General features: G+C 35.0%; 8 protein-coding genes across 11 annotated transcripts; 4 read left to right on the top strand and 4 right to left on the bottom strand.

Moving 5' to 3' along the window:
• Positions 1-14920: 14920 nt before the first annotated feature.
• LOC113391442 (uncharacterized protein) lies at positions 14921-21191 on the bottom strand. The gene is made up of 3 exons (XM_026627404.2): positions 21011-21191; positions 15672-15773; positions 14921-15592 (listed from the first exon to the last, which is right to left on the bottom strand). Exons 1-3 carry the CDS (start codon positions 21152-21154, stop codon positions 15242-15244), a joined length of 597 nt encoding a protein of 198 aa, XP_026483189.1. The 5' UTR covers positions 21155-21191; the 3' UTR covers positions 14921-15241.
• A 20567-nt stretch (positions 21192-41758) lies between these two features.
• Positions 41759-67601, top strand: LOC113391439 (uncharacterized). Of its 3 annotated transcripts, XM_064218023.1 has the most exons (8): positions 41759-41847; positions 62227-62445; positions 63353-63457; positions 63963-64187; positions 64382-64569; positions 65070-65145; positions 65443-65568; positions 66102-67601. In XM_064218023.1, the coding sequence occupies exons 2-8, from the start codon at positions 62287-62289 to the stop codon at positions 66339-66341; spliced, it is 1119 nt and encodes a 372-aa protein (XP_064074093.1). In that variant the 5' UTR covers positions 41759-41847; positions 62227-62286; the 3' UTR covers positions 66342-67601. The 3 variants fall into 3 exon arrangements, with proteins under 3 accessions (XP_064074093.1, XP_064074094.1, XP_026483186.2); XM_064218024.1 differs by lacking the exon at positions 63963-64187 and having other exon boundaries at positions 41760-41847; XM_026627401.2 differs by lacking the exon at positions 65443-65568 and having other exon boundaries at positions 41761-41847.
• A 1393-nt stretch (positions 67602-68994) lies between these two features.
• On the top strand, positions 68995-72191 carry LOC113391449 (actin-related protein 10). The gene is made up of 7 exons (XM_026627412.2): positions 68995-69227; positions 69727-69879; positions 70718-70826; positions 71104-71212; positions 71290-71433; positions 71509-71842; positions 71917-72191. The coding sequence occupies exons 1-7, from the start codon at positions 69151-69153 to the stop codon at positions 72146-72148; spliced, it is 1158 nt and encodes a 385-aa protein (XP_026483197.2). The 5' UTR covers positions 68995-69150; the 3' UTR covers positions 72149-72191.
• Positions 72192-75038: 2847 nt separating this feature from the next.
• LOC113391454 (small glutamine-rich tetratricopeptide repeat-containing protein beta-like) lies at positions 75039-76558 on the top strand. The gene has a single exon (XM_026627417.2). The coding sequence runs from the start codon at positions 75161-75163 to the stop codon at positions 76043-76045; it is 885 nt and encodes a 294-aa protein (XP_026483202.1). The 5' UTR covers positions 75039-75160; the 3' UTR covers positions 76046-76558.
• A 110-nt stretch (positions 76559-76668) lies between these two features.
• LOC113391450 (EH domain-containing protein 3) lies at positions 76669-99874 on the bottom strand. 2 transcript variants are annotated; one of them, XM_026627413.2, is made up of 4 exons: positions 98505-99874; positions 94609-94674; positions 79160-79330; positions 76669-78068 (listed from the first exon to the last, which is right to left on the bottom strand). In XM_026627413.2, the coding sequence occupies exons 1-4, from the start codon at positions 99727-99729 to the stop codon at positions 77866-77868; spliced, it is 1665 nt and encodes a 554-aa protein (XP_026483198.1). In that variant the 5' UTR covers positions 99730-99874; the 3' UTR covers positions 76669-77865. The 2 variants fall into 2 exon arrangements, with proteins under 2 accessions (XP_026483198.1, XP_026483199.1); XM_026627414.2 differs by lacking the exon at positions 94609-94674 and having other exon boundaries at positions 98505-99873.
• Positions 99875-100214: 340 nt separating this feature from the next.
• On the top strand, positions 100215-101610 carry LOC113391455 (diphthamide biosynthesis protein 3). The gene is made up of 3 exons (XM_026627418.2): positions 100215-100436; positions 101213-101287; positions 101373-101610. The coding sequence occupies exons 1-3, from the start codon at positions 100329-100331 to the stop codon at positions 101439-101441; spliced, it is 252 nt and encodes an 83-aa protein (XP_026483203.1). The 5' UTR covers positions 100215-100328; the 3' UTR covers positions 101442-101610.
• Positions 101601-105712, bottom strand: LOC113391452 (arfaptin-2). The gene is made up of 7 exons (XM_026627416.2): positions 105524-105712; positions 105260-105390; positions 104638-104802; positions 104168-104336; positions 103855-104007; positions 103593-103743; positions 101601-103400 (listed from the first exon to the last, which is right to left on the bottom strand). The coding sequence occupies exons 1-7, from the start codon at positions 105532-105534 to the stop codon at positions 103206-103208; spliced, it is 975 nt and encodes a 324-aa protein (XP_026483201.1). The 5' UTR covers positions 105535-105712; the 3' UTR covers positions 101601-103205.
• A 3256-nt stretch (positions 105713-108968) lies between these two features.
• Positions 108969-138609, bottom strand: LOC113391451 (prostaglandin E2 receptor EP2 subtype). Its single transcript, XM_026627415.2, has 7 exons — positions 138334-138609; positions 132805-133259; positions 130481-130657; positions 117931-118114; positions 115087-115328; positions 110031-110219; positions 108969-109275 (listed from the first exon to the last, which is right to left on the bottom strand). The coding sequence occupies exons 2-7, from the start codon at positions 133129-133131 to the stop codon at positions 109138-109140; spliced, it is 1257 nt and encodes a 418-aa protein (XP_026483200.2). The 5' UTR covers positions 133132-133259; positions 138334-138609; the 3' UTR covers positions 108969-109137.
• Between the last annotated feature and the right edge of the window lie 5570 nt (positions 138610-144179).

Below are 144179 nucleotides of genomic sequence, written 5' to 3'. Positions count from 1 at the left end.
ACCTAACCTAACCTAACCTAACCTAACCTAACCTAACCTAACCTAACCTAACCTAACCTAACCTAACCTAACCTAACCTAACCTAACCTAACCTAACCTAACCTAACCTAACCTAACCTAACCTAACCTAACCTAACCTAACCTAACCTAACCTAACCTAACCTAACCTAACCTAACCTAACCTAACCTAACCTAACCTAACCTAACCTAACCTAACCTAACCTAACCTAACCTAACCTAACCTAACCTAACCTAACCTAACCTAACCTAACCTAACCTAACCTAACCTAACCTAACCTAACCTAACCTAACCTAACCTAACCTAACCTAACCTAACCTAACCTAACCTAACCTAACCTAACCTAACCTAACCTAACCTAACCTAACCTAACCTAACCTAACCTAACCTAACCTAACCTAACCTAACCTAACCTAACCTAACCTAACCTAACCTAACCTAACCTAACCTAACCTAACCTAACCTAACCTAACCTAACCTAACCTAACCTAACCTAACCTAACCTAACCTAACCTAACCTAACCTAACCTAACCTAACCTAACCTAACCTAACCTAACCTAACCTAACCTAACCTAACCTAACCTAACCTAACCTAACCTAACCTAACCTAACCTAACCTAACCTAACCTAACCTAACCTAACCTAACCTAACCTAACCTAACCTAACCTAACCTAACCTAACCTAACCTAACCTAACCTAACCTAACCTAACCTAACCTAACCTAACCTAACCTAACCTAACCTAACCTAACCTAACCTAACCTAACCTAACCTAACCTAACCTAACCTAACCTAACCTAACCTAACCTAACCTAACCTAACCTAACCTAACCTAACCTAACCTAACCTAACCTAACCTAACCTAACCTAACCTAACCTAACCTAACCTAACCTAACCTAACCTAACCTAACCTAACCTAACCTAACCTAACCTAACCTAACCTAACCTAACCTAACCTAACCTAACCTAACCTAACCTAACCTAACCTAACCTAACCTAACCTAACCTAACCTAACCTAACCTAACCTAACCTAACCTAACCTAACCTAACCTAACCTAACCTAACCTAACCTAACCTAACCTAACCTAACCTAACCTAACCTAACCTAACCTAACCTAACCTAACCTAACCTAACCTAACCTAACCTAACCTAACCTAACCTAACCTAACCTAACCTAACCTAACCTAACCTAACCTAACCTAACCTAACCTAACCTAACCTAACCTAACCTAACCTAACCTAACCTAACCTAACCTAACCTAACCTAACCTAACCTAACCTAACCTAACCTAACCTAACCTAACCTAACCTAACCTAACCTAACCTAACCTAACCTAACCTAACCTAACCTAACCTAACCTAACCTAACCTAACCTAACCTAACCTAACCTAACCTAACCTAACCTAACCTAACCTAACCTAACCTAACCTAACCTAACCTAACCTAACCTAACCTAACCTAACCTAACCTAACCTAACCTAACCTAACCTAACCTAACCTAACCTAACCTAACCTAACCTAACCTAACCTAACCTAACCTAACCTAACCTAACCTAACCTAACCTAACCTAACCTAACCTAACCTAACCTAACCTAACCTAACCTAACCTAACCTAACCTAACCTAACCTAACCTAACCTAACCTAACCTAACCTAACCTAACCTAACCTAACCTAACCTAACCTAACCTAACCTAACCTAACCTAACCTAACCTAACCTAACCTAACCTAACCTAACCTAACCTAACCTAACCTAACCTAACCTAACCTAACCTAACCTAACCTAACCTAACCTAACCTAACCTAACCTAACCTAACCTAACCTAACCTAACCTAACCTAACCTAACCTAACCTAACCTAACCTAACCTAACCTAACCTAACCTAACCTAACCTAACCTAACCTAACCTAACCTAACCTAACCTAACCTAACCTAACCTAACCTAACCTAACCTAACCTAACCTAACCTAACCTAACCTAACCTAACCTAACCTAACCTAACCTAACCTAACCTAACCTAACCTAACCTAACCTAACCTAACCTAACCTAACCTAACCTAACCTAACCTAACCTAACCTAACCTAACCTAACCTAACCTAACCTAACCTAACCTAACCTAACCTAACCTAACCTAACCTAACCTAACCTAACCTAACCTAACCTAACCTAACCTAACCTAACCTAACCTAACCTAACCTAACCTAACCTAACCTAACCTAACCTAACCTAACCTAACCTAACCTAACCTAACCTAACCTAACCTAACCTAACCTAACCTAACCTAACCTAACCTAACCTAACCTAACCTAACCTAACCTAACCTAACCTAACCTAACCTAACCTAACCTAACCTAACCTAACCTAACCTAACCTAACCTAACCTAACCTAACCTAACCTAACCTAACCTAACCTAACCTAACCTAACCTAACCTAACCTAACCTAACCTAACCTAACCTAACCTAACCTAACCTAACCTAACCTAACCTAACCTAACCTAACCTAACCTAACCTAACCTAACCTAACCTAACCTAACCTAACCTAACCTAACCTAACCTAACCTAACCTAACCTAACCTAACCTAACCTAACCTAACCTAACCTAACCTAACCTAACCTAACCTAACCTAACCTAACCTAACCTAACCTAACCTAACCTAACCTAACCTAACCTAACCTAACCTAACCTAACCTAACCTAACCTAACCTAACCTAACCTAACCTAACCTAACCTAACCTAACCTAACCTAACCTAACCTAACCTAACCTAACCTAACCTAACCTAACCTAACCTAACCTAACCTAACCTAACCTAACCTAACCTAACCTAACCTAACCTAACCTAACCTAACCTAACCTAACCTAACCTAACCTAACCTAACCTAACCTAACCTAACCTAACCTAACCTAACCTAACCTAACCTAACCTAACCTAACCTAACCTAACCTAACCTAACCTAACCTAACCTAACCTAACCTAACCTAACCTAACCTAACCTACCTACCTACCTACCTACCTACCTACCTACCTACCTACCTACCTACCTACCTACCTACCTACCTACCTACCTACCTACCTACCTACCTACCTACCTACCTACCTACCTACCTACCTACCTACCTACCTACCTACCTACCTACCTACCTACCTACCTACCTACCTACCTACCTACCTACCTACCTACCTACCTACCTACCTACCTACCTATTACTACTTCACTGATTTCACTTGACTCTATTAAATTCTTGAAATTTTTACTGTCGTAAACCCCTTTTCCCCGTACTAGGCAATGATCGGTAAGGCACTCCTTCAGGCACCAATACAGGTTTTGCCACGGAATATCGAGTTATTGTATATATTTCTTGCTTTTGTTTTTATTACCTGAAGTTTTTGCAAGGCAAGAGCAGACCACTTTAATAATGTACTTCTACAATTTATACATACCACTCCAGAATTTCAATTTTTATCAAGATTTGTCACCGCGATGTGGAAATATTGATAATAGGCTCGTTTGACTACATCATTAATGTATCTTTTGTTTTTGATACGAAAATTTGACCACAAACATAGCAAAACTTATTTGGATTTCATTTACACTGAAGCTTACAATTTACTTGAAGCCATTTTAAAACAACTCAAAATGTTTAATTATAAGATTAATAATACAACAAAAGCGAATGTTAACTCAGCAGCAGTAACAAATTAGCGAAATAACTTTTGGGGTTTAAGTGAAAACTCGGTATGTACCCCATAAATATACATTATTTATTGCGAATTTTAGTTACAATTATTATACAGTTAATATAAGGCGGAGCATGTGCTCAACACGAGGCGTCACTGTGAACTGCGGTAACTGTTCAAAAGATACCGACACCCGCGGTGTTGGTCGGCGGCGCGATTGATGAGTGCCGCGGTATTCCCCGTCGGTGAGGACAAACGGCACCGCACCGTTGCCGGATGGAACCGACAAAAGGACCGCGTCGGCTTGTCGGCATTTGGCTGTGAATCAAACGGTGTTTGAATTTCGCCGACACTAATAAGTGCGATGCTTTGACATAAAAGAAAAAAAAAACGACTTGCTATGAAAATAAAAATATTTTTTTTTTTTTGTAATCAGAGGTAGTTAGAAACCACATTCAGTATTCATTGTCTTTGGGTATAAGATTTTTTTTAAGTAGTATTATTATTCAGTAATTTTATTATCATATACATAGTACAAAACACTTTCGCTGACCACTGTCTGTCTGTCCTATCTTTAAAACTACGCAATGAATTTTGTTGCGGTTCTTTTTTTAATAGATAGAGTTATTCAAGAAGAAAGTTTATATGTATAATAAGTATAATAAATTACGATTTTTAGGGTTCCGTAGCCGATGGCAAAAACATGGAACCCTTATAGATTGGTCACATCTGTCTGTCCGTCCGTATGTCACAGTCACTTTTTTCCGAAACTATAAGAACTATGCTGTTGAAACGTGGTAAGTAGATGTATTCTGTGAACCGCATAAAAACTTCCAATATAAAAAAAAAAAATTGTGGTTCCCCATACTTAGAACTTAAACTCTAAAAATATTTTTTCATCAAACCCATACGCGTGGGGCATCTATGGATAGGTCTTCAAAAATGGTATAGAGGTTTCTAATGTCATTTTTTTTTAAGTGAATAGTTTACGCGAGAGAGACACTTCCAAAGTGGTAAATTGTCCCCCTCTGTAACTTCGAAAATAAGAGAATGAACATATATGACGGATTCCCGTGTACCATTGTGATATGTATATTGTTTAAATGAGTAGCTATTTTCAAAAACAATAAAAATACTTTACTTTTTTTTATATTCATTGGTTTATGACAGTTGAGAATGCTTTTAAGATATGATGGGAATCTTTATTATTCTTTAGTGTAATCATTTTAAAATAAAATAAATATATTTTTCAGGCTATCAGTGTACCAATCCTTTATTTGGAGCAGATACGCTATTAATGATGATTTGGTGCAGACAACATCCAAAAAACAAGTGACCATGCATTGAACTGCAATCTACATTTCTATATAATTTCCTATTTATTTAATTCAAACAATAAACATACTAAAAAATGGATTTGTCTCTTTATTGAATTTATTTTATTTCTCTTTACTGTATTTCATTATAAAACTTATCCTGCAGATTATTTTAAAAACATAATCGTTTTTTTAGCTCTCCAAAAATGTATAACAACTAGGATCTTATTTCAAAGTAACTGAAAAAAATTACCACAAATCAAGAATGATGGAAATTAGTATTCGAAAAAAATGTAAATTTGTTCTTTGAATGTCTCGCTCATGCTTAATATGCCGATGCAGGGAGCAAACTGACGGGTTAAGAAAAAAAAGAACATTATTTTCAAATATGTAGTTCTTTTTTCAAAAACTTTTCATATAAGAATTGCATTTGTTTTACAAATTGGCGCCGTGTTGTTTTAAGTAAATACACTCACGATTGTTTTTTAATTTGAATTAAATACTGTAATTTATTTGAAACATGGAAGAAGAGCTTGATCGATATGAACAGCGTAGGCAAAATTAAATTATTCAAATGAAGAATACGCTGATATTTTGTTTTGTTACGGCTTTTGCGACGGTAACAGTAAAGCTGCTCGTCGAGATTATTTGCGTCGGTTTCCTAATCGCCGATTACAGCATGTTTTTAATGGAGTGTATAGGCGAATCCGGGAAACTGGTTGTGTTCAGAGAGGACAAATGAATGCCGGCAGACCTCCACTCCACGTTGCCAGTTACGAAAAGAATATTCTGCAAGAATTTATCGATGAACTAACAATTTCGACGAACACCGTCGCCGCACGACTCTCTATAACACAATGGAAAGCGTGGTGTACAGTGCATAATGCAGGATTCCACCCTTATCATTTTAACCCTGTGCACGTTATTTACGATGAGGATGCTGAAAGAAGAATTGCTTTCTGTAGATTCATGCTTAATGAGGATTTAGAAGATGCATCTTTTTTGAAAAAAATCCTCTGGACCAAATTTGGTCAAGATGGTATTACTAACTACCACAATAAACATTATTGGAGTGAAAAAGTGGACAAAAATCCTAATAAAAAGAGGCCAAAAGGGCCACAACGCCGTTTTTCAGTCAATGTCTGGATGGCAATAATTGACGACAATTTAATCGATACCAAGCAATCTAAATACTGCAGCTTACGAAGATTTTTAGGCAAATAAAATGTTTGGCCTCCTCGAAGACGTATCTCTGGCTACTAGGCAAAATATGATATACCAGCAAGACGGATGTCCTGCATATTTTGGTATCAATGCTAGGCGATGGCTTGATAGCCATTTTCCTAATCGTTGGATAGGCCGAAGGGGACCCATTCCGTGGCCCGCGAGGAGTACAGACTTAACGCCGGTTGATTTCTATATTTGGGGTCACATGAAGTCCTAGTTTATGACGTCTCGCCTGTGTCATCCGCGGAAGAACTCAAAATAAGAATTATAAACGCTTCAAATACAATGCGAAATAATTTGACTAGTTCGGTAGTCAAGTTACAACTTAGAAAAAAAAAGCGACTTTGCGTTCGCAATAGGGGAAGTCACTTCGAGCAAGAACTAGGCTAAATTACAAAATATCTTAATTGTAACTTAGCTACTGAATTGTTTATGTATCTAAATTTTATTTTAAATTTGTATTAAGTAAGTAAATAAGTAAGTTTTTTTACATTGGATATTATTTTAAATCAATTTTGTGGGAATTTTAAAGAGCGACCTTTAGTACGAATTCGGTCATGTTCGAATACGAATTTCCACCAGCGTCCTTTCTGATCATTTTATTTCGTTTGCTTTGAAATAAATTCCTAGTTTTTACACATTTTCGGAAAGCTAAGTAAACGATTATGTTTTTAAAATAATCTGTAGAACAAGTTTCATAATGATTTTTTTTTGTTTTTCAGGCATATTTGAAGGAAAAATATAAAAAAAATATTGTAATAATATCAATTTCCGTCCCGCATTTTTAAATTTGGACCGATAATTGTTGTTTAAATATTGAAAAATATTCAGTGTTTAATCGTTTTTATAAATCAGAAGAAAAAAATAGATTTTAATTGACACTTTTTTTTAAATACATTTTTGAAGTTGCATTTTTGACTTATTTTGAAAAAATCTAAAAAACGCAATAACTCAAAAATGGTTCACTTATGCTTCATGCATATGGGGGTTCAAATTATCGCAAATAGTCAACCCTATTAACTCCTAACTGGAATACGTTGAATTACCAATAATCCTGTATATATACCGGACAAATCAAATTACACATTTCTTGACAAAAATAAATCATATTTCAAAATTATTAAAACAAATTTTATGACAAAAATAGATCATATTTATATTTCTAAATTATTTAAACAGTATTAGTTAATAATTGTCATAGCCAAAACTTCTATTAAATTTTAATTTATTTAATTCTTTACTTATTATAATAAATCTGTACGGAAATCATAGGCTTAACGCCGTAGGTACAAAACAAATGTTATAATGACTTGCTTGATACATTCTACATTCCAAAATAAGAAATATAACTTAGTATTATCTAAGATATATTCTAAAATATGAATTATAATTTATTACTCTACATTTTACTTACTTTATTGCTAAAAGGAGATAATGATATTTCCTGTATTATTAAGTCCCAAATTACCTAATAGATGTCGCTTTACAGAGTATAAGTTTTATTTTGATTTGTTACATATATTGAAAACATGTGGCAGCACGGCCGAGCGCCCATATATAAACCATTGCCCAAAAACGTTCTCTGTAGCGTATGCAAACGGAAAGTAGGGGTTACAAGTTTATTCTTATTTCTTGTATTAATAGTATGTATATCAGCTTTTATGGAATATTTTTGTATATTCTTCTGTATAAACATTATATTATCATGAATATATTGTGAAGCAGCCGTTAATACACCTATTTCTTCAAATTTTTCGCGTAATGATGTCCTAGGGCTAATATTGTAAATAGTTCGGATAGCTCTTTTCTGCAGAATCAATACTATTTAAATATCTGCTGCATTACCCCATAACAACATTCCATAAAACATAAGACTATGAAAATTACTAAAATAAACTAGTCTATCAGTACTTATATGCGTGAGATTTCTAATTGTTTTTATTGCATAAATGGCACTACTCAGTTTCCCTGCTAGGGCACACAAATGGGTGCCTCACTGAAGCTTGGAATCAAAGGGACTCTACAAACTCAAGCCTGTATTTATAAAATATAACCGCGGAAGAAGAATTTAACTTGAGTCTTAGCAGGGAAAAATTGAACCCTGTGCTAGACCATTTGTGGCAGAACGCAATTTGTTGTTTTTTCCCGTTAATAACAACCTTCAAAACTCTTTAACTAAGGAAGTGAAATTTAATGCAGGGCCTATGATTCCATAGCATTTAAGTTTTTCTAAAATAATATCATGATGTAAAAGTGTTTACTATGTCATAGGGATTTAACTCACCGTAATACAGTCTCTCGACGCAATTGTAAATTTTCGAGGGGGTTTGTGACCTTTATGCCGCCAAATATTCGAACCGCACGTTGCTGCAACCAATCCAAGGCCTCTATTAAGTACCTAGCAGAGCCATCCTAGCGGTACGAGCAATATTCGTTACAAGATCGCACCTGCATTTTATACAACAAGAGTTGTTATTGCGTGAAAAAAAAAACGCCGCACCTTGTTCAAGTCCCCGAGTTTGCAAAGGTTTGATAAAAGCCTTGATACAATTCCTTGAATTAAGGTTACAAGGAACGTACCCAGTATGACAATTTTGATTTTTATCACCAGCGTAGTACCTATAATATATATAGTAGTAATTATAAAATTCAAAAGAATCGTTAAAGAGTGTTTATGTGCTAAAATATATTACAACACTAATAACTTTTTAGTTGACTGCACACCTTGGGAATGAAATGATCGCCTCCAGGCTGTTTCAAACAACTAAAATTATTATTATTGTAGGTACATGCAAAATGGAAAAAAAAAAAATATCCCGCTGAGTTTCTTTCGCCGGTTCTTCTCAGGTCGTAGGTGTTAAATTCCGAACCGGTGGTAGATTTTTGACTATTAATAAGCAAGTGTAAACACTTCTATATTGAATAAAAAATTTTGACTTTGACTTTGACTTGACTTTATAATGCCAGCTCAATAGGTGAAAAAGTTAGTATTTTACAATTATTATTAACTAGTTTATTGGTAGTACATGCCCCGTTAAGACCAATCAAACTTAAGCACTTACCAGCTCCTTGACTTAACTCAGGATATTATAGCACACATTGCTAAAGCTAAATATAAAATAAATACGACTATCGATAACCTGGCAAAATATAAACAGCTGCGAAATCGTTACCATAAACTCTGTTGTGATGCCTTTCTTTTAATTTCAAACTCGATGAACTTAATAGACACTTTATTTTGTTCTTCCTCTATAAATCATCATAAGACAAGACAAATCCAACACAATCAACTATCTCAATACAATGCCCATCCCTGATAATCCCTGTTTTACAATTAAATTCTGTCCCAATTAGCAAATTAAAGAAAGAATAAAAAGAAGAAAGCAAATACTTAGTATTAGATCAGACTCAGTTGATTGTGATGAAATAAGTCGAAAACTAAATCTCCTTACCTTTAACAGTATTTTACCTACTTACCCTTCTCTATGGCGCAAAGTTCTAGTGATTCTTATTCCTAAAAATGCCAATCCCTTGCTACCATCTTATTTTAGAGTTGTTCTTCCTTTTCTCTTGAAGGTGTTAGAGCGTGTTGTTCGTTCTCAAGCCAATTCGGTTTCGGTTTCGGTTCGGTTTCGGTTTAAAGACATTTATTTCTCATAAAGAACACAAAAGTTCACTTATAATAAGAAATTACAATAATTTTGCTTGAGGGTACATTTAAAAGTCTGCCTTATGAATTATATACAGTAAAATAAAATGTTGCGGGTAGTTATGTTACACAAACATGTTTAGGTAGGGGTTACATTAACTTATAAATTATTTTGCACATATTCCATTACACGTTTTTTGAATATAGGAAAACTCTTGCTATTGATGATTAAGTCTGATAATTTATTATAAATTTGAACTCCTTCAAATAAAATGTTTTTCTTTCCATAGTTGGTTCTGGTTTTTGGAAGTTCTAGTTTATTACGTTTTCTAGTGTGGTATGTATGTGTTTTTTTATGAAAGTGTAATTGTGAATGTGTTTTATTTGTTATTATTTTTCTAATCAACATGCAGGTTTTTAAAGTGTATAATTGATTTATGTTAAGAAATTTTGTTTTTTTGTATAATTCAACGGATGGCGTCATATAATCATATTTATAAAGAACCTTAATAATTTTATTTTGTAAAGTTTGTAATGACTTTATGTTAGAATTCGTCTCAATAAATAAACTCCTCACCCGTTCCAATGGGTTTACATTGGGCCATAGTAGAAAGAAGAAAGAAAAGTTTATTTAGGACACGGCACAATTATAAAAAGTATAAATATAGTTACAGCTCCCATTAAAGTATGTGACGATAAACGCTGTGGAGTTGATAACAAGTCTCTACCTAAACTAGCTCTCCTAGAGTTTTCAAGTGCCTGTAATAGCATCGACTGCGACGTATGCTTGGCAATCCTAAGATCTCTAAACATAGCTTGTACTGCTATTGATTGGTTTCGCTCTTACCTATTAAATCGGCAGCAACGCATACAGGCTAATAGTAGATTTCACTTTATTTAGATATTCCTTCTGGCTTCCCCCTACGGGGTGTATTTTCTCCTCTTCTCTTTTCTTTTTTCATTAATACTCTCTCTACACTTATCTTTTCCTCCTATCAGCTCCTATTAGCTTGAATATTTTTGACTAGCCAAGTTGCAAAAATAAATCATAGAAGCATTAATTTAATAGAAACATAACATATTTAATGTGTTTTTCGTCTCGGATAAAGTAGGTAATTCAAATTTTAATGTAATTATTTTTAACGTTTGATTATTATATTTGAATAATGTGAACTTTATTACCTTAATTGTGAAATATAAAGTTGTAGGTGAATCATACGGATAAGAAAAAAAAATATCGCCGAAGCTCATTTCTTAAGTATTTTCCAACGAAAACATATTACAAGGTCCAATAATCTCAATGTTCTCAATGTACTAGCGTTAGTAAAAACTTTATCAAGTCGTTACGCTTTACCTATAACGCATGTTTTAAGATAAAAGTGTTTAGCAAATGTATCTTGCCATGACGTACGGTGCCCAAACGTGGCCACTAATTGTGGGACTAGCCTAAAAACTCAAGTATAAATTTAGAAATTAGTTTATCCGAAGAAAAACCGGAAATTATTAACTGAACGATAGTGAGTTGTTCACGGACCTCGAACCAAAGGCTTTGTATCAGATGAGTCATAAAGTCACGAATTGGCAAACGCAACGTAAGGTCAGCCAGCTAGTTTAGCCAAATGGGCCCATTATCCGAGAAGGTGGCTGGACCCGGATGGATGAGAAACTAAAAAATTCATGAAAATTCACTCTATTGTAGAAGTATTTTTAAATTGACTTTAACTGACATATGATGGACTATTAGGATGTAGATGTGTGCGGGCACGACTGGGACACTATTATCGTAACGGGGGTAAAAAAACGATACAACAAATGTTTTTATTTGTATTTTATTACTAATCAGTACTCAATGAATTATAAAACTAGAACTAAAGGTTTTATTATTGTACTACGTCTGTCTAATTGAAACAACTATATCTCATGTATTCCAGAAACAAGGCGATATCAGTTATTATAAAGTATGAAATCTTTGCAGGTATCATCTTTTCTGCTGCTGGCTTAAAAAGGTAATATTTACATATTCATTTTTAAGGAAACCAATTATAAGTATTGCTTTCAGTATTGGGTAACTACGTCATGAAATATGATATCACGCGTTCTGTATATCATTTTCATGCTTTGTACTATTTGTATGTTTTTAAGATTTCCTGAGTATTGTACAGGTAACACCTAACCATTCTCAATATTAGAACATTTAGTAGCGACATACAAATCACAAAATAAAACATAGCATACAGCTTGAAGTAAAACCAAATGTTTTTTTCTTTCAAAAAAACTCCATACAATAACCGCAGTAATTTTCCATGAATACGTCTTAAATATTTATTTTAGCTTTGCATTTAAATCCTAATTGTAATTTTCTATAAATAGTATATTTTATATTGTAACAGTTATCGCCTCCGACTGATCTCGTTGTCGGACGAGGGTGGCGCCGCTGAGCTGGTGGTAGTTGTTGTTGTGGTGGTCGGTCTGCGTGTAGTTGTAGTTGTAGTTGTAGTTGTGGGAGGATCTAAGCCCTTAATTTCGAAAGGACCCCGGAACAGCGGTCGGAACAGCCTCAAAAAGGACTGATATCGCACTGCCGAGTTCTGAAATGTATGAAATAAGAAAAATTAAGCAATTTATTTCATTAAGAATTTAACTCAAAGTGGCATTCTACACTTCTTCACTTAAGATAATTATATTTATGTTATGTTATATTTATTTAAAATTTTTACTTTAATAACACGTCATCGTACAATTAAAAGTCATAATATTAGTAGCCGAATTGTCATATTCTCTGGACGATTTCATGACCCAGAGCAAAGTGTGTAAGTTTTACTTCTTGTAAAATTAACACACAAGGTGTTTCATATATAATTTAAACACAGTACCTGAATAACATCACCAACTATTTTAGTGGTACGGATGAGGAGCGACACGGATGGTCCAAACAGGCTGCCCGGGAAGTCCAGGCTGACCTTGTTGCGATCGAACACCGGGATGTCGTCGGTCGGCTTCACTGTGGCTTGGCGCAGCACGCGTGCGCTCGGCGTGTTCGCCGTACGCGAAGTGGGTCGACCCCCCCTCGTGCTGTTGCGTGTACCCGAAGAATTTGGGTTGTTCCGTGTATCCGGCGACGCTGGGCTGGACCGTATATTCGATGTGGTCCTTGTGTCCTGTGTGTCCGATAACTGCAAGTTGAGCAGTCGGTTCGACGACTTTGAGGCTTCCCGACTGCGCGACGCGCTCGCCGTGTATGGCGGGAGCCTCCACGTAGCGCCATTCTACGCCATACGACGCGAATCAAACCACAGCCCGCGTAGGCCACGCTATAGCGCCCTCAGCATTCCGTCTCTCCAATAGCTCGCTTCCATGTTATGTTCGGAGTTGTATGTGTGGTTGAGTTTATTGTGTTCAATTGATCAAATCCCTCTTTTATTAATACGATTATATTCCTATTTAATATTCTAAGCGAGCGTTTTTATTTCAGTTTGCAATACGCGTATATTTAACAATTAACTAAATACCGGACTGTGAATATATTGACGTTGACATTATCGATTCCGCTGAGCTCGTTACGGTGTCATTAAAGATTACATTACACCGACGGGATATTTTTGTGGCATTAAGGTCGGATACAGGTTGATAGCTTTTTTTTTTCTTTAAATTTAACAAATTAAATTAAACAAATAATCGAATGGCATAATAATTTATTATTCAGGTACACAGTGATATTATAAGCCTCGGTCGCGAGTGGACAGTCAGTTCGATGCTGTCAGCGGCACTCGAGTGCACTTCGACCTACAATCGTCTACAGTGCGGTGACACAACAACATGCTAAGGAAACTAGTGGCAGTAAACACTACGATACGTCAAATTGAACGATTGAATAAGGAAAATGAATACCATGCCTCAGTAACTATAATGAATAATTAATATAAATAAAGATAGTGAATTCTCAGTGTTATTAGTTCGATGGCTCTGGAAATATTTGAAATGCGACTAGATACAAGTACTGTGTATTTCGTGTCGAATGGCTACTCATGCGTGAAGGCGCTATGCGTGCTTCGCTTCAAACCCGGAAAGTAATGGCTACGTTTGTTTAATTTCTTAATAATTGAACAGAAAATCTTATAGTAATGTTTAATATTTACATACGACAAACTACATCATTAATATATACACAGATCAAAATATAGTACTTATTGTACAAAGCGCGCCGGGCGGAAGGACAACAATAATAATTAATGTTGCAATGCCTAATTTAGAGTCGTCATCCATTTTAAGTCAAATCCGAAAAAAGGGATAAATTTATTTGGGATATCAAATTTTTGCGTATTTTTTATTTTTTCCACCCCTTAAAATATATAATAATTTAATCATTGTAATATTTTACTTTTCTTAATATGTTAAATACTACTTGAAGATAAATATCGTCTTTTATATGTTTCACTAATAATATTATAGAAGAGATATTTCAATTAGGTACATACATTCTACTCATCTAGAGTACGTTATTATGTTTATTTATTATTACCAAATCGCTGTTTAGGTAGATGTATACGAGCAAATTATGTTGCAATCTATTTCTTCAGGCACTAAACAAAGACTAGAGACGGACCAGACAGGAGTTCTCGAAAAAGCATTTCTAAATCAAATAAAATAAAACCATCAAACTTGAAAATCCACAAACACCATTTTATTGTTTTTACAATCGATGGTTTTAAAGATTTTCTCCAAAACGACTACATACGCCACATCACAACAATTTACATAATTACATCAAACGAGCTCTTCATCTGCGTCGGGTCGGTGAGTGCTAAAAACAACTGTTAACTACAAACATGCACTACGGTAAGACATGCGCATCTGTTATGTAACGACCACTACATAATTCACATTATAAATACTTATCCGCTGCCCAGTAATCACTTGTATCTACATTCTTAGGCTGTTCGTTCGTTGTAACTAGTTACGTATACGTCTATGACAAAAGCGGTGCGTGCAAACGAAGGGTTCGGTGCAGAGAAACAAACGAGTATTAAAAAACATATATTATATTATTATTTAATAAATCACCGTAACTCACCTAATTCTATTTACATATAAATACAGTGCGCCAAGAGCGCGGGTTCAGAAGCGCGTGCGCAACTGGGACTGTACACTGCGGGTTGCGACCCGGCTCCGGCGTCTGCGGCGCGGCTGGCAAGTACCCAGTAGGGCTACGACTATTACATAACACACCACAACAACAAACACGAGGTGGTTGCACAAAACGATACATGCGAGGCATCGGCAAGAATGATGGATTTACGCGGCACGCAACGACGGAGCAGAGTCACAGAGGAACAGGAGAGCGATCAAGAGTCGTCCTCCTCAGAAGAGTCAATGGTCTCGACGGTGCCACCGACCGCGGCACCACCGGAGGATCCCGACAAGGAAGTGACCAGCGAAATGATGGAGCCCAGGCCCGAGCCCCCACCTGAGCCGCCGCCGCCGCCCGACGCGCCTCCCAGTAGCCCGGTCACAGCTTGTATCTTGGGTCCCAATAGTTGCAGCTTGGGTCCAATAACTTGTCCCACGATTCCAGTCAACGAGCTCAGCCCACCGCCCTTAGGAGCTTCGATTCCATATTGCTTGTTTATTTCGATGTTCTGCCGGTCGAGTGACTCAACTAATCGCGTTTTCGAGTCAATCAAGGAGTTGATTTTCTACAACAGACGATTCAACCATTACTAGCCGGCCTACTAGTTTAATTTAAATTACTAGTCGAGAAACCGATATACTCACTCCAAAAACGAAGCCGAGGAGGGCGTTCTTGATGCCGAACTTGGCTTCAGTGACACCCTCTAGTTTTCGTTTCTCACGTGCCTGGTCGTCGCTCGCCGCGTCCTGCACAACATACACACACACCCATCACTGCCACTGCACTACATTGCATTTCGCACACCACCATACACCATACACCATACACCATACACCAGATTATCATGAATGAGCACCATCACCAATGTGCTTAAAAAAAACTAATTGCCAATTTTTCCTTGCATGTTATTCCTTCCTTGTGGTTTTTTTCGGTAAAATCTACGCTCCGAACCGGTGGTAGATTGATATTTAATTAAATACTCGACGATAACGTGACGATAGATCTTCGGCGAAAAAAAACCACCTTTAGAACTTCAGCCAATTGAGGTCAAAGCTTTAAGTAAGCTCCGAAATTGAATTAACTGTTAAGCGTATCTCGTCAGGAAAAGATAAATACCGATTATTAATGACAGTATTTTTATATGCCAACCCTGATTCAATAACTTGCACGAGTACGTACTTCGGGCGCGAACAGTCCGTACACGGTATTTGGCATGCAAACCGCATACGTTACTTTGAAGGTCGCTGGACCGAGTAATCGGCCAGTGTGTAACTTGAACATGTATAAATATGATCGGCACTTGCAACGATATTCGGGCTTTAATGTGAGGTCGGTACGGAGTTACGCAAGTTCTGCGTGTGTGTTGTGTCAATGTCGAACACTCGCGCGCCGCCGCCGCGCAGCCGCGCGTCTATTGCACGCCAGCTCACGGACGTCACTTTTAGTTCTACCGCAATAATGTTTCGCAGCTACTCATATCTCCTATTTTGCAACCTTTAAATGCTTTATCGCGCCTGCACGATAATCTATATGACATATTAAGAGGTCGAAAACAAATGACTACAAAGGCAGAAAAAGCTATTCGTGCAAGAGTCACAGGGTAGGTTACAATTCAAAACTACTAATCAATCGTTTGAAACTGTAATGTTATGTATCGAATAATTATATATCGAAAAAGTGTAAGCGCAGTTAATGCAAGTATGCAGCGTGTGCGCGGCGGATGGCGGCCGACAGCACTCGGCTCGGAGCGCACCGTGCGCCGAGCAGTCGTCGCGGGTCGAGGACGTCCGCCTCTCGCGCTCGCGTCGCCCTCGACAATCAGTAACTCGTTGGGGTTTGACAAGTAATTACCATCTATTTTACAAAATCAAGATTTTTAAAATACTTCTCCGTAGTTAGTTCCTTTGATATAATTATGTAACTTATAATTTAAGTGCATACACTAATTGTAATATATTTTTCTTACAATAGTTTTGGCGAAATCGATGTTACTATTTATAGATTTTTTTTTTTGTATTTGTTTTTTTTTTCTTTGATTTTGTAATCTGTTTATTCATAATCCTATTGTGTTTTGTTTGTTTTTTTTTTTTTACAAATATATTTAACAAATATGTGCAATTTAAGTGCGTGTAAATAACAGAGCAATGTCGCTTTGTTGGCGGGCGTTATAACGGCACCACGGCTTTATACTATCGCAGTTATTATCGTTCACATCTTGTTTTTGTTCAATATTACGCTTAAATAAATAAATAATAATTATTATAATATCTAAAAGGACAGATACATATAATAAATTAATGACAATAATTGTATTCTAACCGCGTGGGTACGCGTGATTAATTTAATCGGTGATCACTCGCATCGATCATCTTTAGCGAAAACGCTTTCTATTATAATCAACTATAAACTAGCGCCGCTCGTCGGCTTCGCGCGTGCCGGTCGGGGGAATATTGTGTAGAAGTTGGAGTAGCGGAAACAATGGCCATGTACGTTTTACAAGATTAGAATTAGACTAGAAAACTTTATATGTGTTTATAAAATACAGCGTATTTCACCGCAATGTGTACCGAGTGGTTCGGTAGTTAAGAGTTAAATATAATATTGCGCCAAAATGTTTCGGATATAATCGTTTTAATATAGAAAAATTCACAACGTGATGAACTTTATACAAAGTGAATATTCTTTTAAGTAGTTAATTTCCTAATAATTCGTACCTTGACACATAAACGACTCAACATAAAGATTTGCGTGTATTTTCAATGCTTCTTTTTTAGTTAGTAGGCATTCCCACTTGATTGACTAATGAAATATTTTGCGGCTTGTTTTCAGAGTCTATTCAAATTATATTCATAAGAGAATATAAGTGGCCACTTTAACAATTATTACTAAAGTATCACCACTATAACAATACCTAATTTGCATAAAATGTCCGTAAATAAAGAACTGGACCTTATTCTTGAAACAATCTGTACATCGGTGCTAACAGAATGGACACTCCGATGTTATGTAGAAAGTCGCGCCTCGACCGCTCTTTATAGTAGTAATAAGCTCAACCGATTTATCTCGCATAAACGTATTCGACATTAAATTATATTAGTTATTACAATAAATCAATGTAAATTATCGATATAATACAAATCTTTATAAAATAACTTATTATGAATCTGTACCTCATATGATTCTCATCGTGCGTAACTAATACTTACTACTCTCGCCGTATCGAGTATCGGCAGTACGATACACACATATATCGATTCGCAGTAATTACACAAGTGCGCGGGAATTCGTGCAAAAACCTTTCAATGCACTTTCATAAGCGCTTTATCAGCGCCGCCGGCACCCTGGGAGCCGAGCGTGGGCACAGACGGGTGGAGGGGTGGCGGGGGTGGCGCCCCACCGTCACCCCACCGTCACTTTCGATTGTTTCCGCATCGAGGCGGCCAGATATTCTCTTATTTACCCAACACGACACAATGCAGGCTATTGTTCATCTTCCATGCGATTTGCGGAATAATCTTGTGAACGACTGTTGCACGGGTATACCTCTCTGACCGATTGAAGCTTTGTTCTCAGCGCGAACGACGATCTGATTGTAATTTGTTCTCAATCAGGGAGTACGCGACACGCGATGTCGGAAGTGTTGGTCTATTTTCAGGTTTACCTTGGTTTTTTGTACACAAAGTTGCAAGTTGAACATTTGACAAAAGCATAAGTTTACGATTTCAAATATCCGTCTAGTACGTTCCCTAAGTACATAATACTATAAAAATAATGTTATAAAAAGTTTTTTTTTTTCAAGGCAATATCGGTCGTGATGGCTTTTACGATGTGTGCTAACCTGTTGTCAGCTATTTCAAGAACAGACAAAACTTTTACCTTTAGTCTTTTTTTATGGATTTCAATTCATTCATGTTTAGAAGTATGCGGCATTCATTATAACTTAATATAATGTTAATTACAGCTAGAGCTTTATATTTATAAAGTAAATATATGTAAGTATTTAATAATATGTAAGTTTCTAATCTATTTGTTCGCAACATCACGACAGTACTTATCAAGATTTCATGAACTAACTATATTACAACACATTTAGTTATTTCGAATATCAACTGCTTTAGAATTTTCAGAAGGAATATAAAGAAAAATATAAAAATATTGTGAATGAATTACCTTCGATTAATATGCACATATAATTATGTGCAAAAAGACTCCTAATCACTTTATGAAATAAATGTAAATATCCAATTTCCAGACAAAGGATTCTCATAGTAAGCTACGAAACGAATTTTATTATTATTTTCAGTTTGTAAATGAATGTGGTTTCAAATAATTAGTTGTTAAATACTATATATACTTTAAATAAATAAATAAAGTGTAAAATCCGCTAACCAACGTTATAAATTTTTGACAAAATGTTTTTAAATTGGTCAAGTCCGAGTGCCTCTGAGTTCTCATGAGCATAACTAACAAATACACAAAATCGTGTAACTATTGATAACAACGTACCTTTTTTATTGATTTTTTTTGTTTTCGTAGGCAAAAAATCATATAAGCATTTTTCAAATGAATCGTATGTAGAAATAAAATACGACATGACAACGTAACCCGAAGGACCTCTCTGGTATTCGATACTCAAACACGAAACAAGTCTGTAAAACTCAATACAAACGCAATGTTAAAGGCTCGTTTTAATTATGCAATAACCACTAGTTTTGACCTGGATTATGCGTCAACTGGACCGGTTTAATGTATATCAATGTGAACGTAAAGTCCGAATATTAATGTTATTACTATTTTAAAAAAAGCGCCGTTTATAAAAAAAAATACAGCAATCATTACAAATTTGCGTTGACAAGATTTTTACTCATTGTGTGTCTGTGTGAGTATGGGTGAGCGTAAGAGTGAGTGTGTTCTTAAAAAAAGGACCTTGAGGTGACAAGTTAAATAAAAATCGTGGAACGCGTCCTGACTGCGAAATTAACTCAGTGGGCAGAGTTTGGCGCCCGGCATTCGAATATACATACGAGTATGTACATACAGAGATCCAGACGACGCCCAGCGCGATGTGCGCCGCACTCGCGTCAGTCATCGTGTTATAATATAATACAATTAGCATTCCCTGATACGTTATGTACAGTATTGGCAAGGGAAAACGATTGGAATTAGTGGCGAGACGGGAGGCTGCGGTGCCTTGCGGGATGAATGAGATGACTGGACCGATCGACTTCGACAACAGTGCCCTCCGAGAGATGAGAGTACGAATAACGAGTTGTAAAAAAAGTTTTAGAGAGACAATGATTCGATATTGTTATAGTATTATTTTGAAAAAGCCATCAATTATCGATCGGTCGAATGCCAGTTGCGTCACGCGAGCTCCCCCCGAGCTGCGGACAGTGAGCGTGCGCCGAGCGAAGTACGAGACCGCGCGGCGCGGCGCTGCGAGTACTGCGCTAGACACATCGTATCACATGCTCTATGATTGTTTCTCATATGAAATTTAATCTAATTCCACGCAGTTACATTAACTCGGTTATGACATCACTAATGAGGCGTTTTTATATTCAGATGAGTAACACAAACTTACGTAGCGTGTAACTGCGTGTAATCAGTATTATATAATGACCATTATCTTCCGATACACAATGGAGAGAACCTTATTATGTAAAAAGCTAATTAAAAATTTAGGAAATATTAATATTTCTTTAAATTTTACAACATTTGCGAAACGATGCAGCGAACGACACAATAAGTAGCTTTCAACTCATTTAAAAATAGATCGGAGTTTAACTAAAAAAAAAAGGAAATTTCCGTTGGAAATTCTATTCTTATTGATTCTATTATGTACAGAAAAGGAACCAGGAATTTAAATTAAACTAACTTTATTCCATCGTTCGCTCTGAATTATCAGAATTTAGATAAAATGCTTTTAGGCGACTTAGATTACTTATACCAGAAGACGCTTGTCTGTTCGTGCAATACTCACATCGAGGGGCTGCAACGTGTTGTCGTCGGCGAGTTGCCGGCGCGTGCGTGCGAGCGCGTTGGGCGCGGCGTGCGCGACTTGCGCGACGAGCAGCGCGGCGAGCAGCGCGGCGAGCGAGCGAGCGAGCGGGCGTGCGGCGGACATGGCGAAGAGACGAGCACTGCGGCCGCAGCGCCACCCGCCAGCGGCAGCGCCGCCGTGGAGGGGACGTGCCGGTGCTTGCGTGTGTGCTGCACCGATGTTTCTGATGTAACCCGCGACCTAGCTACTGAATCTCCGTCGCAAACAAACATAGAACACGGGATGTACATACGTCCCAAGGTGGCGACGGTAATTTTAATGTCAACCAATCTTTATAACAATTTCAAATTATTCAACTTCATTTATACTAATTACAGGAATCAACTTAAGTGTAACTAATTATGTTTATAAGAGCTCGTAACTTCTTATTTTTTTAAAATATGCGTATACGTAGACCTCACTATGAGCAGATCATCTTCCGACAGACAATGCAGCAATAACGATTAACTTAGTCGTCAACTATCGCAACTCCGATTTTGTGACCCTTGTGAGTATAAGGAACGCAGTATAACTGTTTGGTGGTAGAATTACTGCTGAGCGTTTACAATTTACTCACCCGAGTGTAAAAGCAAGCCTTATCATTTGAATCTGCCCGAATTTTTATTTAACTGTATATTATGTATAACATAATAATTATTGTTGTATTTATTTATTTACTAAGGAACACCAACAATGAATTCGCAAACTTATTTATTACCTGTTATAAGTCAAAAATATATGTAGATTATTTTATTCCGTTCACATCACCGTCGTGGCACGACACATATTTGTTTTACGATTAATGACCAAAGTAAATACCAATTATAAGTAAAAGTAAACTGTCAGAATTAAAATAAAGATGGAACTGTCTTTGGGACAACCACAACGGATAACCACAAACTGAATCGGAAACAATAGTAGTACAAAAAGTCGAAATGAGAAGTTACATATAACGAAGAATGCGAATGTATTTTATTTTAAGTTTTAAGCCAAATAACCTATTGATCTCCAAAGGGTCGGCTCATATTACGATGACGCCGTGAGTGCATATCTGATATGAAGCGAGGTGATGGGCAGAAGAGTTAAATCGGACTCATAAGGTCACAAGCTGTTGCAAAACACTAACGAGCATCCACTGTGACGCTTCCTTTGCAGTATTATATTTAAATAAAAATGATTGATAATATTAAATATTTTTTCTAACTTTGTTACAACTTTGTCGGCGCAATTGACAACCGATTGGCTTAAATTAAAATACAACCAACCACTTATGAATTAATTTGAAAGTCTTGTTCGGATAAAAAAAACTTGTAAATAAACAGGAGCTGCTCGTTCTTTCGACCTTCTGTTACATGAACGTAATACGTTTGAGTCTTATTTCACGCCTCGGACGCGCGCATATACCACAGCGTTCTGTGTTTATATTCGTAGTAGTGCTTCGGTTGCTATATCTACTACACATTTTAGCGAAAACTCATGAAACAAATGTCTGATAAGTACATAATAGTGGGATAATAAAATAATAATAATTCAATTCTTAAACTTTTTCCGACAATAGAAATATTTTTTATTGAGGAAATGTCGCTTTAGTCTTAAAACAAACAATATCATATAAACTTTTAAAATAATATTGTACTTGAAACTACTAAAAAATTCACTGTAAAACATGATCTTAATAATATAAGCACACAGTTCCTGGGCATTAAACGAGCAATAAAGCGCGTCGAGCTTATTGTTTACATCACAACGTATTTAAAGAAACTAACTAATATTGTATTAAAGGCGATTTCATACGGTTGCTTCTGAAATATGAATTGAATAAACGTTGATGATTTAATTAGATAAGCGACGTCAGCAGATTTTATATTAAGTTTAATTATTTTAAAAATGCTCGGACTGAATGTCGAGGTTAACTAAAAAACTAATATTATGAACAAGAAAACAACTTCACGAGTTTAAACATTGCTAGCGTTTGCTGTTGTAACTTCTCGTAACATAACTTGTTTTCATTTTGATGTCAAGTATCAATCGCTGCATTATTTATTCTTCATTCTATTTCGCACATTAAATTGACAGATTCGTTTCAAGATATTTTAAGCTGAGCTAGGTAAAATTAGTAACGTACAAGGTGTATGTATATATTTTTATAAGCGGATGTGTTGACCTTCGCCTCGGAGGCGCTTGTATCCCGACTCTAACAGCGTGAGGCAACCGGCCTCTTGATCGTCGCAACCGTCTGCCCCACTGAACCACTTCTGAACAAGTCCATCTCACCTTAAACGAATCGCTTTATTTTGAATTCATTAATTAATAATATTATTTGCCATTCAAATGTACAGCTAAGTTCTTATCTAGCATTCATAGTATATCAGTTAGGTCATCGCTATGCCGCGATACACACCGCGACTGTAATTTTACCGCCAAACTTATTAAAATTAATATTAATAAAATTAAACAACGCTAATTTTTATACAAATATAAACGCAGATTTATGACTTTTAGTTCCTGTCAAACCACACTTTTATTATTTAAAACAGTTTTTATGATAACACATCTTCAGGTATATTACCAGCGTAGCAAGTAGTTATTATATTAAACTTCATTAAACTGGACAGTAGAAAACATTGAGTCAAATCTTCAAAAATAATATCACCGACCTCACTGATACTGTATATTAAACTGAAGTCTTATCTTCGTAAAAAGTTACGTTAAAGTCAAACGTTGCAATAAAATGTTATTGTCATTCACAGAGATAGAATTTAAAGCAGACGTCACTAAAAATCCTATAGCGGCTGTTATGTTGATGATTATTTCTGTCCAAGGGTATTAAACTAACAACTCCACGTCGGCGGTGCACAAGGTTGCGGGTTCATCGTGTCTATTCATCGCGAAGGCCGGAGGAAAAGGAAACATTCGTGAAGCACTAAGAACCGTAGCGTGAAATTAACGTCAAAATACAAGCTAATTAATACTTAATTTTTCATATACTCATTATATTCATACAAAACTAAATCGTGTTAACCTTTATCGGCTGATTAAGTGATATAAGAACAAATACCAAAACTAAAAAACTAAAAAAAACAAGTAGTACACATACAAGCCACAAGATTATTGCAGATAACAGGACAATTTAATAAGCTGTGCGATATTAACGATATAGTTTTAATAAGTGTCGAACTTAGTGTCCATATTTTATAGGTTGACGATTAAAGCAGTTCATGCATTAGGTAGCGAGCCACAGCATGGTGGAATAATCTCCAATGCTTCTGAGCAGGAATTAAGTCATTTGCCCAGCCGTAGGACAGTAACAGACTGCCTAGACTTTGTTACATCGCATGACACAACTCTTGCGTATTTTAGAATGAAAAGATTTGTAATAAAAAAATATAATCATTTCAATAATGTTCACATACAATAAATTTCAATACCAGGAAACTAATAATAATTAGTTTATGATTTTAGGTTTAATTATTTCCTGTATTATTAATTGCTGTCATAAAGTAAGTGATAATTTATATTAGCAGTATATGAACACACTTTAAAGTTAAGTAATATTTAAAATCTTTGAAACAAACCTCTTTGATAGAAGACATTCAGTGGCGATTGTGCTCAACCGGTAGCATCATTGCAGGCCGGACACTAATTTTATTACTGAAATAACATAACGTTACAATAAATTAATCTTACTTCTAGATAGAATGGCTTTATAATGTTGAAAAATATCAAAATTGATTTTATAATGTCAGTTAATTAATTACAAGCTGACAATCTATTCTCTTATAATCTTAATTTACATAAGGCTAAATTAAAAATGTGTGGATGTCAAACTGCAAATATTTTACATCAATAGTTTTCAAAATATACTCGTACTAGGTCTTAACACATTACAAGAGGACCGTTCAGCCCGATGGTGCTTGTATTATGACATTTTTATATATTATTATTATATTAAAAATTCACAATAATATCATATTAAAAAAGCTCTCAATGCTATCGCTGCGAAATCGGCACGCACGTATCTAAAATAAAGAAGTTTCATCAGAGAACATCCTCCACTGTGTCTCTGCCGAGATTACCGTTCCTTTCTAAAGACTCGCTTTCTTCGGTTCGATACTGTAATATATGTATGATAAAGTTCTTCGTCGCCAAAAACAATTATATATTGATTAAAATGAATAATATTCTATATATAGCCATTAATTTTTCACAAAAATCTTAATAAAGATCATCGTCTCGAATCAGATTCATTTTAGATAGTTAGTAAGACAGTGCGTCGACTCGAAGCCAAGTGTAACAAAAGCAAGGAACAATCTGAAGACTAGACAATCTAGGTTAGGAAAGTAGTCCCCGGCCTCTGCTATAACACCAGGAAGAGAGAGAGTAATGTGATAGCGAACTGCGGGTCGACAACCCGAGGCAGCGATACAGATGATAATTTCGTCACTTGCACCTTCGACGTAACATCTTTGAATCTTACGATACGTCTCTGAAATACATCAGATATTATTATATAACAGTCCATACATTCTTGTTTAGTTTGTAAATCATTAATCACATTTCAAGTAAGTATTTTAAGGAAGAAGCGAGGCTTCCTTTACCCGCTTGTGGTATTACTATTTACTGCTATTCTTTTTAAATTTAAGATTTTAGGTTATGTTAGTAAGGTAAGCAATAAAATGAATTATTATTAGAATCTACCGCTTGTTCGGGTTGAATCAAACTCGTTTAAGTCTTTTCTTTGCAAAAACGTTTAAACGCCGTTTCAAAAGGCTTGACGAAATTAAATATAAATATATTCTTAACTCACCATAATTACACAGAGGCTGCAAAACTAGGCAACTCTAGACATTAAATTACCAAGTAGTTTGTAATGCTTATATATATTATGATTATACATAGTTATGTACTAACTTAACGTACTTTTAAAGGCGATTGGTACAAACAAGTTTATTTTAAAAATTATGTTTAATATTTAAAATAAACTTGTTTGTACCAATTAATATTTTTTTAACATAATAAAACTGTAAGCTGTAATGTTACCGTATTTGTAAAGTAACATTTAAACTATTTCAATTTAAAGAATCACATAAGTAATACTGATTCCCGATCACACGGTAATAAATAAGAAGTACTTGCTCTTCCAGGAACTCGTTACCATGTACATCTTGAAAAGTAGATCAGGGAAGGCTGGGAGACAGGCAGGCATTGCTTCTAGTAAAAAATAAATAAACAAGGAAATTATTCTCAATTTTACATTTCCAAATGCTTTTATAAAGTAGTTCAAGTAACTTAATAATATCAACATGTATTCTGTATAATGAAGGTTAAAATGTTTCTTTAAAACAATAATATTTGGAGTTACTTTGTTCTGAGAAAGTTAAGACGTTGCACAATAGCGCGAAGCTAATTGGGCAAATCATATTGACATTACACTAGGATTTGAATATGCATTGGAAACTATTGTACCGAGATCGATAGAGTTGAGTTCACTTAGAATATAACTTCGTATGGAGAAAAATATTTATAATTCGACATAAAAGTTTATTTCATTGCAGTTAGTAGTACTACAGATACTAGATTCACAATCTCTCTGCGTCTGGAATGACTGGCCTGCGCGAAAACCTTGGGAGTTACCTTTGACCAGCAGTCGACAGCTCTCAATTGAAATGATGTCGATGATAAAGTGTAACTCGAGCAATAGAGCTTCTTCTGCGGAACATTACAGACGGTGTAATCAGATAAGGACGTTCTGGATCAATAATGGCAAAAATAATGTTGTTATTAAATTTCACAAAAGCTATGCCAAAACGTGCCTGCTTCTCTCGTATTAGATCTGCGTAGTTGTAAGCAGGCGAGTGCGTGTTTCAGTGACACGGGCTCGGGCAGGGCCTTCACCCGCGGCCTCGACACCGTCAACCCCGCGTCTTCAACTCTCATACTTTGTACGTATGACACCGTCGCTACTTACATCATACAGCCTAAATATAAATCTCATGACAATCTTGGACTAGAGTGACTAAAATGATTTTGGTGCGTATATTAAGTTTCTACATTATTCAGAATTATGTAGTTGTTTTAGGATCAATTACTTTGAGGTAACGCTTTAGAGATACATTTACAAACATTTATTCTTCGTAGATGCTTAGAGAGGCGTCTCATTATCTTTACTTCGGCATTAATTACATCCACCGCAACTTTGATTATTAAACAGAGAGAGTAAATAAATAATTGTATCTCCCAGTTTCCGTCTCGATAAATATATCTATAATACAATACTGCAAATATATTTAGTTTTGCAAGTTGATGAATTTAAATAACACGTTAGAAAAACATTAATAAATAAGGCATATGATTCTGTACAAGATTATAGCAAAAAGACAAAAAAAAATATGTAATATCAATACTTATTATTGTTGTGTTCCATTTCGCAGTTCCCATGGGCGATGGTGCATGGGTTATATTATAAGATGAATGATTAATGTATCTTACAGTACCAAAATCTAAGGGCAGTGGTACACGCTTACCATCAGGTGGCCCATTTGCCAGTCCACCTACCTTATGACATAAAAATAAAACTTGACTTTTTTATAAAAGATATATAAATTTAATATTGTACTTAACATATGCTATATTCTTGTAAAATGTTCAAAAATCCTTGTAAGAGTTTTCGTTTTCGATTTTATACAGCATTAATTTAACAGCTCTACCATGATCTGCTGGCAGAAAAATATTTGTTTTGAACTCATAACAAGTTTTAAATGATATTTATCACAATTATCTATCAGAAACAAAAGAGTTCCTGCTTTTAAAAATGTTTTCAAACGATTAAAACGGTTTTTCTCGACTTTTTGTGTTCCTGCTATTTTTTTATTTTTCGATGATTTTCTCCCTAAAAATGCCGGAACTATTTCTAAAAAGTATCAGGAACTGTAGCATTCAGCTGTATGCCCTAAGATATCCTATTTATTTTTGATCTGCTGTGATATGATCTGCTACGGAAGTTAGCAGATCATTTCGTCGATTAACTTTTTTTAGGTAAAAACGCCAGAACTATTTCTAAAAACTATCAGGAACTATAGAACTCTTCTGCATACAGAACTCACATTTAATTTTGATCTGCTGGCCAACGATCTGCTAAGTCACACACGTCATAATATGTAGATATATTAAAGTGATCATTTGTCGTTGTCTTTAACCGTTTTTCGTAAACATGCGCTTCCCAAGTATTTGTTTTAATAATTGACATTTGCACGTTCCCTACACATTCATATTGCCAAATTATGATTTATTGATTAAATTATGAGTTTTTGATCACCTCGCTCGATCGCATCGCGCTAGAGGAGGTCATTAGGCTAACGCAATCTGAGTTTAATTGCATAACACAACCTTTGGATAAAACTATACATTAAATGCCGAGGAGAGAACGAGCGAACCAACGAACGATCTCTGTCTATGATGACATAAATATAAAGGACCTCAGGGCTAATATACGACGATTTATATCTAAAGTAAAATAGTGTAGAGTAATTATTAGTCATTTGATATTTATGCAGAAAAAAAAACATAATAAATGAATAAAACTTAATTATAAAGTTAAATAAATCAGTAAAGCTTACTATTATAAGAATCAAGAGATCGTGTATTGACACGTACCGTTGGCGCGGACGACACGACGACGCGACGACTTTCCGCCCTGAAGCGACTGTTTATCTAGTACATATCAGTTTCCGGCTTATTATGACCGACGCAGTCATGTAAAGTAAAAACAAAAGGTCTGTTTATATAATATTATTTCAAAAGTGGAAGTCCGCTTCCATACACTCACATTGTAATGGTCGGGCAAATATACTTTTTTAGAGATGGCACATCCGAAATTTTGTAACCACACACTCGCCAAATAAAACAATAAGTAAAGCTCAAGATTGACTAATCAGTACAACGAGAAGATCTGCCGAATGAAAAAAAAAACTTAAAATGAAATAGTTCGCTTTCGTTGATAAAAGGCAAGTGATTGAATGGTATCATATTAAAACTCAAAAAAAACTCAAAAGTAATTTAAACAGCATAATATGTTTTTGCCGTTGTTACCTTTTTACTGTGGGTATGGGTTTGAAGAAAACAGTTTTGTTATATAACTATTTAATTGTAGAAACCAAAATTTATAAATCTTACAATAAGTTTAGTTACTTAATTTAGTTACAGCTTTTGTACTCTAGATAATTAAAAAATATGCAGCTGGACTCAGCGCGGGTCACTTGGGATAAAAGGAATGTTTTAAAATTTAATGCATTATAATTTATCTTATTAAATATTAAAATTTTACGCGCCACTGACGATTTAAAGATTGTATAATTTAAGTATTTAATACACCGTTCGCCAGGCCGGTGTAACTAAGTTTGTATAATAAAATAAAATAAATCACCAAATTTCCAGCTACATGTGGATATTGTTTATATCTAAGGGAACAGGAACCATCCTTGGAGTTGCACCAGCACCTATCTGAACACACTCAACCAGGAAACTGCAGCCGTCCACACTTAATATTTCAAATCCAAAATGTGATGGGTAAAAAAAAAACCTCCTGCAATACGAAACATACAGGTTCAATAATCAAGTAAATAACAATAAGCAGTAATTTACCTTTTGGAGGTTCAAAGTCTTGCTTACTTTAAATGACGATTTCGACTCCGGAGAATCATTCCAATGGGTCAAAAATCACTGTAAATCAACAAATTAAACATGACTACGCCTTACTGAATTACAAACCAACGCTTTTAAGCAAAAACAAGAATTAAAGACTTACAATTTTTTAAAGTCGGTAGAAATATGTTGTATAAAGTTTTATCAAACTTCAAAACTCCATTATAAATACATTCTGAAAAGATATATGCTGTTAAAGCACTGAAGTAATAATCAATCACAAATTAAGAAACTCAACTAAGGTAACTCACCGATATATTCAGTATATCGAATTTGAAGTTTTAATTCGGTGTTAAACCGATGATATAAAAATGCAAGAAGAACGAAATCGAAAGTTCTTGAAACTTTGAAAGGTTTAGGAAATGTGGCCAGAATCACTACCAAAAATACCCTTAATCAAATAGGACTTATATCCATATTTAAATCAAGGAAATAATTATTTAATTTAACAAAAGCCATTATAAGGCATTTCCATACAAATACTAACCTTTAAATTGGATGACAGCTAATAAATTCATCTGAAACGATGTGAAATGACTTCCAAACAAATACAACAAACGAATTAGATAATAAAATTTAATTATAATAATTATTTCACTGCACTGATAAAATAAATATAATATATATTATTATTGAAATCCACAGAAAATGCCAAAATGATGTATTGAGCTAGCTATACCGATATATGGGAAGTGGGAAATGGGTTAACGGTACGGGTTTTAGCGAATTGACACTTTTGTGACGTTTTATACAAATTAAAAAAAAGTTAAAATTATAAAAATCATTTTTAATGTAACACCGTACAAAAAAATCTTTCCTTACACGCTGGTTTCAAACTAAAATTACATTTCTTTAATATAACTTGCTGATCAATTAAGTTATTATTACCTTACTAGAAGCCGCTTAATTTACTCTATTTGCTAACAAAATACATTGGAAATACCTAATACCGCTTAAATTAACTGACCATTTAAATTACAGCCTTAATAAAGCACGGCGTTTTAAAAAGTAAACTCTTATTATCAATCAGCAATATTCGAGCATCTGTCTTTTAGTAATATATAAAAATAATTTTCTGTAAATTAGAAACAGTTCTGCAACCTTGCCTAAGAGAACGGTCTGAGGCACTAGTTTAAATAATTGCGGCAGGCGGCGCGTAGGGCGCCCGCACTGCTCCGTCAGTCGCAATTGTTTTGATGATGATGTCCTCATGATCGATATCGACAACTGTTCTTAAGTACTTGGGATATAATATTATGCTCTTGTTATCCTATGGGACGACAAACAGATGACCCGAGACCTACAGTATTTTTATTTAGCCACTAACGAGGTAGTCTATATTGTATGTTTGTAATTCGAATACAAGAGACAATTTTTCATCTTAGTTCTGTGTATAGAGCGTTAGTAATTGTAATTCATAATCATTATGAATCATAATTAACGCTCTGACCATATAATTCTATTTTTAAATATAAAATACAAAATATATAAAATATTTTTAAAAATATAAAATACAGAGGCCAACCAGTGGCGGGAACAGGGTCCAAGCCACCGGTGGTCAGGGCCCCAGAGAGAGGAACTTCCTCACAATACGCGCCGTGCCGAGCAGTACTGCCTTCTGCATCAGGCCCTTGACCCAGCTGCCTAACGAGAGCCTCTTAAGGTGTTGGTCGAGGCTCTTGGCCATTAGGCCATTCGCTGAAACGACTATCGGCACAATAACTGCTGTATCCACATCCCACATGTCGACAACCTCGTGAGCTAAGTCAAGATATTTTATTTGCTTATCCTTATCAGCCTTCACGAGATTCTCGTCACGAGGGATGGTGACATCAACAATTATCGTGCGGCGCTCTGACCGATCTATCACCACTATATCAGGCTTGTTGGCGACAACAGTCCTATCAGTGATTATAGATCGGTCCCAGTACAGTGTGATACGACCATTCTCGAGAACTGGGTCGGGCACATACCTGTAGTATGGTACCTCTGATACCACAAGAGCGTATCGAAGTGCAAGTTGTTGATGGATAATCTTGGCCACTTGATTATGTCTGTGCAAATACTCTCCGTTAGCAAGACGAGAACAACCGGAAATAATATGTCTAAGGGATTCGCCCGGAGTGTGACACGCCCGACATATGTCTACCGTGCCATCCCTCACAATATATTTCCGGTAATTGTTCATCATGATAACTTCGTCCATAATTGTACAGACAAAACCTTCGGTTTCACCGAATAGGTTGCCGAACCGTAGCCAAGATACGGGCACCATAAAGTCCACATCGGGTCCATAAAGGGCCCGATAGAAGCGTCCGTGTAACTTCTTGCTCTTCCATACCCCCTTGCGGTTCTCAGTACTTAGTACTACAGGTTTGCGCCAGTTCTCTTTGCCTAAGGAGAGCGGAGTTAGCCCCTTGTCCATTGTAACTACATCTCGGTGCATATCCAAGTCAGTGTGCGGAAAATACTCCCTAAGTTTGTATATCTCACGATTATGTAGGGTCTTGGCATTTAAAAAGCCACGGCCACCACATTTCCGTGGGATATACAATCTCATCACCGAAGACCGAGGATGATGCATCCGATATGCAGTCAGCAGGACACGGACTCTCCTATCCAAGGCATCTAGTTCTTTTTGAGTCCACTTGAGTATGCCGAAAGAGTACATCAAGACCGGTATGACCCAACCATTGAAGGCGCGAACCTTATTGCCACCCGACAAAAGACTTTTGAGTACTTTTTTCAGACGACCAAAGAAACGCTCCTGCAGTGATTGTTTCATGTCCGTCACATTGATGCCTAACGCTTCCGACACACCCAAGTATTTGTATGATTCGTTTGCGGACAGTGATCTAAAGTTTATGGAATCTGAAAGTTCTAATCCGTCAGATTCCATAATCTCTCCTCGCTCTACATGCATAACCGCGCACTTGTCAACTCCAAATTCCATTCCAATAGAATTACTAAAAGCTTCTGTTACCTTTACTAACTCTATTAGTTGTGAACCTGAAGGTGCAAAGAGTTTTAAGTCATCCATGTAAAGTAGGTGGGATATTACTTTACCTCCTCTCCACAAACAATAGCCCAACCTTGAACACTCTAACAGAGTACTTAGAGGGTTCAAGGCTAAACAAAACCACAATGGACTCAAACTATCGCCCTGGAATATTCCCCGCTCAATCCTTATCGGTTCGTCATTACCATGAATCGTTCGGCATCCTGCATAGCGAAGGACTGTCCGCCATTGCCCCATACATGATCTCAAGAAACTGCATAGAGTTGTATCTAATTTATACAACTTCAGCACCCTCAAGAGCCATGTATGCGGCACGGAATCATAGCCTTCTTGTAATCTATCCAGCATGTCGACAGACTCTTTCGAAAACGATGAACCTGTTGGCTAATGGTCATATCAACGAGGAGTAGCTCTTTAGTGCCTCGTGATCCACCCCCACATCCATTCTGAGAGACAGACAAAATACTATTATTCTGTATGTGACTATTAATCTTATCTCTCAGAATAAGGAGGTAAGGAGCTTATAGACCGTCGGTAAACAATTAATCGGTTATAGTTATAGTTATAGTTTTTAGGATCCGTTGCACTACCTGACTTATGGAGCAGGTGGGTGACTCCGGTGGTAAGGAACTGTGGTAGCGACCCAGACTCTAGAGCTGACTGGAACTGAGATGCCAAGTAATCATGCGAGCTGCGTAGCCATTTTAGCCAAAAGCTATGCAGCCCGTCCGGTCCTGGAGACTTCCAGTTGGGAACGGACCGAACTGCAGCGGCTACATCTTCAGAAGCAATGGAAATTTCTCCCATCGCTTCCAAAGGCTCGCACGCTTGCCTGACCTCCCGCATCCAGTCACCTTCAATGTGGTCGACGGGCACCGACCAATTTATAATTTTATTATTATTTATTAATAATTATAATAAAATGATTAATAAATATGTTTGAAATTTATTATAAGAACTATTTTACAGAGAAAAAGCATTTGTCAAACAAACAGTGTTTGATATATATTTTTCCAGAAAATTATAGTTCATATAATCATTTTAAATATAGAACCGTACAGCGGTCTACCATAACACAGTAGGAACAATAACTCAATTGCTAAGCAAAAATAATTCCCAAGAAGCATTATGTTTGTACGTACAAGTATTGTCGTGATACTTGTAGTAACAGGTTTCACATTAAAACATTAATTATGATTGCATAACAAACAAATAAATTAGCATTTTATTCAAAATACACACAATAAATAACATTTCTAATTAACACTTATTATTACGGGACATGAAAATTTGTCAGTTATACAAAGAAGTCTTTGCGTTTACATCAATAGACTAATTAGTCTTGACTAAAATTTGTGGGACGCCTTTGTACTTAGCGGATTATACGGCTGTTTTAAGATGCGATAAAAACCTTTATTTTCATTTAATTTATCTCTCTTGTTAAGATCAGTTTTAAAGAAAAGTCGTACTGTTTCAGTGAGGACCAAATTTATGCCTTTTTTTAAACTTCCGACAAATTGCATTGCTTTAAAATTTATTCATAAGTAGTTACTCCATTTTATTTACTTCTTTTGAGCCATTTGCTCGCGTATACCGATCTATATCTGCGTTTTTCTAAATAAAAAAATACACTGCAAATACAGGCCACGGTGTCGGTGCATATTATTTGTATTTTTTAATGCTATCGTCGTCGCTCGCTCGCCTTATCCATCCATTGACCAGCGCAGTGTGTGAGCTGCATGAAATCATTGGGCAGACTTTCACACCTAACCATCTTTGGGAATGCTTTTGCTCGTGGTTTGTTTGACCGCCACCGCACATATAGTTGAGTCTATGACGTGCTTGATTGCGTATGCGCATAATAAAAATTTCCATAGACGGCTCTTTACGACAGCCACGGGTAAAGATCAGTGGCTCTATTCAACTCTGTCGTTGGCAAATATATTACATAAAAAATAGTATTGAAATAGCTTTGAATGTTAAATAGTTTATTTTAATATTCATATTAAAGTTCTAGATTGACAAACGGGTAAAAAGTATACTTTGATGAAACGCAGCCACGTGGCGACTGCGCGCACTGGCGGCCGAGTAACGCCAAAACGGCACAAAATATTCCAGTTTCATAATGATTTTGTAAATCTTTTGAAAAATAAATGAAACTTAAACCGTCAATAGTCGATGACTGTGTCGTTCACTAACTTATCTATGTACAAAAACATTTCAATGTAGTGCATGCAATTTCATTGTAAAAAATCACAACTTCCGTACGAGCTAGTATGGAATACCAGTTGATCAAGTAATTTTACAGATCAATTAATATATAAAACTTTGCGAGTTTCTGCAGGCGACTCTGCGAAGGCTATAGCGAGAAACGCAAATAACGTTTCTTTATAAAGGAGCAGTGTTGCAACTTGTCCTCGAGTGATATTAACAATAAAGGGGTGTCAATCAATCATCGTGAAGTAGCGTCACACAATTATAAGCATCTGATCTGATTAACACAAACAATAGGGAATTCAAAATATTCCGCTCTCTTCGTCGAGGCTCTGACAAGACACTAGAACTGTTTCTTCACAGTGCTGCTCGCTACTTGTATGGAAAATTACTGAAAACATAATTACAAAAATACGTACCATAAAAGCCAAGACGGTCGTTTGTCAGAATTGCAAAGTTTAGACATCAATATCATATTGTGTAAAGCTGACGTAAGACCAAACGTAAGAATAATTACCATCTTAACATTATTTTATTTCGCCAGTAGCGGAACCCGCCGCCATGTTCGTACGAGCAGCAAATCAGATTCATATTCAGAACTTGTTATGCATATTATGATGTAGTCTTGCATCTCAGTGTAATTTGATTTACAATAAGTAATTACTTCATTTTAATAAATCGTAATAATTAAACGGTTATTCATAAAATGTCTCTTATAAAAGTTGTATTTTCGTCAAGGGCACTTTCATAAACCTCAGTAAAAATGTAACTTTTAAGTGACATTGACGTGTTACCTATTAGCTAAAAGCTGTTAAATGCATTTGAGAAATATTGCAACACTCTCAGCACGCTGTAAATAAATAAGTGTGGATTAATTTATGAGCACATATGTAGCAAATTTAGTAATCACAGAGAAAACGTTATTACAAATATACCGACCCAACCAAACAATCGATAGATCCTAAATAATTAATTTTATCATTTGTAGAAAATAACTCTCAAGGCAAAAGTTAAATAACAATAAAAATAGCAGTAACGTAAGTTTATTAATAATACGAGCACTGGCGTTTCAGTTCGTTGCAAAACTGTTCATTATACAATAATGTAATAACCAGCACCTAGTTTCCGTCCACATTCTACATCTGACTCCGGGAAACCCTCCCGGATTCAGACCACTCTTATCAAACCCCGACTTGGGTTTTTGGACAGCTCCTCGGTTAGTATTAGTAAGGTAGTTGTGAGCTGCATTCGGATATAACCGGAGCCGTCTATCACATAATTCGATTTTTTTTAACGTAGAAAAAAGTTCATGTTATATAGGTTTTAAAATCTCGGTCGACGGACGCTTAACTCGGCTCATTGATCGATTATGTAAAATTATATTCGTCAATTCACATTAAGACTTATGTTTCTCTAGTGTTGCTTTATCATATTACATAATTTATTCATTATACATAGCACTAGCTTCCCGTCCCGACTTCATACAAGTCAAGTTAATATTGTTGTTAATAACAAATGATATGTTTACAAATACGGAGCTCACAATACTTATCTAATATCAGCGTACATGCCCCTGTTCGTACACCTTTCGGCTTTACTGTGGTCACAATGAGCTATATCTCAAAAAATATGCAACGTGTACGTCGACATACAATATAGTTTGTGTATATGCTATCATCGAGTCACATAATAAGTCAAATTCACATCGATAGGACGCTTAAGCTTTGTTTGAAGCGAACGAACTTACAAAAGTTACCTTTTCATAATATTAGTACATTATACATTCAGCATATGGATTGCGGTCAACGTAGACGAAAAAGAAAAAAATACCGACAAAGAAGGAAACCTTTTATTTTTACACGTTAAAGCGTTAAACGTGTTTTTATATAATAAAATGTAGCAACATTAATTCAGTTCACAATTATTATTTAATATTACAATCAGTACAATTACAGACGCATGAGTTTCAACATCCGCTAATGATAGAAACAAATCATGTTGTTTCCCAAAAAAGTATCAGTGCTATTATCACGCAGTGCTATATTCAAACAGCTTTAGATTTCTGTATTCTGATTAGAAGGATATGTAAGACGGTGTTATTAAAGGCACAGTCAATATAACATCCCAGAGAGGCGCATTAATATTATTAGATGTAACTTAATTTTCTTATGTGCAAAGGTAGCTCTTACAACGGAACGGTCATTATAGAATACACTCCATATGATTTTATATTTAATTCTTTTATTTAAACCGTAACGTGTGATACGTTTACAGTTCAAATTACGAAAGCGGTCAAACCATTACTTAAAAATACAAAATCATGCTAATTACCGGATGCCATGTGTGCGGCGTGTGTGGATGCTTACGAAAGCTTATTGTGACGCAGCGACCCCAAACGTAGATATTATTTAAAGGGGTGTATTACCAAACGCAATAGAAATCCCAAATAACCTCTCTAATGTATGACGCAACGTGAAGCAACTATGCATCGGCATCAGTTATATCACAGTTTTATACGCTTTTATTTAATTCAAATCAATGTTATTCGAATTTATTAAATATCATTATGATGTATTTATTATTCTAAAAAATGTTGCTAATGTATGAAAAGTGACAACGTAAATATGAATTAGGCAACAATACAAAAAATTTCGAGTCAACTTTTGAACTTATGAAATAAACCCATGAAATTATTTACATGTTGGTTAAGACAAAATTAAAATAAAGCGAACTAAGATTTTTTTATTTTATTTAAAAACAATTAAAGTAAAGATTTCGAATAAGTCTAACTCAGGTGATACAAAATAATAGCGAATAGCGATAGGTCAATCCTGTCTCACAAAGCGGAATGTTTTTTTAATGAAGTATAACGCGAAAAGAACGCGGCTCGACGTGGGCACGATCGTCATTTACATTTTAGCACCATAAGGAATTAAAAACTGGATATTTGTTTAATGTAGCGTTTCGCAAGCGCCTATATTCTAATTACTTAAGCGCATGTCACGAGACTATGACAAATCTGAATAATAGTTTTTACGAGTGAGAAAACGAAGCCAAGGCTCGGTGAGAGAAACCCGTAAACAATAATATTGATTGCAATTAGCGCCGGCGCTCCACCGGCCTTCACCCCGCGCCGACCCCCGACCCCGACCCGTCTCAGGCGAAATTATTTTGATACAGCTTGATAATAATTATTAAGATCGTTTATCAAGAATAGCCAAGCAGGGACCCAACAAGCCAAGCTAATAATACCCAGTATTGTTGTGTTTCAGTGTAAAGGGTGAATGAGCCAGTTTATATCTTAGTTCCCTAGGTTGGTGGTGCAATGGTAACATAAGGAATGGCTAAAATTTGATACAGCGCCCATATCTACGGGCAACGGTGACCACTCGCGATAAAGTGTCCCATTTGACCGTCAGCCTACGATTGTTATGAAAGAAGTATAATGTTTAAAATCGCCTGTGATATTTATTTTTCTTACTACTACATAGGTATTCATAATATTATTTCTTAATTTGTTCGAAATATTATCGTAAAGTTTAATTGTTCGTATAAAATTGTATAAATTAAAATTTGTCCAAATTATTATATAATTTTATCTAATGTTCATGTCGACATTTTAATAAAAAAAATGTCACAAAGATGTTGTTGCGCCAGCATTCTTACGTGAAATTAATTTCAAACATATAATAGGGTGCTAAGATCAGGTTCAGCCCTTGACCGTCGCCATGCCTCTCACTTTGTTATGTGGGAATGCCTTTTATCTTTAATAAAATAATCATAAATTTTTAAGTTACGCATGTGTGAATGCAGTTTTTTCCACTGACTGTAAGTTGTGAGCTCGTTGATGTCTTTTGCACCAAACACGACGGAATAAAAAAATACATTTTTAAAGTTAATCTAATCCATTTTCTTTACATATTTGGTACTCAACCGCTATTATTACCAATATCGACTATTAATAACTTATTATTATTATTACTATTTTTGATATACTGCATTATTTTTACAGTTATTTGTATCATTTGTCTAATTATTATAAAGTAAGCCGTTTGCTCTTTGTTATACCTAAAATTGAGGCAACATTTGTGTCTGTTCCATTCCATGCAGACCATATAAAAAACACGTGGACTTTTCTTTAAGCTGTCTTATTATGTACTCTGTTGGTAGCCTGAATATGTCAATAAACTACTATTTAAGGTTGCATATCTCGAGGTTCCGGTTTCAGATCCCGGATCCCGGACAATATAAATGTATAAGATTTTCAGTCGAGAATTTCAGTAACAGCCCAAACTCTAAGGATTGCCAGTGTTTACACTGCCGGGCACCGAAACTTACGGAGAGACGTCAGTCCAGCGCTTTAAGTGTTTCCGGTCGAGTCGGATTTGCTGTCCCATGGCGGGAGCAACGGAATAGGCGATGTGCAAATTAGCATGAAGGCATATATTTGGCAGCCTAAAGACAAAATTTCAAAAAATACAAGTCAGTTTTGGAAGTCGTGGTGGTTAAGAAATTGCGGGTCGTTCTACTCATACGATGTCAATAAATATATTATATACATGACATATTTATTGTATCGGCACTTTGCAGTTATTTATACAATTTAATTCCATCACTCGCGACCCGACCCGGCCTCACGCGGGTGTAATACATTTACACAAGCAACGTTACAACAAATTTTACCTGTATATAATATTAGGTTAGATTCTACAATTTATTCAATTTCTTATCAACGTGTTATAAACATAATAGAGTAGCCCATATCGCACACACGAGTGAGTACTCTCAAAGGTATTTCAAAGAAATTAATATTTTAATGAAACAGGACATGTCCAAACCGGCCGGCGAGTAGTTAGGTAATGCTGAAATATTAAAATCGGTTCGGTTTGTTAGAGCGTTGCGCAACACGCCGCTTGTTGTTAGCGTGTGAGCATCCACAGTCGCGGTCAAACGGCAGGATGTCGAATAACTCCTGATTATACTCGAGAGAGATCTACCACTAACTGGAGCACCGTAATCCGTAATTGTACCTCGGTCTCGTTGCATGTTTACCTTAGGTAATAATTATACAAAGTAAGCTTCATTTACGAAATATTTCCTGTCGTTTTACCGCTTAATTAAATACTTCTCAACGCGGTCAAGTGTATATTTTATTCAGGATTCTGATTTTTTATACGCTGTTGAGTTTTAATTTCAGTTCTTATATCGTGTTATTAAATAAATATCAAAATGTAGACCATTTATTATGAACATTTCATAATTGGTAAAAGACGCCTGCGTTCCTGATTAAAGTACAGAAAAATATCTTTCTTGGAGTTCTCGCTTGCTTCATGACCGTTGGCCGTAACAGAGCAACAAACAGGCAGACTGAGCTACTTTCACATTTATGTATTAGAACAAGTAGTAGAATTTTAAGTCTAAATCAAATTGTCTTTGATTTATACATATAATATTTGACATTATGCCAGAAGGCTATGTTAGAGTGTTAGATTGTTGTGCCTTGCTGTGTGTGTTTTGCTAGGGGACTCTGTGGTAAAAATCTATATATAGAGTAAATAGTAACTAAACGAGTCTAAGACCTCAATAGTAATAATTATACACCATCCATCCAAACTTTCGCATTAACAATAATCAAAATCAAAATATACTTTATTCAAATTTTACAAGCACTTTTGAATCGTCATTTAACAAACTGTTCAACATTTAAAAACACAGTCATGTCAGTTAAAGACAATTATATATGTCCACGCTTTAGTAACCATCTATATAATCTTGTATCGAATAATATGCCTTCTGCTACCAATGATTTTTGTACAAATTATTTAAATTTATGAAACGGCAAAGTTAAAAATGTCTGCGAAATTTTATAATAGAAACGAATACCTTGCCCCGAGAATGATTTATTGACTTTGCGGAGTCGGAAACTTGGCGTTCTAAGGTTATGCTTACTTCTTGTGCACATACAATGATTATCACTGATTTTATCAAAGTGGTCAATGCTACTGTGAACATACATAATATTGTTGTAAATATATTGTTAAGCAACAGTGAGTATTCCTACTTTGTTAAAACATCCCGAAGAGAGTCTCTAGCTCCAAGATTATAAATAGATTTTACGTTATTAAAGGTAATTTTTCAGTTTTTGTACAATCTTCGAAAGTTCCAACGTATATGAAAAATGTTAACAGCTATTTTTAATTGTAACTGTTATTTATTTCAAAAAGTGTTAATACTCCGTAACAACGTTATCAAAGTGACCGCTGTACAATAATATATAATACTATAACTATTCCACCCTGACTGAATACTTTCCTGACCGAATATGCTGTTGAGCTAACTGCCTGTGAGTCTGTCTGTCCGAGTCTGCCAAGATTTAGAGCTTTTGTTATTTATTATATTTGTATAAATATTTATTAATTTGCTTATACCTATGTGCACATAATTTCTTGGTGGTTGATCAAAAAATCACAAGCAAATAAGTTCTTATAAGATTTTTAATTCCACTGAAAGAAAAAAATATTAATTCAGTTTGACTTCGTAAATATAACTTGGTTCAGAAGTGTCTGTTGGTTCAGAATGTATTCAAGAAATCGCAATGAGGCAATAGTTCCGAGCGCGGGTTAATAGCTGGCGCGGAACTCGTATCAATTTTCAGGCAGCGGAAGAGGGTATCGAGAGAGCTATGAAGTACAGAGAAGAGAAGCGAGAGGGGAGCGGTGAGAGGGGAGTGTCGAGGGGCGAGGGTGGTACCGCAGCGGCGCGTGCGACTGCGCCACTCCGTGACTCGCGCCCGTCTCGCCCGCACGCGTCCACCGCGCCGCTCCAGCCGCACGCGCACCGACCGGTACGTACCCGCGCCGCTTGCCGCTTGCATAACCGCCGATGCTCTAGAGCCGATCAAAAACCGTTGCTCCATATCACGTTTCAACACTGATTTCGATATTTTAATTTGCCGGATTTTTAGCGGCCAGAGCCTCGGCGGAACTTACGCCAATACTCCATATTTTGTGAATTTTACTTGTGATTACTAATTTGCGATCGGTGCCGGTGAAGTGTTTCCGAGGAAACGAAACTGAAGGTCACCTGAACCCTTTCACGTGAGCATGACACAGCTTAATACGTCTATCATTATTTTTTGAATTTGTTCAAATATTAAATGTCTTAATTGTTATAGAACAGCTACTGAACAGTTTACGTAAACGATTAGTACGATGCACCGAGACGTTATTTATGTTAGTTCATAATTTTTCTTTCATGTTTGTTTAACGTTCCACATCAAATCTAACAGCAATGAGTTAATGGAACCCGGTGTGATGCATGTAGTCTGAAGTATTGCCAGTGTACGGCCTGAACTTAATCAGTTATCTGTTATCATCCCGCTGTTTTTGTTGTGACTACTCCAAGACCTACATATTTGTAGTACCTCACCAGCCGAATTCTGTTGGTGTTATTCGTCAAAACTCAAGTAGCATTTTTTATCAATTAAGCAATGACTCTTCGTTTAATGAATTCCGCGCTTTTTTATTGTAATTTACCCTGAAACTGGTGACAACGATCGAGAGGTGTGTCCAATGCACCCCCGATAAATGTTCGCGCCGGTCGGTCAAGGACGCGAAACATGAAACTAATAATGAGCGCGACTCTCGATTAACTGTATTGGTTTGGACCCAGCGCCGATTGCGAGAGCGCAGTCGATCGATCCAAACGGCTGCGGATCGGCCGCCGACGTTACGTATCGGCACACATTGGTTGTTTTACTTTCCACTGTCTCCGCTTCCATCGGACGTGACGACAGATTAAGACGCGATTACCTCACCGACCGCCTGACCGACTGACCGCAGTCACATTACGATGCGCCGAACGTCTCGACCAAAACAAAGCAACGTGCGCGAATAGCTCAAATTAATATCTATCGACCATAGTGTATGGTGAGTCTATCATTACGCCGTAACATTAATACGGAACCATTTTTCAATCAATTTAGTGACGCGACATTGAGGAAAACTAACCGTTTAAGATTGTAAATAGAACAAAGAAACGATTCGAGTCAATACAGTAAAGCAAATGTTATTTATATTTTCCGTCGGTTAGAATCGTACAGATTTAGTTCCGAGTTATGTAACGCCACCTTTCTATGCGAGTTTGATATTCAATTACACTTCGATTAAAGAAACAAACGCGATGCCTCTTACGCAAACACTCAAACGAGCAACTATCAAAGAACGCATGTTGAAACTAGTGGAACTGTATCACATGTAGTGGTAGCTCACTTTGTGTTTCGAAACGCCAAATTATTGTTCTTCGTCTGTCCGCTTGTTACGTATTATCACCAGTTAGTAAATGAACCTTTAAATGACAAATAAATAAAACGACAACATTCTATTTCATTCCAACGGTCGTCGAAATTAAAGTTACGCGAATTAGTTTCAAGAGGCATTACATCCCGTTTGGAGTTCATAGTCGCCATTTGTAAGCAAGTTGTCTAACATCGGCGTTAAGACCTCACGCGAACAAATTATGTAAAAATACGCGTCAAGCATCATGAGCGGCTCCGGCTTGCGACACGCGCTGCTCGTAATTAGGACATTATTGACCTTCTAACATGTCTATATTTTTATTATAATAAGCTCAAGAGTCAGAAATCAAAATCAGGAGATCGTCTATCAGACATGATAAAAATATGGAAAGTAAAACAAAGAAGGCCTTTAGTTTCTAAATAAGAAAAACTGGAATCATTTTTCTAAATAAATGATTAGAAGAGGCGGACCTTCGTTTTATAGCATTGTAATAGCGTTTCAAAAGACATTTACAAAATGCTCACTTTGTAAGAGACGATTACTTTATTTCTTTTATCGCATGTAAGATCGACAATTTATACCGCATTAGAGATGCTTCTCTCTGGTTACGAGCGGGGATGGTGACAGTTGTTTTACATTGTTTCTTGTGACATAATAGTTTGAAAGAAGTTGAAGCCATTAATACTAGTCTCAGAAAAAATCAAAGACTACGTTATGTAAAAACAGTTAACATTACTCATAACATTGCAAAATGACATCTCTTCAAAATTAAAGTGTTTAAAATCAGTTGAACCTTGTACTCTTTAACCTTCTTTGTACAAAAAGGGTTTTAGAACGAAATAAAACACTAAAAACTTTGTAGAACGCTTACACATTGTTAGCGCGCAAGGTTCTAGAGTCAAACTCAGTTTAGATGGGGTGTGCGAACAGCAATCGGATGTACTCAAACAAATTCTTCGTAAACTTGCACCACACAGCTTGCATACTAATTTGACGACAACAACACAAAGGATTTATTTACATAACTCTAGAGAGATGAAATCCATCAGTTAAACGAATGATAAATTCGATCGCTAGACGTCCGCGAGCCAATCCAATTATCCTTGTCTTAACGTTTTAACTCTTACGATACCTGTCATGTCCATAATGCAATATTGCTTTGTAAGATAAGTATCACAGATTCTTCGATACAGATGTGGGTTTTAGTTTTGGCGGAAAACTTATATTCTTTTAAACTAACATTCGTCGAATATTTTTTCATGAATCTATTTTCTGAAATCCAAAACACATAAAAGCAGTTTCTATGGGATCAAATCTTCCTCTTAACCTTTTAATTTATTCATAACCTTTAACTTGCGGATAATGCTTGCTTTGACTCTTCAAACTGTTACTTAATATGAATAAGTTTATGTAACGTAGAGCCGAAACGGCCCAGTGGTTAGAACGCGTGCATCTTAACCCATAATTTCGGGTTCTAATCCAGGCATGCACCACTGAATTTCATGTGCTTAATTTGTGTTTATAATTCATCTCGTGCTCGGCGGTGAAGGAAAACATCGTGAGGAAACCTGCATGTGTCTAATTTCAACGAAATTCTGCCACGTGTTATTCCACCAACCTGCATTGGAGCATCGTCGTGGAATATGCTCCAAACCTTCTCCTCAAAGGGAGAGGAGGCCTTAGCCCAGCAGTGGGAAATTTACATGATGTCAATGTGTATGTAATGTGTTATGTAACGTAACTTACATAATGTACAATAAAAATAATTAAAAACAAATATTAAAAGAAAGAGTAACAAGTACATATGTGGGGCCCTGGTGGTCTCGCTGGCGAAAGAACAATCTCTCGATGACAATATTTGGTTAAAGGACATAACCGACATTAGGCGGCTCAGCATCCGTACGAATGTTTTATTATGAATAAACAAAAACATATTTAATTAAAATACTTTAATAAATATGTATATTATAAATTATGTTTAATATATTTTTATATAATATTGAAATAATAACATTATGGCGTCGTATCCATTTTTGTATAAATATGTAACTACATCGCGGACATATAATACTCAACATAATTTAATTTAAGACAGTGGCGTCGATATTTGCTTAAATCGAAATTCCACGCTCATTTTCATGATCAAAGGCTGACATTTCGCAAGCGAGGACGCGCTCTTGACCCGCACCGATTCAGGCGCACTAACTGGGCCGCCTGAAGCCTTCAGGGCTGAGCAGCGTGCCGTAGGCCTCGGATTGATCAGTTCGAAAATAAATTTAAATATTCATACGATTAAATATGTTTACTAAACTATATATAATTAAAAAAGTTATGTTCCGATAATTGAATATCTTGTGTTACTTTTTTTTGTTCAATGTCTTATCTCAGGCGCGTTATAGTGTTTTGAATAATTTTGCAGATTATTTCACGTAAACAATACGAATCGTGTAAGAATATTACTTTTACTATAACTTTTGCTCGGACATACAGTTCATTGGTTCCTCAGTTTGTTATATATATTTAAATACTTCGTACATTAAAATATTTTAACGAGCGTCTTGAAATAGCCGATAAATATAATAATTATTCATAAACATGATGTTGATTTAATTGATGTCGTGTTGTGGAATCATTTAGTGTCTCCTTGCATTACTACACAAGTTGCGTCAAGTGTGTCTCAACAGCCGGTAGCGACTGGCGAATGCCATCATTTGTCACGTCGCGTGTCACGCTCCTCGCCGACCTCTGACCCCTTAACCTCGTAAAGCAATATCTTACATTTAAAGTTGCCATGTTTTTTTAGCCTGGCAGTCAATCTACCTTGTTATTTCATTTCATTTCTACTTATTGTTTGACGGTTAAAATAGGAAATTTGATGAAAATTTGGTTTTTATAATACATCAATTGTTTATATTTTTATAATGAGAATAATAGGTTTTAATTATTGACATTGTCAATTAACATATAGCATAAAATATATCGTGATTTTCGCAGTACGACAAAGAAAACTCGCTCTTTATTGTTCATTAGAACTGGTGAAGATATAAACTTGAACTTGCAAGACAATGGACGAGGAAACACAACTAATAAATAGAGTAATAGACGAGTGCAGTGTATACACATTACTGCGAACACGTGGGATCTCACGCGCGGCCTCGACCTTGGCCGTGCATCGCGACAGCTCGCAGCTTGCCGCGCGGACGATGGCGTGGATTATCTCGAGAGCGACTTGAAACGGCTCGTTATATGATATAAAATGATAAACTAGGCCCAATAGTCGTTTTCTTAAAATATTTAGTTGATTAAAATATAGTTTTATATGCATAATTAAGTTAAATCAAAATTAAAATATTTTTTATTCAAGTAGGCTCAAAAAAACACATTTGAATCGTCATCAAATAAAACCAAATTAATTTTATTCAAGTAAACTTCACAATGCAGTGTTTTTGAATCGTTTAAGTAGTTACTCTTTTCCACCATTTTAATTACAAAATATGTTAGCAAAGTACAATTCAATTTTTATACATCCCGCCTGGCAATCAACGACTACACCACCAAGTCCACGCTTTTGTATCTTTGACATACATATAATCTTGTATTGAGTAATATGCCTTATTTATTAATGTTATTTGATATAAGTTTCAAAATTTTCAATAGACCAAATATAAAATAACTGGAATCTTATTATAGAATCGAATAGCGTGCCCTAGGAAGGATGTATTAACTTTGCGAAGTCGTAAACTAGGTGTTATTAGTTTACCTTTCCTCCTCGTGTTTATACTGTGGTCTATGATTGTCAACATTTCTTTCAAATCGATCTATATTATTGTGACTATGCATGATAATGCTGTAAACATACTGTGAATAAATGTAAGTATACCCACTTTATTAAACATAACAATAACATCCCGATTAGAGTCTCCAGCTCCTAAATGATATCTAGACCGGACAGCTCTTTTTTGCAAAAAGAGCTCTTTTATTTCAATTTATCTAGCGTTACTCTAAAGCAAAATGCCTTAAGTCATAATGCTATGAAAGTAACCAAAGTATACTAATCGAGCTGTATCAACATTAGTTAGTTGTCTAACTTTTCTAACCAAGTTTGCTGCGAAAATATAAGCGGTATTCATTCAATTTAATATAATCTTGAACACACGTTGGTAGATCGAAACAGTTTAATAATATCTGAAGGTCTTATTCGAAGGCAATTTCGCAAAACTTAAGTAGTTTTGTATTCAAAGTAATTAAACATATATTTTTTCGTTAAATAAGTAGACGTCATTTCCGCGTTCAAGTCGCACTAGCACTTATTACTATATAATTATATTATTACACATAGTAACTGAACCCATTAATATCATCAATTACGCATTACTTAAGTCGGTCACATCTAACGCTCACAAACGATAATGATTTATTAAGCTAGCATGAAATAGTTCTTATGGCGCTGGTAAAACTGTCCGCAGTGAGCATCGGGCTCCGGCTCTTGGATAGTTCAGCTGATTATGACGCAACTTCGCAAAACCCGAGACTGAACTGTTGCATAAAGCTCGGCCAGTTGAGCCTACGAGCAGGATACTCCGAGAGAGATATCATTCAAATATGATACAGTCATAAGTTTGCGACAACTTTATAACATTAAACTTGTGTTGTAAGAGTTCTAGTATGAGCCTATACTCTAGCTGCAGAGAGCTGTCCCTCTCGTTGTCTGCACAAACGATTTTAACATACCTTAAAATCATTTCGTTATAGTAATGCAAACTATTATTTATGATACAATCTTTCAAACATTTTATTTTTATTGTGGATTATTAATAGCTTTCCTCCATAGATTATAATTCTTTTCACTCACGAGGACGCACTCCTCCACTTTAAATGTTTATAGGCGCGTTTTACTAAGTCGGCGTTAAGTATCACAATATTTTAAAGTTTTTACATATAAAAATTCATACACGTTCATAATGCTTGATGAATGAAGAACGACGTGTTTAAAAGCACCAACAACAAAACTGGAAGTTTAATATCTGCGGACTATTTTTTTGTTTCAAATTATAATTGGTTACGCAATAAAACGTTGCTATGTTCATTGTATATTATTTGCATTGTATCTGATTAAAAAGTATGTTAAGTATAGTTAACAATAGTATTATTTCAACGATTTAATAAAATGATTTTTTTAGATTTAGAGTTTAACAAAAAATGTAATTGTTGTATAAATTCGGATCAACCTTGAATACGATTTTTTTTCATCATTTAATAAATCCAGTCTAGTTTTTCTTCGAGCTCAGAAATCAAAACTACATTGTGGTTTTCACGTTGGCGCATTTTATATTTAGTTTTTGTTTAAATCTAAAAATAAAAAGTGCCGATCACAAATCTGCGACCGCTTTGTATTTTTATGTGCAACGACGAATTATAACACACTACAGCAAATTTACATTTCATAATTATCACTGGTTTTCATAACAGCCGCCATTACAAAATACATTTTATCAACCGCTGAATGCTTTCATAAAGATTTTATCTTATATGTAATTAAGTGTATTGTACTTTATTAAGCATAAAATAAAAACATGACCACGACACTGCAAGTACTCCATAACAAGTGATAAATAATTCAATCTTATAATGTAAAAAATAAAACAAACAAAATCTAAAATCAAGGCAAATACTAATTTGAATTTGAACTATTTTAAAAGCATATTAAGTACATTCTATGTATTAGAGGATCAAAGACGTTAAATGTTTTTGCACGTCGGGTGCCGGTGCGCGGGCGTCGAGTTACGTCACTCCTGTTGCGTCACGCCGACCACTTTCCCGCACGCACACTAGTAGACCTCAGAGTGCTGGCGAAGCACACTGGCACAGAAACATCGATGCATTAATGAGTCAAATATTAAAATAAAAAACCCGTTATAATATTTTTACGTAATGTTGTTAAGTGCACGATAACATACCTATTGTCAATAATAAATGATAATATAAACAATGGCCATAGCGATTTCTGACATTTAAAAAACATTGTCTCATTATTAATATTTCCACTTTCACGTGAGTAACGTTTACTTATTTCCCAAACTAACTCTCAGAATATATAGTTATGTTAATATTCATCAACATGTCGACTGAATAACAAATTTTCACTCTGCCGTGTCCTTAAACTTTATCTCAACTTTTTCTTCCTCATTGTAATGTAACGCATTAATTTTGAAATGCTGACAAAGCATTTCTTGTGTATAAACACAAATATACCCGTTTAAATAAGTGATATGTCCCACTGATACAAATACGAACAGTGAACAATCTCGACTGGCCGGACCCGACCGCACCGCCGCCGGTCGCAACCAGTCCTCCGCTAATTATTATGATGTCTGTTTTAATGTATCTATATGAACAATTTTTACAGGTTTTCATATTTTAAATACTTTTCAAATATACCGCATGATTGTATATTAATACAACGTTCATTTGAATATTATAATCCCTTCTTCAATGTTTTCCAAATACATTACAAATGAACCTAACTGGTCGTGTAACCAAACATTACGGTTTGAAATAATATTATGAATTGGGTTTCTGTTGACTCGTGTCGCATGTTTTGCAACGATTCAAAGGCCAAAGAGTTTAAAAGCCGGTCACCTCTCATTTCACTCTCAAAGTTCATTCCGCATACTTCTTACATCATTCGCCTTTTACCGCACCTTTAAAATGCATTTCGCAAAATCCTTATAAAGACATCGACATCAAGGTCATTACATCGCCAATACAAGTTACATTAACTAATTTACTTTTAAATAACGAAGTGAAACATAAATTATTTTTAATAAAGCTTAAAGCGCTTGCTTTCTACTTTAATCGACATAACCTCGAGTCTATTCCAATAAGAACGAATAAAAATATCCGTTGCACAACCATCCACTCGCTTCAATGTTAAACACGGACTGGACAAGAACTCTTAACGAAAACGTAACTGAGGTACTAAGATGCGAAGAGAACGAGGCGTGAAGCCGAAATTCGATAAACAATGACTTCATGTGCAAATAATTGTGGCAAAAATTATTCTTCAAAAATCCGGGCTCGCGTGAGTAGTAGTACTAAGGCTTCGAATCAACTCGCTAATTTTAACAAAAGTAATATTTAATAATGTCATTCGGCTCTGAGTTGTACGAGCGTACCTCGATCCATATCACGAGTTAGAGTAATCCGAAGTCTCGCGCCAATTGGCTCCCTAATATTACCATTACTTTGGCTAAAGGGCGACTAAAAATGCAAGTGCATATTATTATTTACATAAAACCTACTACTTTAGTACGATGAAATATTCTGTATTGTTCAACAGGATGTCCGCAATTAATTCTTCATCCCTAGATGGCTTCGAGATCATACGCCTAGAATATAAACGCACTCATGACCTAACATAACCACTCCAAATTACACTTGAGAACTAATTTAAATTTGAATAAAGTTTCTATAATATTATTTGATAACTAATATAATTATTTTAGTTCCGGGAACATAGCTTGTTATTGAATAAAACAATTCTTTTCGTGTGTAATTTTTTTTATAAAAATAATTATTTGAATTTAGGCCTTAATAATATACATATAAAAATACCGTACAAATCATGAAAGTGTGGTGTAACACTATATATAAAATTCTTCGAGATTAAAAACATATGAAGTTACAATTGTTTCGAAAATGTCAAAAATATAGATTTCTTCAAATTGTCAACATGCTAATAGATTACTTCCAGAAGTACTTTAAATAATTTCTGTATTAAGTGTCAAGTGTGTAAATCGAAATCTATAAACTCTCTTTTCTGTGTACAAATACAATGTAGAACGCAACTTAAAACAGGAAACAGATTGCCCCACACTGGGAGGTGTTCGATTGTGACAACACACAATAATTGCTAATATTCTAATAACGTGATAAATTTTAATTATGTTAGTATCGCTCTTTTGCAACTATAACAATAAACGTGCGCACATTACTATTATCCAATCAATTTTCAGTTATTGCATAACAATTGAAAAGTCATTTGTACAATCGATCGCTTCTCACGACCTCAGCTGATAGCCTCAAAGTCCAGTGAACCACCGAACCGACTGACGAAGTATTTCTAGGAATTAATTTTATCCGTACACCAACGAACGGGGTACAGTGGCATTGACGAACGATTTTTGCGAAATCAGTGCGGTGTAAAATTGACAACAGTATTGTGCTATAAAATTAAACCCAGCAATGAGCGTGAAATAATATTCGGAAAAAGTTCAATAATTCAAGGCGATCGATCGCCGTCGTGTCGCGGCGATCGCGAGTAATAAACATCGACTCCAAAGGAGTAAATGATTTATAAAACAATTGATTATTTCTATTTATTAGGTTAAGAATAATAGTTTAAAATGAATGTTCAAAAAATTTTGTTTGTTTTGTTCCAGTTTCACACAAAAACTACCTTAAGCCTTGAGATTGTCCTTAATAAAATAATTGTCTTTTATATTATTTCGATAGTTCAATTAATAAAAAAGTATTATTAGTGTTCTAGAAAAATGATTCCCTGAGTTCGTTTGTGTAATTTAACAATTAGTCACTGCTCGTGGCGGCGCGGAAGGCGGCCGAGAGGGAAAGGGGAGTTGAGTAACGAACAGCTGTTCGCTTGAACGTTCCACACGTATTGTGTGACCTGCGCCGTATCGAGAACACTTTTGATTTCGTTTACGAGTCCACTACCGACAGTTCGGCCGTCCTTTGTAAAGTGGAACGGATCTCTTAACTGTCGTTGAACTTCACCTGTCGTTTAATCTCTGTATTTAAAAAATAAATTTTATTTACAATTAATTTTACTAAGTGTATCTGACTATAATAAACTATAATGTAAGAAAATATATCAATGTAAATATTATTTAAAAATAAACTAATTTTGTTCGGTTAATATTACCATTTGTTAAACTAAAACGACGCGGGAACTAAGCCCGAAGTTAACTCTGTATGGGCGGCAGGCAATTAATTTGTATCGAATAAGTTGACTTACGAGAAAAGGTTTGATCAGCAAACCATGTCCGTTTGTCGTCTTCAGGCGAATGATTTAGTTTTTATGACTCTTACTACTCTATTTTTCTTGTTTCGTTAACGAAAAGATAAAGTATTTTGAAAGTAAGGTCGATGTACTGGATTGAGGAAAACCACTTTTTATGTTATGTTATCGATCTGCTCCGGTATGACATTGTGTAAGGAGTTAAATGGGGAGAATATGATTGCAGAGTCGAAATACTGCCGGGTCAGGGTTGTATTAGTTATTAAATATTCACTTCTAATCTTGTAACACAAATGATATAACTCAAATATATAAATGGTCACAACTAAATAACATTATTTAATTATTACATAATATGTAATACAATAATAATGTCGTCGCTCGCGCCTCGATCCACAACGCACACATATATCGAATACCGCCAATCGCTACGCGTTGATGTCTAATATATGTATCATACCATGTGTCATATTTTATTGTATATTATTTTCCATTTTCGGTTTTTTTTTTATTTAAAATACGCTGATAATAATATTTACAAAATGTATTTATATTTATTGACCTTCTTACGGATGGTAAAAGTCAACATGTCAAGCTCAAAATGTACACATTTACAATACGCATTCATAATTTTGACGGTTCAGCTGTAATGTCAAAATATATAAAATATTATCATTAGTTGAATTAGATTCTCATACTCGGATAAGAATCGCATTTATTACGATATTATATCGTCTATTTCGTTATCTTAGACTTATCGGACAGTCTCACGTTCTGGAAAACTGAAAACACCTCAACTAGGACAAGGTTGGTTGCAAGCAAACAAGGCTTAGTCTGTTGGAATTTGTGTGACAAAAATCTAAAACTAAATTTTAAATCAGTTCCGCACAACATAAAAGCACTCTTTGTTTAGCACCATAAACTGTTTTAACGGAACACTGTACTACCACTGCTGTACTTAATACGACGCCACAGAAATGTTAGGTTTTTATACAATGACTTATGTTTTATGTGTTTTATTAAAAACAACAGATAAACTTTATAAATAAATATATTTTAGTCTAATAATTTACAAAATACACATTAGAACGAAGGTATTGAGATTGGACTACCTTAACGCGCATGCGCGCGGACGTGGCCTGCAAACTGGTCCTCGCTCCGCTCACCGTTTAAATGTTTCATACAAATTATGTTATAATTTTTTTAAATAACGGCGATTGTACATTTTGCGAAATGTCTCAAAATTTGACAAAGTATTGAACGTTCCTTTTGAATATTGAAATTGAAAAATATTCTTATATGAAGTTTAAACAGTAATTCTATTCGTTTGAAGACTGTATACATACATGTACCCGTTGCTCATATTTGAAAAATAAAGATAATATTAAAGATACGAATTATATTGTTTATAAATACAAATAGTTTGACTACCTGTTCTGGTGTCGAATGTGTGTTTGCGAGTTACATAAGTCAAGTACTTCCTGATGTTATTCACGTAACATTATTTAACGCGACACACATACATTGACCTAAACTTATTGTTAGACAAATATGAAACCCACAAGCATTAAATCGTAATCTTGTGATTATTCAAATATATTTGAAAACTAAATTTTGCGTGTCTTATATTATGGCGCATGCTTTTAACCGGCTCCACTGTGGTTCACTTTATGTGTTTATTTTTAATTTATTATATTTATTTTTGGCGTAACGAAATCAATCAAATATGACCCTGTGGTTCACACTCGATTGCTTTCAAAAATACCAATCAAGTTCACGAGAACAATTTACCAAATGATTAGCCTTTCGATCGCAACTACTTAATCATAAAACTCACGTAATGTCATATTTATCGCGACCTTATCAAAACTAAAGTCAAATGGTATAACTTTTCAAAAGTTTTTAATACTACTAATTTAATCTTTTTTTTACAACAAAGTATATATTCCGTGAAACCAACAACGGTAATCTAAACATATTAAAATTGCAATATAGTGTTAATAAATATTTTTACCCTTTTAAAATAAACTCTGTTTTATACAAATTCTTGCAAAATTATCGTGCATCAAATAAAACTTAAAATTAGCTGGTTACCACTGTAATAACCGCTCCACCCCGACGACATTAAAACTTATGAAATTTTGAACGAATATCATGTATGTGCATTATTCATCCGTAAATTGTACAACGAATATGTATAATGCGAAGAAAGACTGCACGCGTTAGATCTTCTTTTAGATAGGGATTTTAGTTTTTAATATGTTGAAATATTAATAGAAAATATCAAAATATGTTTTATATTATTCGTACAATAACCGCATTAAGATAATTTTTTGCGTGTGTATATTCGTAATGCAGAAAATATACCTACGGTTATAACAAGTGTTTGTTAAATTAAATAGAACGTAGCGAAAATATAAAAAATACGCTCACGTGAGTTAACCTTTAAACAAGGAAAAATATAATTATGTAGATTATTTCACACAACACTTCCTTCAATAACCTCAAAATAAAATGTAATCAATAGTTACATGGGGCGTTATAATTTTACGGCTAAATAAATTAGTAACAAGGCCGAACGAGTGAGTGGCGGCGCTCAGCGACCGTATGATCGACGTCTGATCAGAACCTTTAATATCGGTTAATAACAGTGAATTTGATTTTTTAAGGATATATTTAACTCATATAATATCAAGTAAATATTGGACTTTAAGAGGCACGCCAAAATAGAAGTAAGATAAGTTAGTGAATAATTTATCCTGATTTCTATCAAAAACTATATATTTTGTAAAACTGTGTCAATGAACTCTTGCCCCTCGTGTCTCTCGTCTCTTGTCGTAACCAATTATCATACATTTAGTTATCATCAGAACCATTTCCATCCGGCTCTACTAGGTGTCGTCTGCGGCTCCGGTAAACGAAATGAACGAAACATTCTAATAATTCCTATACGTATATTTGAATAAAATAAATAAAACCACCACAAATTATTAGAATAGTAATATATTATACAGATTAGTATCCACATGACGTGCTACGATACTCGGTCATATATTGTTCTCCTTCGTTATGTCTGAAATATATCGTCCTCGTAAGCCGTAAATTCTCAGACAATTACAAATCCCTCATAATAACATGTTAGCTGACAATGATTATTACTATAATAAAGTTATATTAAATTATATTTAATTATAGTACGATCCGTAATGAGTGTGTCCTCAATACCGAGAAGGACGTTTTATTGTTAACAATTTAATATTGTACTCACACGCGAGGGATAAAGCAAATTTACGAGACGCTGAAAAAAGGCAACTTCATGTTACCATAACATCCATTACCACAAGATGTGTACAATTTGTTACCTTGATACAAATATGTTCACAAATAGAATCGGAGAAGATCTAAACACGAAGCATATTCTGAAATAGGTTACAAAACGATTGAGACAATTTTGTGCGGTTCGGAGATCCAGTTGCGGTCACAGATTAGAATGACTTTGGTATCATTCGCCATCGTATCAGCTTTACGATCTATTAGTTGCGCAGTATTTAAATTTTAAGATATTATTATCAAAACAAATTAGGTCAATAACAAGTTGTACGAGCTGCCAACGAAATAAAATAAACGAAGGGGTACTAAACAGCGTTTAATTTAATTTTACGTGTCAAATATTAAAAAAATATAAGTCTGCATTTCGATTCAAATAGAAAATATACGATACTATTCATTGATATTTTATGAGTGATATTAAGCCTCCAGGTTTGTACTACGAAAAAACATATAACATTAACATATAAATAATTTGCCTAAATACAACAAAATAATTATTTCATTCTCGTGTGCTCGAATTACAAATATGATCATGCCCGCAATAGACATTTCTAAGATAGATTAGGATTAATTATTGTTTGAGTCGAAACGCCTCCGCTGCGAACTAGATACCTCGAGAGCGCGAGGCTGAACAACTTACAAAATATATTACAAGCAAAACAGGATACACGGACTGGTGACTCAGCGGTATACGAGTCTATTGGAATTATCGATAATGTAAAACCCACTGTGACTCCCAATTTAGTGATACATTGAACTGAATAAATGAAAATTTAAACTGAATTTTAGCATTTAAAAAAAATACATAAACAATACAGAAAGTTTAGTTCTCACTAAAAAATATTATCGCAAAGCTCGTGATTAGCGCCTTTCTAATGACACAGTGACGTCGCTTTAAATTATTTCGTATAGCGGCAGACAGACACAATCCCGTTTCAATTTAAATATAATCTGTTTTTATAAATAATTTATATGCATAAATTAAAAATTAAGTCTGCTTAGTATTATAAAAAATATATAAATGACATTTCATTGGCATTAGCCTTGTCACCCGAACTTGATTTGATGGAAAAAAATCTTTACGTAACTTTTTAAATACCTGCATAGTCCAATGTATTTATTTACTATTAAAAGTATATTAATGGTTCTATTTTTATTTAATAACAATGGAAGCAAATGGGGCTTCATTTAATAATAATAATAATAAGACTAATGAATTCGCTCACATATTTTGGTAGTAACAAAGTCCATTAATTTCATCCGAGATCAAATTCTGCCGTTCGGGAAACTCTAACAAGTTACGAGAAGGTTACGTCACATGTCTAACAACTTAATGAAAGAACTCAAAAGACGCGGACGTTGAAATTTTCTATTTTATTGAATTATAATAATTTGACAAGTCACGATAATGACATATCATTGTTTCGCATGTCACGCGTCGCGCACGTCAGACAACGGTCGGACCAGACGAAGTTAACGAGGGACTAACGACTACGACTGCGACATCAAATCCACGAAAGACATGCGTTGCTAATTTTATATGCTCTCTCACACTGCAAGACTACAGTTAGCGTATGTCACGTGTCTGCACTTTATATAGAACAATAGGAGTGTAATTGGCGGCGTCTCGAGTGTCGCGTCCGGCGCGCGCGCAGGGCGGATTCACGATGCACGCACAAGCTTGCGGCTATTATACAAAATTTGTATCTTTTTATAGATTATATAAAAATATATTTAACATACTAAGACTTTGTAATCTCTCAATAATGTAAAATGTATTGTAAACATTTCGTTTATTCAATTAGTAATTAATTTTAATGAAGCTGATATAAAAAGTATAAATAAAAAGCAAGGCGTCATTTGGTCATAAACGATTGAAATGTTTAAGAAATAAGATTACAAATGTTATTGGTAATTCGACTAAAAAAAACTCAAAAATGGTTCACTTTTGTATCATGCATATGGGGGTTAAAATGATCGCAAAAAGTTACCCCTATCACCTCCTAACGGGAATACGTCGAATTACCAATTTTTAGCATTAGTAGGCTGTAAATATCCCATTGCTGGGCTAAAGTCCTCCTCTACCTTTGAGGAGACGGTTTGGAGCATATTCCACCACGCTCTCCAATGCGGGTTGGCGGAATACACATGTGGCAGAATTTCGTTGAAATTAGACACATGCAGGTTTCCTCACGATGTTTTCCTTCACCGCCGAGCACGAGATGAATTATAAACACAAATTAAGCATATGAAAATTCAGTGGTGCCTGCCTGGGTTTGAACCCGAAATCATCGGTTAAGATGCACGCGTTCTAACCACTGGGTCATCTCGGCTCAATTACCAATTACCAATAACCCTGTATATATTCGGTTTTAATTACTTATTAATTTAAAATCAGTTTATAGTTTCAAGGGTTATATATTTATCCGGACCAAGGTTAACTTCACGCGTTTCGACTTGCACGCGTTTTGATCGACTCCGTAGTTTTCGAAATTTTAATTAGTCATTGAACTGTTTATAGAATCCAAATTCTTTATTATAACGTGTTGTATTATTAAAACTAAAAGTAACCCATACTTGTTGTAATTTGCTTTGTATATCATCATCACCATCGGCCCGCATTCGTCCACTGCTGAACATAGGCCTCTCCAAATTTAAATGTTGGAGAGGCCTTTTGTATATAATAATTTAAAATGCTAGTAAATAATGATTAAAGTCTCAAAAAATACCACATTACACAGTATACACAGCCATACGTATAAATAAGAACAAAATTATGGAAAATATGAAAAAACTTTGAAAATCATTATGTATGTATATGCGAATATGTAAAACATTGATAAAGCGGAACTTGCGTAATAATACCGCGACTCCGTAATGATAGTTAAATAAGTAATCTGTCATTCTGTTAAACGGCTGTTAAGCAACCATATCGGTCGCTGGAACAATAATTACAGCAGCTTTTAAGGAAAATTAAGTGGTTGGGTTTTTACAATTATACGGAAAGCAGTGATATTCCTACGTGTCGAAACACTGTGATAAATCGTGCAGATAGAGCAAGCGTGCTGGGGAAACGATGAAGCAACAAGAGTGTGTAACATCCACCAGCTTTATGTTGACTGTAGGTGTTACGTCTTAACAATCACTTTCTGAACTATAAATAAAGTAATTTAAACTTACTTCTTTGTTGTTATAACATAAATTTACTTTGAGATAATACTGTATTCAGATTTTATCAGAAACTCAGCTACAGCATCGAGTAGTGAATGATATGATATTAAACTGCGTAAAATTCATCTTAAACGAGTACATAAAACGAGAATATTCTATAATAAATCTGTTTTATGAAGCAGAATATAACCAAATGGTACTTCATCAATCATCACCTTAGTACAACATTTAAATTTGCCTTTGATAATGTACACTTGTTTTCCTCCAACGAACATGCTGCGGTTTGATCATGCGCGAAGTGTTGCCATTCGTCACTAATGCAAATGTCATTATTCATAAGCATATCACATAACGCTCGCTTTTGTAACTTGAAAATAATCCTTCGCTCGACCGATGTAGAAACTGTCACATAATTTTACTCGCGTCATTTCTTGTGGGCTGTGTATTACCATCCGATCCAAACTCTATCTTAGGCTCTACGTCGTAACATTTGACAAAAGTTCGCTCGCTCGCAAGGCTATATTATTGTTACAAGCACAAGATTATTCACTAAGTAAATCTACTATCTGTTCGAAATGTAGAAACACAAAATATAAAATGGTATGTTTCTATTGACCACGCATATATCCACATGAGAAATCACATGGAGCGATATAAGTTGTAGAGTTGCAAATATAGGAATATGAATCATACTCGAGTGACGAGCACACTCGTTTACATAAATCAGTTTACCTACAGTGAAGTGTACTTGTTCAAACCTAAACCAATAAAAAATATCAGCAAGAAGTTGCATAAAATATAATTTAATTAAATACGACGATATTCTAAAAATGTAATACTTGCAAAATGTTAAATCTAAATAGTAAATAAGTTCGACTCAACTGATGAACCTATTATATAAATTAAGTCTTTTTTTATTTTAATAATTAAAAAATAATAATTGTATGCCCTGGAAACCGTACGTAATCACCTAAAACGACAACAAACGTCTCAGATGAGTTAGAAGCACGCAGTCAGTATGTGAGCTATGAATAATAGCTGTATTATACGAGTATACCTTGGATTGTAATCGAGGTCGCGATCGCCAGAAGGACATTATTAGCATCGTTAACATTAAATTGCCCACTTTTCACACAATTTAGAAACATTTTAAAACTGTTAAACCCTTTAAACTAGTTGTCGACTGCGATTTTTCCTCGAAAGACTGTAAATGTTTTTGTTTGCTTAAATCATTAAACAGACTGATTATAGCATACTGACATAAACAAATCTAGAACCAATATTTTTAGTACGCATTATTTTACCGGTTAAGGAATTAATAAAGGTACAGCTGATGAACTGAGACGCAAAAAGTGGCACGACCTTGATTTCTTGATTATAACCTTCCCAGTATTCTAAAATAAAATTAAAAAAAGTCATCCAACAAAATGCTGCATTCGTCCAAGCTTTCAAAGAAGTCTAAAAATATATTTTTTCTGTTTGAATTTTTACCACTAATTTCGGGTATGGTATAGAAAGGGCTAACACAAAATCCAAATTCTAATGAACCAATGAGTTGAGAAATCATGTCGGTAGTCTCAAAAAAGTGTTTGGTAAAGTTACGCGCCGTCTAAGCATTGAAGGACTTGATACAATTATATTTTTTCAAATAACTTTTAAAATATAAAAAAGATTTGTTCATATTTCTAGAATATACTGATCGGCAAGGTTAGATCGCGTGAATAATTGTTTTGGTAGCTCCTTATTGAACTCACGACTTGCTCACGACATAGAAAGCATGAAGAGGAAAGCAGTAGATCTGTGAAATAAGCGCAGTAAACCCCGTAAGAGTGAATAAGCTTTTTCCCCAGAGTTGTAAACAACACTTATTTTTATTTGTGGTATTTTAGTTTCAAATTTGTTAATCAAATGCTTTTAAGTAACACATCATCTATCTGGCCCGTGTGTTGGGGTGGCGAGTGTGACCAGCGCTTGACGTTAAAATGATGCTAATAAATGTATTAGCATATTAAAAGCTCGACTTGAGCAACACTCGCTGTCGTAATGTAAGCGGTCGACACGTGTTAACGAATAAATACATTTATGTAGCAATGAAAAAACATTTACAATATTTTACATCGACCAAGGTAAAACCTAACTCATAATTAATTAGCACAGCTCATATTAGTGTTGACGCAATTACAGTGATAATTACCGGTAACAGAAATACGAGTATTAAAATATATGAATTTAGTGCAAACTAAAATAATTTAATACGACTCGTTTCCAAAATGCCAACACTGTATACTGTTTTTGGCCAACGATATCATGATGTTAAAATATTTTTTGTGACGAGATTCATAGACCTCGCTATAGAACTTTTAGTCACACTAATGTTAAATAAATATAAAGCCTTCACTTGTGATTCTGTCGATATTAAAACACACGGCAATAGGTCAAGAAGTAATATTGTAAGTCTTGCATCACGCAGCGTGAGGTGAGATGAATACCCAATAAAATACAATTTATTATACAATATATTTAAACGACTCTGGACGTTCTAGTTTGTTACCGCACTCGAGCCGTTACAGCGCTATAAGAATACGCAACACCTTCACTTAAACGATGTTATCTGTACAAATTCATAATTTTATTCACTCATATACAAGGAATTATGTAATTTTAGATCAAAACTATAAAGGCAAAAAGGGTGTATCACAAATCAACAATCAGCTTACTTTATATACGTTTGATGAAAGCCTTAGCTGTCAGTCACCGGTTGACTTCAGTTCAAAAGTTTAAGAGTATGTCAATTGGTCTATAAAAGTCTAGTAATTACTTATCACATTTAGAACATCGACTAGCTTGAATTTCTTAATAGATAGTGTCTAAGCGTTATATTTTCAACCACATTAACCTCAGCAACATAAATACTTAATTAACTTTAGTTAACAATAAAATAAAAATGGACAATAAAAGAAACCTGAAGGTTATCCACTTTACTTTCAGTTGAATTGAGTTCAAAGTCATATCAACATAACAGAAACTGGTTCATATGTTAATGTTAAACATGATATATCTTCATAAATATTTCGTTGAGTAATTACATATTTTATTAATTTAAAATAACAAAATTAAAAATCTATTCACACAACACCTTGCCCATCTCTACTATAAAATGAATCTATGTATATATATATTCGTTTTCAGACAAAGGTAGTCGAATATAATAATTCCACGCTATTTTCTGCTATGTACTAAATAATGCATATAATGGTGTATTACCAAAATTACTTTTCAATCAAAATCAAAATATTCTTTATTCTAGGAGGTTCATAAAAGATAGAGGCTTTGTAAGAGAAAGCAGGACATGATGTGTTAAATTACCAATTTAAAATGTTGCTTACAGATTATTCAGAATACGAAAAAGGAGGGAAGCTTGGGAAAACGCCATTAGAAAGGAAGGAAAATGAAGAGTGCGATTTATTTACTGGCCTTACTAGCGGTAGCGGCGGCGGCGCCAGCGCCGCAGCCCAACCCCGAAGCGCAGCCCGACCCAGCCCCCGCGCCCGCTGATGACAACAGACCAGAGATAATCGAAATTATTGCACCCGCCGCTAGTGCACAGGTATATACAAATATCAAAGTTAATCTGATGATTTTTTAACATAGATATACCTAGTCTATATTACTTTCCTCTATTGAATACGTTATAGTGCGTTGACCAAACCATTAAAACGCGTATGAACATATTATTATAGTCTTTGTGCTCCAAAAAAAAACAATTTTAACAGTTATCCAGCGAAGCTAAACATAGTAGGATATTTTCATTATAATAAAAAAGTGTTAAATCTTATCTTAACTTCGTTTCCGCTACTTTACGATTATCTCTACATTTAGCGTTAAAGCTTTGCTTTGTTTGTTAGTCAGTACATATTATAGTATAGTACTCATATATATTGCATTTGACACCAAAAAGTCTACAAGAACGTACAATTAGTAATCTTTATAAGCGTTGACATTGACGTTCATTAGTTACGATTGGAGTACATTTTTAGTTACACGTATAAGATAAAGGTTTATATTCTACTAAACGAAATCTACAAGCAAGAGCTCGCGGAACTCGAAGTAACTCGCATTTATCTTAAGCAAATTCCGTGTAATGTAATTAAGCGCTGGGTTGCGGCCGCACACGCCCTCGTTGTGCAGACACCGAGAACGCAACAATGTGCCTCACAGAATCACGAAATTACCTAACTTGGACACATTTGCATATATTTTTATTATATTTTCAAATATTTTAGGTTTTTTTTAATTAAGGAAAAATATTTAAATGTTATATTAGTAAACAAAGATATTAAAACAAATAACGTACCGACCTTAGATTATAAACATTAGTCGTAAACCCAACACGAATACTGTAATATTTTTGGAATGGTAAAGAGCGTGGTCGCATTATAAGACAATTCCCAGCTTATTAGATTATATTTCTATAACTCGAGTGATCTGAGATCTAAATCATTTTTATACAACAGGAAACGCTCGCCACGCTGAACCTCGGCGCCCCCGGCTCTGAGCTCAGCGAACGCAACAAACGCACTATCGGCATTTTGAGGCAACTGTTCCCCACTCTTACGCAGGTAAATTTTCCAACTTCGTTTAACTAACAACATTTGTAAGATGTAATAGCTGCAGTTGCAGAAACAATTTTCTGTAAACTTCGATACGTTTTCTACTTGTGTAGAGTCAATCGCCCAAACGACATAAATGTGATTTGACCACCTAGCTATAACAAAACTCTTAAAACTTCGCTTAGAGTGACTTGTGACATTTTAAGCTTGTTTTTATAAAGTTTTCGTCAGACGTGTAGCGCTTGCTGAATGGTCATTTTGTTCAGGTAGTTGAAAGTAAGTAATTCATCCTTGAATGTATTTTACGTAATCTAAAAGTCAATATTACTATTTTTGCTTAAAGTGCATTTTATGCCACATGTACGACGATTGTCTATCGTGTTAACATTATGCTTGTACTAATAACGTAATCATAAAATGATGATACACCCGCCAAGCTTAACTGTAAACGCTTCTGCACAATGTACACTGTAGAGCAACGGTAAAGGTTTGCTAAGGGTGGCGTATGTTCTAGATAATCGAACAGAAGGTACAGGAGATCACCAGCATGGTGCTGAAGGTATTCGGGCCAGTGGTGCTTCGGGCCTTCCTAGGCAACCGCAATGGCGGTCGTAGCAACAGCGGTGGTGGCACCATCGATCTGGACGATGAAGACGACGATGACGACGACGACGACACCGTCACGTCTACCACCGCGGCGGCGCCGGACAGACGCAAGCGGGCGCTATCCTTCCTGCCGGTATGAGCGTCGCACATTCGCGCACTATCAGCCTGCCAGGAAGGCGGCAGAGCGGGCGCGCGCAGACCGCACGCCCTCATCGTCATCGTCACGTCATCGTCACTCCATCGTCACTCCATCCCTTAGCCACCGCCATTCATAATCACAATAAAACTTATCAAAGCAATCCGATAATATTGTTTGGTACATTACAGAATGCAATCGCCGACGAGAACCAACTTCTTTCGGGAGCCGAGTCGCAGCAAGCCGAAGTACGAGTTGCCTTCGGTGGGGATCAGGCGGCCAGTGATGACCAGCAGACCGCTGCGCAGACCAATTCAGCCTCGATTGACGAGATCACGTTGGACGATGCTGACGACAGCGAAGAAAACAGAAACAAAAGGTAAACTTAAAAGTTATACCAGCTCCATAAATAATAATGATTCATCGTGACTTCTTACTTTTTTAAGTATTTAAAAATTACTTATATAAATATACAATAAATGTTTCTAAAGAACGAATTGCAATATATTTCATTTAATTTAAAAATACAAAAGGTATAACAAATTGAGAAATATTTCCGAGTAAACTATTGCAAGTCCGTTGCCCCTTCACTGATATTGCAACTGCGTTGGCAAACAATACATCGAGAGAACAGTTTGTTTTTGCAAACTTTTCAATTCGCACGAAATTATGATCTTTTTATCAACACTAGAATAACACGTATTGGTTCACGTAACTTCTATTGTAACGCCGACATGCGATAAATCAGTTGTCTGATCTAATTAAACTACCCGTCTACGAGACTGCTGTTCGAAATCGTAGTCTTGAGTGTGTTCAATGAGTATCTGACGGTGATTGTTCAAACTCTTATGCGTAAATTGTAATATATTGTTTTTCTAGATTCCTTAACTTTGGAGGATCAAGTTCGAACTCAGGAGGAGGCGGCTCCGGCAACTTCTTATTTGACATCGTCAGAGTATGTATCGCTAGACCGTAAAACAATTCACTCACTTCATTCAATCTTCTCTTTCCTTTAACCATCTTTTGACTTTATCTAATTCTCTATTACTACTTATGCACTATCCTGAGCATTTTTGTGACAATATAACGACACTGTTCCTATAAATGACAGACAATAATATCTGAAGGAAATCGGTGATGTTGCGATTGATTTTTAAAGATAAAAAGGGTAGGTATAGTGTTTATCAATAAACGAGAATCGACAAAGAGTTCGTGGGAGACGTTGAGCAAGTGAGAAGAATTGGTGTTCCAGCGTCCTGCAGAAGTAGTGGCGCGCGCCGCCGGGTCCGCGTTTCGACTTTTCGCGGGCACCGATTCCCTCAACGTGGGCCTGACCGCCTCCCACTCCGCCACCCTGGACCCTAACGACGTTCCACAAGTACACATGGCCGCACTTACGTAGCTCTCTCACTGTAGACTTTAGACGGACCTCGGTAGATTCTTGTAATACTAGCTGCTGTTGCTGTTGTCGTGATTTTGACTGAGGAAAATGCTTTTTGTAGTTTCATTTATTGTCACCATGTGTAGCGAAGCAGATTACTTCTAGTCTAACTAGCCGCCTTCCTCCCCTTATACTTTCCTTCTTTCTATTTCTGCTTTATGTCCTAACATCACATTACAATATTATAATAATAATATTCTTATGTCGCACAGTTATTAAATAGTACCTATTAATTTTATTATATTTCGTGTTAACATAATATATATATTTTTTTTTTTTATATAGAACATTAATTGTACAATATTGTTGTAAAAACTTATAGAGTTTTCTTTTGTATATATATCTAGTTATATTATACCGTTTTAGTTATATTTCTACAGCATATTATGTAATGTACTGTAGAAATATAACTTAAACATATAATGTCACACCTTGCAACATATAATAATATAACAACATCGTAATTCCAGCTCGTAGCGGGTTCGTCGTCCGGATCGTCATCGGGCGACGCCGGCGCAGCGGAAGGGGAAGACAACGGCGGCCCGAAGGGCGACAATCTGACCGAGGGCGTCCCCGGCCCCATCACACGTCTCTTCATCATCGCCAACCGAGGCATCGCCAACCTCATCCAGGACCTCATCCTTCGTATCGCGCAAACCTCCGAGAGGATAGTCAACTTCAAGGCGCGATTGATCACCTCCATCATTTAACGCGGTTGCGTTTAGTATAATAGGAGAGGCTTCGGTCGACGCGCTCTCGTATCGCGGCTCGGATGGACTCGCGTGGAACCGACCCTCACCACTGGTTCCATAACGAGTACCATTCCCGCTGCGATACGAGGCGCAAGCCGACCACAGAGTGTTACCGCGGCGAACACTCTCGCTACTTGACTGAACACGAAAATAAAGAAACCCATTTCGGGTGCTTTCTATCGTTACGATTGTATCGATTGAAAGATAAAATTACATTGTCTGGCAGTTGCGGCCGCGTTCGCACTTGAGACATAAGTAGCGCATTTGTTTCGATGGTCGTCAGCAATATTTAAGTTAATACAGCGTGTAGTTTATTAATCGCAGGTATTCGCTGTGGGCGGTATTTATGTCTCATTTGTTAAAATAGAAAAACACATCTAGAGAGAGTTGTGTACTACTCGTATTTATTTGGTAAAAATGGCTAAAATAAATATTTATTAATGTTATTTTGTTCTCTCTAAATAATAAATAATTTCATGTTCATATTTCATTCACGTTTTCATCAAGTTATTTTCTAAAAAGTAAATTGGATCTTAAACTCAGCAGACAACTTATCATGACAATATATTTTTAAGATTGAGGTAGAGGGTATATTGATACTGGTAGTGTTCGATATCTGAGAGAATTCGCCACTTATTGGCGTCGAAGCAAATTGACCTGTATTTATTTATGAGGCTTAACACCTATGAGTCGCGAAGAGTCCTCAGATGAGCTACCATTTTAAGGGGCAGTGAACAGTTAGATTTGTCCGGTCAACCAAACTTTATTTCACTTAATACAAAGTATTTAGTTTAGTAACCTGACGGATCGGAATGTTTGCGCTCATCATTGAAAGCCTTTGTATCCAACAAAGCGGTGGAACATTACCTTATATACTGAAGTTGGTTTTTGTGTGCACTTAAGTAGAGGGTGCGCCGCGGCCCAGTCTCAACTAACTAGTGTAGGTAGGTTTGAGGCGGCAGAGCCGTCTTGCTCAAGCTTTTTTTACAATGTGACAATCTCGATTCGTTTTTACGTTTGTAAATATGTATTATAGCGGAATTTGTGTAAATTAAATGATTAGTAAATAGTTATTTTTGTTTTCATGTATGTTTATTTATTGAACAGCTGTACATAACGATAAAAGCATACAAAACGATTTGGTTCTGAAAAAAACAATCTTGAAAGAAAAATGGTTTCGGGAACTAGTATTAAAATTATACAAAATTGAAACTATTATGTATTGTTTTATTTGGGATGAGTGTGCGTGTGTGTGTGTGTGCAATTGACTCAGGGTATAAGTGAAATACACGTTTTTTGCTTGTGTTAATGTCGCGATATATTTACATTTCATCGAGTTTCTAGTCAATACTTCTCAAGAAGTTTCACTTCAAAAAGTAAGATAAATCAAAGTTGACACTCGTAAGACTTAACGTTGCTACTGAAGAATATATAAATATACAAATAAGGGACACTCGGTTTTAGACTCGGGGACCTCATGCTACTGTACAGCTGAGTTACTAGACCAACGAGTTAGTTCATCTATTAAAGCCGATAAAACTGTTTGTTTGTATTTAGGTGTGATCACTATTACACACTATAAATCGCTAAATGAACGTCGCTAAACGCTTGGACTAATTTTGATTTTTTTGTTTCACCCGGATGAAATCGGGACAAGCAACTAGTATGTAAATACATTAGTTAACATCACGAACTTTGCTACATCAAGTATTAAATTAGCATTAACAAAATCGGCACTTACTTATTTCTTTAATTATACTAAACCTTATTCTATTGAATCGGTTCTAAGATCTTTAAAGCAAATCTAAATGAACTACCCTCGTTCAGCGTAAGAAACGTAATACGCGCTCAAATTTTTTATATTATTGATAAATTAAAAAAAAGATAGATATTTTGATTTATGCTATACAGTTTTATTATTATTTTATTCATGAGTAATTATTTAGAAACGAATCCAAAAGTTTCGCCATACATCCCATACAACAATGCCGCTTAGAGTACTTCGTCGCTACGCGTGGAAGTCGGGTCTTCGGCGTAGATTTTTTTTGTATTCTGCTTTCATTGTGTAATTTCTTGAATTCCAATGTATCAAGTCTTTGCACATGAGCTAATTGAAAGACTCTTCGTGTTAGATTCATCCCTAAATATAATAAGTGACCCCTATGGATAGTGTTTAATTATTATTATTTTAAAAACTTCTAGAAAGTACTCTTAATTTTTTTCATTAATACATACATACCTTTTACTGTAACAGAATTAAGTTATGATATTTAAAATATATATAGTATAATATAAAATATGATTGATATAAATAATTTTTGTGTCGATAAATAGTATTTGAAACGTAACCAACTGAAAATTTTGACAATCTGCTTAATAACTTTCTTTTTTTATAAAAATATACTTATAATATGAAGTTTGCATCTTATTTTAAAATTATTTTGTTTACTCTGTTCCAATAAGATATTTTCAATTTACTTTATTGTAATAAATACATTCGTGCTTGCAACATTAACTGTATAATTTACATTGTCCTTTTTATTCTATAATTATATTTTTTTGTTATCTGAATGTCAAACTTCTAAGATGTCATTGTCAATTGTATATTAAAGTCAAATGACAATTGACAACTTTACTGAAAAAATACAAAATCGTTCAGATTTGAAAAAATAAAGTCTGTAGGATATATAGTAAATCATTTTTATTTTTATAGATTAAAACAAACAGATACCCGGATTTAGAAATGTGATATAGTTTTCATACTAAAATGGCATTATACGAAGGCATTGCCCTAATTCAAGAAAAGCAAGCTGTAGTCCTAGATTTGGGAACAGACTATACCAAGTAAGTAAACGATGATTCAGATGAATAGACATTAACAATATTATTATAATAACGTACACCAAAACAGGCTTAACTAAACTTAACGGTATTGTTATAAAGATGACTCATTTCACCTTCTAATTTATTTTGTAAGAAACTTTTTATATTTGGGTAGCATTTAGACATTAAATTAGTCAATAAAGCAGCAAAAGTTTTAGTATGCGATCTTAGTAGATAAATAGTCAATGAATATATGAAACTAATGTTTTAGATGCTAAATTTTTCCTTAAGAATGAACATCTACAATAGAGATAGATATGGCTGCAACTTAAACTATAAATAATCTTAGCACTAAAAAGACATAACAAGATTAATGAAAACTTATTAACACATCTACACTATTTTTCATTATTGCCATTAATTGTTAAAATGTCATTATAATAATTATGATGACATTTTAGCAATTAGCAAAACCATAGCAAACTATCCTAACTGAAGTTTGACCTTTCAATTCAACCAGATTTGGTTTCACCGGTGAAGCAGCACCCCGTTGTATCATTCCATCTGAATACTGGTGTACCTCTGAGAGGAGGTTCAAGAGAGTGTACGACTACAATAATGAGGAAGAGCTGTATGACAACCTTGTGCACATGCTGCATTTACTGTATTTCAGGTCAGACAATTACTTATCAAAGAATGCTTTATATTTACAAAGTTTAAAGATATACATAACCAAGTATTTAAATCAAGTTCTATTCTACATAACTTGATGTTTGGATTATTAAAATAAAAATTGTGCACTTGTCAAAGATGTGATCTTTATTATTACTACGAAATAAAAACAAATATTTTTTATTTTAATAAGTGTAAGCTTCTTGTTACTCACGGTCTTGCCCTTATTATTTTTTAAATACATTCCTGTTAATATCTACAAAGAACTTAGACTTTAAACTTTGGAATAACAAAGTATTAGTATATAATATAGGAAACAAATGTTATTTCCTATATACTTTGTTATTCTACTACTCACTAGATAAATTAAACTTGAATAACTCGCTTTATTGACTCGCATACAATATTAATATGTAAATCATTTGTACAAAAAATCAGTGCGATTTAAAAGCCTAGTAATTCCATCTATAGAATTTTATGAGAAATAAAACTAATTGACATAAATGACACAAAATATTTTAGACAGATTCACTGACACACAGCAGAGGTCACTCTGATCCTATTAAAACTTTGTACTGTACTTTCTTCATAATTGTTATAACAGGACTTATTATTATTATTATGAACTTTCAGCACATCTAAGTTTTTATTAATAAATTTCAATTTGAATTTGTACCCTTATTTATAAAACCTTGTGTACTTCTTAAGGTTATCTGACAGGTAATGCTATAGTGCTGTTATATTTGTTGCCACTGGCATCAAGTTCTATGTGCAATTTATTTTCATCCAATATGTTTAAATAAACAATTAACTTATAAATAATTGTCGCCACGTTTCAGGCACGTACTGGTGAATCCAAAGGAGAGAAAAGTAGTAGTCGTGGAGTCCTTACTCTCTCCAACAATGTTCCGGGAGACACTCGCTAAAGTACTCTTTCTACATTATGAGGTAGATTTTCCTTTTTCCTGTTACTTTTAAATGGAAAATAACTTATAATGTTATGCACACTATAATGAAACACTCATTATGCTTTTAATTTTTAAATGTTCTATGTATACATTTTTTTAGCAATGATTTAAAGGTTGTGGTGTTTAGTACTCGAGTTTTATCTGGAACAGCAATGAAGGCAAGTTGGCAATCCGGATACTTAATGATGTTCTCTGTGAAATAAAGCTATGAAAATAGCACAGCCGGGGGCGGAGTGATAGTGTCGTGCCTGCGGCAGGTGTCGGGCGTGATGTGGGCGGACAGCGCGCGGCTGTGCGCGCTCACGCTCGGCGCGCCCGTCGCGCTCGTCGTGTCGCTCGGCGCCCGCGACGCCGAGGTGGTCGCAGGTGACGCTTGACGCCGAAACGCTCGTTGCCGATTACAGCGACAGGACCGATGACCCAATCTCCGATCACGTCCGCAGTCGTGCACGGCTGTCCGGTGCTGCAAGCGATACAGTCGCAGCCGCTCGGCGCGCGCGCCATACACGACGAGCTGGCGCGGCTCCTCGACCGGGACAACGGCACCGAGCTGCATCTGCCCGACCACGTGCTCGAGGACATCAAAGGTGCGGCAGGGCGCGGCGCCTCCGCCGACGGCCGCCCTCTAGCGGTAGACTGTAACGCAGTTCCCGTTCCGGCAGTGCGCGCCTGCTTCGTGCCGGGGCGCGCGCGGGCGCTGCAGCTGGCGGGGGGGGGCGCGCCCGCCGCCCGCGCCGCGCCCTACACGCGCGCCGAGCGCTCGCTCTCCGTGAGCGGCGCGGCGCGCGAGCTGGCCGCCGAGCCGCTGTTCGCGCGCGACAACGAGATGGCGTCGCTGCCGGACGCCGTGCTGCAGTGCATCGCGCTCTGCCCGATCGACGCGCGGCGCGAGCTCGCCGAGAACGTGCTCGTGACGGGCGGCACGGCCGCGCTGCCCGGCCTGAGGGCGCGCCTCGCGCAGGAGCTGCGGCATCTGGTCACCCTGCCGCCCTACAGGTCCGCGAGGAGGACGGCGCGGGCGCGCCCGAGCGCCGGCGTCGTCCGTCCTGACGGATGGCTCTCTGTCGCAGGGACCGGCTCCGCGTCTCGAAGTTCAAGTTCCACACGGCGCCGGCGCACGACAACGCGGCGGCGTGGGTGGGCGGCGCGCTGTGCGGCGCGGCCGACGGCGGCGCGCGCGCGCTGGCCCGCGACGCCTTCGCGCGCGAGCGCCGCCTCGCCGACTGGCCGAGCCTGCTGCACACCACGCCGCGCACGCACCCGCACTGGGACGAGCTGGCGGAGGCCGAGCCGCTCGGATAGAAATGTCTTACGTTCGAGGATTAAAGAAGTCTATGCTTATTTGAATAAATGAATAATTTATACTGATCGATACGCAGATCTTTATTCGATGTCGACCATACCTCTGGTCGGGTAAACGATCGACCACCGGTTCAGGAACGGACACCTCAGACCTAAGAAGAAATCCATTGCAGTTTAAAATTTTGAGAGCTTTAGAGAGTTAGTGCGGTAGCGACACTTCTCCGTTTAGTAGACAACATTTTAACATTTAAGATTTTGATACATTTAACGGTAAATTATTGACATTACACAATAGTACTTTTTCTAAGAGAGCATTGTTTACATCGTCAGATATCGCTTGGCGTCCTTTTTTTTTTAATAATCTACTGTCATAATAATCCAAAGAGTCAACTGAAGACAATAGTATCTTGTGCCTTTCGGCCAAAGTATAAGAAACCTTCTGTTAATTATTACGTAGAGCAATGGAACAAGAATAGATCCTTGGGGGACCACCATTCTTACCGGACCCCCAGGTGTACTCTTTATTGTTCAGCAACATATTTATATCGAACCTACTGGGTACTAAACTTTAAACGATAATTGAAATCTATGATTCAATAAATTATACAATAAAATAGGTAACACAAGAACATTCCTTTGTTATACCATAGCGAAACCATTGTTCCGTGCGACGTGAATCGACTAAACTGTCCGATTGATCAAAGAGATAAACAAAAGTGCGGGATCTCCCCGCTTATGTCTAAAACCACCTTTTGGCCCTTACAAGTTTTTTTTTACTGCAATAATAAAACGGTGCCGAGGAATATGTATATTTTTTTAATTTATTTATTATTTAAAAAATAATTAATTCTAATAAAACGAGTACTATTCAACGCAGTAGCGTTACATTAGCTAACGACTAACGTATCGTAGTTATTTATTTCGTTACGTACTGTCTTGTTTATTTATTGATTAATTTTTACTGTTTTTCGATAAAACATTTGATGAACTTTACACTGCTGAAAATAAATCAATGACAATTTATTTCGATACCATTCACCCTGAAAATCTCAAATAGATCGTTTTTCTAGTTCGTATCACCCGCAATGAACGTGCGAACTCGTCGTTTACTATCTTTCAATGCATTGAAACATTTATGAACCTTCGCGAACGAGCTGAGAGCGCCCAGGACACGAGGCTACTGACGGAAGCGCTTGATGTAATTCGTTACACAGAGAATCAAACATTTTACTAAGGGGCCAAAACGTAGCGCACATGCTCTGACTTGAAATTCGCCAATTCAAGTGTTCCACAAGGTTGCGTTCTATCATTCACTCTGTTTCTTCAGCATATCAATGACTTGTTGCAAATCAGAAATTTTCACTGTTATGCAGACGACAGTATCGTAAACACCTTATACACCGGCCGTGCTAGTGTTTCTCTGAAAAACGTCGACGAAAACCGGATCAAACTTGTGTCTGAAATCGGGTCTTCGTTAAAAAAAAAGTCGCGGACTGGGGCCGGCTAAACCTAGTCCATTAAGATTATACAAGGCGCAAATTCGGCCTCACAGGGCGTACTGCTCACCTCTGGGCGGGTGCTCCCCAGTACCAGCTCCTTTCCTTTGACCGTATCCAACGCAGAGCGGCTAGACTTATCAACGATCAAACCCTTTCCAAAATTCTAAGTTTTACACGCACCATCTTGATGTCCGAAAATCCACAACAGCGCGATTTTTAAGGCATTTTCTGCCTTACCCAACCACTCTGTGGAACCAGCTTTCGCCGGCGGTTTTTCCGAACCGACACGAATTGAGAACATTCAAGAAAAAAGCATACTTCTTCCCTAAAAGCCGGCAACGCACCTGCAAGCCCTCCGGTGTTGCAGATGTCTACGGGGGTAGTAATCACTTTCCATCAGATGAGCCTCCTGCTCGTTATAACATTAAAAAAAATAGTAGTAGTGCTAATTCATAGAGGAGCATTTAAACGATAACAGTGCTATTTAAAATAAGCATATAAGAAAGTTATTTTTTTAATTTTATAATTATCGTTATTTGCTTAAAATTAAAACAATCTAACTCGATCCGATTAAATTCTAAAAACTTAAAGCCATACCATGAAAAAATTAAAAAACTACGAGTTGAGTTCTAAAATATGCCTCAAGTAAAGCTAATATTATTTATAGGTTAAGGCCTATTTGCTGTTATTACTTTAATGATAGTATTAATAATTGTTAATTACTGCACTTATTACCGGGAACTTAAATTTTTATTACGTCTTAAAATATTAAATATATTTAAACAAAACAGTCCCAAGTGTATTATTAAAATTTCTGGTGTTTTATAATTCAACAATTTTTTGATAGTGTAACATTGTAACCGGCACATAGATAAACAATTCTAATATAGAAATGAATTATTAACTATAGACGGTTCATACTTTTGGTTGCATGTTCCAGTACACTTTGGGCCAATGTATTAAAGGACGTGGACAGATGCGATTTGCGTATCCTACTTCAAACAACAAACTACTAGCGCTCGCCGCCAACAAGTGCACAATTATTTTTAATTTTATTCTGTTCATAACTTTGCTCATCAATATAGAAAGTTGTATTATTATTAAAGTGTGATCAATATGGAATAAATATGAAATTATACAAGTTATCAAAATAACCAACCAATTGTCTATTATAACCTAAACTAAAGCTGAACAGCTAAAAACAATGTAATTTAATATTTTTCCACCCTTTTAAAAGTTGTTGAAACAGTAAAATTATAAGATGCTGTTTTTTGAGACGTGAGATTACTTACTGTGACAAATAACTCAATGCATTTAAAATATAATTGTTGTGACGCAGTAAACTGGCCCAATGTCGGCGATATTCTGGGCCAACGGGTATATTATTTTTAATCTATTGTCATTCTGTCTGTCAAATGACTTGTCAATTTGTCAAGCCGATAGTGAAAAATATTAAGCGGAAATTATAATTATTGATATTCGAATAATAGTTGTATATTGAAGAACCTACAAAATGTCAGAAATAAAAATAGTAGCAGCTAGTATAGTGAATTTCCTTAAACAACAACTGGACAGTGACACTCTGAGCGTTGATTCCCGTGAGAGCGTGGAAGTCGGGGTACAATGCATTGAGACGGCGTTTGAATTATCTCCTGAGGAACTCGCACGAGGCGTGGATCTGCTTCAACTCGTCAGACAACAGCGCGGTGGAGCGCCGCGGGTCGACCGCGCCGAAGCCGAGAAGTTGAAGAACGAAGGTAATGAACTCATGAAGTCGGAACGTCATCGTGAGGCTCTCGAAAAATACTCGCGTGCTATCGAACTGGATCCACAGAATTCAGTATTCTTTTGTAATCGAGCCGCCGCACACTTTAAGCTAGGAGAGCACGAATCTGCAGTCGCAGATTGCATGGCAGCACTAGCCTTGCAACCGAACTATGGAAAAGCGCACGGCCGCCTGGGAATAGCTCTCACGGCGATGGACCGCCATGCGGAAGCTCGCGCTGCATTTGCCCGAGCTGCGCAACTTGAACCAGATAATGAATCTTATAAACAAAATTTGAAACTTGCCGAGGAACGTTTGGCTCAGCGCGGCGATCGCAGACTAGATCTTGGCTGCTTGCTACAAAATACGGCCCTGTTAAATATGGCAACAGAAATGCTTGCCGATCCAAACATGCAGAATCTTATATCTGGTTTGATGACTACTACTAGTCCCAACCCTGCTAATGGTGCTGCCGTTGGTGCCGCTGGTGGTGGAGGAATGAATGCCCTATTAGAAGCAGGCCAAGCACTTGCACAACATATGCAATCGGCCAATCCTGATTTAGTGGAGCAACTGCGACGTCAGATGCGTCCACCGGGCCCTGGTGATAACCAGCCCCCTCCTTCACAGTGAATTATTAGCAAAGCTACTTCAAAACCCTTTTATTTTCAAGAAGGTTGCTACTGATGTTGTAGCAATAATAGTAACCTTTTATTTAAAAGTAAATTGATAATTATCTTTTAAATTTTATTTTGTGCTGTGACAAAACTATGTTCTTGCTATGACCGATACTTGTAATTTTTGTTTCATCCAAAATAAACAATTTTATTTATATTATAGATATTAGGCCTTACAGAAATGAAAATGTGTGTGCCTCTCAATGTCTGTCATATTTTGGATTGGGTTTTGTGGTATTTATTTTTGTTTATTGTATAATCTATATGCAATATCACTAGTTAGGTAAAATTGTAAAATAATGGAAATGGCAGTGAGCACACGCACTGACTAAGATGCATTATATTTAGCCAATAAAATATCTATGAATGTTAAAGAAGGGGAAGACTCCTGTTTATCTCTGTTTAACTGATATATTATTAGCTAAGATTTAAATAATAAATTGGTTTTATTAATAAATGTCGTCAAAAACACTTATTTTATTGCAAATTACAAATCTAGAATAGAATAACTATTTTATATACTCATATAATAAACCTGCCACTTGTAGCAGTCGAAGAGGTTCAATAAAACAAACGACGGAATTTTCTTAACTATTTATTACACTCTGTGTATAATTTACGATAAATACATGTACATATTATTCATTCATGTTTATATACACACAGTAGCAAATGTAAAAATAAGACGTCACCCGCAGTCCCGCGGCCCTCGCGACGGCGGGGCGCGGCCGAACTGCGAGAGACGCAGTAAAGTACATTCCAAAAATGTAATGCTTCGAAAATTCCATATTTACATATTGATCACCTCGACAGTATTACGGTGACGTCCCTATATGATAACGTCCCAGTCCCGGTCCTGCAATAAAAGCTACAAAGCCAAACATTTCTTAAACATATCGAAGGCACTGAACGATGAAGTCTAGAGTTCCAAATAAATGCTGCATAAAAATGCTAGAACAAGGTACCAGCTTGTAACAGACAGGCCTACGTGAACTAAGTACAAAGAATATTGAAAGTAAGGTAGGATTTTATGGTGAATTTTGCATAATAATATTGAATAAGTCTATCTACAATATAAAAATAATGATCAGTTTTATGAAGCCAGGAAACCGCTAATAGGAATAACTTACTGTATAATCTTTTAAATAAAATGTCAATGAAAAAGCATGCATAACATAATACGTGATCTAAATAAATTTATATGAATAATAATAATTTATTATTTAAAGAAATGTACTTAAAATACGAGGACAAATTATTTTCGATATATCGTGTATAAGAAATCAAACTCTGAAGCACCAAACGAGTCTCGCCTCAACAATAAATTAAGTCGTAAAGCTAAATATTAAAAATGTAACAACAATTTAAGATTTAAATTAGCATAACTGTATACATATCTCGTAAGAATAATTTTTGAAGAAGTAGAACGAACAGGATCTCCGTTCGCACCGAGGGCCGTCCCGAGCCGCTGGGCCCCCCTCCAACACACAGGCTGTGACCGCTAGTGAGGGTGAATTGCATTCTAACTCGCGTCGGAAACGGAAGGAAGCTAAAACTTATCTTACGAACTAGAAGGTAAAGCACACGATGGTCGATGGTCCATGCCGTCCATACAAATAATACCAAATGTTATATTTGAAAAAGAAAAATTCTATACAGTTTTTCATGGAAACATGAAACGGCTCGATGAAACCTTCACTTTCTATATGAAGCAGAGGTCGGACGATGCTAGCCTATGACGATTTTTGCGCGTAGTCGAAGTTTCAGGTCCAGACTTCAGTTGCGTTTGGAGGGAGGGATGAGGTGGGGGGGCAGCTCGGAGGGGAGGTCGTGTCCGTCGATCTTAACGCGGATGAGATGCATCGCCAGAGCGAACTCCTCGTCGTCCAGGAACCCGTCCTTGTCGATGTCAGACAGTTTCCAGATCTTACCGAGCACTGAGTTCGGTAGTTTCGACTTCACCATTTCAGTCTTGGCCGCTGTTGAAAAAATGTTAGCTTGTGTTAGCTGTATTCGGCACTACGTAATGAGAGTAATGATCGGATATGCTTTATCATCCAACGGAAACTCATGCCTAGAACGAGATAACGACTTGCGTAGATATCAGCATCTCGGATGAGTTAATGTCGTTCGTAAGTTTAGAAACATCGCTATTAATTGATAATGATGAATGAATACGGGTACTACTTTAGTGCCTCCACTAATATGAATTAACAAAATTAGCATGTTAGCAACAATCGATTAACAACTACAAGCTCATTTACGACATGCATAATTTAAGCATTTTGAGCTCTCAAATAAGCTGTAAGATATCTTAATACATCAACGATGGTATGTCGATAAAACAATTGGAAAATTGAATAAATTTTAACGGTTTCATCTTCGAGACCAAAAGTCAAGTCCTGAGCCCTTTCCACCCAAGTCTGCGGAGATTTCGGTACGTTGAACTCGATGTACATTTTGCCAGTGAATATGTATACCGAGCAGATAAACATGAATTCCGCTGTTATCGTTATCGTTATCAAATTCAGCAACACTAAGAATATTAATTTTATAGAGAATTGTAACGACTGCAAAACTCCTACTTTTTCTTTTGTCTCTGTAATGTTGGTATCGAAGGGTGTTCGCCGGGAATCAGTCTCAACGACGGAATCGCTAGAATCATCGCTATTTGCCTGTGTAAAGTCAGAACTAAACGGATTCGAGTCAACTTCGGTTTCGTCTTTAGATTCATCGAAACCTACAGAGTCGCGCAAACTATGGATGGAAACGGCCCGAGACATGCTATTTGAGGCGGTTAAAGATTCGTTGATAATGAATTGGGTGATGGTTTTGCTGTTTTGAGTCGTTACCGTCAAAACATCAGCAATCTTATCGAAGTTTTTATCATTATTTTCATTTTCTTCTTTGTTTTTAAGTGTCATGCATAGTTCAGTTAGTTGGGCACAATTCTGTGTGATGGAGAGCAGAGCTTGTAAGGCCGTGTCTGATGTCATTGTGTGTGTGAGGTGTGGGTGTGCAGTAAGAATTCGTGCGAGTGTGTGAGTCCGCGTGAGCGCGAGCTGCATACCGGCTCCGGTGACTTTTCCGTCGCAAGGGTTGAGCCCCTGGAATATCTGGTCGTAATGCGGCTTCTCCTTGCTGCAGATCCACTCTGGGTCACCGTGACCGGCGTCCACGCCCTCGCCACGTCCATACCCGAATGGTGACACTTGATCTTCTACGCCTTCGAAAGCACCACCTGAAATTTCGAAATAAATAGTTTAGTTATCTGGTCCATCTTTATATTGCAAATTTAGAAATAATTCCGGACAACAGTTTTTCCCTCCGAACATTTAATATAAAACTAAAATATCAATTTGAATCAATTGCAATCACGTAACATGAACGATGGAAACAATTTCATATTGATTTATTAGTAAGCGATTGACTGAATCAAAGCAAAGCTGATTTTAAAATTGAGTCCCGATAGTTGCCTATTTATTTATAAATAGTTCTGCGCGTAATTACATCGTGTATTGACTATTATTACTGAATAATACTTTGTAGAGTACACACCACACGATAGCTTATAGAAGCGGGTACTGAAACAATTAGCAGTTGTTTGCGACGATTTTCAATGTCAATTAATAGTCTATAAGTTGGACGTCGACATTTTATTTCTTCACACGAAGAACAAAAAATCAACAGAATTCAATTTAATAACTTATTTTATTGTTTAAAAATCAGAGACATCATAATTATATACATTTTATAGGTGTGGAAAGTTCTATGTGAATCGGATCACTGGTTATCGCGAGAATCCCGAACACAAGCAAAGCTTTACAATGCAATCAGAGGATATGCGAGGCGCAGTTCGCGTCCTCCAATTCGGAGGTGAAGTGACCGCAACGGAGATAAATAGTCGCGGCTCTTATCTGGCATCAGAGCAAGGTCGGCTATTCAGCGCCGCCACCGTGCTCTATTACCCATATTGTTCCACAGCGGTTGTAGTAAAAACTACATCTATTGTTGCCTTTTAATGAACGATTAGTGTTTTGTTTTGTCTCTCCAAAAAACTGATTTTCTATTTACATGGATAAAAGTCTACAAGGAAGTTGTGTAGAGATAGTTGACTTATATTTTAAATTGTAAATAAATTACAACTTTTAACTTTATTTATTTGAGACCAATTTCTTAACCGAATGAGACAATATAGGTCAGCAGGTTCACTAATCGGTTGAGGTAAATTGAGAAGGCTATCGGTCACGGCGTTTCTTTAAGTAAATAGGCAGTTTTTATGGAACACTTGAGTCGCATGAACGCACTAAGTGTCGGTAAAAACGAATACACGAGGTTATAGGCAACTTTCAATTACTAAGAAATGTACGAAATATGAGCAATTCGATGTGCTAGACCGACTGTGCCGACTAGATTAGACGCGATAAGATATCCGTTGATCGAATATTTCTGACGGTTGAATTATTTTTATCATATTTTTATTCGTTTTGAAAAAAAAAAAATTACTATATTTGTATTAGGGTAAAAAATATCAAAGTGTGGTAAAAACATTGTTCATTACATAATAATAAATTTTTTAAACGTAATAATATACTTAAGTAGTTTGTGAGAAAAATTGTAATTCAGATAAAATTTAATTATCTAGGTGTTGCCCGCGGCTTCGCTCATGGTTTAGGGGTTGGTCGTCAGGTAGGGATAAATAAATTCGAGCTTGCTTCATACCAAATTTCATCAAAATTGGTTGAGTGGATTGGCCGTGAAAGAGCAACAGACAGACAGAGAGAGTTACTTTCGCATTTATATTAGTATAGAATAATAAAAGTACTCACTAGTACTTAACGTCTGATATTTCAGCACTATAAGTGTCGCATAACGATGTCTGTGTTTACCATTTTATTTATTATAAAAACCAATGAATGGAGCCTAAGTGGACATGGCGCGCGTCACGGTGACATTGTGGTTTACGCGAGCGCTGGTAATTTAAAATGAATATTCGTTTATTGTATCCTACATATTGGAATGCATGAGGTTACTCATAAACGAAACATTCAAAATATCACTTTTCAAAAAAGATCATATTTCGATATTCCTACTACAAATTCCCAAAGCTAGGCTAAGGCTATATTATACGAGATGTTATATATAACGAACAGATACTAAGCTTTCTATCTTTTCTATTTTAATTGATAATAAATTGATTTTATTGATGTAATAAATTTTAATATATATGGAACGTAATATATATATATATATATTTATGTAACGAATTGGTTAAATTGTGCATATCAGATGTCGTGCGCCCACCGCGCTACGTCTGCGTTCCAGACGTCAACGTCAGATGATTGTCGGTATAATTTATACAAATTGTAGGTCCTATTTATAAATAACTGCTTATAAAAGATGAATCAATTTAGTGGCTATTTTTACTTGGGTGCTTTAAGCTTATTGTTATGGAAATAGAAGTCGAAATAAGGAAATATAATATAACGTTATGTATCAAGTCCAATGTAGTAAAATTATAATGTCTATGGCAACAGAGACCCCTAAAGCGTAGTGTTGTATATCAGTTGATTGATTCACTAATTGTTAAGCCCGCTGAATAACAAAATTTGAATTCGGAATAAAAACTTATTACAGTAAAATCTTTTACTTCGAATTATGTATCCTTAAGTCTTGGATATACTATACGTTAGGTAAATATGCCGCTTGAAAATCTTACACCCCCTCGAATGTTGAATGATACTTGTTATAGCGGAGAAAAATGTCACAGTTCCGTTCTCGTCACAACGTCTCGCACTGAATTATTAGGCGATAGAGGGGTTGCGATTTTCGCGTATCGATTACGTAAAAACATCGTTTAGAAGTATTTGAAAAGATATTAGGAAAAAATAAGCCGAAGGTTCCCTTACTAATTGTGTAACTTAATACTACAATGTAAATAAAAATAAATTCAGAGGGCACTTTGTACATATATTTCTATTACTTCTATTTTTTCTTGGAGAAGAAAAGGATATAGGTACTTTATATGGTGCAGGTTACCGTATCCACGCATTAAAATAGGTATTATAAAAATAAAAAAAATTATTTACTGTAAATGATTAGAAAACGTGTATATATTAGTGTTCAAACACGTGCATGTAAACCGACGATGACGTATGATGGTTCAAACTAGGTAAGCACTACTAAATTTTCATGTTTTTATATAGTGTTCATAATTCATTTCGTTCTAGATAAAGGCAAATATCGTGAGGGAACCTGTTTAGTCACACATCAACCAGCATGCTGGAGTAAGCCCCCATACCTTCTCGTAAGCAGGGGATCCCTAAGTTTAGACGTTAAACATTTACTTACTGTTACTTCAATATAAATATTCAAAATTAATGCACGGATAACAGTCTCAAGGGGTTCTTCTAAATCAAGTTAAGTTTTCTACAGTATTTATATGACCCAGATATTTTTATCAGTAAGTCATGTTGGCTAGTACACAGACTGAGTAAAATCTACGTGTCGGCGGTGAAAGGTCAGCGAACTCGATACGAAACAGGTATAAAGTATGTGCAATAATAAAACATATTATTAATTATGCAGTTACGCGTTAGGCAACTAGGAGACGATACTGATTGAAATATAAAGTGTCTGCTCACAATGGACTAACTTTTATTGCGTATATTGATAAAACAGTCGCTACTAAGTTTTTCTTCTCAGTAGAACCAACATTCCGAATAAATGGTAGCGTTAAATTTACCTTGTAAAACGTCGATTCAAAAGGTTCTTAAATAGACGTAGTACTCTTACTCTCTGTAATAGTACTTTTAAAGTATTTGTACATTTTAACTGAAGTAACCAAAATCCAATTACTTAATGATGGAATATTCTAAGCAAGACTAAGACGGTAAGACGGCTATAAATGTTTATAAACATATCTACTTGCAGTCTTTAGGAACTATTTAACAGGTATTGATTTGATATATTTATTTGGTACATTTGAAAACAATCATGTTTTATTAAACAAATCTTAGAATCCTAATGAAAACCGTTGTGACAGGCAGCCTCAGGTCATCACGTCTTCCTGTTCGTCATATGTGGAAATGTATCCATAAATAAGCAACGGGGTCCAGAGCCAGAGCGACTAGTGGTCGCGAACGTTAGTCACGTAACAGCAATGAAGAGAGTGAGTAATCTAGATCGCATCGGCGGCGGCGGCGCGGGTTCAGTGAAAGTGTAGGAAGCGAGTCGCGCGCCGCCATCGCCAGCGCCATCGCCAGCGACAGTCGCGTGCTTAGTGTAAACATAACGTAGATCCCCACTTCTCTCGCCACTAATAGAATATTATGTTATTCAAATTAATCCATCCACCCGATAAAACTGAAACATACCTATTATATACAATATTTCACTTATTGGTATGTGTGTGCCACATCTCGCAGTCGATTACAAGACCAGCCCCACACAACCGATCTTACACACATTTTCGACGCTGGCTACAGTACAATGTCGTATAAGTAGGTTTATTATTTTTATTACTTTGACAAAATAAAAGTTTCCTTTCAAGTAAACTTATTTTATGATTAGCAACGAAACAATTGATTTTTCTCTAAGCATATTGCCTTATTATTAATTAATAATTATCTAGCGAATGTCCACTTGTGCCTCAATGCATATGCTTATTACTCGTAAACAAATCGTACGACAATATATATAAATATATTTAAATATTAATTATTCAGCAATCAATATTAATTATGACTCTCGATGTAATACTACTAAACAGTGGAGTATATCCTCGACAACTTCTCATATATTTAATGATCGAAAATCATTACATTTCGCAGCAGGTAACGTGAGCTATGTTATCTAATATAATCGAAGGTATGTTACGTCATCCGCGGAGCACGTAACGCGAACAAACTAATTATATATCATATTTACTCGCCTGTTAAAAAACCACATTCTATGTATTTCTTGCAAAACCCAGCAGACGCTGTCGGTACATATATATTATATATCAATAAAATTCTCATGGTAAAGGTAAAGGGGGTAAAAGTTATCGTGACGGAGTGCCACCTAGTGGCGAGTTAAAAGTGGAGGTTTCAAAAACATTCTCCATGAAAAATGCATATTTCGAAGCCTATTAATCTCAAACAGATTACATCCATTTTTATATATATAGTCAATAACTTCGATATTCGAGGGTATTCTAATTATAAATAATGCATGAATTTCAAATAAACTAACGGTGCCATTAATATATAAAAAATATATACCATCAAAAGACAATGTTAGCGTAGCCAGGTCTCCTTGATCCTCCATTTTAAAAGGTGCACAAAATTATCAAACTACAGCGCTCGACGAATCTCGAGAGAATGGAAAAGCCGAAGAACGGAGAGGTAATTGAGCTGGTGCAATTTTCTCCCCAATAGAATTGGGAATGGTCATCCAAGGTCCGAGCGCAGGATACAGGTATCTCGCGTTAAGGAGGAAGCGCGTCCGCTGTCGCCCACACGACGCCTCAACTAGACAATCCTCTTTAGACTGCCTTAATGTTACGGCCTTGTACATAAACAAGGACGAGATTGGTACTTTTGGAAATATCGAGTGATAATTGCTTACTCTATGGGGATGCCTTTCATCAAGCAAGTAACGCATCAATTATATGGTACATTTCCAACTTATGAGAAAAGGCCTCTTCTTTTGATGAGGAAAAGATTTGGAGACACTGCCTTGCAGGTATTCTCTCTAACTCTTAGATCACCGCATCAAGTATGCGATGACAAAGTACCACAAATTAAGCATATAAAACTCAGAGTTGCGTGGTCAGATTTGAAACCACAAGTTTCGTTTAAAGTTGACACATTTTATTTGGCGAGCCATCGGTCCTCAACATCCAAAACACATTAATTCATTCCGGAAAGAATACTTCCAAGGAAGTAACAATTTAGCAATACCCGACGTCTGCAGTATAACCAGTAGCGCCCCTTAATAAATGAAATTACAATATATAATGATCAAAATTAATAACAGCACAGCAGACAGCAATCTCGCATAGCCGTAACATCATTTTCTTAAAGCCATTCAGGGCAATTTCGAACTTCTTTGTGGATAATGATGATTATTATGTAATAATTTTAGATTTATGTCATAAGATATGAATATCGACTTTCCAGCCATTATATCTATTATAGAAATATTCCCTAATTTTAATTCGGTCACTATAAAATATATTTCTAACTGATTAGGAAACATTCAGCATCTACTGATACCTAAAAAAGTATTAGCTTAATTAAGTACGAACTTGATTTTACATTAGATCGCACAGATGGGATTTTTTTTTGTTTCTTAATAATGTCGAATTGTAAGTCAAAGTGGCATCCTTTTTGTTAGTAACAATAAGCATAGTCACAAGAGTCCAAGTCTGTTAACTATAGCCTGTACCTATCTGTACACTATCACCAGTCGTTGGGACGCGAAGCACGTGGCGACGTGAACTGATAGTTCGCGGAAGTAAGAGAAGGTTGGTTTTTGTTATATCAAGACGGCACGCGCTTCGAAGGAAAATTAGAATGGAAAGTATTCGACTACGTACGAGGATACATTCCAAATTTTAGGTTTTATAACCTGTCGTACATAATTGATTAGTGTCTGTGATGAAATATAATATTTATTTTTAATTGATAATATTACGGTCATAATATAAGGAAGCGTAAAGGAAGAGAAGATTTAACATCCAAAAACGCTACTGGGTACAAAAATAGTAAAAGTTAATAACCACTGACTTCCAAATCAAACCATAAATTTGATTGCGAGTCGACAATTAAATAATTCATTAGAGCATTTTGTAACTCTTCGAAATAACCTTGATACATGGTTGATTAATTTATAATTAAACTTAAAATAAATACCATACAGCGAGTTTTGGACAATATTGATATGAAACTAATATACTTAATATTATAAATGGCAAAAAATTGGCACTAATGATGCACAATTGTTATGCAAGTCATGAAACAGTGCATGTAATAAAATTCTCCGCACGACTGCTCCTAAACAACAGCGATGCTGAATGCTGGGTGGGCGGCGCTGTTTGTGGAAGTTTAATCGTAAAGGGCGTTCATTCAAGCTGCGACCAACACTTCGACTGATAAGACTCGGATAACGATATGCTTGACGATAAAGGTCTTACTCATTAAATGTTAGTTTTTCGTTTTAATTTATGATTTATAAATATATATATTAATTATAGAAGCAAACTCAAACTAATTAATTATTATGTTGAGCAGTTTAGCGATTATTTTGGGATAAAAAAATATTGCGCGTATCAGTTTGCCCTTTTGTCTAGTATTAACAAAATAGATACGAAAATAATACAATTTTTATTTCAGAAAATTCAGAATGTAGGCATCAAATGATTGACGTCGGCCCGCATCGAAGCAGCGACGTGGCGACATTGGCTCTGTTAGAGATAATACGAGGTCTTTGACCTACTAACACTGAGGGTTATGTTATTGTGATGTTTAAAACCTGTTATTGATACTTTAACCTTAGTAAATGATATTTTAACAATTAAATATGTAAAACTATCGAAACCGGTTTAAACAAAACGTAGGTATGACGACATTAGTCAGATACCAAAATTATTTGCAATGTCTTTGTTTAATCATGAAATGATAATCTTATTCTTTGATTAGACCACGATGATAAAAGTTTTGATATAAATATATAAAAGGAAAAATAATATTCTTTAATTTCTCCCCAATTGTGACCCTTAATTACTTTGACAAAATCTATCCGGTCAGGTGACTTTTCCGAGCCTTACTTAAATTCTATTCATGCCGATGTACTAACTTTAAATCAACCAAACAGTGAGGTGATAAAAATACTTCTTTTCTTCAAATATACTTATATTCTGTAACTAGAGGTGTCCACTTAATCTTAATAAATATTTAGATTAAGTGGAAACAGGCAGTCTATGTTCTACCGAAGACTGAAGATGGAACAAAGCATTAAACAGAGAATACTTCTGCCTCAAACTAGACTTGGAAAGGATCATCACTCAGACCAACTTCAATAGGGACGGTACGTTTAGAAGTAGACCATTCGATGAATAGTTGGATTTTATTTCTGGTTAGCATGTAAGACACGAACACAACCCACAAACTCTATAGAAACATTTCAGCGGAACTAATAAAAAAAAAATCGGGCCAATAACGATATTTATCGTTAGTAACTAGTAGCAAAGTAGCGCTAATTCATTGCAAGCCCCGCCGGAAGATACAGCTAGTATCATCATTTGAGCAAATATTGCGCTCACTAGCTATGAATGCACGGAATCTAGTTTACAGTTATGTACAATGTACGCGGCGATGTTTCAAACAACAATCAAACATTGATATTGAGAGCGGACACATGACTGCGAAGCTCTGACTCATTCATTATACTGGAACATGCCTGATTAATATGCACCTGGATTCGCTACGTTTTTATTAGTCTTCACATACAACCTGAATACTTAATTCGAACTTTAAAAACATCATAGATATGTTTATACATATCTATGATAAAAAATATTTTTCAATATATAGTACATGAATATTCAGACTCTAACGCACATATAATATGTATAACTATGTGAACTGATTTAATGCGAGAACTTTCTTCGTCATTAATATAATATGTTTGTCTAATCTGTGTAAGTTCGTGATTCAATAAAAAAAAACAATATGGAATAGAGCCATAATTTGAAATACATGTTTATTGCTTTGATATCCAAAACGTTGTTGAAACAGTGAAGACGCCGTTTAAAACGATAATCGCAACTGTAAATGGTCATCGAACACTCGTCGGAGTGCGCGTGCGCCGCGCGCCGGGCGGTCGATAATATTCAGCGCGCGCGCGGCCCACATCGCACTTCCGAACACTATCACGCTCTGTGGATTTGATTCTAGCTACTTTTTTACTGTGTTCAGATTTCTGCGCCACTGACGTAAAACTGTATCCGTAACTGTTAATTTACAATCACTTAAAGCATAATGCACAATAAACTTTCTACGACCCGATGGAGGACTAAGTTTAATGCGATGGCTCTATATCGGATTACATATCTCACAGAAACCACTATCAAGTGTAAGCAAGTCGGCCGCCCTGTCAATAGCAATACGACAAAGAGTGCTGAACTAAGCTATCAATGACATCACGTGGTGTCCAAAGGGAAACAAATGATTCCATCGGTGGGGTGCATCAGTCACATCGAGCACAATGCGAGTCATTGAGAACGAGTGGGTCGCCAACAATGGCAGCTGAGATGCGACTCAATGGTCACGCTGTGATGATGTCACAGCGGACACGGGAACAATGCCCTCAACACAATTAACTGATACACATCCTCCACTAACAGGCTCACTCCAAACGCATAATCGGTCGAAAATTACTTCGATTACGGGTTTTGGGTAGTCTATATATCTTGGTATCTTTATTAATTAATCTCACATGTAATCTATATCAGCGTAACTGTGTCACGTGATAACGTGTGCCTTGACTTGTAGTAATCACTTATTGCACCGTTATTAACACTCCATACTGTGGAACCTTGACGAGAAAACCTAGTCGTAAATACCTAGACAATTAATTAGCAGTCGAGTGTATAAATGCCGTGACATTTGTTAGAGCAATGAAGTGAAATTTAACGCCGACAACATTAAAATTAAGCTGATTTTAATTGCAGAGTAATTCGATGTCCTTGAAGGCAAGGTACTATTATTATGTTGAAAATTAGCTTTGCCACTTTCGTCGATAGCGAAAATCAAATCGTTAGCTGAGTACATGCGTTCGGGTCAGTTGATAGGTGAACTAAAACGCAACACGTTTCGAATATTGGTAACAAGTGGTGCACCACTCTGCAATTTGCGACACTACCGACGGACGCGATTTGACTTGCACGCGATGTTTTACGTAAGCTACTGTTTAATATTCTAACATGTTTACTGGTCATTTGATTAGAAAAAAATATGTAGCTATATATCTGTTACCTACGAATAGATGTTATTAAAAATATCATTGTTCATTACAAAAAAAAACCAATAAATTAGCAAATCTAAATTATAAAATTAATTATCATTAATTTATCTGTAAGAATGCAAACGACAGCTCGACTCACCTGAAGGTAAGTAGTAAGTATTAGTATATAATGTCAAATAATGATGTTTTCCTGAACGACATCGAGCCACAGCAGCCACTCGAAAATATTATTGATAAATATATGCAGCCACATGCGCAAGAGGTATTATCGTTCAAGAGAGCGTGTAAAGAAAGTTGTTCTCTACTGTCACACTGATCCACCATAGACCGATGAGACCGAAATCGGATACGAGCAGATGGATTAGTGTCCCTTGTGTGCCTGAGCTTCTTTTCAAGGCTCACGAGTATAATATTGGCATCTCCCTAATTCCGAGCTGTTACTTAATATTTCTTGAAAGAAGACAAAGCTTAGCTGGACTGTCCCTTGATCGCCGCTTTCTTTTATGGTATAGGTTGGCGGACGAGCATATACGCCACCAACCTTGGGAGCTAGGATGTTATGTCCCTTGTGCCTGTTGTTACACTGCCTCACACACCTTCACACCGGAACACAACAATACTGAGTACTGTTGTTTGGCGGTAGAATATCTAGGTTTGCACAAAGCCCTACCACCAAGTAAATTACTAACGAGACTAACGAGGTCGCTATCGCTCATATACAAAGGGTAGTACCTTAAGTTATTAGTAAATTTTATAATATTTTATGTTTTCATACCTACAATGCACCACCAAACGTGTAGATTAAGACGGAATTAAGATGTTATGTCCCCTGTGACGATTAACTAGACTGGTACACATCCACAATCTAAAATCTAGTTAATGACAATACAAAGTATTCTTCTCGGTGATAGCTGCTGAGCGCGTGATATCTAGCCAGAGGAGCTCGCACAAAGCCTCACCACCAGTAAAAGTCACGAGTACGAGAGTTAGAAGCCTCCGAAATGAACTAGTCAACTAAAATAAAATCTTTAAGTAAGAATTCTATTTGTGTAATTAATACAGACAATGATATCTGTTTCAGCGTCGCGCGCCGACCTCCGGCGAAAGTATCGGTCGTGCTCCCATTGTCAGCGCACAGTCGCGCGACACGGTTACACCATAGCAGAGTTCTCGGCTCTAATGCAATTGTCAGTGCACGTAGTACATGTGTGTTTAAACAAGCTCTATTCCGCGACTCAATTCTCGTTAAATTTATTAATATGTTTATATATTTAACCAGACTTCAGGGTACTCAGTGTTAAATTTAATAATGATGGATTCAATTAATCCATGATAAGCTAACAGATACACAGATATTCTCATATATTTATTAGTACGATTTATAAATGTTAAATTATAGTTAAGTATAACATAAGCTATTTAATAATGATTTTCGTTTACGCAGAGTGAAACGAATGTCAATTAAAATGCTAGTTCAGCATATTTTGCTTTTCGTCGTTTCGCATAAATGAGGTCAACGTCGAATTGCAAATTTCCAATACAAACATTTATTTTTTTCAGCGAAATCTGACGTAATAACTAAACCTTGTCGACTTTATGCGACATCGTTAAACTAATAATTAAATAATTCAATGTATAGACAGATAGAGATGAAATTCTAAGTTCTTCTACTTATTTTCAGAACAAGTAGCGCAAATGTATCTACTCACAAATATGTACGTTAAAGATATTACAATTTTATTAGCGTTTTGATTCCATTATTTCACTCTTCAAGTAAATAAGGATGATAATATAAATAAATAAATATAAATATTGGACAACATCACTTACATCACTCTGATCCCAATGTAAGTAGCTAAAGCACTTGTTATGGAAAATCAGAAGTAACGACGGTACCACAAATACTCAGACCCAAGACAATATAGAAAACTAATGAACTTTTTCTACATCGACTCGGCTGGGAATCGAACCCGGGACCTCGGAGTGGCGTACCCATTAAAACCGGTGTACACACTACTCGACCACGGAGGTAGTCAAAATTTATATGTACTATGATATATATACTAATATGAAGTTAATGAATTTTGTTTGTTTATTTAAATTTGCTGGTCTCTTAGTCTCATTAATTGAAAACGTTTATAGACCGTATATAACATCACGTCACGTGACGACCCTAGGGGTCGAAGCAGTGACGTTTATCGCGGTTGGAACCACGCGAAGTATTTTAGTTCATTAATTATAGCTAATAAGCTACTAATAATTATAAGTAAGCTCTTTTTTAGACAATTAATAATTTAAAAACTAGATCGAACCAGTCGTTTCTAATGGTCTCCAAATTAACTTATGATAATCTTTCATTTCTAAAGGTCGAAAATGGGCCCTATACAAATGTATGACGAATCGGTCAAGACATGAAGATTACCGTGACAAATAACAAGTCACAGACACATAAAAATTAATTGATCCATTCACTCTTCGGTTCCTTGACATTCACTCGAACCGTCGCCAGTGACACATGCAATTATGACTCCTTATCGACGACCGTTCGATAAGTGTATTGTTATGCAAACTCTACTTACAACGAATCGGTAAGTGATAAGATTGCTAGCCACTATATTTATCACCAACGCCAGCCCAGTAACTCTTGATTGGATAGATGTACATATGTCAAGTGAGCAATTGATTCTTACAAGTTTTTATGTTGAATTATTGATTTGTAGGGGAAATTAGGGCTATTTATTAAATGTTATAATTATTACTGTTAATCAACATTCAGTCAAAATTTAAAATATCTACTCTACAAAACATGTAGCCATGGAACGATCGCAGGAATGCTAGTAATATGTTGCCGATCACAATCCGACGGATGGAACTGGACGGAAAATGAACCAAACTTCGTTTTACTCTAATTACATAGGTTTTTTTTAATAAGAATTGCATCTCTTTTAGATTTTTCCGTGCTATTGAATCTTTTAGCGGACTTCAAAAAGGAGGAGGTTATAAAATCTTATATCGTATAATTATATAATCGTATTTTTATATTTGTTACCTCAAAACTCCGTCATTTATGAACCGATTTGGAAAATTATGTTTTTGGTTAGGAGAGAAATATAGTATATCTGTCGTTTGATAAATTTTAAATTTGAAGAATAAAAGCCGGTTAATTTGTTTTTATTTTAAATTATTATACGTACATACTTTGAATTATTATTTTTACGTACGTAGACATTTTACAATTATGTTACACCCCGATGTTTGTTGATATCTGATATGGCTGACGGTAGCCGGTTATTTTACTTTATGTAGGTAATTCTATTGTTTAAATTAAATTCTACCAAATCAAAGCATACTTGAAAAGTAATTGTAACTTGTAACTCATTATCTTCGTTTAAAATCGAATTAATTTTGAATATTTTCCAAATATATGAAGATATTAGAAATTGAAATAGGCTGTGAGCTATAATAAAAATTGCATTTCACTAACAGAGGCCCGTCGCCCGTCAGACAAAAGTAGGTAAGTTCACAGAGCAAGCTAACACTTGTCCTCAATTGCGTTTCCGCATTAGCCAGTCGATCACAAAACGTGCGCCGGCGCTTGCGAGCAGCCCGTTTCTATTAAACAATACATGTGACTCAATGTTGAGATACGAACGGATAATACGATTTACTTTACATTATGAGCAACAAACGGTCGTATAGCTCGGGTGGGTTAAGGTAAGTCAGTCCGAACCGATGCGTCATTCAGATACCGCAGCGCTTAGAAAATATTAATGAGTAATTCAAAAATGCTTGATGCTTAGTTATGGAGTTATGAGCAATAAACATATCGCGTGTTGCCAAGCGATGTAAGGAACTTAAAGTAATCGAGACAAAGCAGATTAATTGCAATATAATAAAATATCGATTTCACTTTAAAGAATTTCGTTATATTAGTAAATTGAGGTCTATTTTATTTTTTAAAGAGATGTTTTGTAACTTGTTCGCCTACAAAAGAAAATTTTTGGCCAACACATGAAGGTTCCCTCACGATGGTTTAGTTTAGTTCAATTATAAAAATAAATTAAGCATAGAAAATTCAGTTGGGCCTGAACCCACAATCGCAATCCATTAAAGGTTTTCTAACCTCTGCAAGCAATTTAATGAGTACAAGAAGTTATTTAAATAGTTTCGTATATAAACAAATCGTATAGAATAGTAATTAGTAGATATAAAATGTTGCTAGTGACAAATTGATATTATGGTGTTTTAATAGCGGTTTGAAGGTTAAAGATAAAATTGGTAATCTAGTTTGTATAAGATAGCCTTTATCATTAAACCGATGAAAAATAACAGTACACGATATGTATCTAAGTACGTTTGATAAAAAAATCTAGTAATGTATAATTGGAAGATATGGTGAAAACTTATACCAAGAATAAGAATTTACAAGGTGGTAGAGCTTTGTGTAAGGACGTGTAAGTTGGTACTTGTTATGATATAGGTTGGCGGACGAGCAAATGGACCACCTGATTGTAAGTGATCACCACCGCCCATAGACAATAGTGTAAGAAATATTAAGCATTCCTTACATCACTAAAGCGCCACCAACCTTGGGAACTAAGATGTTATGTCCGTTGTGCCTGTAGTGGTAGTGTACTGGCTCACTCACCCGTCAAACCGGAACACAATAATGAGTACTGCTTTTTGGTGGTAGAATATTTGATGAGTGGGTGGAACCTACCCAGACGGGCTTGCTCAAAGCCCTACCACCAAGTAAGCTACACAGTCATCACATATTCTATGCTAGTTTGAGAGTGAGGGAACCAGTGTAACTATAGAAATAAGGGATATATCATCTTTTTCCCAAGGTTGGTGTTGCATTGACGATGCATGGGATGGTTAAAAGTTCTAGCCTTGCGAATGTCTACGGGCAATGGCAACCCCTCGTAACATAGTGGTGGCCCATTTGTCAATTTGCCTACTTATTTGAAATTATATTTATACAGGAAGGTAATAGATCACGTCTACATTTATAAATAAAGACATTATACACATATGGGACAACACAATACAAGAATGGAACGACCCCGAAATAGAATTAACTGTGTGATAAATGCTATCGGCAACAACAGACACTACGAGTAGGACGGCGACGGACAGATATAAAAGCCATGCTACACATATTAAAGGACATTCTGATTACTAATTTATGTTCACGTTTTCATTATTGCAATATGCCCGCAATAAGTTTTAATAATTGGTCAACCGTATCTATAAAAAAATGCGGTCTAAGATGTTACGTCCTTAATTACACTGTTTCACTTGCTTGATAAAATAACATGTGAGTGAATGAAAACTAACAAAAAGGGCCCGTACAAAGGCCTGCCACCGCAAAACGTAATGACGGGAACATTTTATATTTAAAAACAGACATGATAACTAGAGTAAAGTTGTACTGTTTAACGTGAAGATTATGTCAACCGCATCAAACGGACGAGCACGAAAGCCAAAGCGTCACAATGAGCTTACCTTCCAGGAAGCCACGTTTGACATGCAGGCGTTCCAGCGCGGCCGTCAGCGGGTCGCCGGGCTCCCCTTGAAGACAGACCAGCTTTACTATGCATGCATAACAACCCTACCACGTGCGGTTACGTTATCTTATGAGTAGCAACGTCAAGCGGGTGCAATGTTACGGTTAGTAATGGGGAAACATTGTTACATAACAAAGTTCGAGCATTTATAGTTTAAATTTAAAGCAATATGAACGCATGAATATGTAAATACTCGTCTTTTGTTCTGTATAACTACATATTCAATATATATAAATAATAATAGCTTTCTACGCATTATATAAAGCAACTCTATAATTAATTCACTGGCTATTTAGCTAAATTATTTACATGATGGGGTATATTAATTAGTTTGGTAAATCAGTTATCATCGCTCAGGGTCATAAATTACGAGCATTCAGCAGTCAAGTACAATATCCAAGGTCGCAGGTGCGCCCGCGCCGCATCGCTGCCCTAATCATTGCCTCGGCTGAGTTAAAAATCACTTTACGCAATTTTATATCTAAAAACGCTTTGCTCGCTCACGTGATAATATTCTGATAAGAAATTTTACGTTCATTGTCGTACGGAACACGCCCATGAATTAAGAGTTACTGCTACACGATTAGACATACTACAAGGACGGCAACAGGTACACATATAACATGCTGTAGTCTTAGTCACGAAATACATTCTGTTAAATATGTATGTCAAATTTACATTGGTACAAAAAAATATTTAAATGTCCTGACTCAAACCTTATATTCGTGTCCCGAAAAATATTTTCTTATTTAAGAATTTCATTATAATCGATTCGCTTGTTATTAGCAACACGGAGAACATCTTTGGCCAAATTTGACTCGCCTGCCTGTACGCTTGCGACTTTGAGTGCATGTCACATTTTCATGTCGACAATATTGTGGGGACACGATCGACGCCGAGGGTGGTGGCCGAACGACAAAAATATTTTTTTTTCTTTATTTTATATTCAGATGACTTCTTGTGGTAATGAGTTCAAATTATGATCACATCACATTACATACAGCCCAAAATAATGTCTAGACTCTTACAACTAAACTAAAAGAACCCTGCGATGTCTTCAGAATTTCTACGCGAATTTTCCTCAGACACGAAGCTATTAACGGTAATGTTTAATTTTTTTAATAACTTTAACATGGCCATCGAGCCACCTGATGGTAATTTACTTTGCTCTTAGGCATGGGGCGATCTAAGAAGTAAAAACCGCTCCAAACGCCATCCAGGTGCCGCTAACCAAGCGATATAAGTGTAGAGAAGAAAATTACGCTACACGCGGAACTTCGTTACATAAACATGTAATATGAAATGTTAAATAATGAAGTTAACCGCTTATAAATAACGAGTAACTCCACGTGAAATATCCCCAACGCATCTCGCATCCGAAGCACATGGCGCCATATATTTAAAGCCGTGCTTGCAAATATAGTAATAGTTTCTATTTATAATACTAAACTGAAATTTTGCATTCACATATAACTTAAAATTGCTTATAACGAAAATTTTCAGGACAAGTTAACTATACTTTTTGGAATTTAGTTTGAACATAAATAATGTAGTGTAACATATTAATCTATTACTTTTAACACTAAAGCGATGTTTATTCTATTCTATAGATACTAAACGAACTACTAAAGTAACTTTCGCAATAACGCAAACCGGCTGCAATCTATTGGTCTTAATATCTAAGCATGAAAAATAATTTGGTAAATATGAAAACTGTTCATTCAAATATATCCAATACCAACTGTTAACAATGTTGTTATGAATGTGTTACTTAAATTTCGTTCTATTTCATATTTTTTCTACCTCAGTGAAAGCTGTAATTAGTGAAGCAATGCGAACAATAGCAATTAAGAGGTCGTCGGGCTCGAAGGAGGTCAGATGTGGACTCGGGTTTTATTGGCAACTTTACTCCTTTACTGGTTTATTGAATTGAACTGCTATTGAACTTTTGGATATCGATATTTAAATTAATTATTAGTAAGTAAGCGTTCTCATTATTTTAAAAACGCTTAATCAAAACAAATAATTTAATTATCGAAAAAAATTGATGAGTTTACATTATTTAAAGTTTAAATAAAATGGATCTTATTCTCGCAGGATTTTGCCATAAAATAATATGTTAATTTGTGCATCTTGTAAGCTCAACAAGGATCCTGTAAGATTAATGATTATCGGCTTCAAACATAGGATTAATATTTACAGCAACCGCAAACCTAACATTAAATAGATACTGATATATTGGTAAGTAAGCAATAAGGTAAACAACCCCTGGATTGGCTTATAAAGTGAAAAACAATATATAAACATGCAATCAAAATGTACCTATATGCATTATAATAACCACTTATTCTTGCATTATCTGTTTCACGAGCTCAGCTACTGGGCAATACAGTTAAGTGCATGCATTTAGTACGAGACGTACTCGCCTTTCTGATTCAAAAGGCTTATATAATTGGACATGGCTCAGAGCATGAAGTACATTTTGATTTATATTAAGTGAGACGATCGCATTTTCGGGCGTCTTTGCGGCGAATGCTGGCTAAATTATAAATCCAAGACTAGATCTGCATACGCAACACAACGAAAATCCCTATAAAAAACATATTCGTCATTTCGACTCTGAGATAGGACCAATTGATTTATTCCTAACTTTAGAATATATTCTTTATTTTTGTTATGCAGGTAGATTTTACCTAAATATGTGTGATTCCAAAAAATAAATTTAATTTAAGTATACATTTTAAATAAGATATCACTAGATTGCCTCTAAGTATTATGTACATAAAGAACTGTATATATAATTGATTATCATTAAATATATTGATTTCTTCTTATTAAATGTTCAGGTACAAGTTTTTTTAAGTGACACAATTTATATAAATATCAGCTGTAATTAATATATAATGTATAATACAGGTATCTTTTGAATAAAACTCAGCCAAGCACTTCAGTACTTCATACATCATGCTTTATCATTATATTTGTTCATATCAAGATAGAATCAAAAAAGCCGACATGTAGGTTGGATGCAGTTTAAAAGTAGTCTTTTTTCCTTTGATATTAATGCATACTTTACTAGTAAACGAAGCTTTATATTATTATTATCAAACATTCCAGTGTCACTTACATTATTTATAAGACTATCATTCCCATCATCACGAAACATTCTTTAATAGTAACATACAAGGACATTTAATAATAATAATTAATGCATGTTTTTGGTAACTACAACACATGACAGTGGTTTAACTTCCTCAACGTTTATGTCTTTTCGGGGAACTACATACTTTAGTTTATTGGATAAGTATACTCTAACTAAGAGGTAAATAATTTCAGTAAAATTCACATTGATCACAAGCTAGATGTAATTTCAACTATGAATTGTATTAATGATGAACTACATCATGCAATGGGAACCTAATTTAATATTAACCAAGTTTCATACAGATATAACATATGCAAATAATTTGCTAAGCAAACCCATTAATATTTATGATACACGAAGAGATGAAAAACATTACTAATTATAGGTATTAGCAATTCTAATAGTAACAGCGATGATTTCATGCAACAGTCAAGTGATAAGAAAGCTTATTCAGGTCAATATCTGGTGATAAGAGATGTCTACTTCGTTTGCTGCGTTATACAAACACTTTTTGTTATAAGGATATAATAAGTGTAACCTTGGATAAATTGTACTAAGTTTCACACACACCTATGTGAATCACTGAACATTTTTATCAAGTGTTTCCTGTTTTAAAGATGTATAGTCATATTATTAAACTGAATGTCTTTAATACTGTAAACTAAATTTAGAGAGATGTAGTGACTTACCTTTGATGAGAGGCTCAGCAACAATATTGATATCTTCCTGTGGGATCATGTCCATGAGGTGGGCGATGTCTGTGGCCAGCATGTTGTCCACCACTTCTAGTAATTTTGGTTTCAATGGATGGAATTTGGTGAAATCATGATTTGCTAATGTTTCTTGCATTTTTTTGATATCAGGGAAGTCACCAGGAGAAATCTGCATTTCTCTTTGAATCCTATCATAGACTTGACCTAAATTTTTAATTAAATCTTTCTTTTTGCCGTCCTTGCCAAACATTGAGGGCATTTCTTTTCTCAACTCACTAACTATGTATGCATGTACTTTAGCGAGGCGTGCCCTTTTAATCAAGTCATTTAATTTACGTAATGCAGCATTTCGAGGTAGTGACTGCATATCTCTGAAGAGGTCTTGTTCCTCATCTTCAAAGAGCCGTCTATTGACGTCATAGCGGAGAGGCTGATCCCAGAAGGATCCTATATACACGCGCGCTACCTCAGGTGTTTGCAGCACCTTACCCAGCGACCACATCAGAGCACCATACACACGCATTAGTTGCTGATGGTCGATCATGTCGGCTTTGTTTAGAACGATACGAATTTTGTCGTCGTGGCCCCTCAGAGCTTCGATACTGCGCCTGAACTCATCCGAGATGTCGAGTTTGTGGGCGTCAAACAACAATATGATACGATCGACGCGTTCCGCGAACCACTCTAGCACACCGGTAAAGTCGTATCCTCTATCAACGCGTTGTTTCTCCCCCGATAGAATACCAGGAGTATCGACGATAGAAATTCCCCGAAGAACCGGCGAATTTACAGTCGAACATTGGAATCTATTGAGAAAGGCGTTTCCAAATTTACTCAAAGGACGAAACTGTTTTTTTGGGTCTACGACAAGCGCATTTCCAGGTATCATGCCTTCTTTTTCATCAAACATTACGGCGATAAACCGATCTGTTGTAGGTTCAGGCCCGATACGAATACCAGGAAAATCTCTCTCCAAGAGATATTTAATAAACGTAGTTTTACCAGTCGAGTACTGGCCTACGAGAAGAATCATCGGCTTCGCATCAAAGTCGGGTTCTTCAAGCTGTGGAGAGTGAAAATCGTGAAACTGATAGTGCAACTCGAGCGGCAAAAGTTTCGTTTTATAAATTCTTTTGAGACCCTCCACGACATTTTCTATACTTTCAGTTTTTTCGCCTTCTTTCTTAAGCCAGCTAAACATGATTGCTGTTGTAACTTTCTATTGTAGCGATAACAATATATACACTAGTTCACTCACTGCACCACTTAAAGAAAAATTATAAAAAATTTTGCAAGACCACCGCGATCATCCTCTTTCGTAAAAATGAAATGAATGACGTGTTTGCCATAATAATTTTGACGTTGTCAGCCTGACGTAGAGTATGACCATCACAAGATTAAATTTTATTAATGTTGCCATATATCAACTTTATTCCGATTACTTATAAAAAAATATTATTTACTTGCAATGATTTGAAACACGGATACATTCTATATAAAAGGAACGTACAAGTTTGGCGATTTTATCGCTACATAGCGATCTCTTTCATAAAACTTTATATTTTAAATAATGTTAGTTGATGTTATTAAAGATTAAACGCATTGGATGGACAGACAATTGTATAATGACAATTATAATTATCGTTTGTTTTTGACATTAGAAGTTTTATATTGTCAAAGCCTGAGTCATTAATATCGTGTGATTAAAAACATTAGTCATTAGAGCACGTGAACGGAGATATCATACAAATTTAAATGGTTAATTTTCCTTATGTTCTCTGTTTTAAATAAGGTATAAGAATGACTATATTTCACGATGAAATAGAAATCGAAGATTTTGAATACGACGAAGATGATGATATGTACTATTACCCGTGCCCATGTGGGGATAGGTTTCAAATAAGTAAGGTTAGATTTTATTTTGCTACAATACCGACCTGAGATACTGTAGACAGTATGTATTTAATGTATCCTAGTATGAAAGAGCCAAAAAGTCAATTTGGGTACTTTAATACTAGTTTATTGTTTAAATGACTATAAATACCAATAACCTTCATTATTTTAGTAGTTTTTCTGAACATAATTATAATTAAGTGTTTATATATATTATGTAGACTTAATTATACTTAAGTATGCTGATAAAAAATATAGATTTAAAATATATTGTGTGTGTATATCTGCTTTTTATTACTAATAATTCCTGATTTATTGTGCTAAAGTATTTTTTTTATATTAGAATGTATAGTTTATTCCAATTGAAGAAAGAATAAATATAGAACTTACATTTACATATTTTGCTAATAGCTTAGCTATATAGTATGTTACTAACAGTTCTTGATTAATATATATTTATTTATAATACCATTCCAATTAACTACTTATATTCACTTTAATTTTACAACTTATGATAACAGCTGTATCGTCATTCAAAACTCAATTTTTCTGCAAATCTCAATCATATCTCGTCAATTTGATGTCAAATATTGTTTATTTAGCTTTTGTCTCTTGTGTTAGGAGTAGGCTTAATGTTTCACCTATTAACTATACATTACACTGCTTTCTATTCTACTATCCAAACTGTGAACATGAACAAGATAAAAATGTTTCTATAGATAAATGATAAGATAGTTAAGAAGATATTTTTGGGAAATATATTATTTCATTATTTTAATTATATCTTGTAGGAAGAACTGATGGCCGGTGAAGAAGTTGCCACATGTCCTAGTTGTTCTCTTGTTGTTAAAGTTATATATGACTTGGTAAGTTTTAAATTACTTTTTTAATAAATAACTAGTACATTTTACAGAATATGACAATTTATTATTTAATTAATATATTTTTCAGGAAAAGTTCAAAGCTGAAGCTGAAGAAGTGCAAAGTGATTGCAAAGAAAAAGAAACTGTCAAAGTTTAATATGTGAGCCTATTTATATAGCTACATAATAGCTGTGAAAGTATTCAGGGTCATAATTGAAAGATGTGAAAGATGCATCACAAGGAGTGGTCAAGTCATTCTGTTGATGAGGTGCTCGGTGCCAGGGAGGTACCATGTGATACTGCAAATAAATACCAGTTATATCTGATAGATATTTTATTTTACACTTTATAAATATAATTTACAACACACATTCACTTAAATTTACCAAATAAAAGCACTAGAGATAATACAAGTTTTATATTATTTGTCAATGTGCAATTGGAAATTAATTTAAATAATATTCTATCGATAAAATTATAGTTAATAGTAATAACATAATGCAGTTTGACTAGCTACACGGAATTGCTCCAAAGCCTCTATCTAAGTTTAAGCTAGGTTCTTTGCCTTCCAAATATATATTGTCATTTATTATAAGTTATAACTAAACTAATGACCTATCCATAAAAGCTTTTAGATAGAAATACATTTCTATTTCATAAAATAAAATAAATCTATCAAATATTTATTTGATCTTTGGGTTAAAATATCTTTCAAGCTAGCAATAAACAGTCTTAAATTTCATGATTTCAATTCAATAGTTACAAAACTCATAACATTTTACAGAATAATACATTCATGATCACAGTAACTAAACATTCAAATCACTATTAAGTACTTAATTAATTACATATACATAGGAATACAAACAACATTTATTATCTGATTTTGAAAAATGATATATTCTGGTAAATATTCAATAATAAAAAAGCTATTACGTACAGGTCCCATATGATGTTACGGCTATTAATACTTCAATACATACATCATACACGTAACTAGGATATAAGTGAGATCCCATTTATATATTCTGATTATTGATAATTATATATTGATATAAATGTAACAATAGATACATTAAACTTACTTATTGAACACCATTATACAGAACTTCAATGGAAGGATAAATTTGAGCTACATAAGATGACAGAATACAATAATTTACATCGTTCTACACATAAGCTACGAAACAATTGCATGGTCAAAGCAATAAGTAATGGAATGAAAATATTCACTATATTATGTATAAGCCAATTTTAGGTACAATCATAATACTATTTGTTACATATGTAAATAATATGATTCCTTATAATATTAAAAGATAAAGAGCATAAAGAATAAACCAATTATATTGCTATATTCACAAATGAAATACATATTGTATTTTTATATTATTCGTGCAATATATAGTGCTCTGAATAGTTTAAGTTTTAGAAAATAGTGTCATTGATTAGAGAGAACTTGTGATATCTTTATAATTATATAAATGTCACAGAATTTTAGAATATTCGAGATGAACAACTTGAACAATGGAGTTAAGCTTCATTTATTAAAATAACTTGCATCATCATAAAAAAGCTGTGGGGGAATACTGGTTGTCTTTTTAAATATAATTATCACTATCTACCTATTTTTAAACATATTTGATTGCAAAAGTAATCGAATATTGTAAGCGCAATTTTTGGTACCTAGTTTAAAAAAATATAGGGTCTAAGTTAACTCTACTTGTGGGTCCTTAGAAGTATTAACTGTTGCACAACACGGTACAATACGATGGGCATAGATTACATGATAAAATTCAGTAAACAGTTTCAGTAGCGTTATTAGCTACAGTTGACATGATTTCCAACTTAGACGTTTTCTACTGTCTTACCTTTACTGAACACTGAACTTGGAAGCTCAGTAAGTAGGCGGGGCGAAGTCCTATGCAGTCCGCGGAGGACTGGTGGAAGGGAGTGGGGTTTGTGTGGTGGGCAGTGGAGGGTGGCTGTTGTGTTGTGAGGGAACCCCCGGCACGCTGAAGTGCCGCACGGCTGCTTCGAGAGCGACGTTATTGCCGCTGAAGTAAGCCGACACAGCGTTGTGGAAAAGTAGAAGTTGTTTGTTCATCACTTTTACCTGGATAGATAAACAAAGTAATATTATATGTAAGGATATTAAGGATTAACCATAATCGAAATTATCGGAAATCCGACAGAAAAATATAACCAAACCGATAAAAAATATAACATTGCACGTCTGTCGTGTCCAGTAGACTGGCTGGTTCTTTTACCACATACAAAACAAATAACTGATGGTCAAAAAACTGACCCGGTTCTCGTGCAGCAGCTTGAGCTTGACGGCGGAGTCGTCCCGCAGACGCTCGTAATGGCGCCGGTGCCGCTCGATGTTGGCCAGCAGCAGCTCGGGCGGGTTGCCGCCGCTGGCCTCCAGCTCGCTGCGGTACGCGTCGTACTCCACGCTGGAGCCGACACTTGTCGTTATGAGCTTATCCTCGCTTGTCGTGCGAGCGGTGATCGTCACTGATTCGAACGATATAATCGACGTTTTTTAATGTAATAATAAATCTTACCGCGCGGCTTCGTACTGCCGTATGGTGAGCAGCGTGTCCTCCATGGTCTTGTTGGTGAGCGTGTTCAGAGCGTTGTTAAAGAAGTGTAACGCGGCCAGCAGAGTCTCGCCGTTACGTGTCAACGAGCGCTGCGTGTCGGCGTTGTACAAGAACCTGGACCAAGACCGTTACGCATTAACATCGCCACTATAAAGGTACTAGTATTGTGTGACACTGTCTGCTCTCCAGCCCCAAGCCGAGAGGTCCCCCCGGGATTCGAACCCGGGGGCTGCGGGCGAGCGTACGAGCGAAGTACTGAGGAGCGGGCTCGTACTGGTTCTGCAGCTCGGGCGACTTCTGCGCGAGGTCGGCGAAGGCCTCGCCCAGCGCGCGCTGCGTGGCGGCGGCGGCCGCGAGCTGCGCCGTGAGCGCGGCGCTGAGGCGCAGCACGCCGCTGTACTTGCGCTGCGTCTCGCGCAGCATCTCGATCTGCGCCTCCAGCTCTGCAACCGAGCACGGGTTCCGAGGTGACGACCACGGTTTCGAACTATTGTTACTTACACTATTTGTAATATAAGAGCAAAAATTTAGCAGCGATTGTGGTCGATTTGCTGACTTATTGCAGATTAATTGAAGAGTTCCGTTGTCTGCCAAAACTCGGTAGCCGATCTTTACAAAGTTTAAATGAAATGGGAAAAAAATTTGCCAATCTACATATTCCTGAGTTTAAACAGAACATACATAAAAAAATATATAAATGTCCAAATTGAGAATCTCCTTTAAAGTCTGTTAAAAATCGATTACCTGTGTCTACAGTCCGTGAACTCTTGCCAAGCTTTTCATACAATAGCTGCTTGGTACACTTGTATGTAGAGACACTCCAGTTTTTGATGGATTCTATCTTGGTGGAGCCTGCACGCAACAATGTACTGTTGCCAGCTGCACCATTCTGTGACACATCCGGTGGAGCTGCAAAATTTATTAGGTTCAGTTCAGTTTTGAAAAATATTTTTTTTTGTAATTTTTAATATTACTCAAAATATTTTACAGACATGTTTCTAATAGTAATATAGTGGTGGATGAATTTTCTAACTCTTTTAATATGCATACTATAATAAACATAAACACACAAGTGTGTGGGTAAATTTAATGTCCAAGAGTGACTGTCATTGCATTCACATATCAAAGATACTTATTTATTTATTTAGTTAGCCAATATATATGTATAAAATCTAGAATATAGTTAATTTTACAAAAAGGTAAAACGAAAAATACAAGCTAGTTTTTTTTAATTGTATGGATGCAATTTTGAACATATTTAAGAATTAAGAAAGCATTCAACATCATTTTCTCTACTCAATAATAATAAACATGCAAAAATAATCGCATGAATTATGTATTACATATATATTTAAAGTTGTTTTACCGTAAGCCGGTGGAAAAGGCATGGATCGAGATGTCGGGAACTTGGCCTCTGTTCCCGATGTTATGGAATCGCTAGACTCGCGCAGCGGTGGTGTGTCTTTCAGCATTTCGTGGATACTTCTCTCAGATTGCCTTGAATTATATGTTTAAAAATGTAATTACATATGTCAACAAACATTCAAACAATATGATAATATATTAAGAATCAAAAATAGTCAATATTACTTATTTTATTATATGAAACAAACAATGAAATGTAACATACCACTTTGACATTTCGTCGGAAAAGTCTATTTTTGTCCTTATCGAGTGTAAGGCTTGATAATAGAGTACTTCTAAAACTGGTACATATATTTATTATTACATTATTTATATTGAATATGCTAAAATACCTATTTTTATTCAAACAATTATTACGATATTGACAGCAGACAGTTTGTCACAGAAGTCAGAAGTTACAATACAGATAGTATATTTATTACGGCTGACAGTCACACTGTCAAATGACTTGTTGTTTTAAATCTGTTCTTGTAGCCAATTTTTTTAATATCCTTAATAAGTAATACTTAAGGTAAGATTTACAAGCGCTAGTTCAAGTATTTATTTGTTATCAGTTATAATAATTTTTGAGTAACAATCGCCGTCCAAAATATTCAGTCCCTCATGGACTGACTGTTGTTAGACTCACTTGATTTATTTATTTTTTATAATGAGAGAGAAGGCAATCATAAAGGTCCTGTGTTTAAGGTTGATCTCCTTATCAGTTTTTGAATGCTAGTCTCTTGTTATCCCTTGAAGATTCTAGTACAAGTCAACGAAAAGTTACAAAACCAACCAAATTTAAAAAAATTAGGACGAAATTTAGTCTAGCAAAGTCTTATAATGTAGAAATAAATAATCTCATCCAAAAATATTGATCACGTATTGTAATTTGGTGACTACAGTACGCACTCGGCTAATAGAAATTGTTGTTTCATGCTACAATCAAATATTAGGTATAAAATATACCTAACGTATACCATACCTGTACGCATAAACACTTCATAAATATTTTTGAGATAGCGTAAGCTTTGAAGATTTTTTTTTTTCATAATTCATGTTCATTTACCAAGTGTAGTCGCTGTTTGAACCCACGACAGTTTTTTTGGTCGAAGGGCTATAAGGGGAAGGATTATAAGGCTGCAGATTTTTAGGGAACAGGAATAAATGGCGAGTCTGAGTTGGCTTGGAAAATAGATATCTATTTAGTCAGTATTTATTACAAATTATTTTTTCCGCAAATATTTTTAATTTTTCATGCATAATTTAGGATATAAACTAAGAATTATACTGAAAAGGCTATCTAATCTCCTTCAAATTGTAATATTGTGTGGTAACCTTTTGTGAACAATTTAATTTTTATTACAATGATGAATTTTTACATTTTGTGTTTTTTGTAAATTATACGGTGCTATATCTTTTACTCAATTCGATATAATATTTTTGGGATTGGTTAAGACATTAAATCTTGGGAATCTTGTAATGATTTTATTAATAAAATAAGATCACGGGTAAGGTTTCGAATAATACAATTTATTATGGCACCGATTGTTTTTATTAAATGTATATTACATTAAATTATTACGTACGTTAAATATATTATATGTAATGAACTATTACTATATTAATCCGAAATTCATAGAATATTTCTTTATTCTTAGTGGATTGCAAATAATTATACATAATAAGTGCATACATTTATGTTTTGGAAGGAAAGATATTCAACTTTTCATATTTTTGAATTTGAACTGAATTTTGTTTTGTTAACTTTAAATATTATAATTAATATTATCTATACATATAAAAAAATTAGAGTGTCTGTTTGTAATATTAAAATACCGCTTTTTACTAAATGCATATGTAGGTATACACGGTACATATACAAAAAAAAACATTTTTTACAATTTTTGTCTGTCTGTCTATTTGTTCCGGCTAACCTCTGGAACGGCTGAACCGATTTTGACGAGATTTTCACTGACAGATAGTTGATGTAATAAGGAGTAACTTAGGCTACAACAATATTTTTTTTGCTAAATTCAAACGCGCCGAAATCGCTGGCATCTCTAGTAATGTTAATATAATATACCTATCTAATTAAGTTTTAATACAACAGGTGTAACGTTTAATATTTATTTATGATGTTGTACGATACTTCAACTCATTTGTTTTCTTATAAAATGTCTACGATTTTTATACTGTAGAATTAGATCAAATTTTAAGTACAAGTTAGTTTCTTATACATGCTTTCCGACTAGATGTTTGCTTTATTATTCGGTAGGCCTTATATTACGCTAATTATTTACAAATATAATTTATATCATTTAATACTAATGTTTTGTACAAATAATATCAAAATGAAAATACTTCTTTTAAGAAATTAAATGCAAACGTTAAATAATATAAAAAAAAAAATAATGTGACAGATGTGGTTGAAGTGTGCAGTCGATATGATATTTTAATACGCACTTCTCTTATAGATAAACTCTGTAATATCGATAAATAATTTATACATTATCTGTTGCCGCTTACTACTTGATTATGCTTTTATAAAAAAGTAGAATCAGGTTTTTAATTTCAACTTGTTACAAATATTATTTTATCGTATTGTTAACGTTGGGTAACTTCCAAATCTTAATATTATTTATTTATATCTAAAGACTAAATAATGATCTTAGGGCTACATTTATAATAATATTTTATAAAAAATATATTTAAGTAAAACCTATACCAGTTAAAGCTTTTAATTGTTGTCTAACTTTGTCAATGAATTTTTGTTAATTTAAAAAGTTGTATCTATTTTTATTACATTGAGGGTAATATAAGAAAACAAGATTATCGAGGGTTCCATCATTTTTAAACAAAATAATATGTTTTGAACTTTGACTTTATTTTTTAATCGTATCCATCGATTGATCAACAAGGTTTTTGTATTTTGTACCTTAAACTAACTACTAAACTAATACCTACAAAGTATCAAAAACTTACAACTAAATATTAACTTGTGATTTAATATGATTATGAGTACTGTATAAACATTGACGAAATGCTCTATTTTCTTGTTTTGAGCATAAAATAAAACAAAGTTGATGAATACAGTACCTACTTTAGGTGTTGAACCATTCCAATAAGACTTCTTCTTGATTTGTAATGCTTCATATTTTTTTAACTTTGTCTTAAATAGAAGATTTTTTTCGGGTTACTTAGTTCCGAAAGGTCTGTATGACATTTTTTTTTCAATTTTGTACAATCATAATATGTTTGAATTCGCTGCGCACATAATAATAATCAAAAAATGTTGTAATTTCATTTTCAAGATAAAAAAAAAATCAAAGTCTGTTGTCACGTCATAGTGCAACACAAGTTGCAGGGTGTGCAAAAACTCAAGCGCACGTTAGGGAATACCTGGCCAAAGATGCTAAAGTTGTTGAACATAGATGAGGCGCCAGAATACTGCTTACTTGTGCTTAAAACGGGGCTCGGTGTATTACCTTTTAATGGGAGTGGTATAAAAAGGTCTATCTTCTCTTGGCGTTTAGAAGTTGTACTTCTGTTGATAATATTTTTCCCTCAGATTAATATTTATTAAAACAAACGCGAAACCCATAAAACTTTTTTTCTATACTTGAACTTAACAGACGTACCGGTTACTTGGAACTTTATCTATTTTTTTTTATCAGAGAGACAATTTGGGAAGTTGATTGATTATGATTTTCAAAGATTCTTTCGGTTAGCTTGTTCTGAAGTTTGTAGACTAAAGTATATATCTTCAATGAGTATATTAAATTATTTGCCAACGATCTATCGTCGCGTGTGAGGGCTGTGTCCGACGTCCGCGGCCCATCAGTCGTGTATCTTGACGAGTGCGGCGCAGACGGGCGCACGCAGCGGCCTCAGCTCCGCACCCGAGCTTTCGCTCACCACGAGCGTTTCCTGCGGGCAGCACGATGTCTTCATCGACTCGGTCGATGTTTTGTGATTCTGTCGTCAAGAAAAGAGAATATTATGTATGAGCTCTTTATCAAACCCAACCGAAAGTCGCTTGATACTTTGTTAATTTTATATGCATATATAATAATTCAACCGGATAGTCCCGACGTATCCTGGCGCCAGTATTCGATATGATATTCAACATAAATACTCTTCGTATTGTTAGGGTAGTTATTTATTACTTTTAATTTCAATTGCAAATTTACGATTAGTAGCCAGTCGGGACATAGCCAAAATAATGGCAAACAATGTATCATTGTTACGTTATTTATAGAACTCTGTTAATTCATTATTACTTCCAGCCTCGCAAAGTATGTGTTAACATATTTACATTTATAATATCAATAAAGTATTAAAATTCATGTTGCATACTAATAATAACTGTAGAATTCAGTTTGTTTATTCTCGTGGCTTAATAAAACACTTTGGTAATTTATCAGTTAAAATTGCACATTATTTTAGACGACGATGATTGGGAAGCAACATATTATTTTGTCATTAATACTCCGTTGCTAGCTGATTCAACCGTCTTTACGGCTTCTGATATAACATCGGTCACGGTTCGGAGTTCAGACGTAGGTGATTATCCAAGAATAGGACGATAATCACCTTTATGTTATTTTATTATTTGGTGTACCTACAATAAAGCAGAATAGTTATTTAGCTGTTACTAAATATAATTGTGTAGGATTAATTCGATCTGCTATTTAATTTCTAGGTCTATACAAGTCTATATATGTAATTACCCGCTTGAAGCAGTGTGCAATGGAATGGCAAAGCGCCGTCGGTGAGAGGTGACGGCGCTGCCGCATCAGCACGTAGAGTATTGGGTCCAGTACGTAGTTGAGTAGCATCAGCACGTCAGAAAGAGCTGCCAGCGTGCCGAGACGTGGCCAGGCTGACTGTCCCAGACCCAAGTAAAGAGCTGATGTTACCTGTACATTAAAAATTATAAGGAATTTAATAAAAAATATATCATTTTTAATATCAATGACATTCTACTGTTGATAACTATTATTTTTTTAAGACCAATAACATTTTTAGAACAGATAATACACAAAATTTTTCGATTCCATCACTATTATGATAGTTCGATTGGACGAAAATTCTTAACGCCTAGGGAACACTCTGGACCCGTTGATTTATATACTATATGACACCACTATCTCCGGATAGATTTTCTTATTAAAACCCAAGAATTTTATTTTTATATTACATCGATATTACACCGATAATTATAATAATCTGCTATCGTATAAACGAGCCACTACACCAACGAGGCAATTAAACAAGCGCCTCGCAATAACAATGCATACAGGCGGAAGTGTTCGCTCGCGAGGTTCACCATCACGTTCCTTTGGTCGTTTGCCTGCTTGGCGTCAATAAAAAAGTACTGTTGTGATGTATAATGATCATTATGCACACGACAAATAACTGAGCGTAATATAAACGATCAAATGTAAGCATACATATATGTATAATATATATTCGTAAATTTGAAATCATGTCTCTAGATTATTTCTTGCATATTATTGCTATAGAATTCGTGATTGAATTATAGAGACTAAATTTAATATCACGTTGTATAGCCGTTTACAAATATAATTAACCGAAAGAGGCTCGAATCAAAGCTCACAAACTAGCGTTTCATTAGCTAGCGTTTAATTTCATATATACATACATGTAATGTAGGGTTGCAAATGTAAAACGTACGTCCACGTTGCAGACGTTTTGTCACACGTATGTATGTTTTACATTTAAGCAATATTCTTTATAAAAAATCTTGGGAGCGAGTGTATTCTAATTTCGACATTAACCAATAACATATTTTTGTATTATTAGTAAAATGTAATGTAAAGTAAAAGCCTGGCAAAATAGTTTAATTAAAAATATACATATTCTAATTCAAGTACGCTTTAAAAATTATGTTTGAATCGTTAGGTCAAAACTTTTACTCAATATTAAAACGAAAAATACTCGTATAGTAAACAGTTGGACTATTCTCTTTCTGCCGTAATATCCAGACTGGCACTTGACGTGAGTTACTGTTATTTTACTATTTACACTTTAACCAAATCGCAATTCGATTCGATTAGATTTGTTTAATATCAGTATAGTCGGTGATACCAACTCCTTATAATATTATTAGTTTTTTATGTCAAGATGCATTAGTTATCGAATATAAATATTGACCCATTTCACCTCCAATAACAAAATGGGGACGGCAATTTTTTTTACTGAGATCATGTCAAGACCTAATAAATAGATATCATTGACTTAACGTCTGAAGACTAGACGTAGGTGATAAGCTGTTTAGTAATTGGCTGGATGCTATCTCTTATCGGATGGCTCGTTTAATTAGGACGACAGGCGCTGCACGCTACCAATATCGCCCACGTACTTAATTGATTAATTCCCTGGAATCAACAAGCTATTGGATCGGTATGAGGCACACGAATATCAAATAACTACGCTTGTTCTCATCCGTAGTTTTAGGGGTGATATTTGTAAGGAATTTCAAAGATTTTACTACATTTAGTTTAACTACCTGAGTACTTTTGACACAAACTGAATTTGTAAATCATATTTTTTTTAATAAAAATATTTACATTTAAAAAAAAATTATATACAAAAGATATAATGTCATTTTTAACTAAAAAGTATATCAAGTTTACGCGAAAGTGATATTTGTAAATATTTGGTAAAAATTGAAATACAACAAATGTTTACCAAAAAATTAAAACATGTCTGTACGTAGCACTTCAGCTTCGCCTTTGATGCGGTCGAAATAATATGGGATGAAACCAATATAACATGCCACGTGCATGATGGTATCCTAGTAATGTTCGTAATGTTAGTATATATTATATATGCTTTATGATAGCAGTAGCCCATCAACTTAAAATCGATGAGGCCGATTGATTTTCGCAACAAGTCTTAGAGTTATTGTGAGTTAGTCTTAGAGTTGTCGTGGTACCAGAATAAGGAAATTGGTGTAGATTATTTTATTTGTTGAGTGCATGTTATTTTCAGTAAAACCATTAAATAAATATCATAGTATAAAATAATAAAGCAGAAATAAAAAGGCTGAAAAATATAAATGTTTTGTGTAATAACAATGTAATATCAGTAACTGATAACGAAGCCGAGGCGCGGTGAAATCGGCTGTCAAATCAATATCCATTCAGCTAATCGCCTCATCTCGCTCGAGAGACGGGCTGGGAAAATATTATGGATAGATTTGATAACAATAGAATAGGCCATAGAATACCTAGTAGAATATTAGTTGGAATATTTTGTTAAAAAAATTTATGATCCCATATTGGTATATGAATAAAAGGCCGGTACACGATAGCAGGGGTAGTGTTACATTAACATTGTTACAATTTTTAATTTCAAAAAAATTCATTCATCTTTAAAATTATAGATCAAATTATTGTTTTATGCGCTAGTATCCACTCCAGGTCCGAGTCCTACTCTAGTAAAAAAAAATCGTAGCCTTAGAGATATGTATGTATATCATTCTCGATATATTAATTTCGTCGCCCGTCCATTTAAGGTTAGTATAGCTGGATCGCCTTAATCGTTTAATGTAAGAACGAAAACACCTCAATGGTGCCGTCATTGGCTCGCAGTTCGCGAATAAAGATCTCCGGAATTAATGCGAATGCCATTTATCGAAACAATGAAATATTTTCGCTGGTCACAGTAACATTTATTGCATACAAATAAGCCACGACAGTACAATTGTTATCGTTCATTTAAACACCTAACGTACCAATAGGTTTCGTGTCGCCGAAGGAATCTTAATTTATATAACTGAGTTATTTCCATCTCGAAAATTGTTGTTATTTTATATGATAGTAGCTAATTCACGACTTGCGTTGATGACTGTTTAAATTTGTTTACGAATAAGACACGACTTGCGTTCAATTATTTTCCGTGCTCATTTTGCTCATTGGTATACGTATTGTCATGACGATCGCCTGAACGATGCAAAAGTTAAAGAACTGCAGACCCATCTCGTGCCGAGTTATCGCAGAGAAATTCCTTCTGAATATAATATGTCATGGTAGTCATATCATTAAAAATTGTATATATTATATTTATTACATTTGTATACATATTTAAGCACTTAATGTTATAAATTCTTATGTTAATAAATATACTTTAACGTTGAAAAAAAAAACAAAACAGAAGTATTAAAATTGTCTATGTCTAGTAGTATCTCTTATAGTAGAGTAGAGTCTATGCCAAATAAATATGTGGTAATAATGAAGTATATCCAATAAAAAAAGATCGCTGTTGCTTTCGACTGACTAACTGAGTTTGACATGAATTTTGTACCATTATTTTCAGCGTGTTTCAGAGAAAGTTTTTAGCTGAACATTATAGTATAGTAGTAATTCAACGACACCATAATTTATGTGGGTATTTACAACTAATAAGGTATTGTCGATACCTACATATTTTGCTTTTTTTTTGTTTTTTCGTGATTGGTATTTAAATTATATATAATAATTATATTTTGTTATTTAAATAATAATATTTTTGAATTGATACTTAGGTACTATTTTAGTTAGTTTAAACATTAAGATTTAACTGCCACAAATGGTTTTTATATTGTTCATCTATGTGTAAAATAGATAAAGAACCTACACCTACACTGCTGAAGGAAATAACACTGCTTTTGGTATTCTGATGACAATTCATATAAAAATAATGCCCGAATAAAATATATTTTAAGATATTACAAATTACGATTTTCATTCGTGTGTTGGTTGGCTAAAATTATTGAAATTCAAAAATAGCTCTTGATACTCCAATCTTCGCTTCGATCAGTTCTGACTTGAATATTGATGCTACTGACAGATGTCACCGCTGCATCATGCTGCGCACACAGTTTAAATTATGACACCAAACATTTACTTCCTAGAGGCAATTTCGAAGACTACTCACTAAGACTACATTTTTAAAATAGAACTAAAAATATGTAAATAAGACGTGGACATTTATCTACCTATAATACTAGTTAAACTGAAGCTAAGACGAACGAGCCGATGAATCAAATTGACTTCAATCGAAAGTCTAGGATTCGAATGAAGGAGTACGTAGAAGAGTATTTCAATAATTTATTTGTTAGAACAATTTGTCATTAACTAATGTTGCTTTGCAATATTACTTTAAAAAAAAAGGAACACTTGATATTATGACGTTCAGCTGTTATTCCTGTATGTAAGTTTTTTCCGGTTTTAGTACCATGGCACACACGCTTGTCCCACAAAATATCTCCTGCGCAATTAGAGTCTCTATCCATGAGGTTTGGCTTAAGGCCTGGATTAGGCCAGACGTATATAGTCATTATATAACGCAACGAAAGATTTATCTAGCTTTGCCTCTGTCTTATAATTGAAGATGTGATGTCTTTTCTTTAGAAAAGTGCATTTTAAACGAAACACACTGCCTGTCTTGAAAATCCCTTTTGAAAAATGATGATTCCTATTCACTCGAATTCTTCAGGTGTTAGATTCATATACAGGTAAAACACTATTACCATCAAGACTATATTGAATTATAAAATCTCAAGGCTGTGATACACGAGGTACCTACTAAGTTTTGCATCCGACATTAGTGTGAGAACGACGTAGAATACCAATAGGCCAGGCCCATTAAAGTCGATAGTGATCTATTGTGCGCGTGCGTCGGGCACCAAGCGGGAACGCGAGAACTTTTCAACTATTTAATGTTGGTCGTGAACAGAAAGCCAATTATACTTGTTTAGTTTACAAATCAGTATCTCACCATTTGTGGTAACCAGCAAATCATGAACAGCACGGAGAGCGTGGCCATCAGTCTGCTGAAGGCGACCTCTTCGGCGGTGGCTGCGTTGTGGTGCGCATGCGCGGTGTTGTTGCGTTGCCGACAACTGCTCTTGGAAACCCTACGCACGACTGGGGGACCTCCACCTCTTGGAGCCGTGATAGCGTAGAGTGCCCTGATCACAGCGAGGTTGCAATACACTAATACTGTGCACAGGAGTGTACCTGGGAAAAAATAATAAATTAATAAATACTGGCCATAGTGTAACTTGTCCTATCAAAACAATGTAACATTTAATTGATTGAGTCATAACCATAGTATGTTTGATATGTATTTTTAGTCATACTATTTGCTCCACGCTGTTTCATCCGTGTTAAATATTATATCCATATTGAATAGTCTGGCTCATTTCATTCCGAAGATATTATGAAACAACTCTCCACTCGTCTAATCGTGTTACAAAATGTGTCATATAAAAAATTACTCGTATGACTTATGAAGAACCGGCAGCACCACTTCATTGGTATAAGGTATTTCTTCGCTTTACATAGAGCTCTACAACATGACTCAAGTACGAGTAAGGCATCAGATAAGACGTCATTACAATGTAGACTCGTGCGATTCGGAAAGCATTCAATGCAAACATTATATTTGTGTAAATAGTCTTGAACGAGAAAACAAATAAGCGGATGTAGTTGCATTAAATATTTATATCGCAGTACTTCTGAAGCTAATCGAGGAACGAGCGTGAGCTGCGCCGGAAACTGCAGCAGCGTGATTTACTTTGTGAAACTTTAGTCTTTGGTCTGTGATGTCCTCTAACAGAATAAATACTTTTATAGTTGTTAACACACCCAGTGTTGGACTGACTCCTTTGACTTGAATAAAAATTGATATTTTTACAGATATAAAATTATTAATTAAACCATGATTAGAATTTGGAATGCTCCTTGTATTTAGTTTACCCAGATCTGAAAATGTACAATAATCTGTTAAAATATTAGACTCGTCATAGTTATTTTTTTGAGATTGACTATTGATACATTTTTCACAATTATTTTAACACCGGCAGTTACAGCTACCTTTTCAAGTGCAACTCCGCAAACTAGAATTATTAATAACTTAATTAACTTAGAAATATTAACCATACCTTACTTCGCCAATGCACTGGCTCACTCATCCTTCAAACCGAAACACTACAATACCAAGTATTGCTGCTTGGCGGCAGGTTATCTAATGAGTGGGGTACCTACCCAGACAGGTTTACACAAAACCCTGTGATACGTGACACTTTACGGTGACCAGTTACAGAATCATTGCTAGCCTTTATGTATTTAAATCTAAACCTATCTATTTAAGATCGGCGCAGTGTTAACTGTGCAAGAAAGATTTGACAAATTGTTGCGGATAGCTGTCCGATGTAAGCCCTTCTCATTTTTTGTTATTGGGACTGTTTACCACCACCTCACTGGCTACGTGTTCACAATGGATACCGATATTTACTTGAAGCCTACGTAAGCAATTCTATTCGTCAGTTCTAACGACACCTAGGCATTGAGATTGGGTTGGCTTTATTTAACTCTACCGGAAATAGCTCTTAATATGTAGTTAGATATTATTATTAAGTAATTATTTAAATCGATGAGCTAAATTGATGGAGTACAAATTATAACTAAGTATGTCGAATGGTAGCAAGAATGCTTTCAACATATTTTACCCGTTAAATTACAATTCTAATGATCTAGTTGAAAAGTAATACAATTGGATAATAGTGTTAAATATTTAATAGTAGAAATAATTGAAAGAGGCATTTAATTATAAAATGAAATGTTAACACAGTTCATCAAATAGACGCGAGGACAATGTTTATCTTTTCACGATCTTAATTAGTTTGTAATTTGTTAGGACTAAAATGAATAAGTGAGTGGCATTTATCGGTGAGATCGAGTCGTGGATATTCCGGTTTTTTGTATAAATTCATTCACTTATAGTTAAATGTAAATAACATACGAGAGAATGACTTGTGGTGGGAACGGTAGCCCCATAAGTTGACGTTTTGATCGACAGTGACGGCTGTTGCATAGAAATAGCAATATTTTAAAATGTCTATACTAAAAAAAATATTTCAGTGACGTCAAGACCACAACAAGTACATTTTATATTTAATCACACTGGAATAATTTTTTTAAGGTAATCTAACCATATTATTTATTTTACTTGCTTGATAAAAGATGTAGGGCTTCCACTATGATTTACTTTCCTAAATCGTTTCCTTATAGTATACTTTGCTAGTGATGTTATTAAGCAAATTGTATGTTTAGGAACCCAACTGAGTCATTCTACATTCTTTGAGTACGTTGGCGTAGCACCAAAGAGAGAAAATCACAAAATCTGGTCCCGATAGATGGCGCTATTGAGTTATATTATATTTTTGATAAAATGAGTTCGCTCTAAGAAAATTATGACAATTACCAATAACACATCTCAACGGTTAACAGTTATAACATTTTGAACAAAATACTATTGTGACCTAAACTGCAAACAAAAGAGAAACAGACAGAGAACGTTTAGATACATGGATATATATAGATAGAGTTGTAGTCGTGGATAGTTTTGTATTTCTGTAACTTAGTGTCTCGGACTCTGTGATAAGTTGAGATTTTCTTCGATAACACTTCATAAAATAACGCCGTTTTAAAATAGTACGAGTAGCTGTTCTGACTACAGGCATCATCATGTAAGCAAATTGATAATTATCTGCTTTCCGTTTAATTCCCTTTTAGACAACAAAACAAAAACTGGTTTGAAATCCCCGAAAAAACATACCAAACATAACATAGAAGACGGCATATCCAAAGTTGAGTCCAGAAGTAGCGTTCCGGTATCTCGTGCAGCATTTGCTCTTCTCATCGTAGTAAAAGCCGACGCCGAGCACCGGCGCGCAGGTCAGCGCCGCCGCCCAGAACCACGACACGAGAAGCGCCATGCGGATCACGTAGTACGTCACTTGCTGCAATAAACAGATCATTGAAAACCTTTAAGGACGTACACTTACGATTATGTAAGTCGAATGAAACATCGGTAATTTAGTATCATTAAGCTGATGCCTGATCATTGGGTCCAATTGGGGCATTAGATGGATAGTGGAATTCTTTAATCGCTACTGAAGCTTTATTAATCCAGTTAAACTAAAAAATCGTTTAATATCCTCGCTATAGTAAATAAAGCCTTTTATATCCAACGGCCCAGATGTTAAAACTGTTTTCTTGCAAATGTATAGAAATGTTCATTGTATCTCATTTTAAGTGAATGTTAAATTTTTATGAGAAATAAAGTTCTTTATACCTTAAAGGCTTGTCAGACATTAATTGAAAAGACCGCTATATTAAGATTAACTAAATTTCTTATACAGTTTTTGATAAAAAATAGCACATATTTCTAAATCAATTAAAAATCGATTGATTATAAATTCAGTCGCAAGAACAAAAAACACAAACGATTCCATAATAATAACTCCATACTGAAAGCCGTTGTAAAGAGGTTGTATATAATATTTATATATAAAGCTTTAGAGAAGGAGATATATTCGCCCGCTAAGGCCGCAAATGTCTGTTTGATTTGTTTTTGAACTGTCACCAGCAACTATTTCGCTCAATGTAATATTTTTCTGAATCATAAGTTTTATCGTTTGCCTTTAGTTTCATAACATGTAGGAGGGCGTGTTGTCTATATGCAAGTGTGTCTCATGTGTTTAGGTTATACACACAAGTTTAGGTTTCACATGAATGTGTTTAATTCAGTAGTACATCGTTTTTAATTTTATATAAAAAATAGTACTAGTTCTTGTTCGGCTATAGAACCCGAACAAACACAATACTTAGGAGCATTGTACTGTTGTTGTTTATACTAGCGTGAGGATAGCAGAGGTTTCGTATAAATATTTTGTTTTTGGAAATAATTGAGATAAAAATAATAATACCATGATCGTAGAAAACTAGAAGAACACTCGTTTGAGACAAGAGGTGACGGAGAATCGACTCGTGACCGGAACATTACAGGTGCGAATCGGATCAATATAAAAGTACGATCGCGGTTAAAACCCGAACATTGTATATAACATGATTATTCATTTATATGTAAATCTACAACCGGTTCGGAAAGTAGCATCTAGTGACAAGAAACTCAGTGCGTTACAATAAGGATCATATCGTATTTTATAACCTATGAGATGTAAACATTCGCCATCGTGCTATTAGCCAATATTGTGCCAAAGCTACTATTTAAGCCTTTTTGCTCTAGTAAGTATGATATTTTATTGCTGAGTACAACGCCTTATTTATAAGGGTGTTTTAACATTAGTTTTTTATTACTTAATTAGAAAAGCCAACCCTTCAGAGCTGCTGGATTACAAATGAAGCTAATGGTGTCGCTTGGTCTTTATAAAAAGGAGCATCTCTAATGCATCATTAGAAATAACAATAAATAACCTTTAGTTATATTTTATACAAACTTTTATTAATAAATAATCTATAAAGTTTCTAGCTCTACAAAGGTGAGGAATTGCCGACAAACACAACTTAACACAGCGGAAGTGTGTAATTCCTGCTCCGGCCGTGAACTCGAGAACGTGTAGGGAGCTGAACTAATACACAATAACAAATGTAATGTGCACTTTACTTATAATTTGATATTAAATTAATCTTTTTTGTTAACAAATTATACTTTACAAATGCGAGGTTACGATGTTGAATTGAATGATTACTTCCGCGTCTACAATAATAATATTTTACATCAAAATTGGTTCTAAGCTCGACGCAGGAACATACACGCAATGAAATACTGATTGAAAATCTTCTTTTTTACTTGACTACAAATAAGAACTACGTCTTCAATATTAGTATATTTAATTACTATGTAGTTTTATTTACTTCGGTCACGTTATGATCACAACTAGTTCGCGAACCGAGTTACGAGTAGCTCGCGGTCGGCCGGCTATTGATAAAACTAACGAAATTCTGAGGGTTGCGGGCGTTTACGTTTATTAGTGACAGAACTGTAAATGAAACGTGTTGGATGGCTAGAAGAAAACTTAAGATGTGTCGATTAAATTGGATACGTCAGCTAATATTCTCCACCTCAAGCATAAAAGTGAAACAAACTGAATCTTTCCTATCAAGAGGGGAGATATCCTTTGCCCGGCGATGGGACATTGAGCTGATGAATGAAATTCTTACTCGCATATAAAACATAATCCGTGACAGCATGGCAGTTGGCAATGTTGATAATCATGTGATGGAAAAAATCATGTAGAGAAGTTAATGACTAACTAGTAATTTACAGTTATTTTGTGAAGTAGCAGTCTGTAAATTCCCCACTTCCTTGAAGGAGAAGGTTTGTAGCTGATTTCACTACGCTGCTCCAATGCAGGATGTGCCAATGTGGCAGAATTTCATTTCAAATAAACACATGCAAGTTTCCTTACAATTATTATTATTATTACAGTATTTAAAACGGGATATTTACCATGTTTTTTATTTTTATTTGGTGGAACTCGATATTTCGACATTATCTACGAATGTCTTGTTCACGAGACTGAAGTTTGCGAGTAGATGTTGGTAATAAAAATAACCATGTTAATTTAAAATCTTATATTTCCTTTCAATGTTTAATCGCCAGCATGAGATGAATTATAAACACAATTTAGGCACATGAAAATTCAGTGGTGCTTGCCTGGATCGAAACGAACTGCCGAACTTATCGGTTAAGAGTCACGTGTTATAACCACTCGACCGTTTCGGTTCAGTTTTTTAGTATTTAGTATTTATTGTTAAATAAAAAAGCGATGAATTTTCTTGTACACAAACATCACTAAAGTGACTTTACTAAGGGGACCGGTTTGATATTGATACGGGCCTGGCGTAATACACTATGTAGGGCGAAGAGTCTGGTTTTGAAGCCTCGCAAGTTATAGCACAGGAACAGTGGTTGAAGTTTTAGCTACAGATTTATGGCCTTCGTTGAATGGTTAATGAGTCTGAATAATTTCAGATTTATATAACACGCTCACTACATTTGTACCGAACTAAAAAGTAATATGTATATGTAAACAAATCAAGGAAGTACTACATTTAGTATAGATCTAATTATTGTTTATTCATATCGTCGAATCTGATATATAGCATTTCGCCATACGCAACGCCTTTTCACAAGACTAATTCGAAGCGAGCGAAAATAAGATTGCGATTTGTAAATAATCTTAAAACATTGAGAATCGCTATCACAGTGCTATAAAATACTTGAATCGATATTTGTTGTTAAAATTAATAATCCCGTAAAACGGTTTATCGTTCTTTAGTCTCGCTTTCGTTTCGGTCAACGGTCTTTTTAAAATAAATATATCAACAAGGACTTTTTCTACTGAATTATTTTTAAATAAAAGTCAATACGATAAATGTAAAAATCATATATTGCTACACAAAAACTAAATTATGTTCAAAATGCTTATATAATTGGATAATATCTCGACGGCAGTATCTCGTTATCTATTCAATAATCAAAACTGTTCAACTGAGAATACTAAAACAACGCTGAAACATAAGTAGAACGATCGTTCTCAATCGTATCGTACTCGTAGCTCAGCGACTTGCACAGCGCTTAATTCATTTGAATGCCATGCCTTTGCTTTGGTCTTGTAACTCATACAAAGTCGTAACCGTCAATTCGAAAGCTCGCAAGTTAGTATGGAGGACGTTAGCGAGTAATCCTAGCCTCCAATACGGTGGTTATGTCATACGGGTAGGATGTCATCATTAATTATATCACATTATAACATATAATGATTATAATCGTAACTATTTATTTTACATTATTATGTACTTATACGTACGTATAAAATTATTGTTGTAATTAGTTGTTTAATAATTTGTTAAACTTTAATTAATATTATTTTATTTGGCATACCTACTATTTAAGACTGGCACAGATACAATGTAAATATTTCTTTTTTTTAAAAGATTGATCTGTCACGACAAATAATTAGATGATTGCGAGTTATTGAGAAATTTATTTGTTGGAGAATTATTATCAAACTTGAATTTATTTTGTTATCCTGATCTGCTGAAATTACAAGAAGCTTAAAAACTGTGTTACCTCGATTGTTTCCATGTCGAGGTAAAAAAAAACAAAGCATTCAATTTATGAATAAAAGAAACAAATTTGACTCTATGTACATATTTTTTAAATGTAAACCTATACTCTAATAATAAATATTTCATATGAGAAAGGATTATCGACATATATTTTCGACATATATTAGCGTTCTTTTAATAATAATAATAAATCTTTATTTGAAAAATAAAAGCATTACAGTAATTACACCAAGTCGCTTTTATCTACACTAATTACTCAACAAAAGAGATAAGATTTAGTAAAAATAAAATTTATAAAAAAAAAGTAAACAAAAATATGCTTAAATCTATTTAGGAACTACAAAACATCTTTAAAATTCTGGAATATATAGAATTGTTTGAATATCGTATAAAAGGGATCACAAAATATGTCTACATCTCGACAACAAAGTAGGAATGTTGAATGTAGGAATTTTGAGATGAGTCTACATATATTACCTATTGGTGGTTATTAGTGGAGGACTCTACTACTTATTTAGACAGGATTTTTAGTTTTTGCAAAGATATACATATTTGTTAAAACTAAACTAATATTTAATAACCGCTTTTGGTTATTATTCTAAAACAAATAAAATTAAATGTGCTACTGTTTTGTCACCACAAGTCTGATAATTTCAGTTCAGTAGCTGCGTTAAAATTCAGCTGCAAAATTTGAACCAGAATAATACTAATACTGACTGACAGGAGACGTTTTACAAAAGCTTATAATAATAAACAGGAAAACTATAAATCCATAAGTTTAAATTTCAATATTTTGATCGTAAAATATTCAATGTTTGAGTATTCACTAAAAATATTTGTGCGATTTTATGAGTATGTTTTGATACGGTGAAAGTGTTGCAAAAATAGTTCCTACGTATCGACTACTTTATATGACCTCATACGAGTATACGCCCGCGTACTTCTGTAGTGGATAGTACTCGTAGCTAGCCGATACGGCTGCAGATCCGGGTCGGACAGATAATAGTTATTGGATTTCTCCTGTTAAAAAAATACAGCACTGTCAACATTACTCGGAAGTTATGTTGGCAGTATTGCGCTTCCTTACTCCTGAAAGCACTGGAAGGCATTGATCTAGTGCTTAATATCTCTTGGATTGTATCGGATTGCCATCATATCGAACTCTGAGATACTGTCTCCGATATTACGCACAGTGCCTGAAATCCAGGACAAAATTCTGTGCATATTAAATGGAGTCACCATTTAAACCTATTTCTATAATAACACGGACGCTGTATGAAGTATCAACACCGTACATCGTCAACCTGCCTCCAACCATGGGAACTAAGATGCTATTTTCCTGCAGTAAGCTGTAAACATTTTACCGTTTGGTGTTGGAATAATTGAGGTGTGGGTGACAACAAACCAAATAGGCCCGGCACGTATAGCTGCACCCATTCCTATGACGGTTTTTTTTTAAAATTACGAGTAAGGAAAAGTAGTCTGTTAAAAGTAGCTTGGAAACAGAATAATTGTCGTCTCGTTAGTTGGACGTCCGTAAGCGCATGCGCAGTATATATTTGAATCGTAAACGTGGTCCTACCTCTCCAGTTCAACGTTTAACATATTCCTCAATCGCTGACGCAATGTGTTGTTCTTTTCAAACGTCTTGTAATACGAGACGCTGGGATTGCAACACGACGTGCGACACCCGCTCATGAAGTTCATTAAGAATACTTTTCCATTAGCATGACCTACTTCTACATGGAAAGACCAGCTCTGAAACACGACTTGTTCTAACACTTTTCACAATTATTTTAGCTGACAGCTCTATTTCGACAATGGCTGACTGACAATATATTTGTGACAAAAAGTCTGTAAATCGTAATATGTTCTCAATCATTTTATAAAATACTTATGTATCAAATATTAATAAGTTTAAAAATATCATTATATGTCTTATAGATGTAGATAAATTATAATATTATTTTTCAATACGATTCCAGATCAACGAGCATCCTCATAATCCTGAATCTAAATACTAATAAAAATAACAAGAAACGGTAGTGGTTTTATATGAAGTGCAAGAAAACATTACTCTTCGTGAAGTTTTGTAAAGATTACAATACATACAAAGCTTAATATAATAAAATCATACAATTTATGATGATGATGATGTCGCCCTGGGCGATTTCAGTCACGACGCCCAATCTCAAGGAAGAAGCCAACGCGGGATGTATTATAGTGCCCAAGTGCACAGATGCAAACTCTATTTCCTCACCTTTATAATCCGATTAATGGACGCGATTAATTAAAATGTTTATGGACATCAAAAGAAAATCCAGTTAAAATGAGAAGTTTTCAACAAAAAGTGTTACTTAATAGATATACATCTTAAGTATTCCATACTATAATTGACGTCACGCGTGATTTAATATGGCCAGAAGTAAGAACAATGTGCCATTCTGCCATCCGGTCGCTGTTATCTGCTCGTGCGCCTTGCTGTAGGTATGTTCACACACTGTATAAGGTTCAATTTATAATAGTCTTAGTTTGGGCACTAATTTACTTTATTTAGCTTGATTTTAGAAAGTGTCATAAAAGTTCTGTTTGAATAAATATATCCTTAACTTCCAAAAAATAATATTTTACGTTGCTACGTTAAAATTACCTTAACCTTCTCTATTTTATTGCAACATGACAATCACACTAAAGCTTAAAGCGAGAGAAAAATATTGTTACTAAGGTTACCTTTTATCCTATTAACCTCATTTAGTGCCGTATGAAAAATACCAAGCGACAACATACGTATCGATCCGATAACGTACAACGTGTACGTTATAGATGTCAAAAATAAAAAGTCGACCGTGTGCGAACATTTGTTCATATTCTCGTCGCCTTACGAGGATATCTTTGATCATTATAGTCTTTGTCTTTGCTACATCTCTCTTAAAAGATTTGGGCGCTAACTTTAGCATTTAATATAGAATGCCATGCTTTTTGAATGGAATTTTGAATCAAAGTACTTTCTTTACGTAAATCCTTTTGTTTGCTAAACTCTTCTCTTCTTCCGATAATTAATTTACCAAGAAAGATTTTAGTATATTATATATTAAAAGGTTGTTCAATATAACGAGACGTTAAAATGCACTTTATGAGTTCTTTTGGAGTTCTATGTTCATCTACGAGTAAATCAAATTGTACATTGAATGTACCACTGAATCGTAAGTCTAAAATACGTCTTAGGAATATTCGGTAACGATGTGAGTGTATAATTACAGAAGTAATCCCCAAGAATATTAAAAAATATATAAACAAAAATAGCGTTAAGTTTAATTTATTTTACACCATATAAAATAAAGTGCATATTAATTTCTAATTGTTATATAAAAAATGTCTATAATGAAACCGTTACCGTACAAACCAGGATAGCTAGTGACTTTAAGTAATTGTAACCACGCCGAATATCTAGATGGCATGTGTCTTTAGTTTATGTGCGACAGTGTGCTGACTTCAGTAATATTCCACAGCACGTGCAGGTGTAAAGTCAACACGAGGCAGGTTGGGTGTAAGACAAATATGTCATTTTTGCAAAGAAAGTAAACATGTAGGGTCGATGTAACTATTGACGGTTGTTTTCCTTTCAAACAGATGAAACTTGAAAGCATTGATATTCTTTTATATAATAAGAATGTAGTTCATTTATTTTAAAAACTGTGAGAAAATCTTAATCAGAGCTTGTTGGCCAAGCTAACCACATCAGTTTATCAAAAAATAATTTTTATTTTATAATGGTGTTTATTATTGTGAAATAATAAACTAACATTTAATATTTTATAATAATTACAAAAATTAACTGAGCAAAACTACGATTTCGATTCCTTCTAAACTACAATCCGAATAATTGTCTGAAGCATGAACCGTGAATTAAATCGGCAAAAACCTGCAGAGCTTTTTTGAATAATGACACCGGTAGTTTTATATATTCAGTTAAAAATATTGTTTAAATAGATTGTGTCAACTGTCAATCCCAAACTGTAGGATACTCGTATATGCAGATGACACTGCGCTTATCATAAGTGGAGAAACATGGGAATCTACTCACCACGCAGCTGAAAATGTTCTTGGCATCGTGATGGATTGGCTTTCATTGAATTTTGTTAACGTTAAATATCTCTAATATAATAATGTTGAAAACCGTATACTTTGCCTTAGCCCAGTCACTCCTTACCTATTGCATATCTGCCTGGGGTGGTACACTTAAAACGTATTTACTTCGCCTTGAGAGAGCACAAAGAGCTGTCTTGAAAATCATGCTGCATAAACCTTATCGGTACCCGACTACCCAACTTTATAAAGACTGTACTCACTGTCTGGCAGCTCTGTGCACTTAACATCACTTTACGTGTACACGCATCCTTGACCGACGACCCAAGATTACGACAGCAAAATAAACGACGTAAAGATCCTGTATGCCCACCTGTCTCCACCAAAACTGCTATGGTGAGAAGAAGCTACCCATGTCTTAGCAGCCACCTTTATAACGCAATTAATGAAATCTGCAACATATACTCCTTACCTAAATTTAAATGTAAAACTGTTATAAGTAGCTTTCTCCAAAAGTTAACGTACAATGAGACTGAACAACTCTTCGCAAAAATCTTACGAACGCATCTATAAACAGATTTAAATTGCTCCTTTAATATATTAATTAATATCTTCTAATATAAGAACCACGCATACCCGCACACACGCACTACACGCACTCTCACACTCACCTCACACACACACTCACACAACACGTACCCATTTCATGCAAATATAAATTATAAGTAGTGTTAATTACCTGTGGTAAATTAAGTTTTTATCAAAACCTTTACAAAGTGGAAAAAAATAATAAAATTGCTCAATACGATTGCTGCAGTGCTAGCATTATAGTGTGTCTTTTTAATTTACTTTACAACACATATTACTCCACCTTAACGTAGATGGTGCGCAGTAAAGCTATTCTTTTAAAGTATTTATACCTAATAAATAATGTGAAAAAACGAAACATAAATTGCAGATTAAGTATTTTTAATTTGAATAAATAACGAGAAGCAGATTTGTTATTTATAATCATAAATCGATATATCCAATAGTTTACCTCTATTTTATTATTAAGAGGACAGTCCTTGCGGAACGCCAAAATAGCGCTTACTATTTTTAAAATATCTTAAAACTGGAGCATTGATTATGGATGAAAAAAAACATTCAGTATCTCAATAGATATATCTCAAGTTTCACCGCATGATATTTATAAAATTTGTATCAATAACCTGGTAAATTAATCGTCAACATCACTCCAAACACTGAAATCGACCTTTTCTATTAATATTTTTTAAGCTATTTAGCGGATAGTTTATACATGTATTTTTGGTTAAATGGGGACACAAAAGTGTAAATAATAAGTTCACCGTGTTCAATTTCTATTATATCTCACAATATTTTAGTAATTTTTATTTAAATATTGCTTACTTTTTGGCATTCGTCGTCCATACATTTTAGTATGGAGAAAATAATTTGACGGTTTTGACTTATTATTCGACATCGCTGTCAATAAATTTTCAGTCCCTCCCCAGAGCCCAAGGTGAGAGCACGTCAATTTTTATTTCGAGCCGACTCTTATAATTTCGCAAAATGTCTACGCACACATAGACAAGTTAGCATAAGGGTGGGGCGTGAGTGTCGTGGGACACAATTGTTAATTTTTATGCTGCGGAGCTGAGTCTTCCTGTCAGGGACGATAAATGAGGACTCCACTGAAGTTTGGAATCCAATGCTATTCCCAAAAAAAAAACCGTAGTATTGGCTACATCAAGACGGCCACCATTTAAAGATATATTATAATTTTGCTTTCTAAAATTTGGTAGGGTAAAAACTACACATTTCGTGTTTTGAGTATTCAAAACTAAATTATTTACTGTAAACCAATCGTGTATCTGTGATTTTGCACCGTTCACATCGTCATAGTCAGTTTTTTCCTGTCTACCTTAAAAATCAGTGAAGTATCGTCAGCAAACAACATTATATCACAAATACCTTTAACATATAAAGGAAGATCATTTATATATACTAGAAATAGAAAGGGACCCAAAATTGATCCTTGTGGAAAACTCATTTATAACGTAGATCCAGAAAACTTTATGCCATTAATGAAAACTTGCTGGACTCTTTGACTTAAATATGAAGCAATGAGATCAAGAGCTTTACCTTTAATACCGTAGTATTTGAGCTTATAAAGAAGCGTCTCGTGTTCTACACAATCAAATGCTTTAGACAAATCACAGAATACTCCAATAGCATTCTGTGATTTTTGTCAAGCATCGTAAATATATTTAAGAAGTGCTATTCTCGCATCAGTTGTCGAGCGACCTCTTGTAAAACCGAATTGCTCACTATGAAAAATAGTATTTGTACCGAAATGGACGAGAAGTTGATTTAAAATACTTTTTTCGAATATTTTACTTAAAAATAGAGTATTGAAAAAAATTATATTTAACTTCGTTATTTATATTTATAAAATTTAAGAAGTGATTATTTAATGAGTCTTTACTTTAATTTAATTCGGTATATCTACCAACCTTAAAATATCAAGAAAATAATTATTATTATTTAGTTAGACGAAAGCAGTTGAAACAATAAAAATCATAATGAATATTTGGCATCTTAATGCACTCTGACCGCACCCTATGCTAACAAATAATTTATAATTGCGTTTGCGAGTGACAACCTTACAGCTAATACATTACTCGTAATTAAATGTATTTTTATAAATCCTACGTTATGAACGCGCAATGAAAATTTAATTTATTCGTTGCACCGAAAACAAGCAACTAATTATCTCCGGGGATGCGTAAGATACACTGCACAATGCATCTGTATTATTGAAAAGTACCTATGTGTGTGTTCTAAAATTAATTCCCACGCTTACAAACTACGCTCTTAAATATGAACTAATATTTAGACCAGGTACTTGTAGAGTTTTACTGATGGACAGCAATACTTGGTACCAGTTACTGTATGCCGGTTTGTGAGGAGAGTAAGCTGGTATTATTATACACAAAATGGGCATATCATCGACATTCCTGGTTGTCAATGTATTTCACATTGACAATAATATAAATTTGCATTTTTTTATTTTTAAGCAAATCGTAAATGTCCTTCAATGACTGAAAGCTGTGCTGCATGATCTAGTTCCTATTGAGAACAGAAAGCTTGTTGATAGAAGTTACCCTGCTTAAGTGCGGGGTACTGGCAGTATTTCGTCCGACACATGCAATTACTCACGGTATTGACCTTTAAAATACACAGGTGCTCAGATTGATCGTCGGTAAGGATCAGTGTATTCTATGTATAAGAAAAAGATCTCTTATTATTTAAAAAAAATAACTAAGTAATTTGGTCATAGACAAGATTTCGAATCTATAGGTTAGTGCCAGTTTTATCAAGTGAAAGTAAAAAGTATCTATTGATGCTGCCCTCGGGCGGTCCCTTAACACAGCTGTTAACTGGCACGGTCGTTAATTCCTCACGCACCTTTGTTTATTACTTAACTTCCCCACACACGCCTCCAGGTTTATGTCTTTTCATAAAAACATTTCCATTAATATTGACCTTTTTCGTTACAGGAGACCGCATTAGAATCTATTTTATGGTTATTGACAATATACACATATATGTATTTATTTTTGTTGTAATTTTTACACGTAAACAGTACATTATAAATTTCATCGTATTTTATTAAAAATAACTATTAATGTCTTAAAATATAAATACCAAACTTCATCTATGAGTAGCAAATAATATAAAGCAAATGTCACTTTTAAATACTTAATAACACGGTACCGTAATATGGTATTTAAAAGTAGTGCCAATAAGCTAGCAGGTGAAATCTTAAGTTCTCTCTGGAAGGCGATAAAAATGTAACACAAGTAGCCGAAGTTCTTAAGGTGTACAATCTATGTATACTCTAACATTTATAATATAAGTCATATAGTATAGGTATATCAATATTTCTCTTCATTCTACGCTTTGCAGAAATATTTGATAAAATTATTGGACTGTTTGTTGTATTTTGTATACTACGTTACTGTTATCAAACGGCCAAAACATTTTAAGTGTTAATTTCGTATAACAAAGACACGAAAACTCGTTTTAATAAGACGTAAGACCACACAAGTCTGTTGTTACATAAAACAGCAACTTACCTTCTGGTATAGAAACGGTCTGGTGAGCGCAAGGTATCTCTCGAGCGCCATGGTGACGGCGATGCACACGCTGCCCACACCGAACACACGCAGCACAACGCGTGCCGCGCAGTACACGCGCGTCTCCCGCGCCCACGGCCACTGCTCCGACACCAGCAACGCACCCATCATACCCATCTACGATTAAAGATTAAGATTCCGTAGACAAAAGCATGATAACATCACAATATATATTATATTAATATTACTTATGGGACGTTGGTCGTTGGTTTGGTTAAAGTTAACTTAAACGGCTGCACATCCTGAGCTTTTAGGTCGCGTTATCAATGTTTCTACTGTTTCCTCTTAATAAATTATCAGTAACTCTTTTTAAGACTGACTACCTTTACCAAAACTCGGTCGTATCACACAGAAGGAAATCACATTATTCATTCGCAACAATATGAAGAAGTTTGGCAGAAGTTTAGATTTCGAAAAAAAATTATAACAGTATATTTCTTTTTGCGGAAGCGCCTTATCTAGTTTGTTTTAACTTCATCAAAATTCTGCGCTTTTCACAATGACTCAATCTAGCTTTCCGACAGATTGAATCGTGGCACGTCGGTTTGAAATAATGTGGCGATGTATATTGTGAGCGGATATAGCCAATTTATTCAAATTTATATAAGAGCCAACCACTGGGAGCACAACGCGGAATATATTCGATATCTATTGTTTTGGTTGACGAATCCAGATTGTTTGCAGCCCGTACACTATTTGAACCAAATATGTGACTGTTATTGATTCAAGTATAACGGCATTAACTTTATTAGAATTTATTAGAATTAAAGCAAAATAAATAGTTAATCTTTGTCCCGGAATGGCGAATCTTGTTCTAGACTTCTAGAGGTTTATGCAGTCGTCGGCGTACGTACTCGATAATAATTCGATCGCCAAACACTACAAGTCTTTGTCGCGAGTTTGCGTCAACTTCAATTTCAGACACATGCACACACATAACATCTTAGTTCATGATTAGAGGCACATTGAGAATATATATATTTTTATAGCAAAAGCCTCTCGTCATACGGCCCTTCGTCCGTTGTCTTCTATCTAATACTATATGTATGTACTGCGTTTATCTCTTCTTCGCTGTGATAACTCAATAATTAATTTTCATGATAGGGTTTCACCCCGGCTTTCCTTTGTGACATAAAAGTGATGCTGTATAAAGTGTGTAATTGCAGATGTTTATACAGCAATGACGGTCAAAAAACTTCGCAGTAATACTAGTTCATAAACTTTTTAATCTAAAATTCTCAAGAGAGCCGGCAGCTGTACTTACACAAATATGTGAGCGGAGTATTTACTTTCATTTAATAGCATTCGGTAGTGCAAGACATCAAGCTTAATAAGGATTATTAAAATGTTTAGCCGCAAACAAAAAACACTCTTAACACGCTCCTTATAATTTTGCAATATTATATTTTTTGATTTTGTTGGAAGGCAGATGGGCGACCTGATGTCACTGCATACATACAGGTAATAAATACCCCAAATACCCCCCTATGAAGTCAATGCGACACAAGCTATGTAATCTATTATGTTATCTTATTATTATTAAAATATTAAATAAATAAAAAAATAAATTTAATATAAATATTGATGAGTTGGTGGTTTTCAGCCTGATAACCTGATAACCCTACCACAGGTTATTATTCGGTTTATAATTACAATTAACAGAAAGACAAGCGAGTAAAGGTAACTCCCGGTGGTGCGTGTCACGTCCGCGTGTAGACAGCGACATAACGTGGGACATTATACCTTGTACTGACAATACGATACCGATCATGGATCCAAAGTTGTGTAGTTCTTTGTATCTGTAATTACAGTTACGCACTTAAGCTTTATACCGGTAAATAGCGATACAGAGTACGCATTCTAATCAGCCACAGAGCTGCTGTCTGATAATGACTTAAATAAAAAGGTAGCGTGTCTCCCTTCTGTTGGCGATTCTAAATATAAATGACACATAAATATTATGTTAATAGCATTTCATTCTTCAATAAAAAAATATATTATAGCGATTGTAAACGATCATATAATAAAAATATATTTCTTCTACAATTAATTATTTTTCTAATAAAAGTATCATTACAAGTATCATAATTTCTAAGTAACTTTGTCTTATAAGGATATAAGGCAGAGTTACGATGATTTTAAAACGTGACACGGTACCGGTTTTTATATATTCTTGTGTTGTATAAATATGTTTCTGTTCTTTTTTAACTCGTGTTTGGTATTTTTTGTTTCTATTGTATCTTTATTTTTATAGGACAACTTACCAGGGCGACCAAATCATTTGCAGCCAGAGAGGTGAGAAGCAGCAAGTGTTTGCGATTCCGTACACGTCGCTCGCCTCGTCTCAGTGCCACGATGGCCGCTGCGTTACCAATAATTCCGATGGCGTACACAATCTTCACGATCAACCCGAACATCTTGCCCCCGGGCCTCATGGAACTATTAACGGTTGAGTTCGTAACATTATGCATTAAATATCCAATGTCTGAAGAATCCGTGCCGTTGTACAGAAAGTCCGTGCTGAATGTGCTATCAAAGAACTCGGTGGTCAGTTCAGTGGCTATGGACGGGATTTCATGAAGGCTATACATCTTGAAAGCTTTTTATTCAATTCTTTCAAATTATAAATTAGAGACTCATTTGAAGTCGGTTCAGTGTCGTTTCGTGTCGGAATGTCTTCGAACTGTGACGATCATTGCGAATGTCATTTGACGTTAGTCTGGAACAATACAATTTAAGGTCAAATAAAAAAAAAAAATCAAAAAGACGTTAAGATTTTTAACAAAAGCAGTTTAATAGTAAACAATTTAAGAAACGTGTAGAAATTTTCATAAGGTGAGAAGATTTTGAAATACTCATTACCGTTGCGAAGACAAAATTCGAGAGATTCGATTCGATTTTGTATACCTTCTAATTATTTTAAAAGATAATGTCAATTATAAACTTCCTTTTGGGTTTGCTATTTGTCGAGAATTACCAATAAATATTTCACCATATCTTCTCTAATTGGCTCCAACAAAAGTCTAAAAGTGGATCAAAAAATACTCTATTCTGCTCAGCTCTACTAAGCGGCTTTAAAGTCCTAAATAGATTCCCCATTCGAAATACACAATATTAAATATATCTTTAAGTATAATTTGTTGTGATGATAATTTATTTGTAATTATAATTATGATAATTAATTAATTAGACATAGAACAGTGCGTCTGTGTGTTTACTTCGAGTAACGACTAAACAATCAATTTAACTACGAGCTCAATCAACGAAACACAGCAATCTCAGAGGTTTATCTGCAGCCAGACAGTCACTATGGAACAGAAAATATTTTATTTATTCCCCATTCGAAATACACAATATTAAATATATCTTTAAGTATAATTTGTTGTGATGATAATTTATTTGTAATTATAATTATGATAATTAATTAATTAGACATAGAACAGTGCGTCTGTGTGTTTACTTCGAGTAACGACTAAACAATCAATTTAACTACGAGCTCAATCAACGAAACCAGCAATCTCAGAGGTTTATCTGCAGCCAGACAGTCACTATGGAACAGAAAATATTTTATTTCTGTACTAGATATGATATCAGTGCCGAGGGATAATTTAAACTAATTAAAAAAAATGTTTTTATACAAATGTCCCGTTAGTAACGTGTACATAAGCGAGAGGTCCAGGATACATTAAGAACAGATTAAATCTGTAACGACTAAAAGTCATTGAGAACCAACGTATGCACTACTTTATTAGTGTAATTAGGAGAATTAATACTTTACTAAACTTTACATATAAAAAGATACTGGGCGGTCGCTCTCAAAGTTTTTGGCGCTTAGATATACTGCGTTTGATTTCATTAGAAATAAAAATAAATAATAAGTATCTTATTATTGGAAAACCGTCCCTGTATTTATTTGAATATTCAACCAGAGATAACACCAGTTGTTTATCTCTGCATGAATATTTAGAAGAGCTAAACCTATCAGCCTCTTCTAACATGCTTGCTCTCAACCAAGTTTCTCGTCGCCTTAACGTAGAAAATATTCGAGGTCGCAGCATCTGTTTTCGGTTTCATTGTCTATATGACTTAGACAGGAGTTGATCATTTTACATATTTTTTTTGCAAATTGACTATTTTAGAATGTTTGTCAATTTTACGCATAGAGTATGCGTATGACATCTCTTGTCAAAAGCTCGTACATCTCCCACTGCTGGAAAGAAGCCTACTAGAAAGTTGCATTTACCTTCATTTACAATCGAGAACGATGTAAATAATATACCAAAATTAAGCACTATTGAGAATACTCGTACTGACTTGAAGCTAACAGGTCCAATTACGATCGGCAAGTTCTATCCCCTCGGATATCTCGGCCCAATTCATATTATTATTAACCATAGTTTATTTACATTTGCATAATTATTAAAGCATTTTGAATCTTAAACTACAATTTATAGAAGACTAGCGTAGGATAATGTTTTCTTAACCTTTTTATCTCGGCGCTGAAGAAGAGCTGAGGCATCAGAGTGCATTCCTAACTCACGTTTTGCTAAAATAATAGTTTTATTGTGGCTTATCTCAATATCATACTATTAGAATAAGAGTGAGTTTAGTTTGTTTGTATGTTTTATCCAGTTCTTTGTTATTTTACTTTACATAGGCTATATACTATGTTGGAAATTTGCATATTTTTTGCTTAATGTGCCGACGTAGTCCAAGGCAAAGTTGTCGGTCCAAGCGCTTTTGAAGAGAACTTTGACAAAACTATAACAGGTACACAACAACTTTGTAGCAGAGAGAGCGTGTCTCCAAAATGTCTACAAAAAAGTCAGTTCAGCTTGGACTTCTTTTATAAATAAATCACAACAAACATTTTTGTTTAAAAAAGGGAAAAAATTACGACGATTGTAGTTGATATAAAAGTCATAAAGTAAAAATAAATATGTTATTAATTTAGAACGATTTGCTTATAAACATGGCTTTATAATTAGCAATTCGATCCGGTAATTTAAATAAATAGGCGATGTCGTGATAAAAAAATAGCGCGCGTTAAATACTTATTTTACTCGTGCGGAGCTGGGGCGGAGAGCTAGTATAATGTGTATCGAAACCGAGATCTAATTATAGCTGAATATTGGAATGTATTTTTGCTCAATCGCTATAATAAATTCTGACTGTACAATCGATGATCCGACTTTATTTAGAGGTACGTTCTAAAAGACAAAGTCGCTTATTGATTTGTTTAAACTAACTCGTTTTGATCGATCATGATGTTAGTTTAGTTAGGTTTTATTTATGTAAGCGATAAATCCCTATTGCCTTAAAAATATATATTATAAATAGCGTACACAATCTTTAAAGGATGGGTATTCAATTTGAATTACAATTGTACGGGAACTCGGTAATGGGGCGCCGTGTCGGTAAATGCTTTATTATTTTTCTTAAGGTGTGTTAGATAGTTTTCGCAGGATCGAGCGTTTACGTGATATTACGTGGTACGACGACAACACCTTGCAGGATCATTCACTGCTATTTTTCGGTTACAGCTAATTTATATTCTTATTATAATAACGGTAATCTGCTACGATTACAAATGCTCCTACTAAAACTTTTTTTAGCTCTGTTTGAAAACGTTAATAAGTAAAATATGAGAAACCCAAAGGGATCACTTGTTTTGAACAAACGAGTATTGATGATCAAAGCGATACGTAAGTAATCGTGCAGGCGCACTCGTAGGGGCAAATATCAGCCACGGCTTGTGTTTCAAAATCGCCCGGGGATCGCATTATCTGTCAGTACAGTATGTTTTAGTTGAGATTTAATGGCGAATAAAAACAGCTGTAAATATGACAGGAACATAGCGTTTTAATATTATTTACAATGTCGTTCGTACAAGAGTATTTCGTTCATGCTTCACGTCAATTGTCAAAATAATATTAAATCTTACACCTACACGTGCGGCATCATTTGGTTTATTTGATTATTATGTAGGTATATTGATTTAGTAGTTTTTTTTTCAGTTAGGTATTACAAGTAAAACGTGTCCTCATTCATAAGAGTTTTCTTCAGCTATGAAACAGGTTATTTCAGAATCATATACACGATAGACGAACACAAAAGGTCTTAACTCACATAATCTATTGATAACATCAAATGGAAATCGAAAACACGCAATTACGAAAATTATTTCAGTAATTAAATATTTCTGCCGAAAATTCGTAACGAATATTGCTTGGAACGTTAATTTCAATTAAGTATTTAAGTTATACGGAAGTATGTATGTACAACTATACTTCGTATATAAAATAAGGTTCTTCATATAAGGAGGTAATATATAAAATATGCAGAATATACCTTTTTAAGTCATTAAATTATAAATAATCGGAGAATTTTGATATTAAAGTTCGCTTTCAAATTTGAAACGTTGTTGCTCAATTTTATTTTTATTCCCGAATCGTCGCGGCCTCTTTAATATTCTATTGCTCCCATTCATCTACTTGAATTTAAAATTATTCACTTTACTGTTGAAGCTCCAACCCGCTTCATAGTTTATATCCAATTCCCTTTGTAATCTGAGCGACCTTGTACATTCGTAAGAAAGTTATAATGAAATTAAAAAGGTATGATCGATCAAAGCCAAGTTTTGTATTTTCATAATTATAAATAATAATTCCTCTATTAGTTATGTTACTCGATTGGTATATACATAAAGTTTTAAAAATATCTGATTGAAAGGCGTTAAGGCCTTATTTCAATTATTTCGTAAATTTTTAAGCTTAGTATTTATAAAAATATGAAACTGTTTCCATTTGAGACCCTTTCTTTACATTTGATTTAAGCAAATTCTGCTCGAAATAAAAGTAATAACGGTGCAAATTATGACCACGTATGTGGAGGCTGGAACGCCGGAGAAATCCAGCTGTCGCACCTCCTACCGCCATCGGAGATAATATGACGAACGAATACTTAAATCTTTTAATAAAATTTAAACCATTTGAGGTAACAAACTTATTGAATGAAAAAACTGTTTTGTTATCAATGTTAAGTTTAAAAGCCTTGCTTATCTGTTATTCAATATATAGGTAATTATTATACCAGAGTTATTCGGCTCAGAACTATTCTTACATAGCCTTACTGTCAAATATAATTAATAAATAGTTACTAATTGTATGTATTCCTAGCAAAAACTGAAGCGTCTGGAAGTAAAACGTTTTTAAGCTTTTAAGTTACTAATATGTTAGCGTTTTAATTTTCATTGATGTTACTAGCCGCCGCAAACAGCTCCAAATTGTTATAAGTATGTTATTTAGTTTGAAATATTGCATAATTTAATCTTTTCTAAATACAGGGGGTCTGAAAGTAGCAAAAACATCAGTCACGAAGATAATGCTTTTTTTAAAAAGATTTAAGATTGGGTAAATATTTTTTGATACAAATTGTATACTTTACAACATTACAGGGATTTAAATGTTCTTTTAACGAAGTACCAAAGTTTGCAAACAGCGTAAGTTGACGCGGGAAAACATGGCGCAAGTCAACTTTAAACCGGCTTAAGTCTACATTCGATATATAAAGAAAATAGTGTCAATGGTTTCTAGCTGTGTTAAAATATATTTTTCTCGTTCTTAGAAATCATTAAAGCCCCGCTAAATTGTTTTAATTACAAAAAATGTTTATATATTGCTTAAAATTTAATTGGTTATTGAATTATATAACTTTATTATATGATATTCTTTAAAATATTATACGCATATTAATAAATAATATTTCAGCAAAAAATACAAATATATATTTACCATAAATATACGCTGCGTATATTTCGCTAATCACAATGAATTTCAAGTCACACACAATACTGAAGTCACTTACGTATTATATTTATTAGATAATAGCAATTATTTTAATGTCAATCTTTTTTTAATTGATATATATATTTTTAATATGAATGTATTATAACGTCGAAAGCGGCTAACGTTACGATCACACGTGCGCGCCTCGTACGTACTCCAGTTCGACTGTGACGAGTGACGTTACGACTTCGAACTTCGACTTCTGAACGAGTACTGTCCACTAATTCACTTGCTCCGTGCTTGTTGCTCTGGAGTTGTTAGGGCACTTGGGCACGTGCCCTTCATAAGAATACCACTTGATAATACTGTGTTTACAAGCGAATAAAACTGTCGGTCCACCGAAGTATCCTGAGCTAGCTAAACATAGCTTCTCTGTTTGTTTCACATTTATTTATACACAAAGAATGCTTAAATAAAAAAAATAATGTTTATTTCAGATAAGTAGCAGTCATAGTGGGTCATTAAAATAATTAAAAGCTTACAGTCTATATTAGTAAATCTTTATTATTAATAAAATTAAATATGAAGTTATTTCTGTTCTGTATTTTAGTAATCTAACAAAAATAACTCAAATATTAAACTGAGTGGAGGCAGCCCAGTGGCTAGCCTCTGCTTAAATGAGCTTGTGGTCGAATTTCATTGAAATTATTTTACATGAGTATCCACCAATCTACATTGGGGCAGAGTGGTGGGATAAGTAAACCTCCTCAAGGAGAGGAGAGTCATTTGCCCACTAGTCTGACATTTACAGGCTATGAATCCATAATTAAAACGATGTAACTTTTTTAGTAGGTATAGTGAAATTAATCGTAAGACAGTTCATAGAATGAAACAGAGCGGTCCTCGATACTAACCGCAACATACAAAAAACCGCAAAATAGCGAACATAAGTTCCTCCATAAAATTTAATGTAAAATTTAATGTAATATTGCAATATTAAACAATTACAACGATTACAATTATTTAATGTTCAATCTGCCAAAATATTTCAATACCTTTGACCTGTAGGCCAAGTGACCGGTAAGCATGTCAAGCGCAACAATCGAAGCGCTGTAAAGCGATCACTGAACCGCGGCTTACTTGCAAGGCTCGATGCATATTACTTAATTGTTGAAACTGTAATTGTTACTATGTTATTTAGGCATAACTATAATAGAAAAACATACGTCTGATGATAAGTGGGCACCACTACTGTAGACATTGACACTAGGAAATGCTGACTATCACATACGCTGTCAATACCGCCAACGACGGTATGTTAGATGTAATGTTACCCCCGCGTGTAATACTCGTATCACTTGGTTCACTCACTATTTACACCGAAACATGAATCAATACAATACAACAACGAATAATACTTATTTAATGATGTATTTGATGTTCGCAAATAGTAACTTATATTGTTAATTAGGTACAAATCATAATTATAAACAGGCGTTTATTGAAAACGATTTGGTCACTGAGGACGATATTTAAGTGGTCTAATCTTCCCTAATAAGTTATTGAATAAATATCTAAATTATTTAATAACTTAATGATATGCTTTTACTTTAAGCATAACTTAACAAAATTATAAGGCTTTCAATAGCATAAGACCGACTAAGTACGGGTGCCAGTTGAAACGTCAAAATTGGGATGGATGAGGCGGAGGGACATTGTTTTTGTAAATGCAGTGGCTTACTGTCCCTTGAACAAAAATGGTACTAGTAGAATACGTGATGCGATGACGGCATCCAGTCAGGCGGCTTCGTAGCGCTTGTGTTGTCACTGGGCAAAAAGTTACTTTGTCGTGTACCCTTTGTAAGATTAACCGCAGGCACGAGGGCCATAACATCTTAGTTGGCAACGTGGTTGGCGCATTGACGATGTGAGCGATGGTAATATTTCCATTTACCATTTCGTGGCCTATTGCCCAGTCTGCCTACCTATTATAAATAATAAGTAAAGAGGACCTTATTATATCGCCTTAGTATTTTTTTTTAATACTATAGTTGGGCATTTTAAACTGTGGCAAGGGCGACTTTTGCAGTAGCTTGTAATTTCGTATTTAAATATTTTCTTTAATCAATTTATTGTTATTGTCACGAACACTAATTAATTGCGTTGCTATAATAAATTAAAAACTAGTAACTTATTTTCACGTTAAAAAATTAAGACTAATATAATAATATTAAATCTTATTTCGTGACTGAAAAAAAAATGAAATTGATTAAAAAAATACTGAACTCGGATATAACGAGAAGTTGTACGATTCCGAAAATAGTGTCAGAAGACGAACGTCTTCTGACACAATTTTCTTTTTCTTGTTTACTAAATAATATAAATCAAAAATACGTAATTACAAAAGTGTAAAAGACCCAAAATAGACAAGATATCTACAGTGACACAACATCTTTTATCTCGAAGCATTCCCAGTTGCATAGTAATTGTTATCTGTATATATTGTACAATTAGAGCGGCCATGATAATGCAGTTGGACATCCTATTCGCTAGAGGTGGTCAAACGCCATTCAAATCATCATTGACTTATGAGTATCATGTAACTTCTCTGTAATAATTGAAATTAATTTTAAATAATGGTGGCCTCCTGACCCATGTTGAAATCGGTGGTCGTTCTCAAGGAGATTAGACAACTGTGCAAGTAATATTGTACACAAGTTTGTGCACTAAGTGCAGTCTTCATTCCTTTACAGTTATAATCGAATGGGACGACAAATAATGAATAAATAAAAATAAATGTAAATACTGGCACGTTTCACCTGACTGCTACTGAGAATTTATCGAAAGCAAAACTCAGTGACCCGGGGTGAGTTTGGACGAAAGATCTCGGTTCTACATCGTTATAAGCTAGTAACTAGACTAACAATGCAGTTGGAATAATAATAGTCATCATACAGCATTTCACAAGTAGTCGCGTGCTGTCGAATACGTGAGTAATCCCCATATTAGAAGCTTTTATTTACGTTCTATCTAGTAGTATGCGTGGGTCAAAAATTTAAAACTGAATTTTGAACCAGTTTCACATATCCACTTTTCAAATAAGAGTTGACGAAACTGTAATAGATAAACCAAAGCATTGAATTTATAGGAATTTAATATGCAAATATTATGTCTATAGAGAAATCCAGGACAAAAGGAGTATAATATGATTATGTGTAAGCAAATCATAGGACATAGGTATATTGTTTCGAATTTATTTCATTAGGAAAAATTAAATCGCAACTTTCTCAAGCCGTTAAATACATAAGTAATTCAATTATATTTCAAATATATGTATGTCCGAATTATTATCACATCCTACTTTTCTTTATTCTACCATCTGATGAAAATGGATGAGCAAATAAAATACAATATATTATAGTTAACTTCAAACGTTTCAACTGACCTAACATAATATATGAAATACAAGATTTCGTCTTTGTTAACTTAACGTATTTTAGTAAAACTCACTCGTGTATATATGACAATTTATTCAAAAGAAGTAAAATGCCGGAAAACTCTATTATAATAATCTGTTAATAACTTAATACTGATAGATCGGGAGATCAGGCGCAACGGACACGCTTTTCGAGGCGCGAGAGTATTCACAGGATTTTGGACCTCAAGATCGGCAGTCTCCTGTACTAGACAATTGACTAACGAGACAAAATGTTAAACTATAACTATACTATGATTTTATCCCTATTAATAATACTACAAACGTTGAACTTAGAGTAGTATACGAAAGCGATACTTATGATTTTTTATTGGGTATCCCGGTGTACTAGGGTGCACTAGGCGTCCTGGACTCGGGGGAGTCACGCATAACCCCCAACTTCACGTGGGGAAAACGCGAGGGAAACGCGTAATGCATTTTTCCAGCGAAAAAAGTAAATAAAGCGACGTGAAATTCCTATCGGACAGAGCTCTATCATAGTACAATATATGAAAATAGTAATGACTTATTGAAAAAAGCCCTAATGCAGTAGTGAGTAGCGTTAACAATCACATCCAATTCATCAAACATCCTGCACACACTCGAGCGTGGTGAATTAGCGCGTACTGGTGAGACGGCGCATGCGCCGAAACCATGTAAGCCGTCGGAAGTGCGCTTGTATAAATAAGCTTAAAGTGACATTGTATTATTATTCAATGAAGCCGTGTATGAGTAATATAGAAATTGAATATTTGGTTTTATAATTTGTGGTAATAATTACTTAAATATGTTCCCTCTTAGGTCAACGGATAAAATGTTTTTTTGTACAATAATTTTGATGCTCACTCTTGTATTCTGTTATTTAGGTATACAAAATCAAGTCATGCATTGCTTTTCTTTTTCTTATTTATATTTGCATTTTAGAAACATTTAACTTTCATTTCAAATAAATAAATAAAAGAGTCACGAGAGGATCATAATCTTGCATATAAAATGCGCGGCTACGTTAGTGTTCTATTGATTATCATGTATTTCCTGATCAGCATAATTTGTGCAACGCAAAACCCCACTCTGTAGTCTGTTTAACTAAATGCTTATGCATTTTTGGTACATACATTGGTATAATATATTCCCAACTAGTATTAAATGTTTAAAATAATAGCATATAACAATATAAATGAGGGTAGGTCAGCGCCAGTACATACGACAATCGTTATTATTTGTAGGTTTAACATTTTTAACTGTAATACATCGTCATCAAAAGGTCGTATATCCTCATTAATCACACTTAACGCTGTCATCGACTCGCGCCAATAACGTGGCGTGTATAGTAAAATATTATGGAAAAAAATAGCCAGTTTGATAACCTCCTTCTTATTGGAGTCCGCTATAACAACTTACTTAAATTTAGTTTCAATTATTATTGATATTCTTTTCTTATAAATTACTTAGCATCGTTAGTATTTCCTAAGATTAGCTTGTACATTTTTTTTTGTTATGTTTGTTGTACTTACATTTGGAGATATTGATTTCGACAGTATTGAGTACCAAATCAATAAACTAAGGATGCAAAACCTTTTAGCACTAAAGAACGCAATACTGAATTTCTGAAAGAAGGTTGAATATAAGGCTAGTTCATGAGTCAAGATGGATATAGATGTGGGATTAAATTTGCGCTAATATCGGTTCTGACGTGCTTAAACTGTTTCCTTATTTGTATTATGCTTGATACGGTACAGGAAAGTATAACAGGATAAAGTAAATCACCACAGTCAACACAATTAAAATCTCCAACGCACTCTGTAGCAGCGTTATGGAATAATCCTCCGAACTTTCTCCTCAAAAGGAAGTTAATAAAGACAGAGGCGGAATTTATTGATAAAAATAATTTCGTAGAAGTCGAAACATGTCGACGCTGTTATAAAATTATATGAACAAGAAAAACTTTGTCTGGATTTGACAATAAATGCTTCGGATACGCATACCTGGGAAACGTTAGAGGTGTGGACGACATCAATATAATAGAGGACACGCGCTCTGTCCTGGATAACTGAAATGAGGTTTATAGGCTGATTCATTTTATTACTATTTTTTGCATTTGCTTATTATATTTATGAATAGGTAAAGACTGTTTCTGTTTGTTAACTGTTCTTTTTTTTAAATTGTTTAGTAGCCGTTGCCATGCTTTAATATAACCAGCGATATACACGATTTACCAGTTAAAATTATTAACAACGTTATTGTCGATTTGACTCCTTATTGAGCTGTCATGTTTATGAAATGCTTAGAATTTGATACTTTTTCATATAAATTCAAATTAAGTAAAGTTTTTCTATAATTTAAGTTCGGTAATAATACAACCCAAACAGTAATACAA

The sequence above is a fragment of the Vanessa tameamea genome, chromosome 20 (genome assembly GCF_037043105.1).
Source record: "Vanessa tameamea isolate UH-Manoa-2023 chromosome 20, ilVanTame1 primary haplotype, whole genome shotgun sequence".
In the NCBI taxonomy this organism is placed as follows: Eukaryota; Metazoa; Arthropoda; class Insecta; order Lepidoptera; family Nymphalidae; genus Vanessa; species Vanessa tameamea.
This window is presented reverse-complemented; position numbering and strand designations above follow the sequence as displayed.

What these genes read in the sequence shown, in the direction of transcription:
- LOC113391442 (XM_026627404.2), bottom strand. Translation starts at nt 21,154, where the DNA reads ATGTCCGCCGCACGCCCGCTCGCTCGCTCGCTCGCCGCGCTGCTCGCC. An exon ending in ACACGTTGCAGCCCCTCGAT is followed by an intron (nt 15,774 to 21,010) that starts GTGAGTATTGCA and finishes TATGTTGTGCAG; the next exon opens with GACGCGGCGAGCGACGACCA. An exon ending in TCCTCGGCTTCGTTTTTGGA is followed by an intron (nt 15,593 to 15,671) that starts GTGAGTATATCG and finishes CGTCTGTTGTAG; the next exon opens with AAAATCAACTCCTTGATTGA.
- LOC113391439 (XM_064218023.1), top strand. Translation starts at nt 62,287, where the DNA reads ATGAAGAGTGCGATTTATTTACTGGCCTTACTAGCGGTAGCGGCGGCG. An exon ending in GGGCGCTATCCTTCCTGCCG is followed by an intron (nt 64,188 to 64,381) that starts GTATGAGCGTCG and finishes GGTACATTACAG; the next exon opens with AATGCAATCGCCGACGAGAA. An exon ending in ACCCTAACGACGTTCCACAA is followed by an intron (nt 65,569 to 66,101) that starts GTACACATGGCC and finishes TCGTAATTCCAG; the next exon opens with CTCGTAGCGGGTTCGTCGTC.
- LOC113391449 (XM_026627412.2), top strand. Translation starts at nt 69,151, where the DNA reads ATGGCATTATACGAAGGCATTGCCCTAATTCAAGAAAAGCAAGCTGTA. An exon ending in TTGGGAACAGACTATACCAA is followed by an intron (nt 69,228 to 69,726) that starts GTAAGTAAACGA and finishes CAATTCAACCAG; the next exon opens with ATTTGGTTTCACCGGTGAAG. An exon ending in GTCACCCTGCCGCCCTACAG is followed by an intron (nt 71,843 to 71,916) that starts GTCCGCGAGGAG and finishes TCTCTGTCGCAG; the next exon opens with GGACCGGCTCCGCGTCTCGA.
- LOC113391454 (XM_026627417.2), top strand. Translation starts at nt 75,161, where the DNA reads ATGTCAGAAATAAAAATAGTAGCAGCTAGTATAGTGAATTTCCTTAAA.
- LOC113391450 (XM_026627413.2), bottom strand. Translation starts at nt 99,729, where the DNA reads ATGTTTAGCTGGCTTAAGAAAGAAGGCGAAAAAACTGAAAGTATAGAA. An exon ending in CAAACGTGGCTTCCTGGAAG is followed by an intron (nt 79,331 to 94,608) that starts GTAAGCTCATTG and finishes TCGAAATTTCAG; the next exon opens with GTGGTGCTTTCGAAGGCGTA. An exon ending in CGGAAAAGTCACCGGAGCCG is followed by an intron (nt 78,069 to 79,159) that starts GTATGCAGCTCG and finishes TTTTTTCAACAG; the next exon opens with CGGCCAAGACTGAAATGGTG.
- LOC113391455 (XM_026627418.2), top strand. Translation starts at nt 100,329, where the DNA reads ATGACTATATTTCACGATGAAATAGAAATCGAAGATTTTGAATACGAC. An exon ending in ATAGGTTTCAAATAAGTAAG is followed by an intron (nt 100,437 to 101,212) that starts GTTAGATTTTAT and finishes TATATCTTGTAG; the next exon opens with GAAGAACTGATGGCCGGTGA. An exon ending in TTAAAGTTATATATGACTTG is followed by an intron (nt 101,288 to 101,372) that starts GTAAGTTTTAAA and finishes TATATTTTTCAG; the next exon opens with GAAAAGTTCAAAGCTGAAGC.
- LOC113391452 (XM_026627416.2), bottom strand. An exon ending in TCGCCCGAGCTGCAGAACCA is followed by an intron (nt 104,008 to 104,167) that starts GTACGAGCCCGC and finishes GTCTTGGTCCAG; the next exon opens with GTTCTTGTACAACGCCGACA. An exon ending in AGCTGCTGCACGAGAACCGG is followed by an intron (nt 103,401 to 103,592) that starts GTCAGTTTTTTG and finishes TTATCTATCCAG; the next exon opens with GTAAAAGTGATGAACAAACA.
- LOC113391451 (XM_026627415.2), bottom strand. Translation starts at nt 133,131, where the DNA reads ATGTATAGCCTTCATGAAATCCCGTCCATAGCCACTGAACTGACCACC. An exon ending in CGTCTTCTATGTTATGTTTG is followed by an intron (nt 115,329 to 117,930) that starts GTATGTTTTTTC and finishes ATTTTTTCCCAG; the next exon opens with GTACACTCCTGTGCACAGTA. An exon ending in TTGCACACTGCTTCAAGCGG is followed by an intron (nt 109,276 to 110,030) that starts GTAATTACATAT and finishes TCTTGACGACAG; the next exon opens with AATCACAAAACATCGACCGA.